This window comes from Mobula hypostoma, chromosome 3 (genome assembly GCF_963921235.1).
Source record: "Mobula hypostoma chromosome 3, sMobHyp1.1, whole genome shotgun sequence".
Taxonomy (NCBI): Eukaryota; Metazoa; Chordata; class Chondrichthyes; order Myliobatiformes; family Myliobatidae; genus Mobula; species Mobula hypostoma.
The window spans coordinates 165,155,994-165,264,878 of NC_086099.1; the positions used below are offsets into that span (position 1 = coordinate 165,155,994).

General features: G+C 40.3%; 1 protein-coding gene across 1 annotated transcript; it reads right to left on the reverse strand.

Annotated features, from left to right (window-relative positions):
• Positions 1–3,305: 3,305 nt before the first annotated feature.
• On the reverse strand, positions 3,306–100,693 carry stk17a (serine/threonine kinase 17a). Its single transcript, XM_063042355.1, has 7 exons — positions 100,488–100,693; positions 59,918–60,130; positions 32,559–32,703; positions 15,185–15,311; positions 7,819–7,867; positions 7,553–7,732; positions 3,306–5,667 (listed from the first exon to the last, which is right to left on the reverse strand). Exons 1-7 carry the CDS (start codon positions 100,586–100,588, stop codon positions 5,370–5,372), a joined length of 1,113 nt encoding a protein of 370 aa, XP_062898425.1. The 5' UTR covers positions 100,589–100,693; the 3' UTR covers positions 3,306–5,369.
• Positions 100,694–108,885: the final 8,192 nt, after the last annotated feature.

Consider the following 108,885-nt stretch of genomic DNA (forward strand, 5'->3'; position numbering starts at 1 on the left):
AAATCATTTTGTAGTGTGAAATGTATACCTACATCTGGTAGAAATCAGAAGGATGCAGAAATATTTCAGCATAATAGATTCATATTTTAGGGAAGTGCATATGTAAAGAAACAATGGCCACCATTTGGAGGTAAACTGGACATATAGTGGATTTGTTTGGTATGCATAGCTAATCCAACTTGCATTCAACTCCAGATACCAGCATTAAATAGATTATTCAAAAGGATTGTGCTGATAAAAAAACTACATAAGCATTTGTTTTGACAGAGCTGTTGTTTAGGAAACTCTCTTAAGGAAGGTATGGGTTAATTCTCCTAACAGTGTCTTGCCTTCCTTTTGTGCAATATATTCATGTCTCATGGACACTGCTCTTTTTGACCCAAATAACTAATTTCAGCCACAATGGTTATAACTGGAGCAACATACATCAAAGTTGCTGGTGAACGCAGCAGGCCAAGCAGCATCTATAGGAAGAGGCGCAGTCGACGTTTCAGGCCGAGACCCTTCGTCAGGATGCTGCTTAGCCTGCTGCGTTCACCAGCAACTTTGATGTATGTTGCTTGAATTTCCAGCATCTGCAGAATTCCTGTTGTTATGGTTATAACTGGGTCCTGTTTGTGAGAGAATTCAAACAAATTAACTTTAATTTGTAATTTTTTCATGAAGCAGTCATCAGTGGCAAAGCCAGTAGTATTGTCTTTGCAAAGGAGGTAGCAAAGTACCTTTTTAAATCATTGAAGTCCTTCTGCTTAATAATTTACTGTGTTGGAATTTCCAGAATTTAGACCCAGCAACAGAGGAATGGCACTGTATTTTCAAATGTATGATTTAGAGCAAAGTGCTGAGGTTCTCCTGAACCTGAAGCCCTTGTTCTTCTTCTTGGTACAGAACTCAGGATTGGAAGGTGTAGTTGGGATTAGCCTGGGTGAGTAAATGCCTGTAACACTTATTGCAGCCACAGTGAACCACTGTTTGGCATTGTAGAAAAATCATAGCAGCATTTAAGTATTACCTAGTCCAATCCCATCTTCCACCACTGCTTCATTAGCCCTAGGGCACTGTTCTTCGGGTATACATTCAATTGTCGCTCCTTCTATCAACTTTAGTGAGTGCTGGACTCCTACATAGATACTAGACATAGATTAGGGAAGATGACAAAAAAGTCAATCCATCAACTACTCTAAATGGTTATTTTTCAATGGTTTCTGATCTATCTGCTGAGCAAACTATGGAGACATCAGAGACGTGCAGGTGCTGGGATCTGGAGCAAGAAACAATCTCCTGGAGGAACGGAGTCAAACAGTAGGGAAGAAATTATCAATGATTTGGGTGCTAACTATGCACCAGGACTGAGTGGAGAGGTAAGATAGCCAGTAAAAAGAGAAGTGATGTGGTGAGACAGAGTCCAAGATGACTTGTAGATTGAAGAGCAGTGAAAGATGACAGGCAAGGAGTGAGGTTGAGGTTGAGGTTGGGAAATCTTGGTAGGTGAATGAGATGGAGAGAGAGAAATATTAAGAGGCAGATGGATCATGGAGGAGCCAAGAAAGTATAAAGTTTGGATACAATTGCTGGAAGGATATGAGCAGGAACTCAAAGGGCTATCAGCACTGATGAGCAAAAGGAGGACCATTGTTGGGGGGTGGCAGATGAAACCAGAACGTGAGGGAGGGCAGAACTGGGTTACCTACGGGTGAACAGTATGTGTAGGAGGTGGATGCAACCCACTGCAGGGGGATGAAGATGGATGATAGGGTCCAGGGGGAAGGGGGGCAAAAATGGGAGTGTGGAAATATGATTGTGGGGGAGGAGATAAACTACCAGAATGGGAAGCTACCTAAAAATCAGAAAATTCATTGTTCATCCCATTTGGTTGTAGACTATCCAAGCAGAATATGAGGTGATATTCCTCTTACCTAATGGCATTGATAAATGGGTGAGCAGTAGGCAGGGCTGTCAATAGGAGATGATAGGAATGGGCACAGAAAAGTGTGATGTGTACAATCATTTCCATACTAGGTGGAAAGAACCACCCATCCTAATCACTTATTTCAGCACTTGACTTGTCCTTCAGGTCAGTGTTCTTCAAAGTGTGATTAGGATTTGTGTCTACCACCCTTTCAAGGAGTGGGTACCATGCCCTATCCACCCACTGGATAGAAAGTTTTCCTTACCACTCCTTCCACGAATTACTGTGCCCCTATGGCCCTCACCCAGGGTAATTAGGTTGTTCTCATTTATACACTAATAAAAGCTCACTGCACACCGTACCACACCCCGCCCCCAGCCCCAAAGAGGACAACCCAGGCTCATCCAACAGTTTCAATTCTCTACATCTGGCAACATATTTACAGAGCTTCTTTGCACCCCATCGAGTGCTATCACTAGTGGTGATCAGGCTGTATTAAATACTCAAGCTACCTCCTGAATATGCTATCCAGAAAACACTGCAGTATTAAAACAGCAGTGCTAAATCCACAGCGGTGCTATATAGGATCCGCAGAATCTCTTGTGCTATGACTACACTGGTTAAAGGATCCGAAGTGGAATTTTCATGGAGAAATGTAGTTTTGTAAAGCAATGCTGGTTCCAGCTTTGCATACAATAACTAGTCACAAAACAGGGATGTTGGTCTCAGATTGCCTGCTGCCAGCTTGTTTTCTCTGTCCCCTTGAGTTTTTTCCCTAGATCTTGTGCAGAGCCTGCGTGCTGCAGAGCGTCTGTTGATGTCTGTTGCTTGTGGAAAAATAACTAAATGAGGTTGCATGCTTGAAAGTGACTTATTGTGCATTAGTTAATCATGTGGCCCATGTGTCTACCACTTCCAACTGGAATTTTTCACTTGGTTATCAGTACAGAATACAAATTGTTCCTGCCAGTTTTAATTATACTTCCAGAAAAAGGCATTACAAAGAAAGTTAAAATCAACAGCCTATTTTTCTTCCATATTGAAATCTTTTGCAGCACAGAGGGGCAATTATTGGTGATGGTATGCAATGCCATTCCCTGGTACAGGGGCATTTAGTGGACAAGATCCTTGCCTTGACATTTTTCACAGAGGTTAGGCATCAGTCAAACATCCTGATTAGGAGATTTGTCCGACAACATTTAAAGTTGACAATATTAACATGTGCTTTTTTCATTGGGCAAATTAATGCTTACCTGCAGCTTGCTTTTCTGTAATTTGCAGGACACCTTGGATTTATATGCCTGTGTGTTGAAATGCAGCGGTCCAAGACCAGCTGGGAGTTGGATACTGACTCATTGAGTCAATTTGTGACCTTGAAGATAAAAAGTACTCGAATTATTTTACTTTATTCTGTGAATTTTTAAAAGTTATATTTGAATAGCTTTTAAATGTCTACATTTCAAAAGAACGATGCAAAAGTCTTATAGCAGCAAGCTAGAAGTGCATTCTAGATACAGGAACTCAGTATTTTGCTACCCAAGGCTTCCTGCTGGGAGTACAGTACATTTTGCACAACTTCTTTCAGATTTAGCCCACCACATCCTGGAGAAGAAACAAAGTCTGGGTCCAGCATGATTCAGTTCAGTAAGTACTGAACCCTATAATACAAACATTTGTAGAAGATTTTTACTCAATGATACTCAAACTACAAAAATCAATTAGCATCCAGATGTTTATTAAAGGAAATATATGCATATTTGATAAGGGTACAGAAACTGCTACATTTTCCCCGAGTGGAATATGGTATACATAGTTTCAAAGGTAAACACACTGGCTAGCTGTTGATTAATTTTACGGTATTGTCCTGAAAATAAAGGCAAAGTTCAACACAACATTGTTTCGAGAAAAAAAAGATGTTATGAGACAATTGTGAAAATATGGCTCTCAAACTCACCAGAGGGAAATTTACATCAAGAATAATAGCTAGCTTTTTAAATACAGAAACAAAAAATATATCTTCAGTAGCACAAGGAACTGCTCTTTCAGCTAAGATTGTATTCAGCATCATGTGCAGGTGAATACTGCAAATTGGGGGGGAAAAAAACACATTCCTGATTAGACATTTCAGAGTATGATAAGAACTTTAAGAATTCAATCCAGCTGCTCATTTTCAAGTGGACACTTACATGTGAATAAGCAGAAGTTGATTGCTTATACTTTGTGGGAAAGGGGGTGTGAGGAATTCAAAGAAAACTGATAAACTTAAGATTCAATACTAAGATCACCTTAAAATAAAACCTTTTAGTAGTAAAAACAATAATTAAAATGTGACCATATTCAGGGATCCCTGAGTTATTTAAAAAGGTTATTGTAAATTATACTTTTGTGCTGTTGAATTAGGAACTCCACAGTCCGCTGAACAGAACTCACTTTGCAACTGAAGAACTGAATCATAAGCTTGAACTTCTAGAGACAAGCTTTCAGTATTGACTGTTGCAAAATACAGTGCAATACTCCTGTTTAAATGCCTGCACAAAGTGACATGGATAGTTGTCCCAGCATTTAATTTTAGCTACATTTTTAAAATGTATTTAGAAAAGCTATTTTGTAAAAACCCTCTCACTAATCAATAAGCCAAAGTTTGTTCACTGCTCCAAGTAGTTATTCAGGTTACCAATATTGAACAAATTGGTGTACATTTTATCAAATTAATTCTGCAGTCCTTTGCATATTGAATACTATATTAATTTCTAATCTGTAAGGCACAAACTACATCACTGAAATCTTGCAAAATATCACAAAAATCATATGGACAAAAATACATATACAAATACAATATTATTCAAAGAAACAGTAACACAAATCAAGTATGATGAAAGCCATCGAGAAAATCAGCTGGAGTTGTGCAATTCAAATATACATAATAAAATAAGGAATGTTGTGAATAGTTCCAGTTCATATCAAAATCAAACATGCATTATTTGTGAACAGTTTATGGGGGAAATACAGGCATTTTCAAATTCCAGCTAAACATCAAGTGCATTATTCACATGTACTGCACATTTAAAGTGTACTGTTAACTGTACAGTGTCTTGAAGGATCAATTTGGAACAGAAGCTTTTCTTCACCCTCCCCAAACAAATTGCTCACCACCCACTGTGCAAATAGAACCAAAAACTCCACCATAATACTCATCCAACCACCTATTGTGAAACCAACATTAGCTCAGAGCTGTGTACCGAGGAATGTACTTCAATTATATACTATTTCTTACATCGCTTTGCTTGGCTTTAGTATGAGCATTTCTCACACATATCCATAAGATAGGCACATTAGTTTTTGGTGTTTAGACATTGTTTCTACTTGAGTATCTGTAGCAGAAACAGAAGTCTTCTGTGACAGAATCTATTATTAAAATTAAAAAAAGTACTGTCAAATATGAAGTGCTTCATCCCATTACTCAATAGATAAACTCTCCTGAAATTTCCTGTAAAGTATTGAAGGGCTCTTCAAACTTGAAGCGTTTGGAAATGGCCTTTTGGTCAGTTTTTAGATTCTCTTTCTCAGACTGTCTACATTGTCCCAGTGTATATGATGCCATGACAATGAGCTCTTCAGTTTCTTGACTCTGCCTTTCTGATTCTTCTGAAATTGTGGACTCAAGTGTGCCAACTGAGTTTTCAGTGACAAATCCAGTTTCATCGCATTCACATGCCATCCATGGGTGTTCAAGACACTCCTCAGCTAAAGCTCGTTCTCTGTGAAAGAAAACATACAGCACGAGTTTAATTCCTGGCAAATATAGTAATGTGCCCTTGCATCATAAGGACACAACTAAAATTGGAGAAAGGTTAAAAGTGATGGTGTTCAAAGGTTATTGCCAGGTTGCAAGATAATTTGAATTTGATCATAAAGAACTCAAATAGTGGTTGGCAATCTTCCTGAAGATGAGGAATAGTTAGTAGAATGAAGAAATACATCTTAAAGTAATAGGGACACTTGAAGCGTAATGCATATTCAATGGTAAATGATGGAATGAGAGAATAAACATTAAGCAAAATAGTATGGATGAGTACGGAGACCAAAGTTTCTGTAATGAACTTTGCAAGGCTTTATAATAGTTGGTTACTATTACACTATAAATGTGAGAATAGATTGTAATTGATAAATTTGTACAAAATATTAAGAATTCAATAATACATGTAGAATTTTAAAGAACCTTGTTATAGAGGTTGGCATCAACCTCTGAGGGCATACAGCTTAGATTAATCAAGGTAAAGATAAGAATGGCAAATGATAGATGCTTTCAAATAGGATTAATTCCATTAGACCAGAGGAGAGAGAATGTTATTCAGTGTTTGATAGAAAGACTACTTCCTCTTCTTTGTTCGTAAACAAAATGCTTTCCAGCAAAGAGAGCCAAGAGATTTGTGTCAGCAGCATTCAAGGGAATATTGGAAGCACATGTAGACAGGAGATAGAGAAAGGAGTAAAGTGCAATTAGTTTTGGAGTCTCAAGTAGCACAAGGCTGTGATCTGTCAATAAACTACTCTCATTAATATGTGAGCCTGCAATTATGTGCCAAACCAGGCAAATAATTAAAAACTGCCCACTACCCTATGTAAAGAAAAACACACAAGCATTTAAAAGGCAATAAGTAGAGAATACAGAGAAAACGCAGTTATTTTGGGTTTGTCAAATGATAAATAGTCCTCACCTATCAAGGGAAAATGGTGACACAACAATTTTTGCTACACTTGAAGGAGAAATAAAGCACTAGTTTGAATCCAGAATGCTGAATTTTTGTTAATATTTTAGCACTTCTACAGTTCCTTCCATTATTAGCTGTCCCTTTGTTTATTATCTTCACTGATCTATATTGTTCACAACTATCTGTTCACTCCTTTCTCCTCCTTTCAGACTCCCACTTCACTCAATGCCATGCACAGTGACCTGGCCTAAACTAACCCCAAGGGAGCTGGTAAGTTCCTGCTTGCAGTGTACGAAAGTAGAGAAGTAGGGAAAAGCCCCTGCAAATACTGTGCAGGATGGAATGAGGAATGGCAGGCAATATATTTGGAATAATCTCACAAAAATCCTATGTACTGGATTTCACCGCCACCCCAACAACAATAAATAGCCAAGTGGTACAAGAATTTAAAGTGCTGACTTTAAGTTGGGTTGTAAAATGTAAAATATTTTTGGTAGAGAACATTTCAAAATCTGCTACTCATTCCACTTAAAGGCAATAATCTAGTAGAACAATTATAATATGAAGACAATAGGCTTGACACTTAGAAAACCCGAAGCTCAAGCAGAAGATAGCACAAGCTGAAGGAAAGATGAGAATAATGCAAATTTACTACTTATGAAAATAGGATTCGTAGGAACTCATTCTAGCTCATTAAAAGTTAGCTTCAGCGTCCGTTGACCCAGCTAAGCATTTAAAAGTTTTAAAAAGCTTTTGTACAACTGACTCAGCATCAACAGAGCACACGGTGATAAAAGAAAATAACAGTTACATCAATGTAACTCGTTGTTCCTGGCCAGGAGACGCAAAGCATAAATTAAGCTACCAACTACAATGGCTTCAAAAAGGTTTGGCATCAATATTAGTAAACATTATTAAGTTAACAACTTACTCAGGTTCCTTAACAAGAAGTGATTTAATGAAGTCTATAGCTTGTTTGGAGACATGCTCAAAATCTTCATCTGTAAAACTGAGATTTATTTGAGAGATGTTGAGAAAAGTTTCTTGCTTGTCATCTCCCAAGAAAGGCGAGATCCCTGTCAGCATAACATATGCAAGAACACCTATACTCCTGGAGAGAAAAGTTGTCATCAGCAGCAGTTTCAACCAATTTCATTGCAGCATGATTTTCTAAAGTCACACTTCAACTTTACTTACCACATATCTGTTGCAGTGCTAATTGGCTCATAATTTAAAATTTCAGGAGCTGCGAAAAAATTAAAACAACAGATTTAAAGGTGAATTTATTGCACAGCACAAACTGCCAAGGTGTGTTACCTGGTGTAACCTTCCTCCCAATATGCCAAAGCAACAAAGGTTTATATTAGGGAAGTAACCAATCCTTTAAAATTAATAGTAGGTTTTAAAAGATTTTTAAATTTTTAAAATTTATTTAGACATGCAATACATAACAGGCCCTTCCAGTCCAATGAGCCTAGGACAATTAATCAACTAACTCATGTCTTTGGAATGTGGGAGGAAATCCATGCAGTCATGGTGAGAATGTACAAACTCTTTACAGATAATGGCAGAATTGAACCTCGGTCACTAACAACTACTGAGTTGTCTTCATATTGGGTACTGGAATGAGTTAGACAAGTCTGATCCCATAGGGCAGGTTTTTATGAGCTAGCTTTGGAAGAGTGACAGGTAATCTCATCAAATCACACCAGGGTTTGAGGGTACCAAGAGGCAATTGCCTCCAACTGGTGTGTCTAGAAATGTGGACTCGTACAAGAGGAAACATTTCTTTGAGTAAAGAAAGTGATAAATCTTTGAAATTCTCCACTCCAGAATTGGATGTTTATGTAGTTGTGTGTACTGAAGGCCAAGATCCAAAAGCTTTGGGGCACACAGTAAATCAAGTGGTATGGGAATTAATCAGAAAAGTGGACACGAGGTACAAGATCAGCCTTGATTTACTGTGCAGCAGAGTAGTCAAATGGCAATGTGACCTACTCTTGCTTCTATTTATGCCCTTACACCTGACAGCACAAAGGGAGGAGGGTATGTCTCTATTGGACCAGTGTTGAAAATAGGCTAGCTACCACTGGAGCTATGGCAAGTAACAGGAATTCTGCAGATGCTGGAAATTCAAGCAACACACAAAGTTGCTGGTGAACGCAGCAGGCCAGGCAGCATCTGTAGGAAGAGGTGCAGTCGACGTTTCAGGCCGAGACCCTTCGTCAGGACTAACTGAAGGAAGAGTGAGTAAGGGATTTGAAAGTTAGAGGGGGAGGGGGAGATCCAAAATGATAGGAGAAGACAGAAGGGGGAGGGATAGAGCCGAGAGCTGGACAGGTGATAGGCAAAAGGGGATACGAGAGGATCATGGGACAGGAGGTCTGGGAAGAAAGACGGGGGGGGGGGAACCCAGAGGATGGGCAAGAGGTATATTCAGAGGGACAGAGGGAGAAAAAGGAGAGTGAGAGAAAGAATGTGTGCATAAAAATAAGTAACAGATGGGGTACGAGGGGGAGGTGGGGCCTTAGCGGAAGTTAGAGAAGTCGATGTTCATGCCATCAGGTTGGAGGCTACCCAGACGGAATATAAGGTGTTGTTCCTCCAACCTGAGTGTGGCTTCATCTTTACAGGAGAGGAGGCTGTGGATAGACATGTCAGAATGGGAATGGGATGTGGAATTAAAATGTGTGGCCACTGGGAGATCCTGCTTTCTCTGGCAGACAGAGCATAGATGTTCAGCAAAGCGGTCTCCCAGTCTGCGTCGGGTCTCGCCAATATATAAAGGGCCACATCGGGAGCACCGGACGCAGTATATCACCCCAGTCGACTCACAGGTGAAGTGTTGCCTCACCTGGAAGGACTGTTTGGGGCCCTGAATGGAAGTAAGGGAGGAAGTGTAAGGGCATGTGTAGCACTTGTTCCGTTTACACGGATAAGTGCCAGGAGGGAGATCAGTGGGGAGGGATGGGGGGGACGAATGGACAAGGGAGTTGCGTAGGGAGCGATCCCTGCGGAATGCGGGGGGGGGGGAAGAAAAGATGTGCTTAGTGGTGGGATCCCGTTGGAGGTGGCGGAAGTTACGGAGGATAATATGTTGGACCCGGAGGCTGGTGGGGTGGTAGGTGAGGACCAGGGGAATCCTATTCCTAGTGGGGTGGCGGGAGGATGGAGTGAGAGCAGATGTACGTGAAATGGGGGAGATGCGTTTAAGAGCAGAGTTGATAGTGGAGGAAGGGAAGCCCCTTTCTTTAAAAAAGGAAGACATCTCCCTCGTCCTAGAATGAAAAGCCTCATCCTGAGAGCAGATGCGGCGGAGATGGAGGAATTGCGAGAAGGGGATGGCGTTTTTGCAAGAGACAGTGTGAGAAGAGGAATAGTCCAGATAGCTGTGAGAGTCAGTAGGCTTACAGTAGACATCAATGGATAAGCTGTCTCCAGAGACAGAGACAGAAAGATCTAGAAAGGGGAGGGAGGTGTCGGAAATGGACCAGGTAAACTTGAGGGCAGGGTGAAATTTGGAGGCAAAGTTAATAAAGTCAATGAGTTCTGCATGCGTGCAGGAAGCAGAGCCAATGCAGTCGTCGATGTAGCGAAGGAAAAGTGGGGGACAGATACCAGAATAGGCACAGAACATAGATTGTTCCACAAACCCAACAAAAAGGCAGGCATAGCTAGGACCCATACGGGTGCCCATAGCTACACCTTTAGTTTGGAGGAAGTGGGAGGAGCCAAAGGAGAAATTATTAAGAGTAAGGACTAATTCTGCTAGACGGAGCAGAGTGGTGGTAGAGGGGAACTGATTAGGTCTGGAATCCAAAAAGAAGCGTAGAGCTTTGAGACCTTCCTGATGGGGGATGGAAGTATATAAGGACTGGACATCCATGGTGAAAATAAAGCGGTGGGGGCCAGGGAACTTAAAATCATCAAAAAGTTTAAGAGCGTGAGAACTGTTCCTATTCCTACAGATGCTGCCTGGCCTGCTGCGTTCACCAGCAACTTTGATGTGTGTAGCTATGGCAAGTACTGGTTTGAAGAAAATCAGAGTAGGAAAAAAAAAGCATGAAATCCATCAACTAGTAAAAGAAATATACATTGTGTATTTAGTAGCCACTTTACCAGATACACTTGTACATTAATGCAAATATCTAATCAGCCAATCATGTGACAGCAACTCAATGGATAAAAACATGGTCAAGAGGTTCAGTTGTTCAGACCAAACAGCAGAATGGGGAAGAAATGTGATCTAAGTGACTTTGACTGTGGAATGATTGTTGGTGCCAGATGGGGTAAGTTGAGTGTCTCAGAAACTGCTGACCTCCTGAGATTTTCAAGTTGCAAGTTTATTGCCATTCATCCATATACCACCAAACAAAACATCCCTCCAGATCAAGGTGCACATTAAAATACATAGAACTCACACACAACACAAAGCAATATTATGACAAATAATTTAACAATTGAAATAAAATGTATTCCAGAAGACTGACATTGAGCATAAGGTGCATTTATGATACAAGATAAAAAGTGAACAGTGTAACACTTCATAACTGATGAAAGCTCAGCCATCTCGCGGCATGGGGGAAGAAGTTGTTTCACATCCTAACAGTCATTGTCCTAATGTTATGGTACCTCCTGCTTGATGGTAGGGAGCCAAAGAAATTGTAGTACGGATGGGAGGGATCCTGCGTATGAAGTGCTCCTGATAAATATCCCAGACGGGTGGAAGAGAGACACCAATGATCATGCACAAGAATCTCTAGAGTTTACAGAGAATGTGCAAAATACTGAAAAAAAAAATCCAGTGAGTGGTAGTTCAATGGTGAAAACTGCTTGTTAATGAGAGGTCAAAGAATAGCCAGACTGGTTCAACCTGTTTCAAGGTAGCAACAGTAACTCAAGTAACTGTTACAAGAGTGGTGTACAGAGGAGCATCTTTGAACGTAGACCACGTCAAACCTTGAAGTGGATGGACTACAGCAGCTAAAGACAACATCAGGTTCCACTCCTGTGGCCACTTTATTAAACTCCTATACTTAATAAAGTGACTGAGTATACACATTTCAGTAAAATTAAATTAATATGGGAAAAGCAAACACTGACAATACAAGTCAAAGTGAGAGGGAACACTGATGGAATCGATAGGCAGGTGAAATTTAATAAAGAATATATTTTTGCACCAAAATATACTTAGTGGTTTTAATGAGAAAAATGTTGCAAGATGTCTCACAGAAGCAAATTGAAGTTAGACAATAAGCTACATAAGGAGAAATGAGGCTAGATGACCAAGCTTTCAAAGAATATCAAATTAAATGTAGAGAGATGTTATTGGAGGTTATTCCAAAGTTCAAACTCTTGGCATTTAGGGACAATTACATTACATGACTAAGTGTTGCAGAGTGGGATAGATTACTATACAGCAATTGGAATGGGCAAGATCATGGATGGATTTAGAAACAAGAATGAGAAGTTTAAAGTGAAATTGCTGTTTAAACTAAAGACATATTTGTGGATGAGCAAAGGAACAAAATAATAAATGAAGCCGCGAAGCCAGAACAGCAGAATTTTTTAAAATGAGAAGGTCATAAGAGACTAGCAAAATTAGGCCATTTAGCCTATTTAGCAGGCTTCACCACTTTACCACAGTTGATCTATTTTCCTTCCCAACCCCATTCTCCTGCCTTCTCCCCTTAACTTTTCATGTCCTCACTAATCAAAAACCTATCAGCCTCCATCTTAAAAACACCCAAATACCTGGCCTCCATAGCTGCCTATAGCAACAAATTCCGTAAATTCACCAGCCTCTGGCTAAAGAACTTTCTCATCGCCCTTCCAAATGGATATCCTTCTATTCTGAGGCTGTGTCGTCTAGTCCTAGACTCCCCCATTATAGAAAACATCGTCTATCTATGCTTTTCTAAATGTATTAGGTTTCAGTGAGACTCCCCATTCTTCTCAATTCCAATGAGTACAGGTCACTGCACAAATAACCCTTTCATTCCTGGAAACATTCTCATGAACCTCCTTTGAACTTTCCCCAATGTCAACACACTCTTTCTCTGATAAGGGGCCCAACACCACTCACAATACTACAAGTGCAGTTTGACCAAGGCCTTATATAGCTTCAGTAATTAACATACTTGCTCTTTTATTCTAGTACTCTCAAAATGAATGCTAATATTGCATTTGCCTTCCTCGCCACCGACTCAGCTTGCAAGTTAACCTTTAGGGAATCCTGCAAGAGGACTCCCAAGTCACTCTGCATCTTGGATTTTTGATTTTTGAATTTTCTGCCCATCTAGAAAATAGTCTACACTTTTATTCCTCCTGCCAAAATGCATACACTTCCTGACACTGTATTCCATCTGCTATTTTGTTGCCCTCCTGCCAATCAGCCAATGCTCTATCCATGCTAGTATCTTTCCTGTAATACCGTGGGCTCTTAACTTGTTAAGCAGCCTTATGTGTGGCACCTTAACAAACACCTTCTGAAAATCCAAGTCCACAACATCCATTATCTATACTGCTTGTTATTTCTTCAAAGGATTCCAACAGACTTGTCAGACAAGATTTTCCCTCAAGGAAACCATGCTGACTTTAGCCTATTTTATCATGTGCCTCCAAGTACCCTGAGACCTCATCCTTAACAATCGACTCCAACATCTTCCCAACCACTGAGGTTAGGCTAACTGGCCTATAATTTCCTTTCTTTTGCCTCCCTCTCTTCTGGAAGAGAGGAGTGACATTTGCAGTCCTCCAGTTCTCCAGAAGCATGCCAGAATCATGAAAGATCATTACTAATACCTCCACATTCTCTTCAGCTACCCCTTTCAGAACCCATCGGGTCCAGGTGACTTACCTACCTACGACCCTTCATCTTCCCAAACAAGTTCTCCTTACTAATAGCAACTGCATTCACTTCTGCCCCCGACACTCAAAATTTCTGGCATACTGCTTGTGTTTTCCAGTGAAAACACATGAAAAATACTGTTTAGTTTATATGCCATTTCTTTGTCCCCATTACAACCTCTCCAATGTCATTTTAAAGTGGATCATTTATCTCCTTTCATCTCTTTTACTCTTTATGTATCTGAAAGAACTTTTGGTATCCTTTTTGGTATTATTGGCTAGCTTACCTTCATATTTCATCTTTTTCCTCCTTATAGCTTTTTAGTTGCTTTTTATTGGTTGTTTTAAAAAGCTTCATGATCCTCTAACTTCTCACTAATTTTGCTATATCATATGCCCTGTATTTTGTTTTTATTTTGTTTTTGACTTTATTTGTCAGCCACAATTGCATCACCCCACCTTTACAATACTTCTTTGGGATGCACCTACCCTGTGGTTTCTGAATTTCTCCCAGAAATTCCAGCTATTACTGCTCTGCTGTCATCCATGCTAGTGTTCCTTTCCAATCAACTTTGGCCAGCTCCTCTCTCATACCTCTATAATTCCATTTATTCCACGGCGTTCATATTATGATCGCAGCCTCCTAAGGTTCTTTTACCTTAAGCTCCCTAATCAAATCCCATTCATTACACACCACCCAATCCAAAATAATCAATCACCTAGTGTGCTCAACCACAAGCTGCTCTAAAAAGCCATATCGTAGGCATTCTACAAGTTCTCTCTTGGTATCCAGCACCAACCTGATTATCCCAATCCACCTTCATTTTGAAATCCCGCATGACTATCATTGCATTGCCCTTCTTTCATGTGTTTTCTATCTCCCATTGTAATTTAGAGCCCACATCCTGGCTACTGTTCGGAGATCTGTATATAACTTCCATCTGGGGTTTTTTTTAATCCTTACAGTTACTCTACCCATGAGGATTTCGATTTTACATCTTCTGATCCCATGTCACCCGTTTCAAAGGATTTAGATTTCTAGATCATTAAGATCTCTTCTGAGGATGGTATGGCCTGTACAAAAGAGATGGGTTACACCCCAACTCATGAGGAACTGATACCCTTGTTGGCAGGTTTGTTAAAGCTGTTGGGGGGGGTGAGGGGGGGCAGGTTTAAACTAATATGACAGGAGAATAGGAATTAGAGTGATAGGTCTGTGGACCGGGCAGTTGGTATATAGCCAGATAGCGTACAGTAAGACTATCAAGAACAGGCAGATGATAGGGCAAATTTGCAATCAGCAGCAATAGTGATTATTTTCTGGAATGAATCATTGGAATAATCACACATGGGGTAGCATAGATGTCTTTTTAAATACATTATTTGCTCTGATCTGCAATATAACACTGGCAATGAGTCCAAATGCAGCTTTCAAAATATATTCATTTTACAGAAGAATTCATGCAGTGCTATGGAGAAAGAAATGGGATCTAAATTGTATTGCCCTATATCATATACCAATGAGACAAGTATCTTCCCCGTGCTATATCCCCAAAGAAAAATCTTCTTAGATTGGATTTTTTAAAGAAGCACATTATTTCACAAACTCAGCAAATTAAAAGAGAATGCTACAAATGGTGTGGTTTTGGAGAGTACACAAATAATTTGAGCTATGCTGCTGTAACTCCAGTGAGGTTGAACTTGGGTTACCTACCTACATATTCAGGTGTTCCCATGATTTCCCTTAGCTCTTCATTATTATTGATCCTTCTAGAAAGGCCAAAATCAACAATCTTAATATCTCCCAGAGGCGACTCACTTGTCAGAAGAATATTTTGCGGCTGAAATGGAAGCAAAGTATAGACAGTGGTTAGAGAGGAACAAATAGCTGTTCCAAATAATATACCAAACAATTGCTCTAACTTATCGTCATATTTTCAATACTCAATTCAAAAAACGATTTCCACACATAGCACAAACCAAGATTTTAAAGTTTATCTTGGCACTATTACCACAATTTAAGAATATTAGAATTTATTAGTCAGATGCAAGCACCAAGGCTCAAATAAAATAGTTGCTTGTTTATACAGCCCAGGTGCAGGACTATGAGACTAGGCAGAATAATTGTTCTGACTAGATGGGCTGAAGGGTCTATTTCCGTGTAGCACTCTGTGACACTAAGATATGGAAGTTTTATTGTAACAACTCTTTCGAATTATTGCCAAGATTTTTGCTCTCTTTATTTTTTCCAAAGTGTACACGATTCCCTCCATTCCTCCCATGCTCAAATTCATGTCTGGAACCATTAACTTGACTGCAAGTTAACAAAGTAAATCTGCATAGGTAGAGAGGCAGCATAGTCTGTGGAACAGAACAAAGATTTTAGTTGATTGTAAAACACAAACTTAAGTATCTGGAATGAAGGTACTGACAACTGTTTCACATCTGATACATGTGCACAACATATTTAACATAGTTACCGAGCAGTGTGGTGTTTATGTTAAAACTCTCCCTCTCCCCCCCCCCCCCCCACTGACTGGAGCTGGAGCTACCTAGATGTGAAAAGATTTAGTATTTTTTTTTACACAAACATTTTGACAATGAGAATGCTGTAATAATTCCCATCTCTCTCAAATACATTCCATCACTGACCATCTTTCCAGAATGCTTTTTCCTCACTTCTTAACCTTGGATCATGCAGGATCACAAAAAAATTATATTTGTCTTGGAAGTACAGCAAAAACTGACCAGAATGGTTCCAGGACTCTGGGGATTAGATTACAAAGAACTATTATGTAAAATGCACTTGACTTCCCTAGAATAACAACAAGTTTAAAGAGCAATTTAAATAGGAATTTTAAGGATTTTGAAAGTAATTGTCGGAGCTGGAAATCTTTTGGCTGGTGTGGTTGTCTAGCAGGGAAGAGGTATATGAAGAAAATCAGAAAGACCACTGGAAAAGTTAGTAAATAATTCTTCGTTCAAAGAGCAGGAGCTGTGTGGAACTCCCTATTGCAAAGAGCAGATACATTATATGCTTGTTTTATATTTTCTCCATAACATGCAACACAAGTACATTATTCTTGTACATCAGTCACTGAAAGCAAGCATGCAGGTACAACAGGCAGTGAAGAAAACTAATGGCATGCTGGCCTTCATAACAAGGGGAATTGAGCATAAGAGCAAAGAGGTTCTTCTGCAGCTGTACAGGGCCCTGGTGAGACCACACCTGGAGTACTGTGTGCAGTTTTGGTCTCCAAATTTGAGGAAGGACATTCTTGCTATTGAGGGAGTGCAGTGTAGGTTCACTAGGCTAATTCCCGGGATGGCGGGACTGCCATATGTTGAAAGATTGGAGTGACTGGGCTTATATACACTAGAATTTAGAAGGATGAGAGAGGATCTGATTGAAACACAAGATTATTAAGGGATTGGACACGCTGGAGGCAGGAAGCATGTTCCCGCTGATTGGCGAGTCCAGAACCGGAGGCCACAGTTTAAGAATAAGGGGTAGGCCATTTAGAACGGAGTTGAGGAAAAACTTTTTTGCTCAGGGAGTGGTGGATATGTGGAATGCTCTGCCCCAGAAGGCAGTGGAGGCCAAGTCTCTAGATGTTTTCAAGAAAGAGATGGATAGAGCTCTTAAAGATAGCAGAATCAAAGGTTATGGGGATAAGGCAGGAACTGGATACTGATTGTGGATGATCAGCCATGATCACAGTGAATGGCGGTGCTGGCTCAAAGGGCCGAATGGCCTACTCCTGCACCTATTTTCTATTGACTAAATACAGGGAAAATATAAATGCTGTAAACTATTAATAAAACATGCACATTCCAATCCATAATTATACTCAGTAAAATAAATGTGGGGTGGATTAAGGGTTGGCAACTAAACAGTGTCAGAAAGGAACAGGATCATGTCACTGCCATCATGGAGAGGTCTTGTCAACATATAATTTGGAATGAACTGTATCTTGCTCAAAGTAAATTTATTATCAAAGTACACATATATCACTATATACTATCCTGAGATTCATTTTCTTGTGGTTATTCAAAATAAGTACTAAGAATCAATGGAAAACTGCACACAGAGAACCGACCAATGTGCAAAAGACGACAAATTGTGCAGATATAAACAAACAATATAATAGAGAATAAATAACACTGAGAACATAAGTTGTAGAGTCCTTGAAAGTGAGCCTATAGGTTGGGAACCAGTTCAGTGATGGAGTAAGTGCAGTTAGCCATCTGTGGAGTAAATTTTGTGTTTGGTTTCACCATTTAATACTGCATGAACATTCTGTACCCTCTTGCAGTTGCACCTAGGAGCTCTAGAATTACAGTATGCAATATTAGAGTAATCAACAATTATTGATCAGAAACAGGGCAATCAGCCCATCAAGCCTGATGCTGAGCATCACTTCATCTATCCCTTGCATACTCTATACCTTCTATATATATCTATCTCTATCTCTCTGTCTATATCTATATCTATTTTTTAAAAATTTATTTTTTTTTTTATACAAGTGTATAGTTCCATTTTCAAACAAGAAACAGTCAACTTTTGTGGCAAAATACTCCACATTCTAATCACTATGTAAGTTCTGAATTGATATTACTAAAAGTTGACAATTCTTCCTTCCTACACCAAGTGCCTCAAATAGATTACTGCTCCAGATTCTACCATTTGCAGTCTCTGGTATCTTCATGATTTTAGGTTGGTTCCCCAGTTTATGGCCAGTGAAATCAATCCATCATTATATTCCTCAATCACAAATACCTTCATTTAATTTCCCAGTTCAAGCAAGAAAATCATTTTTTCCCCCAGCAACACACACAAAATGCTGGTGGTCTCCTGGCAAAGGGTCTCAGTCCGAAATGTCGACTGTACCTCTTCCTATAGATGCTGCCTGACCTGCTGCGTTCACCAGCAGTTTGTGTGTGTTGCTTGAATTTCCAGCATCTGCAGATTTCCTCGTGTTTCCATTTTTTTTTTCAGCATTTGCTTTATAAGTACAACTCCTTTTGAATTAGTGCTGTATCTATTCTAGTGTGTTGCCTTAATATCTCCAATGGATTAGACAAAATCAGTTTTTTGTTGTTGTCAGCCAAAGAACAAAAATACATTTATAGAATACTTTCCTCGACTGCAGAGAGCTTTCAAAACTGTTGTCAATAAGCTGCTTTTTCTTGTAAAAAGGTAATTTTTGATATGCACATTGCTGGCATGCTTGGCATTCATTTCTCATCTCTAAATAGACTAAAAAAAAAAGATGCATGTGTGAAACAGCCTCTTGAGCCATGGGAATCTTTTTGGTGAAAGTACTGGCACAGTGTTGTTGGGCAGAGTTCCAGGATTCAGACCCTGGGGAAAAACAAAGGAAATCTGCTAAATTTCTAAGTCAAGGCAATGTGCAAATCATGGTTCAAATGGGCCTGCTGCCCTCCTCCTCCTCATTCTGAAAGTTTGTGAGGTGTTATTAGAGCACCCTAGGTGAAAGAGTGCCATATGTTTTACAGAATCAGTCAGCCAGACAGTGGAGGAAATGAATGTTGTCAGTTGTTGATGGTATACAGTCAGTAACTGCTTTGTTAAGCTTTAACAGTTATAACTACATCCAACTATTCAATGCAATTCTAAACCCTAAAACCCAATTAGTAAAGAGTGTCCTATTAAACTCTTAATGTTTCCTATGAATGGTGGAAAGGTTTTCAGGTGTCAGGCAGAGTCACTCATAGCAGCATACCTGCCTTATTATCTGCTCTTGTAGCCACAGTATTTATGCACTTGGTCCAGCTGAGTTTCTGGTCAATGGCAACCTCTGGGATGTTGAGAGTAAGGAGCTTGGACAGTGAAAGCTGAGGATTGGTGTTTAGAGTCTCAGTTTTGAAAATGGTCATTGCCTAGCACTTGAATACGACTTGCTTCTGGGTACTGTCCAAGTCTTGCTTCATGTAGGTATTATCTGCTTCATTTGTTGAGAAGATACAAATAGAATTGAACATCAAAGATCCCCACTTCTGACCTTAAAATGGAAGCTCAAAAAGAAGAACCAACAGAAGATGGCTGAGCTCAGGCATCTGCCCTCTGGATCTCAGAATTATGGGTCCGAACCAAAAACCATCTTCTAATATGCAAGTTTTGACTCCAGGTATTGGAGTTTATTCCTCTTGATTTCAGTTTGGTTTATCATCGTTTCATGATGTTACTATCTGTCAAGTGTTGCTGTGATGCCACCCTCACCTCATCTCTGAAATTCAGCTCTCAGGTGTTGACTTGGACTGAGACGGTGATGAACTCTGGACCCACATGATACTGGTCAAAGCCAAAAATTAGGTTTCAGCGAGCATACTAGAGAGCTAGAGACTATTCAATTAGCCAGATTGTGTCCTGGAACAGGGTAAAGCATGGCAATTTTCGACAATCCCAAATAACTGAGGCATTGTAATGTACTTTAATAGCTTGGCTACAAGAATAGCTCATTCTGCAGACCATAATCTGCGATGATATCTTGTCCCATTAACCTTTGGCTGTATCTAGTGCTTTCAGTTACCTCCTGATATTTACTTGGATTATGCTAATCATTAGTGATGTAATCTCGCAAGGAAAAGAAAACTGTCATATCTATTCAGTACCGCTGGCTGTCCCTGGTTGAAAACGCTTTAGCCTCATCTTTAGCACTCACGAGTCAGTTTGTGCTGTTAAGGATGGAGACGTCCATGCAGTCATTCTGGCCCCTCACCCTTCCATTAACTGTTTGATTGTACTTCATCATTCAGGACTAGATCAAAGTCACGGAGTCGTAGAACACACAGCACAGAAATAGGCCATTTGGCCCATCTAGCTGTGCCAAATTCTATTGACTCACAGCCGGTCCATAGCCCATCATACCCCTCTCATCCACAGACTTATTCAAATTTCTTTAAGCGTTGCACCAGAATCTATATCCACAACAACAGACACAAAATGCTGGTGGAACTCAGCAGGTCAGGCAGCATCTATGGTCAATATTTCTAGCCGAGACCTTTCTTCAGGACTGTATCCACCACTTACAATGGCAGTTCATTACACACTTTCACCACCCTCAGTGAAGCTACCCCTCAAGTTCCCCTTAAAATATTTCACCATTCACCCTTTAGCTCAGACCCCTAGTTCTAGTCAATATGGCAAGTCTGGAGAGCTTTGATCTGATCCACTGGTTGTGGGATTGCTTGGCCTGATGCCTTAGTTGTTCTGTGCCACAACTTCAAGACTTGGCACATTATTTTTAGGTACGTTAGGTGCTGCTTCCAACATGCCCTTCTACGTTACTCATTGAACTGTGGGGGAACCCCAGTCAACTGGTGGAGAGAATATGCAGGTCCATGTTGGTAGTATACATTTCTGTTGCTGTTCATGGCCCACAGTGCCTCACAAATGCTGTTTGAGCTGCCACATCTGTTGAGAAAATTCCATTAAGGCCATATAATACAATGGATGGCATCCTCAATGCAAAGTCAGGATTTTTGAGTCCATCAGGATGCCTACCAAAGTCACCACTAAAGAAGCAAATGAAGCAAAATGCTGAAGACTACCAGGACTACTCTCTCTCTCTTCCCTGAAGCACCAGCTCTGCAGGGATTGTGCAGACTCAGGGATACTACACAAAAGATTCTTTATTAGATACATTTCTGAACTAGAGTCACTGCAATCCACAGCCTGGAATCCCTATTTAAGTGCACTTTTGAACTCGTTAAAAGGAACTATTGATTTTACGATCTCCTGAAGGATCTGGCGAACTTGACTCGAGGATGCAGGTACAGGCGTCACCGGAGTGGCCATTGGTGGGGGGAGACACTGTCCAGACCCGAGAACAGAACACAAACTCATGCTCAGGTCCATAACTCTACACTGATTAAAGTGTCAAGCCAGATTAAATCATTGATGCCTGAGAGTGGAAAACAAACCGCTGTTCAGCACTGTCTGCCTGCACTTAACCCATCTCCCCCTCTTTTTGCTATTACCATCGGACAGGAGGTACAGGAGTCTTGGGTCCCACACTACTACGTTTGAGGGCAGTTGTTGCCCTGAAGCATCAGGGTCCTGGAATGACTCCACTCACCTCAGCGATGAACCCACTCCACAGCTGCAGACTCACTCTTGGGGTCTCTGCAGCTTCAAGTTCTATGTATTAATTGCTTACTTTAAAAAAAAACACACTACTTGCACGATTTGGCCTCTTTTGTACATTGGATGTTTATCAGTCTTTGTTGTGTGTATTTTTGTGGATTCTATGAGGTTTCTTTGCTTTGTGAATGCCTGCAAGAAGATGAATCTCAATGTAGTACATTACTTTAATAATACTTTAATAAATTTGACCTTTGATTAGGTGAATCAGCTGGTCACGAATCCACAGAACACCTCTCTCAATTTAGGTATTAGGCCCCATAATCGTGTATGAACTTTGCAAGGTTGAATCAAAATTAGAATCAATTTACTAATCATTGACATATGCTGTGAAATTTATTGCAGCAGCAATATAGTGCAAAACAAAAATTACTGTCAGTTACAAAAATAAATAGTATGAAAGAGGAATAATGAGGTATTGTTCATGGACTGTTCAGAAATCTGTTGGCAGAGGAGAAGAAGCTGTTCTGAAATACTGAGCATGGATCTTCATGCTCCTGTGTCCCTTCCCCAATGGTAATGAGAAGAGGACGTATCTCAGGTGGTGGGGGTCCTTATTATAGATGCTACTGCCTTGAGGCAAGGATTCTTCAAGATGCTCCCTATGATGGGGAGCACTGACCTGTGATGGAGCTGGCTCAGCCTAGGACCCTCTGCAGCCTGTTGACCCTGCACAGTGGAGTCTCCATATGAAGCAGTGTTGCATCTGAATGCTCTCCACCGTACATCTGAAACTTGCAGGAGTTGTTGGTGACATAACACAAACTCCTAATGAAGCAGAGCTGCTGGCACGTCCTCTTTATATTTGTAACAAAGCTTTGGCACCAGGCCAGATTCTCCAAAATGCTGACAACCAGGAACTTGAAGCTGCTCACCCTTGCAACCTGCAATTTTGGACTGGTGAGTACTTTTCCAAACTTTCCCTTCCCTATAATCAATTCCTTCGAAGATCAGCAGGTTGAGTGTAAGATTGTTGTTGCAGCAACACCATTCAATCCATCTCATTCCTGTGCACCTCCTTGCCACCATCGAGGAACGGCTGGAAAAGTTTGTAGTTAAGTGCTGGGTAGTCTAGCAGGTTTTATCTTTTGTTTTAACGTGGTAGCTATGTTATAATCTAGTGGTTCCCAATTTTTTTGGATTACCACACCCTTGTTCCCAGATCACATCCCCAGCACCCCTCTCTCCCTTTCCAGCCATTGTGTAAAAACTAAAGAATTTTAGTTACAATGGAAAGTAAAAGAAAATAGGCACTGCAAATTGAAAACAGTCACAAACAATTCCAAGTTATTCAAATCTATTTAAAGCTACAATAAATTTAGTTACAGTAAAATTTAACAGGAATTTTAGAGCATAAATTAGACCAATTATTCCCTAGCTTTTTTTCCCCCATCTTCCTCAATGAGATGAAAAAGCTTGGTATAGTGCATCAGCTTCCTAACATCAGGCTGAATGTTACTCTGAAGGAGTCTCGGACCCCTACACTCAGGAATTTGCAGCTTGTTTCATTGCTTTTAAGAAATTGGGCAACTGGCACTGAAATTGCACTGCACTAAATATGATGCTGGAAAGGGAATAAATAACATCTTGACCTTTTCCCACAGCGCCGGATAGCATTCAGAGATTTCATTCTGCAGCCAATAGTTTTCATATGTTTTTTTGAACCTCTACTTCAGCTCAAAGTCACTTTGTAGTGAGATCAGCTCTTTCTCCATCTTTCCTGTTAATTCCTCATTAACAGTGTTCAGGAATGGATATATTACCAAATCTGGAACTTGGATCAAAAAGATCTTGAAATCTCTTTCATGTGTTTATGCAGCTCAGCCAGGTGGGCACAGTCTACTTGAAGATCATCATCTGGTATTCTTTTCTCTTCCAACTCAGAAATATAAAAAGGTCACGGCAGCAAACACTGCACTTAATTAGGGTTAAACTGGACAGAAAAATAGAGATGACTAATTTGACTTGGATAAGATTTGCATCACTTCCTTGTAATTAAAGACTGATTTCATTAAACGTTATGAATAATTCTGACAAATAAGCAATGTCATGCCTAATATTCTTCAGCTGATTACTGAATGAAGCACTCAAGTCTTCCAAGAAATTCAGTTTCAAAAAGTGCAGTCAAGCATCTCAAGCAGTTTCCTGATCAGAGGCATGTTACTGTGTGCAACAGCAAATGCTCAAACTGTTCATCATTCTACATACAAAGCTCTCAAAATAGTCACGAATTGAGAGCATGGGATTTGATTTTATTTACCACTGTGATAACAGTAGTTAATAATTTTTGCAGTCACTTTTGTTTTTTGTGACAAGATGTTGCCTGTGAATTACAGTGATATGTTAAATATGTTAGGTACAGCTTTTTTCCCCCAAGATAGCAACAACTCCACAGTGGCATCCTGGCATTTATGGTGCCCCATCTCTGGCACAAGCAGGAATGTTGGTGAGTGCAATGTCATTCACTTTGAAAAATTGCTCAATAACCCAAAAGTGTTGACTTTTCTTTGTACGTTTCTAGACCCCTTGTAAGTAACATCTCCTGAACCATGCTTTCATTTTTGACGAAGCAAACATAACCAAGCATAGATCTGTTAGCTGACTCATTCAACTGCAGAGCAAACTCTGTTGTCCTATATGGCACATGTGTCTTCCACATTTTCAGACATTTCATCTATTCGTTTTTGAACAGAGTTGTCATTGAGTAGAATTACTAATTATTTGTTCTGGTGACTTATGCAAAACCATACTCACAATTTCCCTTACTGCTGGGAGAATCAGTTCTTCTCCCGTTGCATGGGGCTTTCCAGATTTAGCACTGAAATGTTGTATGAAGCACACAAACCATTACTGTTTTGTTATGAAATGCTGACAGACATATTTTGAAGTACTTTCCATTTCTGCAAGTGACTAAAAATAAGCCCAGTTCACATTTGCTTTATTAGTGTATTTTCTTCAAATGTTCGAGGAGCCTGGACAGTTTCATTGCCTCATTACTGAAAGCACTTTCTCACAACAGACACATTGGCTAGTTGCTTGGTGCTGGTATAAATCCATATTTCAGATACTCCACACTATAATGTCCACACTTTCATTTGCTCTGCTTCTGCCATTTGCATTATGGATTAACGACCACGGTCAATCGCTTATGGTTCATGTCCAATCTCCAATGCTGTGATCAATAAAGGGGAAAGTTATATCATATCTCAGGCAGAACCTGACTCTCTGCCCGAAGGTACATAAAGTGGGGCAGCAGTATGTCAGTTGGGCTGAGTGCTAGAGAAATGTGGTCAAGACCATTCAAGTAGGCAGATTCTGAACTTCACCCCACTGAGTGCCATACCCTAATTCACAGGTATTGTGTCATTGTGTGATTAAAGTATGGGAATCATACTAGCTAACACTGTACTACAGTAGTGAATGGCAAAATGCACCAGCCAGATACTGAAATAACAGTTTCTTCTGTCCTGATTTCTCATGATAAGCCGATACAGAAGTGTCACATTACTTTTCCACAACTATAATGCACTTTGAGCAAAGTCTAAGAGAACGGTGGGTTAGCAAGAGATGAGGTGATTACGTGATCATTGTAATCAATTATGAGGCACTGAGGACAAAATGTTTATAATAAGTAATTCATTTCTTAAATTAAGCCTGTAATCCTTCATCTCCCACCCCACCCCCACCTTGCTATTAAGCAGTCTCTCACTGGCCCCTTAGAAATTTCCATCACCCCCAGAAGTGCGATATCGTCCATTTTGGGAATCACTTCACTTACAACATAACTGAAAAGCTTTTAGTTTGGGCCTGGAGTCAAAACGATTAAGAGCATTCATTAGTATACAACAAACACAATACGTTTTATGTTCATCATTAATGAAAAAATCTAGATCATTAATTGCAACTATATTCCATAGTCACCATGGTGGAATTTCAACTCAAATCTCTGGAATGTTTGTGCAGACCTCTGAGTTACTGATTTTGTAACTTAACAACACACAAAGTGCTGGGGGATATCAGCAAGCCAGGCAGCATCTGTGGAAAAGAGCAAATAGTCAACATTTTGGGCCAAGACCCTTCACCAGGATTGGAGAAAAATCTTATCTTTTTCCCCCCAGTCTTGATGAAGGGCATCGACCTGAAAAGACAACAACAATGATACAAGAAGGGGAAGGAGAAAGAATTATAACAATAACATGCATCTTACCATAATACAAAGTTCCTTTGCACCTCTCATGAATGCTGCCTACCTATTTCATTGTATGACTTAGTACTTTAAAGCACTGAAGGCACAGCTGACTATAGTGGAGTGATAAAAGTTTCAGGATGCTCTAGTAGACTGAAATTGGAGTATCAAAACCTCCAAACTGACAGATTCGGAAGAACAATGCATGGTTTTGAAAACAATGAGAAAACTTTCAAATCAATATATTGTTTAAATGGGGTCATTTCTGGACCAGCAAAGGTTACAAATACCAGAGAGAACTTCATTCTTCTTCAGTGAACCCTGGAATAAATTTAATGTCATAATGTTTACTACAAGAAGTATTTCTGCTGTCACAACATGAACTCAGTACTGCCTAATGCATCAGCCTGTAATCTGTGCACACATGTCCACGGTCCTACTTGAATTACAATCTTCTGGCTGCAAGACACAACCGCAACCTCTGAGTCACTGTTAGAACGAAGATCTTGCACAAAATGTAAAATATCCTTACAAGGGTGGGGCTCTTCAAAGGAAAGCCACATATTCCTTGTGAGATTGTGGTTACTTATCTCATGAACTAGCATGTTACCGCCCCGAAATAAAATCTGAAATCTAGCAAGATTTAATTCCTTTAGAAGAACTGCAACAATATAATAGTTTGGGTTAGTTGAGATGATTTTAAAATTCAAGTGAGTAGAGTGGAAAAATTTGATATCAACACTTAGATGATGTGATCCAACGTTGAGGGTGACCTCAAACCCAGCACTATGCTCAATGTCTACTTGGCAGTGAATTTCAAAATGTTGGGAGAGATAGGACTGACACCATCTCCACAAAACGCTCCTTATCCTTATGAAAAGGAAGCAAATAAATACCGGGTCAGCACAGAGGCCCTATTTATGTTAAACCAGCTCCAATGGGTAGGTCACATCATCCAAGTGTCTAACACCAAGACAGATGGTTTATTCAGAACTATTTGCTCAAACCTTGAATGAAATACAACATCTTCAAGACCACCTAGGAATCTTTGGCCTGTGACCAGTCATAAAAGAACAGGATAGCCAGGAAGGTGGCACTGAATATTTTTAAAAGAATAATATAGCACAGGATTGGGCCTTTCAATCACAATGTCTGTGCCAACAATGATGCCAAACCAAACCAATCTCATCGGCCTGCCCACAGTCTTCCACCTTTGTTACTTGTTTGTTCACGTGCCTGTTTAAATGCCTCTTTAATGTCATTGCATCTACTTACACCACTTCATTGACAGTACATTCCAAGTTACCGACAACTCAGTAAAAATAAAATCTCGCCTTGTAGATCTTCTCTAAGCCTTCGCCTCCTCACCTTAATGCTATGCCCTCTAGTATTTGACATTTCCACCTGAGGAAATAGACACTCACATTCTACCTTATACAGGCCTTTCAAAATTCTGTATCTGTCAGCTTACACCTCAACCTCAGACACTCCAGAAAAACAAGACTTGTTTAACCTCCCCTTAAAGTTACTGGCCTCTAATCCAGGCAACTTCCAGGAGAGCTTTTCTGCACCCTCTACAAAGCACCCTCATCCTTCCTGTAATGCTGCAAACAGTTCTCTGAAGTTGTATGCAGCTGTGACAGGACTTCCCAACTTTATACTCATCGCCTTGAACGATGAGAGCACGATACAGCGTGCTAGCAGAGCTGTTAGTGTTACATGTTAAGAGCGCCAGTGATCAGCGTTCAACCCCTGTCACTGTTTGTAAGGAGTCTGTACGTTCTCCTCATGACTGTGCACGGTTTCTTCCAAGTGCTCCTGTTTCCCCCAAAATTCCAAAAAGACATACAGATTAAGGTTAATAAGTTGTAGCCAGAAGCATGGCAACATTCGCAGTCTGTCCACAGCACACCCCTGGACTGTGTTGGTTGTTGATGCAAATGACACACTCTATTGCATGTTTCGATTTATGTGACAAATAAGCTAATCTTTTAAGTTTGTATTACACCTTTACCACCCTATCTACTTGTGTCCCACTTTCAAGAAAATATGGACTTGTACCCGTAGATCCATCTGTACATCAATGCACTAAAGGATCCTGCCCTTTACTGTATACACACTGGATTTCTCCTGCAGTGGCAACCAAACAGTGCATCTTAGATAGAAACATATTGAAAGATATTTCAATATTAAAATATCTTGTCAAGAGTGAGTTAAATCAGATAGACAAGTGGTGTCAGAACAATAAATTTGCACTTAACATCAGTAAAAGGAATTGATTGTGGACTTTGGGAAGCAGAAGTTGAAAGAACATACACCAGTCCTCATCGAGAGGTTAGCAATTGATAGGATGAGCAACTTTAAATTCCTGGGCATCAATATCTTAGCAGATCTATCCTGGGCTCAACACACTGATGCAAATCATGAAGGATAACAGTCATACTTCTTTGTTTGGGGTTTGAAGAGATTTGATTTGGACCAAAGGCTTGCAAATTTTTAAAGATATAAACCAAATCTCTTCAAGCTCCAAACAAAGGCTTGTAAAATTCTACAGAGGCACAGTGAAGAACATTTGACTGGTTGCTTCACAGCCTGATATTGAGCTTCCAATAAACAGGATTGCAAGAGGCTGAAGTTAGTTGCAGGCTCAGACAGCTCCATCACAGGCACAACCCTCCCAAATGAGGACATCTTCAAAAGGCAGTGCCCCAAGGTGGCAGCATCCATCATCAAGTACCCTCACCAACTGGGACATGCTCTCTTCTCTTTCCTACCATCAGGTAGACGGTACTGGAGCCTGAAGACTCACACTTAATGTTTTAGGAGCAGTTGTTTTTCCTCTACCAACAGGTTTCTGAATGGCTCACGAACTATCTTTTTATTCTTTTTTGTACTATTTTGTAATTTACAGCAATTTTTATCTTTGTACTGTGCTACTGCCACAAAGCAGTATACATAATGTACATTTCACATCGTACGAGTCAGTGATAATAAACCTGATTTTGAGGTAGCATTGGCTTGGTTTCCCACAACAGTGTGTTACAGTGCTTCAGGATTGAGACCATTTTTGGCATACAAATTGTTTAGCCCTGTTCTGACAGGACTATTCAAGTGCCGCCAAACTGCCCTTCCTGCCAAGACCAACCACATCCAAATTCACTCTATGTGCAAAGAGAACCAATCACTTCTTCAGCACAACTAATTCTTGTAAACAACACTTAATAAACAAAATATAAAATAATTTTGTGAGCTTTGATAATAGCACATTCCTTAAAGACAAACATAAATTGGCCAACTAGTCCCTCAAGTTCACATCATTCAATACGATGAAGACTAATCTAATCAGAACCACCACCTCTAGACATACCTTTGGATCCCTCATCCTCAAGTACATTCAATGACTCTTCTGCAGCTTTGACTCAAAGAAACTCCTCATTTCTGTCTGAAACGGCCACCTTTTTTGAAAATGCACTCCTTAGTTCCAGGCACACTTCCAGCATTCACGTGCTAATGACCTGTTCACCAATGCCCAGGTTCAAGCATCAAAAATTGACGTTAAGGCTGGGTGAAGCATTAAGTCAATTTGGTAAGATCTAAATCAATACACAACAAAAATGAAAACAATTAAGTAACTGGAATCATATTCAATTTTAATTGCCATTCAAACATACACGAACACGTATGAATACAGCATTATTCTGTCGCCAAGGTGCAAAACAGCCACACAACAGAAAGCACACATAGCACGAAGATAGCAAGCACAAAAGGTATAGTAAGACACAGCCATGCAATTGATATAGTAAGGTATAGTAAAGGTATAGTAAGACACAGCCATGCAATTGATATAGTAAGGTATAGTAAAGGTATAGTAAGACACAGCCATGCAATTGGTATAGTAAGGTATAGTAAAGGTACAGTAAGACAGCCATGCAATTGGTATAGTAAGGTATAGTAAAGGTACAGTAAGACACAGCCATGCAATTGGTATAGTAAGGTACAGTAAGACGCAGCCATGCAATTGGTATAGTAAAGGACAGTAAAGGTACAGTAAGGTACAGTAAGGTACAGCCATGCAATTGGTATAGTACAGTAAAGGTACAGTAAGGCACAGCCATGCAATTGAAGAGTCCAGACCTGAGCCATCAACACCACAGAAATCTGCAGTTGAAGGCCAAGCAACCACTGGGAGCAGCACAGACTCCAGCATGGACGCCTCGCCACACTACCCCCGGTGGAGCACACCGACTTTGACGCCTCTCTCCTGGTGGCAGTAAACAGGTGACACTATGTCTAGAGGCCCTGAGTTCATTGACTGCCACAGAAATCTGCAATTGACTACAATAGAGCTCATCATCTGCCGAGCGAACACCGGGGTGGGCAAACCACACCGATACCACCCCAGTGGCCTGAATTGGCTTCGATCCCTCGCTCCAGGTGGTTGTAAAACCGCTGCTTGAGGCCTAGTTAGTCCTTGCTATGACCGAGGCCGAGGCTGTTCACCCCTGCTCTTAGCCAATATATCAGTGAATTAAACTTGCAGCATTCCTCAGTAAGAACGTCCAAAAGGGTGATGCAACCACAAGAAAAGCGACTGTGACAGTCAGTTGCTATTTGACTGTATGCCCCCTTCAACTCAGGCAGCAGCACAATGCGCAGCTCCTTCATTATCTCCGCCAACGAGCAAATCGCTGATGGGGTAAACCTGCAGTACTTCCCAATGTACAGCAGAATATACTCTACTTGATAGCAGTTCTTAATGTATAGTAGAATATTGCAATCATACCAAATGTATCTAAATAGGACAGTAGCAACACTTCTATCACATCACTTATTTCCTCAGCAGTTTCATAACCCCAACCTTCTTTCTTCATCATCAGCCTTCCTTCTATCATATGTTTAAACACCGAGGCTTTCATGATGATTGCACCATGCTCAATTCCATTTGTAAATCCTGCACAAATAAAACAGTCCCTGCCTGCACACAGCATGTCTGAGGTAACATTCAGGCAAGTGCTGATAAGTGACGAGTAACATTCATGCCCTGAACTGCTAGTCAGTGACCTTCTCCAAAGAGAGTCTAAATAAGCTATTGATACTCAATGGCATTACATCACCAAGTTCAACAGCGTTAAGATCCTCGGGACACTTCTGACCAGTATCTGTTAACGGGACAATAGTTTCTTGCTTGCTGTCTCTCTATCTTGAATAGCATTACAGTTGCAGTTTTTTTTTAAAAAAACACATCTTTGACTTTTGCAGAATCCAGGAAATGTTGGTAAATGATGGAATGTACTGATTGTGTGGAACATCCTGAGACGGGTGGTGGTTGAGGCAGGCACATTAGGGGCATTTAAGAAACTGATAGATGGGCACATGGAAAAATGGAGGGCCATGTAGGAGGGAAGGTTTAGATTTACCTTAAGTAGGTTAAAAGGTTGACATAAAGTCATGGGCTAAAGACCTTGTACAGTGCTGTAGTGTTCTGTGTTCTACAACCAACATATCGCTGCAGCCACTTCTTTTAAGGTCCTGGGATGCACATACCAGATTTAGATTACATTAGTTTACCTACTGTTTTCCCTCTAGTGACAGATTCTTAAGTTTTATCCCTCCCCATAGCCTCCACAGCTTTAAAGAATCTGAACATTGAGGGCATTTTCTTTTTATCTAGGTACATGCACAAGCATTTGAACTTTTCACTTTTGGAGAGGCAGATTAAAACACATTGAACACATGGATACACATTCCTAATGATAAACATCCTTAATGTTGACCAATATGGGGGAAGGAATGCCCCTGCTGTCCCTCCACTGCCCTTCACCTTTCAATATCCCTTTTTGTTCCCTCCTGATTTGGACAGGAGTAATACTTGACTTACGATGCTTCTGTTTTGTCACATCCAGCTTTGTTTTACAATTTCTCTAAATGTAAACATGAAGTCATAACCTTTGTAACAAATCTTAATGTATCACATAGTACATTTTAACTAAATTCTCAAAAATTCAGTTAAATTAGTAAAAATTATTGTAGAACTCCAAAATTATTTTGTGGCATTTAAATCTTTCTCCATCATTGAATCTTCGCATTCTCCAAATTTCTAAATGTGTTCTGGAAAATTATGTTCAGCACTGATAAATCTCCCTAATTGAGGAAATTATGCACTTAGTCTAGACTATATTTATTAACTTTAATATACAAAGAATTCACTATTTAAACTATACAAGGGCAAAGGTTCAAAGGTAAAAGCTGCATCTGGATCATATTTACTTCACAGTAATTGGTACAAATAGTTCATTGACTACAAGTAGTTAATCTAGATTTAAACTGTACATACGTGTACATACACACACACACACGCACTCACTCTCTTAACCAAGGCCCACTGACTTGACATGAAAGGACAATGTACAGAACAACTACAAGTGAAAATCTTCAGATGCAGTTAATTCAGACAACACAGAAAATGCTGGAGGAACTTAGAAGGCCAGACAATGTCTATGGAAGTGAGTAAGCAGTCAACGTTTTGGCCAAAATCCTTCATCATGAAGGGGCTCTGCCTGAAACGTCAACTGTTAACTTTTCTCCACAGATGCTGCCTGACCTGCTGAGTTCCTCCAGCATTGTGCGTGCACGTTGCACTGATCAACTGCCAGGTCACTTGAAAGCTCGTGGTATATAATATCCCTTCAATTTTCACAGTTGTTATAAATTTTAGAAATAGATGATGACACTTACTTTTAAATCAAGATGAACAATGTTATTTCTGTGCAAAAAAGCAACACCCTCCAAAATCTGTCTCATCAGTCGTTTGACATCTTTTTCTTTGAAGGCCTCTTCCCGCTCAGCTACACATTGGTTGAAAATCTCACCACCAGCAGCACTGTGGATGAAAGGTGAAAGTTAATTTAACATAGTAGTGGAGACAGTAAATGGTTCCAACAGATGAGCTATACTTTCTTCGCTAAGTCCAAAAATAAAATCCAAAGGCCTTGAGTATTTTTGCACAAGTTTTTCCATTTATAAAATGACATACATGAAATACTCTCTTGATTTTGTACAACTTGATCACTGGCTTTATTCCCGTCCAAGAACACTGAAAATGATGGCTCTCCACGGCCAGTTATAAAATTTGTATACAACAAGAGGCCATTCCAGAAACGTAATGCTGTAGTACTTCCTTACAGAAACAACTTACACATAGGGAAAAAAATTTATTGGTCGGAAAACTCACCCCAAAATAAACTTGCGATATAGTAGTAGTACCTGTGGATCACACTCCAGTTAAATTGAATTCCACTGAATTCAAAGGAAGCAAGCTGTGAAATGAAAAAAAATCTTTTCTGTAGCTTTAAGGGAAAATTATATGGGCCTAAACAAGCTCAAGGAACAGCACCTCATCTTTTCTCTGGGCACCTTGTAGCTGCAGAACCCTGCAGTGAATTCTCCAACTTTAGATGACTTCCGGTTTGTTTGTACCACGGCTGGCCTTTTTTGGCTGTCTTTCCCTTTTATTTTTCATTCTCTGGCCCGTTACCACTAGGCCAGACAATACATCATTACACCACCTTTACAACACCAGCACCACATTAGAAACAAAGCAGCTCTAATTATTCTAATTGGCCACATTAATTCAAGCTGACAGCAAATCCCTTTGTTCTATCCCTCACACTACTCTTTCTGCTATATGAACTGGAAACTCTTTCACATCTCTGATGAAAACATTGATTTCTCTTTTCACCGACAGTGCCTGATCTGTTAAGTTTTTTCCATTTTTTGGTTTTATTTCAGATTTCCACCACCTGTAGTGTATCTTGATTTTCCAAAAACAAATAACCTCACTTAATTCAGTCTGTTTTTTAAGATTAAGGCAACACAATGTCAAATGCTATGTTAAAATTGACTCACAGCAAAGCAAAATTTATTGATAATTTTCCATTAATCAAATATTATCTAATCTCTTCATGATGGCAGGGAATCCCATGCATGTTATACTCTATGCACTGTAGGGGACGACTATGAACTAGTGACTTAACCATTGTTCAATTTCAATCAAATATTCCATTCCACTTTCAATGGAACTCAATATTTTAAAATAAAAGCATCTGATAAAGTTGAACTGAAGGTTTATACTTTACCTGATATAGAGAGGTTGTTGCATTCAAATTATTTTAATTTCTGCAGTATGAATGCCAATGTAGGTTTATATTTTAATACAAGTGACAGGACCTATTAATTGCACTAAATATGAATTACTATACCATTTAAAGCTTTTAGAGTAACCACAATATTTTAATTTGAAGGTTTGCAGTCACTTCAGAAGCCCAATGAAAATACCAGCCTAGAAAGCAAAAGCTGCTTAAAAATAGCGGAATGTAACAGCACAGACTATTCTAATTTAAATCTACATTCAAGTTGACATTTGGAATTGAGAAAACCAATGCATCAATTTATCTCCAATTTAATCTTGCTACTTATCTTGCTACAGCAGCAAAAGAGGACATTTGGCCTAACTACTCTACATTGCCATCTTAACTTCAAAAAGCAGCACATCTAATGAATGCCCTGTTCTTTTTAATAGGTTTTCATTCAACCACTACTAACATGGCAACAATCTCTACTTCAACCATAAATTTTAAGTGATAACCTCCAGTTCGAAGAGTTTATCATGTACATTTGTTCTTGTAGCTTTTTACAGGTGTTCAAATTTCAAACTCACTGCAAGAGGCCATTTATATTTATCCACTACAAAAAGTTGCAATCCTTCTGTTAAATCACTTAGACATTATTTAACACAATACTAATTTTCCCAAGTTTTTTTTAAGTTAATAGCTCTTTATTGTCAATCAGCTGATGACTCTGCTGTACGTAATCTGTGGTCTCAGAATCGCTCCCAATAAGTTGAATACCAGATGGCACTCACTAGTCCAATCAATGCATCTCTACAATTTTCCTAGTGACATTCAGAGCTCTACACTTAGCTTCAATGAGTTTCACCCATCACTGTTCAACATGATAATTTCAGTCAACTATTTAATCCTTACATTTGCTGCTATCCTGATGTAACACACACACACACAAAATTGGGGGGGGGGAAGGGATTTTGGTGCCCCAAGATCACCAGTTACTTCTGCTCTGGAAACTTGATTGTCATGGGACACTCTTGCACTGAGCATCTGGTTGCCAGTTTATTGGCTTGGCCCAGGCCAGCTTGTCAGATTCCAGGCTCACCACTGTCAATGCAGTCAAAGACACTGAATATCCATCTGTAAGTAAGGACATTCAGACTCACAACGTCTGTTAAAAAACACATACACACACCAGAATTTAAAACACCAGAACTAAATCAGATACAAAGCTTCACTTCTGCAGACAAATAATTTTCTTCCATTCATTTCAGATGGACCTGCTGTATTTATGCAAGTTAACCTGGAACAGGTTCAGAGTTGGAAAACCTTCACAATTTCTCTCTGACCAGTTGCAGTGCACCTGTACAGCAGAGGTGCACATGGCCAACACACACCCCCAAGCATCAGGCAGCACAAAATCTTCCACAAGAACATTCAGTATGAATGTTTGAATGTATGAATTCTGAACATTCAGAAGTAGCCTTGTGATAAACACATCAGCTTGAAGATCTGGGGGGGATTCCACACAGTAACAGAGTGACTAAATTCCAAGTCCATCCCTCCACCCCAGTCCCTTTCTATTCCTTTATGAAAGTACCAACTAAATATAGTAAGTTCAAGAATATACCCATTTTCATTCTGCAGTGTCTCCTGCTGAAACCCAGCTTTGAACAACGGGAGTTGAAAGGTGATTTGATGTAGGTGAATAAAATTAAAGGACTGGCAGGGTAGATTGGATCTTAACTCCCCGCCCCCCCAATATAAGGAGTATAAAAAAAACATTGGTTTATGTTGAGAGGAAAGTGTTAAAAACCAAAAAAAAGGACTTCAGAGGGTATGTATCCCAGAACTCTCTCCCAGAGGTGGTGGTGCTAACAGTTACAACAACCAAGTCTAAGAGACGTCTAGACAGTTACTTGAATAGAAGGCACAGGACAAAGGACTAATGCAGGCAAACAGAATTAGCATAGATGGGCAAAAAGGTCGGCTTGGACAAGGTGAATCAAAGGCCCTGACAGACACCTGAATTGCAGGTGACAATTTTAAACACATTTGAAATATTCCAGCATTTAAAAAATGTTTTAAGTGGGTTATAATAGTTACAGATCATCTTGCTCACTTTGAAATTTAACGCAATGCTATTTTCCCTGATAAATGCAACGATGCAAGCTATCCAGTTCTAAGCAGCTGTCGGAGTCTAAATGTTCTACGGCACTATTCAAAGATTGAGGAAGTTCTCTCCCACCACCTCCAAATCAACAAACTATAACTGCTTTAAAGCTATATCAGTTTTAATAATCTCACCGTTAATGGGTTCTTGCTGAGCTGGCCCATCATATAAACAGTCACCTTCATCATGGTACATCAATTACAAGAGAATGCTCAACCTTCTACTACAGAATTAAACCTCGAGATCATATCACAATGAACAATAAAGTCACACAGGAAATTTCAACCAGCAGCAACACCCTGGAGTTGAAGATCACAATTTCAGCTTGAAATGCTTTACTTGCCTTTTAGTCTGCTCTCTGTGCAATGCATCTGACCCATGAAGCACACAATATAGAAAAGTATTTTCCACTGCAATTTGTCAACTTGCAGTCAGCTCTGTGAAACAATGGATTACCTTCCAATGTGTGGTAAACCATAAATTATATGTGTATGTATATATATGTTGTAACTGGGTTACCTGTCTGGACACACCCCTCTGCTGACTGCTCCTGTGGCTCCTCCCACTCCAGGTAACTCAATTTATGCAAGTGTTGGATTAGAACAAGATGGTTCGGACAGACCTTCCAGTCAGGCTCTCTGTTGGTTGGGGTCGACTATGAATGTTGCGTCCTCACCATCCACATTCAGTCGATACATACCAGGGCAGTAAGGTACAGGGAGCAAGCTCTCGCTCTCCACACAGCTGATGAATCCACAGGAACAGGAACGGACAATACAGTTTGGAACCAGCAGTGCCGCAGGAGCTGCCACTCGGTGCTTACCTCAACGTAGGACTGTCTTAGAAATCCAGCTCCGGACTTTTCCCTCAGGGCTACTCCCAAAGCCTTCCCCAGAAGTGAGTATAGCCAAAGGTGGTACCTCAACGTAGGACTGTCTTAGAAATCCAGCTCCGGACTTTTCCCTCAGGGCTACTCCCAAAGCCTTCCCCAGAAGTGAGTATAGCCAAAGGTGGCAGAGGTTTGAGATGAGTTTTTCTTCTCCTAGATGAGCTGCTTAACCCACAGCTGATGAGCCACACTTGCCCAAAGCAACTAGTTTTAACCCACTTTTGCCCCTTCTCTTGTCAGTAGAAACAGTCTGAGTAGCACTGTTGGGAGCATTTACTAAGTAGTGAGAAATTATCCCCACTACCCAGCCCCCATCCAAGCTATGACAACCTTAATGAACTAAACAATTGGACATCACGGCTCACATCATAGATAAACAAGTCTTTCAAGCCGAGTCTTCACTTAGCAACTCTACACTAATCCCAATTTTTTCCTCCCACATTTTAATCGACTGCCACTGATCCTGCTACACATCTACACATAAGGACAAGCTGGTGCCCTATGACCTATATACCCATCTTTGGGATATGGGAAGAAACAGGAGTCAGAGGAAACACACCCCAGACATTGGAAAGTATGCAAACTCCACACAGACAGTACTGGAGATGAAGCTGGCCACGATAATAGAGGGAACAAAGATTAATAGAGGGTACCCAAGCAATAAAATGAAAAGTGAAAATTTGGGCAAAGGTCAGGGCAAAAAAAATATCAGTCCAAATATATACTTGAGCTATGATGAGGGAAGTAAGCATTTTCACTTGCAAAAACTTCCTGGGAGTAGTAGAGAATGTTTCAACATTTTTCTTACGTCTTTTAAATTTCCTGTCTGCCATGAATGCAGTCGTAAAACATGACGCCACTTAAAACTAAAGATGTAATGACATACGCGTGGTCAGCCAATTTAAAGTGCCCACATATTTAAATTTTTTTTTGTTTGGGGGAGCATGATCCACAAGCAGAGAAACAAAGACCTCATGCACATGGCTTCAGCTCAATCCATTTACCTGCTAAGATTCTGGAGGACTGCAAATTCCATTATCAGTGTGTTAAATATAAAAATTCAATTTAAATCAAAATGTGCAGCCCAATTCCAAAGGTTTTGTGGACAAACACATCTTCTGATTTCGTACCAATTACATGACTCAACCCTGATAAAACCAGGAGAGTGATGAGGAGAAAATGAAATATTTTAACTTCCAAACTTACTTTGCTGCTCTAAACACCAGCTGCATAACAGGCAGTAACTGTGTAACTTACTTTGAAGTTTACTTTCCAACCTCTTTATCCCCACCCCACACAAATTGCTGTGTTACTTCTAGGATAATGCTAAAAATAAAACACCTTGATGTATATAAACATTTAATCATTTAAAGCAGAAGATTGGCAAATAAGGAGCGCACAAGTTTACGAAAGAACTCCAAACACCAAAATGCAATTTAGGATCTTGTATGTTTCAACATGATCACCCCTCATTCTTCTAAGCTCCAAATATTACATTACATCTATATTTTAGCAGCTCATGGTGCAGCAACACTCTCGTCACAGGATTCAGTAGAATGAATCTCTTTGGGATTGCCTCCAGTGTAAATACATCTCTTAAATAAAGGACAAGTGTAACAATACTTTCCTATTGCTGAATTTCAATTCCCTTTTTGCCTTTCTAATTACCTGTTGTGCCTGTTTGCTAACTATTTGATTCATGCACAAATATCCAGATATCTCTGAACATCAATGGGGTGGAATTGAGAATTCTGGTTTGCTCATCTCATTATTAAATTTAAAAATGAAGTTGATATAATATGGATATTTGAGCCATACAGCTTCCTCTGTGGGGCCATTTTCAACCCATCTCCAAGTATGTTATAGCTACTATATGACATCTCCATTTATATACTATATTCCAGCATGCATTCTTGATTTCTGTCTGGATCAAAACCATCACTCTCAGTATCAACTCAAGAGCTTATTGCATTGATTACCCACTTACACACTGAACCTCTGCTTCACATGATGAACTTTGAATCTATCTCTGATGCAATGACTTACTTCATCTGTTTAAATTTAACAGGTTGGAGGTTTGTGATAAAGACAGGCACAAGACTGTACATGAATTATTCTGAAGCGCTGTATGAGTTAATGGGTTAATTGGTTGTAAGAGTGGTGCAGGCTTGTTGGATCAGAAGGGCCTGTTACAATGCTGTATCTCTAAAAAGATTGAATTACAAGGTACAAAGACACACAGATAAACAAGCAAATGAAGCAAACACATTAAGTAAGTGGATTGACCACTAAGTGAAATTTGAATTCACACCAGGGTTGCCAACTTTCTCACTCCCAAATGAGGGACAAAAGCAGCAGTCAAACACGGGACACTTGTGTTTACCCAGAGAAAGACTACCATGACCATGAAGCCTTGCGCGGGCACCTGTGTGCGCATGCGTGACGTGCACATACGGGACGTGCGCATGTGTGTATGTGCCGATTTCTTTCTACAAATCGGTTTTGGCTTAATCTTCCCAATTCTGTCCAAGTGAAACTACACTGTACATACATTTCTACTTTATATAGGCTGTGTATTTATCACATCATTCCCACTTTTACTGTATGTTAGTGTTATTTTAGGTTTTGTGTGTTATTTGGTATGATTGGGGAGGTTTTTTTTGCCTCTAAGAACGCTCAAAAATTTTTCCCATATAAATTAATAGTAATTGCTTCTTCACTTTACACCATTTTGGCTTATGAACGGTTTCATAGGAACGCTCTACCTTAGCAGGGGAAATACAGGACAAGGGCAGTCCCGTATGGGACAAACCAACTTAGCCCAATATACGGGATGTCCCGGCTAATACTGAACAGTTAGCAACCCTAATTCACAAACAAGGAAAAACTACAGCACAAAAAAAAATTTTCTTTCACTTTATTGCACAGCTCAACTGCACTGATTCTCGAAGTTGTGCTAAATGCAAGAATCAATAGCAAACCCAAGCATTGTTCTTTTATACAAGTGTTTCTCTGTGCAGTTGCGTATGCACGGTACACATTGCTACAAATTTCTTCCATGTAGCTACTCTTGACCTGTTGGCATATCGCTTGCTCAAGATTAGATCAGTTTTCTCCCCATGTTGAAGAAACCCATTAAACAAGCTATCAAGCCTGCATTTATTGACCATTTGGTGAGTTGGTACTATACTTTCTCCTTTTTGCTGTCCCAGTGCTGATGTCCCACCACAAAATTAGATGGGAAGCTTCAAGATTCCAATTAGGAAGTATGATGAAATATATCCAAGATGGGATTTTTTCTTAATTACCCAAAAGGAGAAATAGGAAACAATGTTCTTATGAGGTACATCCATTGGTTGAGATTTTTCAAAACTTACTAAATTCAGGAAGGATACCAGAAGCTTAGAAAATAACTAATGTTACTTCCTAGTTCAAAAGGAAGGGGAAGACAAAACATGCTGTATTATAGGCCAGTTACTTTAACATCTATTGTTGGCAAGATATTATTAGAACCAATAATCAAGAAAGGAACTAATAATTTCAGAAAGATAAACATAATCACACCTAATCAATGCAGTTTCATGAAAGGAAAGCCCGAATTCTTTGTGGATGTGACAAGGAGAGTTGATAGAAGGGAACCCGTAAATGTAGTCTATTGAGATTTTCAAAAGGCACCTTACAAGGTGCCACATAAGAGACTGGTGCATAGCTTACCAGCTCAAGATATTGAAGAACAAGTGTTAGGATGGTTCTCATAAAAAAATAGTTTGAATAAATGGGTCTATTTCAGGCTGGAAAGATGCAACGAGTGGACCATGCAGAAATTGGTTCAATACAGGGTATAAATATAGGCCAAATAGCACACTGTGATGAGGACACCAATTGTGATGAGGTGCATTTAGATCGAATGACTGGAAGAAAACCTGGCAAATGGAGTTTAATGCATGGAAATGACATGTCATGCACTTCAGTCAGAGGAATCAAAAAGTTAGATTATTCCTGTATACTCCTGCAATAGAGAAGATGACAAAAACGCCCATATCATGATTTTCCATACCCCGCCCCCTCTCCCATATTGAATCCAAAGTTATGAATGGAAATGGATTCCTACAAGTTTTACATTCAACAGTAACATTGCCACAGCTGAACTGTCTACAGGCAAGGGAATTCTGATTGTATTGTAGACAGAAGAGACGGTGCTGTTTTAATTAGAAATAGATGTTACAATACTTAACAAAATAGCAACAATATAGGAGGTTGGGTTGGTTGAGGCTGGAATGTTAAACCAGTGATTAGCGAGTTCTGGGACTAAGGCGTGAAGATCAAACCCATGATTAGCGAGTCCTCAGGTTGGTACCCAGAGGTCAGCAAAGTCCAGAGGGCAAAGTCAAAGGTTGTAGTCCGGAGCCAGGCAAATCCGGAGGAAGAAAGCCCAAAAGGTCAAAAACTGAAGTCAGCGAGTGTGATGGTAGAGGGCAATTCTGGGCCAGAGACTGAAGGATTGAGGCTCAATGTCTGTGAGACTGAGAGTCTGGGGCCCAAGGACTGGAGGCCCAGAGGCAGCCTGTCCCGGGCTCGGGGGTCTGTGCTTGTGAGGGGAGTTGTTCCTGCTGCTGCTGCTGCTCCTCGTGTTCCGTGTTGTGTTAAATATTGTGGGCATGCTATGTTGCTGCTTGAGTGTGTGATGACACTTGTGGGCTGCCCCAGCACATCTTTGACTGTGCTGGTTATTAATGCAAATGGCACATTTCACTGTATGTTTTGGTGTACAAGTAATAAATAAATCTGAATCTGTTGTAAAAGCATCGAGATTGACCTGACAATTTCTAAAGCAAACTCTAAGTTCCTGCTGTGAGCGCTGACACTGACATTAATAATATTTTCATGTACTTCTGTAGGAAATTCAATGTTAGAAGCATTTTCAATACAAGTTATACAGTAATATCTACAGCCACAATAGAGTACTGATGGAGTGAAGATCAGTGATGAACCAAATGAATAGGGTAACAGAAGGAACCTTTGGCCCTAAAAATCTGCCCCATCAAATAACTGAAAGACAATTGTTCTGAATCTTAACCCGTTACTTAGTTTGGCTCTGAATACTTTTGTCTCATTCATGAGGAGTCCTGAGGCTGAAGGCATTTAAGTCTCATAATCACCATAATTACACAATGGCCTGGTATGGAAACCCCAATGCCCTCGAACAGAAAATTGTACAAGAAGTGGAAATGACTCAGTTGAAGTAGAGTCCTCCCCACCATTGAGCATATCTACACAAGAAGCATTGTCGCAGGAAAGTAGCATCCATCATCACGGACCCCCACCAGACAAGCCATGCTCTCTTGCTGCTGCCATCAGGAAGGTGGTATAGCAGCTTCAGGACCCACACCACACCAAAGTTCAGGAACAGTTATTACCCCTCAACCATCAGGCTCTTGAACCAAAGTGGATAAATTCACTCAACCCATCAATTAACTGCTCTCACAACCTATGGACTCACTTAAGAACTGTTCATCGCATGTCCTATATTTATTGCTTATTTCTTACTTTTCTTTTATATTTGTACAGCTTGGTTTATTTTTGCACATTGATTATTGGGTATGGTTTTTTTATTGATTCTGTTGTGTTTCTTGGATTTACAGTGTATACCCATGAGAAAACTAAGCTCAAGGCTGTATATGGTGACAAAGATTTACTTTAATAATACAGTGGCATGCAAAAGTTTGGGCACCCCGGTCAAAATTTCTGTTACTGTGAATAGCTAAGCAAGTAAAAGATGACCTAATTTCCAAAAGGCATAAAGTTAAAGATGACACATTTCTTTAATATTTTAAGCAAGATTACTTTTTTTATTTCCATCTTTTACAGTTTCAAAATAACAAAAAAGGAAAAGGGCCTGAAGCAAATGTTTGGGCACCCTTCATGGTCAGTACTTAGTAACACCCCCTTTGGCAAGTATCATAGCTTGTAAACGCTTTCTGTAGCCAGCTAAGAGTCTTTCAATTCTTGTTTTGGGGATTTTCACCCATTCTTCCTTGCAAAAGGCTTCTAGTTCTGTGAGATTCTTGGGCCATCTTGTATGCACTGCCTTTTTGAGGTCTATCCACAGATTTTCCATGATGTTGAGGTCAGGGGACTGTGAGGGCCATGGCAAAATCTTCAGCTTGTGCCTCTTGAGGTAGTCCATTGTGGATTTTGAGGTGTGTTTAGGATCATTATCCTGTTGTAGAAGCCATTCTCCTTTTATCTTCAGCTTTTTTTTAAAAAAACAGAGAGTGTGATACTTGCTTCCAGAATTTGCTGGTATTTACTTGAATTCATTCTTCCCTCTACCAGTGAAATGTTCCCCGTGCCACTGGCTGCAACACAAGCCCAAAGCATGATCGATCCACCCCTGTGCTTAACAGTTGAAGAGGTGTTTTATTCATGAAATCCTGCACCCCTTTTTCTCCAAACATACCTTTGTTCATTGCGGCCAAAAAATTCTATTTGAAATTCATCAGTCCACAGGATTGTTTCCAAAATGCATCAGGATGTTCCTCTGCAAACTCCTGATGCTGAATTTTGTGGTGAGGATGCAGGAAAGGTTTTCTTCTGATGACTCTTCCATGAAGGTCATATTTGTGCAGGTGTCGCTGCACAGTAGAACAGTGCACCACCACCCCAGAGTCTGCTAAATCCTCCTAAAGGTCTTTTGCAGTCAAATGGGTGTTTTGATTTGCTTTTCTAGCAATCCTACGAGCAGTTCTCTCGGAAAATTTTCTTGGTCTTCCAGACCTCAACTTGACCTCCACCGTTCCTGTTAACTGCCATTGCTTAATTACATTACAAACTGAGGAAATGACTACCTGAAAACGCTTTGCTATCTTCTTATAGCCTTCTCCTGCTTTATTTTAATTTTCAGAGTGCTAGGCAACTGCTTAGACGAGTCCATGACTGCTGATTGTTGGGACAAGGTTTGAGGAGTCAGGGTATTTAAAGCTTTGAAATTTGCATCACCTAGCCTTTCCTAATGAAGATTGGGAACAAGCCATAGCCCTAACAAGCTAATTAAGGTCTGAAACCTTGGTAAAAGTTATCCAAGAGCTCAAATCTCCTCGGGGTGCCCAAACTTTTGCATGGTGTTCATTCCCTTTTTGTCGCTCTAAAATTGTACAAAACAAAAATAATACACTAATCTTGCTTAAAATGTTGAAAATAATGTTTCATTTTTAACTTTATGACTTTTGGAGATCAGTTCATCTTCTACTCACTTAACTGACGTAACAGAAATTTTGACCGGGGTGCCCAAATTTTGCATGTCACTAACTTTAATTTGAACTTTGATTTTCTTGCATCAGGTCTACATCCTGCCATTAATCACACTCAGTTAGCTTTTTCTTTAAGTATCCCTCATTGTAAACTCCTTTATACTGACATTACCTGCCACTTGTTAGCTCGGTGACAGGTGCTATACAGTCAGGTAACATCAAGACAAGAGCAGCCTCTGCCCTAACAGCTAAGAGACTAGCAGGGGACATTATGCAAAGCACATTTAAAAATTGTGGCTTGAGAACTTTCCTGGCAAAATTGAAATGCGTTAAAATCAGAACTACCTGGAGTCACACTTGGTAAGCACCCAATAATTAAATGAATGAAATCAGAAAATCTTGAATAAGACCACAATGTGTAGGAGCAGAATTAGGCCATTTGACCCATTGAGTTTGTGCCACCATTTCATCATGGCTGATCCATTTCCCCTCTCAGCCCCAACAAATTTTAAAAAATCAACCTGGAACATTAGCCTCATTTCCCTCTCTACAGTTGCTGACTGAGCTGCTGAGTAAGTCCAGCATTTATTAGTTCAGATTTCCAACATCTGAAACTTCTTTTGCTTTTACAGCAACCAACTTTGAAGAACTGTGCAAAAGCAAAATTATCAATCCCTGATAAACAGAACAGAAAATAGAAAAAAAGTATCAGGGACATGTTACTAAATAGGTACAACACAAGTCATGATCTCAACTAGTGTTATTTTCTCTCTCATAAGGAAATCCTGATCATCTGAAGTCAGGGGTATGCACACTGGATTCAATTCAGGTCTAAAACCAAAAAGGGAAAATCCTGAAGGGCACCTTTCACACACATTAGTTTGATTTGAACCTCTGCCACACTTACTCTCCAGCACATTTGATTCCATTCTTTGCAACCAACTCTCTTCCTGTTAACAATGCAACTGAAGTGTAAGGGGTTTCTTCTTTTATGTTACTGCGACAGCTAATAAAATGGCTATTCTTTAAGTATAACTGCGATGCAAGGAGTTCTCTCTCTCTCGTTATATTATTGATAATAGAGGGAACGAACCAATGAGTGTCCATGTTATTCTTTTGTGGGTGATATTCTGTCTCATATGCTGGGAACCGTGTGGTTCGGCGGCTTTTCAGGAAGGAGACCTGAAGAAGAAGGACATACTGGACGCACTCTGGTCGACCACCGTGGTTAGTCCCGAGCAGCGAGTCCAGGGGGCCAGAGGGGATCGCATGGTGGAAAGAGGACCCCGTTAATTGAGCTCCAACGGTTGTGCACAAAGTGGTTGAACTCTGATAAGTCTGGCGCCTTTTACTTTCCCTTTTATATTGTATCTATTAATTAATAATTCCAGTAAGATTTATAATGTGTAATCTGTAAATCATACATTGTGTGCTGTCCAATATTTGATGTGTGAGTTTGTACCAGGTGGCATTACACAGCAACGACGCAAACCATGAGACACGGTTGGGCGGGCGGACGAGGTTTCCCCTAATAAACACGAGCCGATAGACCTGAGCGTTACAGAAGTAAATTATGAGAAGATACCCAGACACAGAGGAAGTGTCAAGTAAAACCAAGTCATTTTCAAATAAGGTGATGGATAATCAGCTTAACTATACAAGTACAATAGAGCTCAGGATTAAAAAATCCGATCAGCTGAGTGGCATATTTAAATTCAATTTAAGTCCTCCAGTTCAGCTGAGGATAGTCCTATGACCACTGATGAAGGAACAGTATTAACCATGACCCACTTTACAGTCAGAGTTCAGGAGTCAAAAACAGGCTTAACATTTTTGAAAATACTTCAGCAGGGCAAATTAACCAGGTGTTGTGGAAAATCATGCATCAGTTCAGTTCTAACACATTAGACAAATATTAAAATTGTACATTTTTATTAACTCAGACTCCATTTTGCCATCATGGACCTGTATTTACCTTGATCAAATTTACAGGCCAATTAAAAGTAAAACATAATCCACAGCAAAGAAGTACACTCAAACCTACTGGAATATAGAATGAATGAAAAAAAATAAATACATACACACACACCTACCTACCTAATGGAATGGTTTAACTGTCCAGACTTCTAGAATAGTTCACACCGAGGTTTGCTCATTTTGGTACGGATCAAGAAATTTAACTCATTATTCAAATGTTGCCCTCAAAAAATCCACTGTGTAAAAATAAAGTCCAACTTCCCCTCATGAAAGCAATTTGCACCCCAGACGAAGTTTGCAAGTAGTATCCTACCCAAACTAAACATTGAGCCCCTGGTAACTGAAGGGCCCACTTTACTCAGTGCTGCTTCAGGCCATGAACAAGGACTGTAACGTGCAACTGAAAGGACAATGACACAATTAATTCACAGCAGGAAACCAGTGAGCAATGAGGCCAAGTTTGTGTGTCAGATGTATTGCTACTTTCAATCTCAAAGCAGGCATTAAACAATAGGGCTATGCTGTCTAATTCTTCTATAAAATCTATCACTAGTCAAATACTTTCTACTTCAATAAAATCTGCATTATTCACAACAAAGAATAACAATTCTACAAATTACATTTCTTCTTACAGTTCTTCAGAATAGAGACAAATTTGTTTCTCGTGCAGTTCTGAGAGTTTCAGGATAGCTACTGCTAGTTTGGGAATCTGTCAGGGCCCCAAATGACAGGATTTGCCCAAGATCACAGACTCAGTACATGGGATCTCTATGTCAGGGATGCAACCCTGGGAGAGAGGACACTGATGGAGATTTGCTTACCCTTCCCATGAATATGGCAGCTTTGTGGAGACAACATTGGTGGTATTACACTCCATTTAATCTACAAACTTTGTTGATGGAAGACAAAATGTGCTTTCGTTCCTCTGCACAGGAAAGTTCTACAAAGGGCTTCTTCAAAAGTCAAAGGATGCAAACAGATGCTTACGCAATATAGAAGAGAATTATTGCACAATTTCCCTTCAAATAAAGTAAGTTGGCCTGGTGCTACTATAACATATGTTAGACACAAAAGAAATCAGGCCCTGCCACTGCCTTCAACTAAACCTTTGTTTATCAAATTAATTTCCACTAAGACAAAAAAAAACTTAGGTTCTTTCAATCACTTTAATGAGCACAAACAAGACAACAGAAGTAAACTTGCAACCAATTTGATTAAAAGGCTTTCAAGTAAATGGATCATTACATAGAAAATAATTGGACAAAACTCATGTCTCACTTTCCCAATCAACTGCTGTTCAATGTCTTAACAATGATGTATATACAGTGGCATGCAAAAGTTTGGGCACCCCAGTCAAAGCTTCTGTTACTGTGAATAGTTAGATGAACTGATCTCTAAAAGTCAAAGTTAAAGATGAAACATTCTTTTCAACATTTTAAGCAAGATTATTGTATTCTTTTTGTTGTGTACAATTTTAGAGAAGAAAAAAGGAAAGGAGCACCATGCAAAAGTTTGGGCACCCCAAGAGATTTGAGCTCTCAGATAACTTTTACCAAGGTCTCAGACCTTCATTAGCTTGTTAAGGCTATGGCTTGTTCACAGTCATCATTAGGAAAGGCCAGATGATGCAAATTTCAAAGCTTTATAAATACCCTGACTCCTCAAACCTTGTCCCAACAATCAGCAGCCATGGGCTCCTCTAAGCAGCTGCCTAGCACTCTGAAAATCAAAATAAATGATGCCCACAAAGCAAGAGAAGGCTGTAAGAAGATAGCAAAGCGTTTTCAGGTAGCCATTTCCCCAGTTTGTAATATAATTAAGAAATGGCAGTTAACAGGAACGGTGGAGGTCAAGTTGAGGTCTGAAAGACCAAGAAAACTTTGAGAGAATTGCTCATAAGATTGCTAAAAAGGCAAATCATAACCCCTGTTTGACTGCAAAAGACTTTCAGGAAGATTTAGCAGACTCTGGGGTGGTGGTGCACTGTTCTACTGTGCAGCGACACCTACACAAATATGACCTTCATGGAAGAGTCATCAGAAGAAAACCTTTCCTGCGTCCTCACCACAAAATTCAACATCAGGAGTTTGCAAAGGAACATCTGAACAAGCCTGATGCATTTTGGAAACAAGTCCTGTGGACTGATGAAGTTAAATCAGAACTTTTTGGCTGCAATGAGCAAAGGTATGTTTGGAGAAAAAAGGTGCAGAATTTCATGAAGAACCCCTCTCCAACTGTTAAGTACTGGGGTGGATCGATCATGCTTTGGGCTTGTGTTGCAGCCAGTGGCACAGGGAACATTTCACTAGTAGAGGGAAGAATGAATTCAATTAAATACCAGCAAATTCTGGAAGCAAACATCATACCATCTGTAAAAAAGCTGAAGATGAAAAGAGGATGGCTTCTATAACAGGATAATGATCCTAAGCACACCTCAAAATCCACAATGGACTACCTCAAGAGGCACAAGCTGAAGGTTTTGCCAAGGCCCTCACAGTCCCCTGACCTAAACATCATCGGGAATCTGTGGATAGACCTCAAAAGAGCAGTGCATGCAAGACAGCCCAAGAATCTCACAGAACTAGAAGCCTTTTGCAAGGAAGAATGGGCGAAAATCCCCCAAACAACAATTGAAAGACTCTTAGCTGGCTACAGAAAGCGTTTACAAGCTGTGATACTTGCCAAAGGGGGTGTTACTAAGTACTGGCCATGCAGGGTGCCCAAACTTTTGGTTTGGGCCCTTTTCCTTTTTTGTTACTTTGAAATTGTAAAAGATGGAAATAAAAGTCATCTTGCTTAAAATATTAAAGAAATGTATCTTTAACTTTATGCCTTTTGGAAATCAGGTCATCTTTTACTCACTTAGCTATTCACAGTAACAGAAATTTTGATCAAGGTGCCCAAACTTTTGCATCCCACTGTAAATATTCTTAAATGTTTTCTAAAGACAATCTAGCTTCAAACACAAAATGCTGAAAGAACTCAGTAGGCCAAGCAGCATCTATGGAAAGGAAGAATACAGTCGACATTTCAGGCCAAGACCCTTCATCGGGACTGGAGAATAAAAAAAGATAAGTAAATTTAAAGGGTGGGGGCTGGGGAGGGAGAAACACAAGGTGATACATGAAACTGGGAGGGAGGGTGAAGTAAAGAGCTGGAAGTTGATTGGTGAAAGAAATACAGGGCTGGAGAAGGGGGAATCTGATAGGAAAGGTCTGAAGGCCATAGAAGAAAGGAAAGGGGGAAAGAAGCACCAGAGGGAAGCTATGGGCAGGCAAGAGGATAAGGTGAGAGGGGGAATAAAGGGGATGGGGAATGGTGGAGGGAGACAGCAGTAACTTCCATGGCTTTCTGTCCTCCCCTAGCAGATTCCTCCTTCTCCAATCAACTTCCAGCTCTTTACCTCACCCTCCTTCCCTCCCAGTTTCACCTATCACCTTGTGTTTCTCCCCCCCACCTTCTAAATCTACTCATCTTTTTTTTCCCCACTCTAGTCCTGCTGAAGGGTCTCTGAGCAAAGTATGGACTGTAATTTTTCCCCCCCATAGATGATGCCTGGCCTGCTGAGTTCCTCCAGCATTTTGTGTGTTGTTTGGTTTTCCAGCATCCGCAGATTTTCTCGTTTGTGAATCAAGCTTCAAATTTGTATTTTGCCTGCATATCATCTGAAAATTATACTAAATAAAATATTATGTTTTCATTTCATTTGCTGAACATAAATGATTGGGTAAATAAATACATGTCATGCAATAAAAACAGAGCTTCAAGTTATGGTGGACTATTTCCACATAAACCTACCAGTAGAACAAGTTTCCAGTTCCAAATAATCTCCCTAAATAAACTGCTGCAAAACCTGCACAGAATTTTATTGTTTTTATTCAATTTAAGAAATCAAAGAAAGGAAAATACTTAAGCACTTCACTTAATGAACAATCAATGACCTGAAATGTTAAATCTCTCTCACTCCTGAAGTTTTGTTTCAGATTTCCAGCATTTGCAGTATATAACATTATGATCAGAGTGCTTCAAAAGGAGCAGATTATTAACTAATCCAGTCACACTGTACATGGCCAGAACTAAAACAGTTTGCACTCTGTTCGGGAAACCAATTCCAAAGGATTTTATGAACTCATTCTGAAGATTTCTGCTAAATTAATTCCATCAGCCCATGAAATTACACTTGACCACAATTTTGGCCTTACTTTTATAAAAAAGTATGCACTACTACTGTTAAGACTGCTCTACTACAGGTAACACTGTTATTCGGGTCCAGAATTAGTCCATCATTGCTTTCCAAGGCACCTCAGTTCTCATCTCCACCTTAATTTCTCCTTCCTATTATTCTGAACAAGGGTGATTTAAAAAAAAATGTTGTTCGAACCATTAGATGATCAGATCTTTCTTCTCTCATTCTACCAACCTCTTTCCATATTGACTACCTTTTTGAAAAGAATTCAGACAAATAAAAAATTGGGGAACCTTAACACACACCTTCCTTTTCTATTGTGTCAACACAATTACCAAATGACTACACCCATTAATTCATGTGCACTTGTGGTATAAACAGCAACACAGTACAGCTTGCAAACAGAGCCAAATACACTAGCAACTCCTATCAAAACCTACTTGTGTAAATTGTATTAGTTGGGCATTTCCACAATTTCTGTACGATTTATATACAAATCCATAGGACTAGCTGCACCATGCATGCTATTTGCAACACATTAATGGTTAATGCATCATCTGGCTCAAATATCCAAACTGAAGCACGAAAACAAGACTCCAAATGAGTTACGCAAATACAACCTTGCACAACGTTGTTAATTCGCCACAAAATTTAACCATGAAACAGGGTATTTCTTTTTTAAATTCATTTGTGGGATGCAGTCATCACTGGCGAAGATGCCATTTATTATTGTCCCACACTGCATTTTGGACCAGTTTAGAGAGCAGCAAGAGGGAGTCAACCATACTGGAGGTGGAGGGAGGGGGGAAGGGGGTGAAATCATGTAAAGAGCAGACTAGCCAAGGTTTGCAGATTTTCTTCATAAAGTGCATTAATGAAGCTGATAAGGTTTTCCCTAAATTCAGGTAGTTTCACACAAATTGAGCTTTTTAAAAAAAAAAGAAGAAAAATCTAATTCGGTTTAATTACTTGAATCCAGGTGCACTGGAGGACAGGATGAAGAGTGGCAGAGAAATGTCATGGATTCCATAGACAAAGGGAGCAAAATGGCATTTCTATAGCCACAAACCCAATTCCAGAATGGTATGTTATCACCCTTGGATCAGTGCTGGGTCCATTGTTATTTGTCATCTATATCAATGATCTGGATGATAATATGGTAAATTGGATTAGCAAATTTGCTGATGATACAAAGATTGGAGGTGTAGTAGACAGTGAGGAAGGTTTTCAGAGCCTGCAGAGGGACTTGGACCAGCTGGAAAAATGGGCTAAAAAGTGGCAGATGGAGCTTAATACAGACAAGTGTGAGGTATTGCACTTTAGAAGGACAAACCAAGGTAGAACATACAGGGTAAATGGTAAGGCACTGAGGAGTGCAGTGGAACAAAGGGATCTGGGAATACAGATACAAAATTCCCTAAAAGTGGTGTCACAGGTAGATAGGGTCGTAAAGAGAGCTTTTGGTACATTGGCCTTTATTAATCAAAGTATTGAGTATAAGAGCTGGAATGTTATGATGAGGTTGTATAAGGCATTGGTGAGGCTGAATCTCGAGTATTGTGTTCAGTTTTGGTCACCAAATTACAGGAAGGATATTAACAAGGTTGAAAGAGTGCAGAGAAGGTTTACAAGGATGTTGCCGGGACTTGAGAAACTCAGTTACAGAGAAAGGTTGAATAGGTTAGGACTTTATTCCCAGGAGCGTAGAAGAATGAGGGGAGATTTGATGGAGGTACAGTATATAAAATTATGATGGGTATAGATAGAGTGAATGCAAGCAGGCTTTTTCCACTGAGGTAAGGTGAGAAAACAAAAACACCAGAGGACATGGGCTAAGAGTGAGGGGGGAAAGTTTAAAGGGAACATTAGGGGGGGATTCTTCACACAGAGTGGTGGGAGTGTGGAATGAGCTGCCAGACGAGGTGGTAAATGCGGGTTCTTTTTTAACATTTAAGAATAAATTGGATAGATACATGGATGGGAGGTGTATGGAGGGATATGGTCCGTTTTCAGGTCAGTGTGACTAAGCAGAAAATGGTTCGGCACAGCCAAGAAGGGCCAAAGGGCCTGTTTCTGTGCTGTAGTTTTTTTCTATGGTTTCTATTACTAGCAAATTCTATGGGAAAAACTCAAGTCTCCTCTAAACCTCTCCCTGTGGTCATAGGGATCTCTGCTAAGTGGAACATGTTCCCACAATCAACTTCAGCAGTGCCTTTCATAACATTCACTCAGGTCCATCCTCAGACTTCCCCACTACAAAGAAAACAAACCCAGTCTATCAAGTCACTTTCTGAATGAGCACACTGTCGGGGTTCTGAAAACCTGTCACCTGGTCTGTATTCGGTTTTGACAACAAAAAGTTCAAAGCTCAAAAGTAAAAGTGCATACATGTTACCATTTACAATGCTCAGACTTATTTTCTGGTGGGCATTCTCAATCCATTATAGAATAACCATAACAGAATCAATGGAAGACTGGTTGTCTTTTGTTAAACCTGTGTGCAAAAGACAAACTGTGCAAATACAAAATAAAAAAATAGTTATATTAAATAAATAAGCAATATCGAGAACGAGATTAAGAGTCCTTGAAGACGAGTCCATAGGTTGTGGGAACATTTCAGTGATGGGTCAAGTGAAGTTGAGTGAAGTTATCCCCTTTTGTTCAAGAACCTGATGGTTGAGTGGTAATAATTGTTCCTAAACCTGGTGGTGTGAGTTCTGAGGCTCCTGTACTTTCTTCCTGATAGCAGCAGTGAGAAGAGAGCATGCCCTACGTGGTAGGGATCTCTGATGTTGGATGCTGCTTCCCTGTAACAATGCTTTGTGGAGATGTGCTCAATGGGGAGGAGGGTTTTTACCTGTGATGGACTGGGCTGTATCCTCTACTTCTTGAAGGATTTTCTGGTTAAGGGCATTGATGTTTCCATAACCGTAGCAGCCAGTCAATATACTAGCCACTACATATCTATAGAAGTTGGTCAAGGTTTGAAATGTTATGCCAAATTTTCACAAACACCCAAGTTGAGGTGCTGCCATGCTTTCTTCATAATTGTACTTAATATGCTGGGCCCAGGACAGGTCTTCTGAAATAATAACAGGGGAATTTAAAGATGCTGATGCTCTCCACATCTGATTTTCCAGAAGGCTAGCTAATGGACATCTGGTTTTCTCCTCCTGAAGTCAAAAGTCCACTCCTTGGTCTTGCTGACATTGAGCAAGGGGTTGTTGTAATGGCACCAGTCAGCCAGGTTTTCAATCTCCTTCCTCTTTGTTGATTTGTTACCATCTTTGGTTTGACCTACAACAGTAGGGTCATCGGCAAACTTGGATGTAACACTGGAGCTGTGCTTAGCCACACAGTCACAAGCATAAAGCAAGTAAGGAAGGGGGCCAAGCACACCACCATTTGGTGCACCTGTGTTGATGGAGATCATGGAGATGTTGCCAATCCAAACTGACTGAGCCCGCAAGTGAAGAAATGGAGGATCCATTTGCACAAAGAGGAGGCAACATTAGTAGCAGCAAATGCAGTAGACAAGTTTGGAGGTGGTACAGGCAAATCTTTGCCTTACTGGAAAGCCGTTGAGGTCCCTCAATGGTTGTGAAAGAAAATGTGCAAAAAGTGAATAAGCAGGTGAACATGGGGAACAGAAGGAAATTAATATTCGTAAAGCTATACAGGACTTCCCCAGATTACAAACTTAGATTTCCATAAGTCAGATCATTTATGTAAATTTTCTTTTAAAAGTATTTTTCAAGCTAGTAATAATATTTTGTGCAACACACATCAAAGTTGCTGGTGAACGCAGCAGGCCAGGCAGCATCCCTAGGAAGAGGTACAGTCAACGTTTTGGGCCGAGACCCTGTGGTGCTCATTAATGAACGGATTCAGTCCATTTTCCATTAGTGGTGCCAGCCAAGAACTGCTCGGCATGGAAGTAGTTTTTATTTATAGAGGTGAAACTTAACTTAATGACTGTGCAATTTTAATAAAAAAGTTATGCAGGAAATTGAAAATCTTATTAGATTAATGAATGAGAATGATTCAGAACTGTTAGTAGCTTATCCTACGGGATAATAATATCAGTGCAAATATAATAAGTGCTTTTGTTTCCCTATCGCTACATCAACAATGTCAATTACACTTAGGTCAGTAATATTGCTTGCCTATGTGCTTTTGACTGGTCTTTCATCTCAGTCCCACATGTGAAAACTTCCCAATGAACATGCATACTCTGTCAGATTACGTCATAATCTTTAATATGGTTCCATTAAAGACTTCCACAAAGTTTTTTTGTTAATTAGATCAACAAGGATGTGTTATTTTCCAGATTTAGCTTGGACCAATTGATGAAGCTCTTCAGTCCCAAACAGCAGTTTTCAGATTCATCCAAGTTAGGCGACTCTTCAATCAAGTATAAACAGAGAAAATGATGCACTACCACAGATACAGTTTTTGGATGTTGAAGTCCTATGTGAGTACAAGGATCCTGTTCAAAGCATTGGCACTCAATATTCCTGCTAATGTACATCATTTAATTACTATTGACAAAATTAATTATTCTATTTCCTATAGGATACTAGGACAAATTGACAACTTTCCTACATAAATAATGACATTTCAGAAGCAATTGTCATGAAGAAAGAAGAAGAATAAGAAAGCCATTAACTCTGAATGGAGTCATCAGGATGCCGTCATGATGGCTTTTTTTTTAGCAGGCATTCTTATTTTTAACGAGGCTGAGTTGCTAGCTCAATAGTCAACCCAGCAAGGATGGAAAGCGTGCAAGGGAGCCAGCTGGATTCGAACTTGGGAGCCTTCGCTCGGAAGTCTGACGCTGATGCCACTATGTCACCAGCTGACTATAGTCATGAAGAACTTGGCATATTTTCCTCAATATGAGCAAATACTGATAAATACATCATTCATTGTTCTGTAATGAGAATACAACCAAACTATCAGGATTTTGGTGGTTTCAGAGTAACAGATTTTCCATATTTATTGGATGTTACACCCATTAACCCCACATATTTTCAATTCACCATTGTTTTTAAAGATGATACATATAAAAATTCTCCAGTGAATCTCATTAGTTTAAAGGCGGCACAGGAACAGGACACCAGCGAGCCAGATGCCTAGCCATTGGGATTTCCAAACAATTGGTTAGAAGATTATTGCTGTTTTACCATACAAAGACATAGCTGGATCATTTCTAATTTGGGCAAATATTTACCTGAAGGCTAAACACAAGAGAGAAATGTGAAGGCTTTCTTTTGCTGCAACTTGTTTTCTACCATACGCATATCACCACCCCAGCCCCCTGAATTTCACCAACATTCTTTGCAATAGCCAGTTAAACTATCAGCATATTTTTGAGATGTGGGAGAAACCAACGCCACACACACACACACACACACACACACACACACACACACACACACACACAATGTTCGAGGACTCCGCAGATTCAGGCAGCATTTATGGAAATGAACAAACAGCTGATGTTTCGACCTGAGACTCTTCTTCAGGACTGGAAAGTAAAAGGGAAAATTCCAGAATAAAAAGGTGGGGGGAGGGGAAGGAGGATTGCTTGTAGGTGATAGGTGAAGAAAAGTGGGTAGGAAAGATAAAGGGCTTGGGGAAAACCCACATCGTCACAAGGAAAACTTCCAATTTCTACACAACTAGTACCAGAGTCAGGATTAAAACTGGTCCCTGCAACTCTAATGCAGCAATGTGAACTGTTGCATGATAAAATGTCCCATTTGTCTCTCTAACCTTGTGTTGAAGAAAAAGCAATCTTTTATATTGCTCAATTTTAAGCACAGTGGCAGAGATACCAGAAATTCTGTAATGGACAACAGCTGATGATTAGTGTTTATCTAAAGGGCACAACCCAATATCACACTGCCAGTTATCCTATCACACTGGTAGCAGAAACAGCCAGGAAAATTAATTTGTAAAACAGTATGCAGGGTGTTTCCCCATTTTTGTTTAATCTATTAACTGAAATAGGTTTGTCCAGCAGAACAGAATACCATGTGACACATCATACTCCAAGGTGATTCTGCTTTCGCTGACCCTTTCCAGAACCACAGCTCAGAAATACTTATCTAGACAGGGATTGGGAGGAGCTGGAAGTGGATAAAATAAAAGCCACTATTAAATATAGTGCACCATCTAACAATGGAATTTTCCCTTCACTTATCTACTGTCCACAGATCAAAAAGCATTTAGATGTCAAAAACCAATCAATAAGCTCCAAGACCTGGGCCTCAATACTTCCTTCTGCAATTGGATCCTCAACTTCCTCACTTGCAGATCTCAGTCGGTTCAGATGGGCAACATATCCACTATGATCTTCATCAGCACTGGTGCACCACAAGACCGTGTGCTTAGCCCCTGCTCCACTCACTTTACACTTGTGACTGTGCCCTTAGCACAGCTCCAATGCCATATTTAAGTTTGCTGATGACACCACTGTCATAACTGGAAGGAAGATTGAAAAACAGGCTGAGAAGTGCCATAATAACAACCTCTTACTCTTCATCAGCAAGACCAAGGAGCTGATTGTTTTCAGGAGGAAACACATGTTCCATAAGGTGGTCCTCAGAGGAAGAGAGGGTCAGCAACTTTAAGTTACTTGATATTACTTTTTTAAGACTTGTCCTGGGCCTAGCACACTAGTACAATTATAAAGAAAGCATGGCAGTGCCTCGACTTCCTTAGGAGTTTGTGGAGATTTGGCATGACATCTAAAGCTTTGACATACTTCCATAGATGTGCAGTGGAGAGAATATTGACTGGCTGCGTCACAGCCCGGCATGGAAACACCAATGCTCTTGAATGGAAGCTCCTATAGAAAGTAGTGGATTTGGCACAGTCCATTACACATAAAAACCTCCCCACCACTGAGCACATCTACATGAAATGCTGCTACAGGAAAGCAGCATCCATCATCAGGGAACCCCAGCACCCAGAACATGCCCTCTTCTCGCTGCTGCCATCCGGAAGGTGATACAGGAAAATCAGGACTCAAACCACCAGGTTCAGAAACAATTACTACTCCTCAACCATCAGGCTCTTGAACTCAACGGTACAACTTCACTTGCCCAATCATTGAAATGTTCCCACAACCCATGGATTCACTTTCAAGGGCTCTTCATCTCGTTCTCAACATTTATTGCTTATTTAATATTACTTCCTTATTTTTGTACTTGCACTGTTGTCTTCTGCACTATACTTCAACACCAATGTTGGGCGGTCTTCCATTGATTCTATTAAGGTTACTGTTCTATAGAATATTTGCTATGCCCACAAGAAAATGAATCTCAGGGTTGTAAATGGTGATATACATGTACTTTCATGATAAGTTTACTTTGAACTTTGAAAACCACATAATAAAAGTGGAGAAATGTTTCCTTGCCCACTAATGCACTTCAATTCAAAATGCACAAATATTTTTTGTGGCGGGGGGTGGGGGGGAACATAGTTAAGTCATGTCATGAATCATTTGTTCTTTATACACTCAGTGATCACTGTCAAAGTCAGCATGGTTTCTGTAAAGGGAACTCTTGCCTAACAAATCTGATTGAGTTTTTAAGGAAGTAACAAAGGAGAGGCAGTGGATGTCGTTTACCTGGATTTTCAGAAGGCATTTGATAAGGTGCCACACGAGGCTGCTTAAGATAAAATCCGACGGTGTTACAGGAAAGATACTGGCAAGGATAATGGAATGGCCAACAGGCTAGCGGCTGTGAGTGAGAATAAAATCGGGCTTTTCTGGTTGGATGCCAGTGACTCGTGGTGTTTCTTAGGAGTTAGTGTTGGGACTGCTGCTTTTCACATTGTTTGTCATTTATTTGGATAATGCAATTGATGGTTTTGTTGCAAAGTTTGCGGATGACATGAGGATAGGTGGAAGGGTGGTAAGTGCTGAGGAAGCAGTGCGATTGCCGCAGGACTTGGACAAACTGGAAGAATGGGCAAAAATGTGGCAGATGGAATACAATGTTGGGAAACGTATAATAATGCATTTTGGTAAAAGGAACAATAGTGTGGACTATTATCTAAATGAGGAGAAGGTTCAAACATCAGAGGTGCAGAGGGTCTTAGGAGTCCTCGTGCAAGACTCCCAGAAGGTTAATTTACAGGTTGACTCTGTGGTAAAGAAAGCAAATGCAATGTTGGCATTTATTTCAAGGGGAATAGAATATAAAAGCAAGGAGATAATGCAGAGGCTTTATAAGACACCAGTCAGGCTGCACTTAGAGTATTGTCAACAGTTTTGGGCCCCATATCTCAGAAAGGATGTGTTGGCATTGAAGAGGGTCCAGAGGAGGTTCATGAGGATGATTTCGAAAATGAAGGGGTTAACATATGAGGAGCATTTGGCAGCTTTGGGCCTGTACTCACTGGACTTTAGAATCTCAATGAAACCTACCAAATATTGAAAGGCTAGATAGGGTGGATGTGGAGATACCCAGATCTAGAGGGCACAGCATCAAAATTGAAGGGCGACGTTTTAAAACAGAGGTAAGGCAGAATTTTTTTTTTAAGCCAGAGTAGTAAACCTGTGGAATGCTCCACCACAGACTGCAGTGGAGGCCAAGTTGATCATTTCCTGATCGGTCAGGGCATCAAAGTATATGGCCAGAAGGCAGGTGTATTGGGTTGAGTGGGATCAGCGATCAGCCATGATGGAACGGCAGAGCAGACTCGATGGGCCGAATGGCCTAATTCTGCTCCCATGTCTTACAGTCTTAATTACTTCCTGTAACTAATAAAGTGACCACAATGTATGTTAATTGTCTTCTGCTGCTGTATCTCATCCACTTTGAGGTTTGAAGCGTTGTGCATTCAGAGATGCTCTTCTGCACACCACTTTTGTAATATGTAGTTATTTGAGTTATTGTCATCTTTCTGTCAGCTTGAACCAGTTAGCTATTCACCTCTGACTTGTCTCATTAACAAGACATTTTTGCCAACAGAACTGCTACTCACTGAATGTTTTTCTTTCTGTTATTCTCTGTAAACTCTAAAGCAGGCATTCCCACCCTTTTTTTTTTGCCATGGACCCTTAATATTAATCGAGGGGTCAGTGGAGCCCAGATTGGGGACCCCTGCCAATCACTGTTGTGCATGAAAATCCCAGGAGATCAGCAGTTTCCAAAATACTGAAACCAATCATACATCAGTCACTTAAAGATCATTTCTTCTGCATTCTGATGTTTGGTCTGAACAACTGAACCTCTCGACCATGCCTGTATGCTTTTATGTATTGAGTTACTGTTACATGATTGGCTGATTAGACATTAGTATTAACATACAACTCTACAGGTGTATCTAAAGTGGCCACTGTGTACAGATATCAAAGGTTTAACAATTTCAATGAACTGATTAATCCATTAGTGCCTTTGTCCAATAACTTACCCAGTGTACTCTTAAGCCAAGGTTGAAACAAAAGACAATGGAAAGAATTAAAAGATATACTTACTATTCCAATACCAAGATAATTTCTGATGCTGTCTCATACACTTCATACAAGTTGATGACCCATGGATTGGATTTAGCCAGTTCTAATACTGCAATCTCATGAATAATTTCCATTTGGCAGTCTTGACCCTTCCTTCTTTTTCTCATAAATTTGGCAGCATACTCTTTTCCTGTTGCCTTTTCAATGCACTTTTTAACGACTGCAAATTTGCCTCTGCACAGAAAAATGACAAAACATATTCAAGGTTTCTAAATAGTTTTAACAACACCTGTTTCTTAAAAGACTTCAAACAATTACAGCTCAGCTGTTGCATTGTTTTCCATTTTAAAATGAATTTATGAAACCATCTAAAATTAAAAAGGTATACATTTGGGAGAAACACAAGTTGTTTAGAATTTACGTTGCATTTTGAAATATAATTAAGATTTATTGTTTTAAAACCCAATTTAAAATTGTCCTAAATAGTATATAACCACTCTTTGAATTAATTCATACAAATGGCTTGCAGGAACCTGTAATGAAATGAAACGTGTGAGTAATAATCAGGCACAGAAAAACAAAAGTAAATTAGAAGCTTCAGAGTAACTTCAGCTCATTCATTGGCTCACCAGTCACCATAGATAACACAAAACTTTAAAAACAAGTGGCTATTTGCATGCAAGTCAAATAGAAAACATTCTAACCAATGGCAAAAGCTTCATCCTCTGATGACTGTAAATTTGCATAAAGTTGCAATTGCTCAGGTAGGAAAAAATTTTTAAGGATTTCAGATGTTCCTATTAACACCACTTCCCTGCAGGGAAAATACCAAAGGTTTCCCTGCAGGGAAAATACCAAAGGTTTCCCTGCAGGGAAAATACCAAAGGTATGCCCAACGAGGAGTGCAATATTGCTCCACCTTCACAACTTTAAAAAAAACAAAAGAATGTTGACTGGAAAACTTAAAATCTGTATTATACCCCACGACATTTCAAACATAATTGAAAAATTTCAAACTACTCTGCTTTCTGAAAGATAGGCCCAAGATTTATTTTGGCATACCCAAACACAGCTGAAAATAATTTAGCTTTGTTTTTCTTCCACTAAGTCATTCTTCGAAAAAAAATTGTTTCTGACCACATCTGAATAGTTGGATGAATATTTTCCGCATTACTTAGAGCAAAAATAACTAGTTTCACTCAGAAAAAAGGTTGTTGCACGGATCATAAACTTTATTTTCCAAGTTTCAAATCCCCGCAAGTTGACTGCATTATTCCACTTCCTCAATCAAGCCATGGCATGTGGAGTGGAGGGCACAATCATTGAGACTTGCAGTGATGCTCCTTTTTCAATTATGAAGTAGTTTTCTATTTTGGCAATTTATCAAAAGGAAATAGACTACCAGGCTCACAACATAAAATAGGCTTGTTTTAGAACCAGATTGACTACAATGTAATTTTCCACTGTCAATCATAAGGACCGTAACTAAATGGCCTTGAGAGCAGAATCCCTAAAATGGTACAATTGTCTTTTCACCACTGCAGAAGTATTGTTGGCAGATAACTATGCTGACAGAAACCTGGGGATTCAATAATTCTTTTCAGCGTGAGTGGTTCAAATGAACTTCAGTGAGAAAAGCCAATCAAATCTGTAAATGTTTGAGTGTATGCACAGATCTCCCACGTAACTGCTTGAAGTGCATTGCTAAATACATTTACCATATGTGACTAATGTCAAATACTGTTCTTTACATCTTTTTAAATTTGAGTTTGAGGACTGACACCCACAAGTGCTTGTTTTTTTTTTAAAAACTGCCACTCAGTGCTGATAAATACCTCGTGTATTTTTCTCTCACTCTGTATGCAATAGAAAATGGACTAGAAGTTTAAAAGCATTATGGCGGTCGCATCATGGAAAATGATGGCAATCATCTGACATCATTCCTGCAACATCGTTTGAAATCTATCCATTTAATCTCACTGCTCCTACTCTTATCCTCCATTCGAACAGTGTTATCCCTTCCATCAATGACAGACAGCACATCTAATCCCACTGCACAAAATGAAAAAAAAATCTAAGTACCTTCAAACGAAAATTTTTGGTTAAGGAAATTTAGATAGTTTAGCAAAGCCCTTCATGATTCTATGCATCTTGATTTAACCTTAGCTGCTTTAAGGGATAAGAATCTACATTACTGTTGCCCATATAACAGAAATATGAAAACTGCAATTTTGGAGCTCTATTTCAATTGGTTATGTTACTTAGAGCAAGGTAGTGTGTGGTTTGTCAGCTCAGTAGGTAAGGGGAACCAAAAGTTTAATAAAAGAGTATTTAGAATGGGAGATTTAGTTCACTCCCCCACCCCACCCCCATGAGTTTGTTCTGGAGTAGGGGCAAGAAAACACCACATGATAGCTTTGGAAGAGGAAACTCTGAATGCAGATTTCAGTCACCCATTTACACTAATCCTATAGTAATTCCATGTTCCCATCAACCCAGATTCTGCCATTCATCTACCAGATCACTAACATCTACTAAAGCACTAGATCCTTATCGACCACTCTTCTGGTAAGTCCAGAGTCAGTGAAGTCCACTCTATTTGAAGTTGTTTATCCCCCATTGTCACAGTGCAGAAAACTGCCCCATCCCTTGAAAACAGTGGTGCAATTCATCCAGATAAATGTTACCTTGCCACGGTTCCTGACTAGCAAGGAAATATATAGATGTGGGATTTCCATATCCATCATAAAGAATGGCGTAAGCACCACAATTGACTATCAGGATGATCAGTAGCAGGTTAGTGAGTGAACCAATACGAGACAAATACCCTTGACCTTCTCTACAGCAAGCTACCACTTACAAATGCAGGGCACATTCCTTGTCAAGGCAATATCTTGTCATTAGATGCAAAAGCAGGAGCATTTCTATAGTGACAATGGTACAGATTCAGAACTGGGCATTCACAAGTCAAACACTCCAGATACTGAAAATCACCAGGGACACTTGACTGGAATTACACCCATGACCCTCTACAACCAGTCAAGATTCAAGATTGTTTAACAGAATTTTCAGTAGACAAATGTAAAAGACAATGAAATAATTGTTACTCCAGATCAAAAACAACTCAAGATAAAGAACACAATAAGAAAAAAACAAAAATAAATACATAAGTTTATATACAGACACCTCTCCTGGATCCCACCTCTCCTGGAAATTTCGGGAGTCTCCTGCATATTGATAGCGGCTCCCTGACGCCCGCAAATTATATACAATATCACAGAAATTGATATTTTTGGAAGGAAGAGGGAGAGGAAGAGGAACAGCGAGTGTGAGCATCCTGATTGGTCTCTCTTCGTGCTAAGACTACCTACCAGTTTTCTCTGTAGGCGGGCTTTACAGTTGACCTCAAAAATAATGACAGTGTTGCTCTCTGCACTGTTTGCCACAGTGACTTTTCTATTGCCCATGGTGGGTTAAGTGACTGTAAAAGACATGTTGACACGTGAGTTTAACAGGTGTCATTTGTTCATTAGAATACCTAACATTATTTAAACTAGCTGGTTAGCTGCCAAGGAGCTACTCTATTGATGTCCTACTTGATGAGGCCAAACTCCCCCTAGATTTCCTTAAAGTTGTAATAGAATAAAAAAACGACTCCATGATAATAAGTACCTATTTTAATGTCACATTGTCTGTATATACCCATCTTGGTTTACAGATTAGACAAAATCACTAATCAAAGTATTACATACACCCTTGGAGGTCGACTGGGGCGGGGGGGGGGTGCTACCTCCCTGAAATGAGTTTTTGCAAGGTGGGATGTCTATACATACATAGATTGATTATGCCCATAGATTGACGTTAAGCACAGGATGTGTATATAGGGTGACACTGACAGCAAATGATAAAATAGTGCAGATGGGGGTTGTGGAGGGATGGGTTAATGGGTGGAGATATTGATCAGCCTTATTGTTTGGGGAAATTAACTGTCTCAGCCCAAAACGCTGACTGTATTCTTCCCCGCCCCACCCCCCCCAACAGATGTTGCCTGGCCTGCTGAGTTCCTCCAGCATTTTGTGTGTGTTGCTTGGATTTCCAGCATCTGCAGATTTTCTCATTTGTTTGAGTCTGGTGGTCTTGGCACGGATGCCACGTACCCTCTCACTGATGGGTGTGGGGGACACAGTGCATGAGCATGGTAGGTGGGATCCTTCATGATGTTACTGGTCTTTTTCCTGACACTTTTCTGTAAACATGTCCTTGATGGTGGGTAGGCTAATGCCGGTAACACATTGAGCAACATGGACTGTCTGTCATAGAGCCTTTCTGTCCGCTATAGTGCAGTTTCCGTACCATGCAGTGATGCAGCATGTTAGGATGCTCTCTGCAGTGCATCTGAAGAAATGAGTACAGATTTGTATAATTCAGCTCTCTTCAGCCTCCTCTGACTGAGGTGGCACTGAGCTTCCTTGACTGTGTAGGATGGGCTCTGGAACCATGAGTGGTTGTGTGAGATGTGCACTTCCAGGATTCTGAAATGGCTTGCAGTTCCCACTGCTGTGCCACCGATGGAAAGAGGGCTGAGAGTGGCGCGAGTTCCCCTGAAGTCAAGAACTGTCTGCTTTGTCTTGTTGACATTAAGGAGGAAGTTATTTGCCAGGCACCAAGCCTTAAGCACTTCTACCTCCTCTTTGTATGCTGTCTCATCATTGTTGATGATGAGCCTCACCACTGTTGTGTCATTGGTGAACTTAACAATGTTATTACTTGGGCGTTGGCCGTGCAGTCATGTGTGAGCAGTCTACAGCAATGGGCTCAGCACACAGACCGGGAAGGGGTGGGGGTGGGGGGGGGCGAGAGAAGTTACCATGTTGAGGATGACGGGGAGGGAGAAGCCGTTGTGCAACCTGTGAGGTTTGTTCATCAGGAAGTCCAACACCCAGTTGCAGTGATATATTTAGACCAAGGAGCACAAGCTTGTTCACCAAGATCCCTGTTGAATGCCAAACCGAAATCCAGAAACAGCATTCTGGCACAATTGTCCTTATTTTCTAGGTATGTCAGGACCGGGTGCATGACTGATGCTATTGGATTTGCAGTAGAGTGGTTCTGTCCGTAAGCATATTAGTGAGTGTCCAGTATGGCAGGAAGAGTTTTTGCTATGTGCCATTACCAGCTGTTCAAAGCACTTCATGAGGATTGGTGTCAGTGCCACCAGATAGTAGTTACTTAGATCTCAATATATGGTCACTGTGACAGCATTGTGTTGATACTCCAGAAACACAGGAAATCCACAACTTGTGTGTGCGAATGTGTGCACGCATGGGGGAGGGGGGAGGGGGGAGGAAGGGCGAGTGTGAGGATTGAATTAGGGCAGCAGGAACCCTACATGAGCAATACTCCAGTTTACACACCATTTTCACTTCATTCATTCTAAAGGGTCACAATCCTGAAGTCCCTACTCATCGTGGGAGTACTGCTATGTTTTGTAACCTGAAAACATTAATTAAAATACTCGGGACTGGGAATGCAATTCTAACTTTGTGTTTATTTGAAGCGAGGTGCACACATATCACGTGCTAGCATCATGACTTAAGCAACTCATTTATTTCTACATATAACCAGTAACAAATTATTTACACGAACATGAATGCAACATACATATACACATATACACACCCACAATATTATTGAAATACTACTGAATTATTCAATACACAACAAATATCTTCGTGAGGCTGATGAAGTTCACTATCACATTCTCAAGGCAAGTTAGGTGGCAATAGAGCCATCCTTGCCAGTGCCATTAGAACCACCCCACCCCCAAAAAATATCCAAACTCCAGGTTACAAACTAATGAAAGACAAGGAACAATGAGGCAAACATTTCATTGATGTTGAGTGGGAAAACTCCTCTCCTTTCTCTCCCCCCACCCCCCCGCATCTCAACCCAGTTTATTTTTCCACTTAAAGTCATACCAATAGTTTATTGTGGGTTTAGTGATTCTATGGAAACGTGGTAGGAGTAGTAGAGCACACCAATATGTCAATTCAAAGCTCTGAGTTAACAAGAAGCTGTTATTTATTGCTATGTAAGCTTCATAACACCACAGTGCCTGAATATAATCCATTTCAGTGGATTATGTAAAAAGTTAAGCCCTGCTGGCAAGCCATTTATCCCACTTTTCAAATAAACAGTAGCGGTTTGTTTACTGGTAGCAAGTGGCAGAGAAGACATAATTAGGTACTTTTCACTGACAGGGAGTGCATGATCCAAAAGTACAGAATTCCCTGGTGTGACTCACTAATAATTTCCTGCAATGGGAGCCATCAGCTGGAGGTGGTAATGTGCTGCTGCCCCAAATCTAATCTAAACATGCACCCTCCCAAAAAGAATACAAATCTATTCTTTTGTGCAACTGCATTGCCAAGAGATGAAGTCATTCATTCACTTCTCTCACACATTTTCTAGAGATTGAGGAATAGTAAATCACGCATTATAAATGCGTTATATAGAGAAAAAATATTTTGAACAGTTTCACTGGATAGATTACGTGCCTGTACATAATAATCAGTCCCTCTTATAGTATGCTTTTAATTTTTTTTCTCCCACATAATTAAAAACTATAATCTAACAGTGTTAATGCCTGCTTTCATCCTTCCAAAAGACTGCAAGTCAGCTCCAGTAATAAAGGAGTTGAACTTAACTGTTAAAAAATTACTACTAATTCCAGAGTCTGAAGTCTTAACAACTGTGCAGCAATTCAATGATACAGCTTGGCAATGTAATTCAATTAAAGTCACAGCATAAACTTGTCTAGATACGTCAGAACACCCTGTACATATTTAAAGATGCACTGTTATCCTGATGAAGGAGAGGATTATGTGGTGTACTCATCTCGCAACAAATGTAACTACACCAGGCACACACAATTGAAGGTTACATGTACAGTAAACACTGAAAGCACTATCCTATTGTTTGGAAATCCCAATGGTTTGACATCTAGCTCCCTGGGCCACTAGTTTCACTTCCCCACGCTCCCTTCAACTCAACTGGCATGGCATGTTGGTAAATTTATTGTAGCACTATGCAAATATCTACAAGAAACAAGTGTGGTGGTCTTAAAAGTAATTCTAATAGTCTGGACAATCCACCAGCACAGCATCAAGGTCCCAAGGGAGTCACACTAAGTCTACTAAATCTGATAAAATTGAATGAAATACATAAATTGGAAACCAGAAGTAAAACAAAGTGACATCAGGTCAGGCAGCATTTGCTATGAGGGAGATCCTCTGCTTAATCCTTCATCAGAACATGACCACAGTCATGGCAAGTTCAGCTCATTTTCATGATGTCTCCTCTGATCATACACATGAAATTTTATTTGCCCAATGTCTCTAGAAAGACTCAGTAGGAAGGACAGCATCAACCCCTCAAGCAGCACATTTAGTTGTGTCATTGCTGAACAGCATTTGAACAACACAGCTGCCCCAAAATGGCTAAATGGGGAACCTGACCAAATGTGAGAAACATCAAGCTCTTTAACTGAATAAAGTTACATTTACTGCTTAAAGCAAAGGTTGGCCATCCCTAGCCTAGACCAGGGATGGCCAACCTATGGTGCATGCGGCAAAAGTGATGCATTGGATGATTAGAAGCGGCACATTGCACCCCAGTGATAATTATTAAGTAAGCCTACTCATGCAAAAAGTATTAACCAAAAACTGATTTGTAGAAAAGAAATCTATAACAGAAATTCAAGTAGCTTAGAGCGAGAAATGGCTTTTACTGAGAATAAATCTAAAACTTAGCAATTATTTTTAGCCATTTTATTATTTTGCGCACACCTTTTGGCGAATGTTATCTTCTTTCACATTAATCCGTTTTCAACTTTTAAAAAAATGTTCAATGAGTCAGACTAGGAAAGAAAGACTTTTGTTCTGCACTTGTTCCATAACTGTTCAATACACGTTTCATACTTGTTTGATTCTGAGGCGCCAGCACCAGCGGTGCATCGCACATTTTTGCCAGTCAGTTTACAATCAACACTCCATAGAACCATAGAAACTACAGCACAGAAACAGACCTTTTGGCCCTTCTTGGCTGTGCTGAACCATTTTCTGCCTAGTCCCACTGACCTGCATACGGACCATATCCTTCCATACACCTCCCATCCATGTATCTGTCCAATTTATTCTTAAATGTTAAAAGAGAACCCGCATTTACCACCTTGTCTGGCAGCTCATTCCATACTCCCACCACTCTCTGTGTGAAAAAGCCCCCCCTAATGTTCCCTTTAAACTTTTCCCCCTTCACCCTTAACCCATGTCCTCTGGTTTTTTTCTCCCCTTGCCTCAGTGGAAAAAGCCCGCTTGCATTCACTCTATCAATACCCATCATAATTTTATATACCTCCATCAAATCTCCCCTCATTCTTCTACGCTCCAGGGAATAAAGTCCTAACTTATTCAACCTTTCTCTGTAACTGAGTTTCTCAAGTCCGGCAACATCCTTCTAAACCTTCTCTGCACTCTTTCAACCTTATTTATATCCTTCCTGTAATATGGTGACCAAGACTGAACACAATACTCCAGATTCAGCCTCACCAATGCCTTATACAACCTCATCATAACATTCCAGCTCTTATACTCAATCCTTTGATTAATAAAGGCCAATGTACCAAAAGCTCTCTTTACGACCCTATCTACCTGTGATGCCACTTTTAGGGAATTTTGTATCTGTATTCCCAGATCCCTCTGTTCCACTGCACTCCTCAGTGCCTTACCATTAACCCTGTATGTTCTACCTTGGTTTGTCCTTCCAACATGCAATAGCTCACACTGGTCTGTATTAAACTCCATCTGCCATTTTTCAGCCCATTTTTCCAGCTGGTCCAAGTCCCTCTGCAGGCTCTGAAAACCTTCCTCACTGTCCACTACACCTCCAATCTTTGTATCATCAGCAAATTTGCACTACGGAGTTGTGCTTTGTTCGTCCTTTGTGAACATTTGCAGTTTTGTACTTTTTTGAAAATTAAGCCTTGTTTTCACATTCAGTTACCCATCACAGTGCAAAGGAAAATGAGCAGAAGAAAAGCAGAAAATGATAGTAAGCGTGAATTCAATGAACAGTGGGAAAATGAGTTCCTATTTATAGCGGGTCCGTCAGGAAAACCGTTGTGTACTGTTTGTGAAAACATTTTTAGCCATGAAATTGATTAAAAACAAAACGAGGTCACGACTGACTGATTCAAATTTGAAGAATTCTCTGCTGCTCAGTAACTAATTTAACTCCAAACATTAAAAGCTTGGCAAAATCAAAACAGACTCAGTCTCATTAAGTAATGTTTATCTTGTTTTTATATTAAATCAATGTAAAAATGCTAAATATGTCTATATTAACATATTTTTACAAGAATTGAATGGGGGTACAAAAGTTGTATAGCACATCTGAACTCGTGAGTGAAAAAATTGACGCATGGAATATAAAAGGTTGGCCACCCCAGCCCGAGACACTTGAGGAGGCACTAATGCAGTATGCAAAGATAGAAAAAGCAACAGCCCAAGAAGTTTTACTGGGACAAATCTCAGTGAACAAAGCAAACAGTTCCAGTTTTTAAGGAGCGTAGAAAGTGGAATGCTACTTTGTTGCTTCAGTAATCGAGGACAGAAACAATGGAAAGCCTAAAAACATAGAACTAAGCTCCACCAAATATTCTCACAATACAACAAGACCTTGTAAAATACGATTTGGAACAAAGGACAATAATGGTGCATACAACATTAAAAAAAGATTTTTAAAACTTGACAAGTTCTCCCAATTCATCGCAATATAAAGTTTCAACTTTCAACTGAAGTTGAGAAGTGACCTAATGATTGAAAGACACTTTCCCTTCTCCCATTCACAAAAAGAGAGACTACAATCATGTAAAATTTGATAAAGGAACTTTGAGTGGCATTACATCACCTTTCAAACCAGGCAAGTCCTTTTTTCTAACAATATCTTGCAAGGTAAATTGGCAACAAAACATTCTAGAAGTAAGACCAAAGATTGAGTTGCACAGAGTCAGGATAGGCCAAGGATCATTTTCCCCCTGGAGAGTAGGAGGCTGAGAGATAACTTTACAGTGTAAAAAAATGAGTGGCATCTTTTCCCCAGTACAAGTCTAGAACTAATAAAATAGGGAAAAGCATCTAACCAGGAAGCGACAGGCAGTTCTTACCACAGAGGGCAGTGGCCTGTCAGAGTTGGCAAAGGTGGGATCATTTATGTTTAAAAGGCATTTAGACTGGTACATGGATAGGAAAGGATTAAAAGGGAAATGGACCAAACACAGTCACAATTTGATCTGGTTGGAGGAGTTGGATCAAGAGGCCCATTTCTGTGATGTATTTACTGTATGCCTATTACATGATGCATATAAAAACAGGCCATCCTATCATTCGAAAGGCCAGCGATGTTGTGGGGATGGAATTGGACTCTCTCACGGTGGTGTCTGAAAAGAGGATGCTGTCCAAGTTGCATGCCATCTTGGACAATGTCTCCCATCCACTACATAATGTACTGGTTGGGCACAGGAGTACATTCAGCCAGAGACTCATTCCACCGAGATGCAGCACAGAGCGTCATAGGAAGTCATTCCTGCCTGTGGCCATCAAACTTTACAACTCCTCCCTTGGAGGGTCAGACACTCTGAGCCAATAGGCTGGTCCTGGACTTATTTCCTGGCATAAATTACATATTACTATTTAACTATTTATGGTTTTATTACAATTTAATTACTTATGGTGCAACTGTAACGAAAAACCAATTTCCCCCGGGATCAATAAAGTATGACTATGACAAAGTAAAGGTGTTTGAAATAGAACTCCATTGCAGATATTCTTTCAAAACTACCACAAGGGAACTCCAATGCCTGAGAAAAACATACAATCCTCACCTGAAATACAATAGCCTTTGGGACCATCTTGGTAAAAGAAGCCATTGAAATAAAACTAGAGGAAAAGAATTTTAACAAAGACAAATGTCTGGCTCTGAGTGAGAACTGAAATTTGATTGTAAACAAGGTAGATGAGCAGAAACCTGATTAGATATTCACCCTATGCCCCTTATGGCCTCAAATGATTGGCGAGCAATTGCATTGTTTGTGGAAGCTGTAGGACAAGCTACCGAACACATTGGTGGTAATGATCGTGGCCTTGGATATATTTTCATGGGTTGAGTATAGACTTGTGAGAAAAATTAATGACAATTTTCTGGTGCTGGTCAACAGTCACTCAGCGAATCGAAACGAGAAACATAGGGTACAGGTACCATTACTGAATGTACCATCTCTGTTCAGGCAACAGCCACCAGTCTTGATCTCTTCTTTTCCATCTTTGAAATAGACCGATGTCACACATTCACCAGTTCCTTAATTTTAAAAAGGGGCAGCTGAGGTCAGTCAGAACAGTTGAAGCACCTTTTGAGAAAGATATCTTGCAGGGATATCCAAAATTCAGCATGAAATATTGCTTGGTTAATCCCTTCAAGAAAGAGCTATGCCACACACAATTACAGAGTATACACTTACACAGCTCTAAGAGGAAACAAAACACTTGAACCTGGATAAAAAAAAAATTAGCTTCTGTTATTGAATAAAACAGTGAAGTTAAAAAAAAGTCCCCATCATGCTAATCACAATGGAAAAAACAGTAAAACTCCTTTCATCTATTGTGTACCAGAATTGACATATCCAGAAAATCAAATGCACCAGTTAATCAAATTATAATGCAAATGCTGGAAATTTTGCTTACACTTCATGTCTTGTTATTCAGAATCTAATTGCACATCTAATGCTCTTGCTGTACTTCCTAAGGATTATTATGTTGAGCGCCTTTTGGCATACACTGGAAACTCAGATATCAGCCAGCTTAGAGGAGGGGATCTTGAAACGCTGAAGGCTAGAAAGTGCCAAATGGCGAGATGCCAGATAACAGGGCTTTACTTTATTTAAAGCAAAATGGGCACTTTTGTGTTCGTAGCCCACCACGCAAGCTGAACTTACCCAAGTGAAACACAGCAGCCAGTAAGAGGACTAAGAGATATTTAGCTGAAATTAGTGATATAATCCAGTCACCTCTGACAGAGATGTTCAATCAATCGAATGTTAAGTTTGGTCAGACTGAAATCCAAAGCGAACTTCAGGAAATAAAACTGCACGACCAAGTCCGACAACAAAACCATTTAATTCAAATCCAGAACTAAAGCAGTCCAAAATTTGTCCACATCTCGGATCAGGTCCACAGCATTTTAAAGTGGGAGGGTGAACAGCCAGAAGCCCTGCATATTTTGGCATCAATCACACAGGTAGGAAAAGAACAGAGGGCCTGAAGAAAGAAATTAAGGAAATTTAGGTAGAAAGCTGAAAAGCAGTACTTCCAGGGTATGAATCCCTGGACTGTTGCCTGTGCCACGCACCAGTGAGGGCAAGAATAGCATGTTTTGGCATATAAAGGTGTAGCTGAGGAACTGGTGCGGGGGTTAGGTTTTCAGATTTCTGCATCATTGGGATGACGAATACAGGACATAATCGAATGTAGGCAGTAAATGGAATAACATAGATGATCATGTCACATAGTTAGAGATTGGTAGGTATGATGTTGTAGGCATCACTGAATCATGGCTGAAAGAAGATCACAGTGGGAGCTTAACACTATCAAAAGGACAGATAGGTAGGCAGAGATGTGGGCTGGCTCTATTGATAAAAAAATCCTTAGAAAGAGGTGACATGGGATCAGAAGTTGTAGAATCCTTTTGTGTAGAGTTAAGAAACTGCAAATGTAAAAAGACTGCAATGGCAAATGTATACAGGCCTCCAACCAGTAGCCAGGATCTAGGCGACAAATTACAATGGGAGGTAGATAAAGCATGTCAAAAGGGAATTATAGAGACAGGAATTGGTCGAAGTTGATTGGAAGGTGCAGGATAGATACATTCCAAAGTATTCTAAAGGCAGCATTATGCAATCATGGTTGACAAGGGAAGTCAAGAACATAAAAGCAAAATAGAAGGCATACAATAGAGCAAAAATTAGTGGGAAGTTAGAGGATTGGGAAGCTTTTAAAAACCAACAGAAGGCAACTAAAAAACCATAAGGTAGGAAAGATGAAATATGAAGAGAAGCTAGCCAATAATTTTGCAGAGTTTACTAAAGTTTTTCAGAAATATAGGAGAATCAGAGGCAAGTGTAGCTATCAGGCCACTGGAAAATAACACCAGGGGACTGTAAGAGGGGACAAAGAAATGGCAGATAAACTACAAGTGTTTTGCATCCATCGTCACTATGGAAGATACTAGCAGCTTGCCAGAAGTTCAAGAGTGTCAGGGGGCAGAAGAAAGAATTGCTATTATGAGGGAGAAGAGGTGCTTGGGAAGCTGAAAGGTCTGATGGTAGATAGGTCACCTGGACCAAATAGACTACACCCAGAATTTTGAAGGAGGCGGCTGGGGAGATTGTGGAGGCATTACTAATAAGCTTTCAAGAACCACTAGATTCTGGCATGTTTCCGGGGGACTAGAAAATTGCAGTTATCACCGCACTCTTCAAGAAGGGAAGAGAGACAGAAGAAAGGATATTATAGGCCAGTTAGCCTGACCTCAGTGGTTGGGAAGAAGTTGCAGATGACTGTTAATGTTGAGGTCTCAGTGTACTTGAAGGCACAAGATAAAATAAGCCAAAGTTAGCATGGTTTCCTTAAGAGAAAATCCTACCTGACAAATCTGTAGGTATTCTTTGAGGAAATAACAGGCAAAGTAGACAAAGGAGAGTCAGTGGATGTTGTTTACTTAGTTCTTCAGGCCTTTGATAAGGTGCCGCACATGCGGCTGCTTAACAAGATAAAAGCATTTCCTGGTATTGCCACTGGTTGGTTGCCAGTGACTAGTGATGTTACACAGGTGCTGGTGTTGGGACCTCTTTTGATGTTTTATGTCAATGATTTGGATTATGGAATTGATGGCTTTGTGGCCAAATTTGCAGACAGTGTGAAGACAAGGTGAGAAGCAGGTAGTGCTGAGGAAACAGGGAGGCTTCAAAAGGACTTGGACAGAGTAGAATGGCAGATGGAATACAGTGTTGGGAAATGGTTGATCGTGCACTTTGGTAGAAGGAACAAAAGTGTAGACTATTTTTAAACAGGCAGAAAATTTAAAGGTCTGAGGAGCAAATGAACTTGGGAGTCCTGATACAGGATTCCCTAAAGGGTGTTTTTTTATATTATATATATATATATATATATATAAAAATATAAAGATTATGAGGACACGCAGTCCTCTTTTATTGTCATTTGGTAATGCATGCATTAAGAAATGATGCAATGTTCCTCCAGAATGATATGACAGAAACACAAGACAAGTCTGAAAAACTGACAAAAACCACATTACAACATATAGTTACAACAGTGCAAAGCAATACAGTAATTTGATAAAGAACAGACCATGGGCACGGTAAAAAAAAGTCTTAAGTCTCTCGAAAGTCCCATCATCTCACGCAGATAGTAGAAGGAAGAGAAAAAAAAAACTCTCCCTGCCGTGAACCTCCAGCGCCGCAAACTTGTCGATGCAGCACCCTGGAAGCACCCGACCACAGCCAACTCAAGTCCGTTTGAAAACTTCGAGCCTCCGACCAGCCCTCCGACACCGAGCACCATCTCTGCCGAGCACTTCGACCCTGGCCCCGGCAACAGGCAATAGGCAAAGCTGAGGATTTGGGGCCTTCCCCTCTGGAGATTCTCGATCACACAGTAGCAGCAGCAGCAAAGCAGGCATTTCAGAAGTTTCTCCAGATGTTCCTCCGCGCTTCTTACATCTGTCTCCATCAAATCAGGATTGTACACGGCCCCTACTTAACAAATACGACATCATTTCAGAGCGGCCATGCGCGCTGCGTCGCGCCACCATCTTCTCCTCAACTTGCAGGTTGAGTCAGTGGTGAGGAAAGCTAATGCAGTGTTAGTATTCATTTCAAGAGGGCTAGAATATAAAATCAAGGGTTTAATGCTGAGGCTTTATGAAGGCATTGGTACAGCCTCTGTTGAAGTATTGAGGAGTTTTGGGCCCCTTGTCTATGAAAGGATGTGCTGGCATCGTACAGAGTTTAAGAGGATGATTCACCAGAATGATTTCCAGAATGAAAGACGAGTACTTGATGGCTCTGGGACTGTACTCACTGGAACTAAGAATGGGGGCGGGGGGGAGGAGGGGGAATCTCATTGAAACCCATCAAATGTTGAAAGGCCTCAATAGAGTGGATGTGAAGATGTTATTTCCTACAGTGGGAGAGTCCAGGACCAGGGGCACTGTCACAGAATAGAGGGACGTCCATTTAGAATGGAGACAAGGAGCAATTTCTTTAGCCAAAGGGTGGTGAATCTGTGGAATTCATTAACACAAGCAGCTGTGGAGGCCAGCTCATTGGGGGTATTAAAGGCGGAGGTTGATAGGTTCTGAATTAGCCAGGGCATGAAGGGATGGCAAGGAGGAGGCAGAAGGATGGCGTTGAGAGGGAAAATAGATCAGCCGTGATGAAATGACAGAGCAAACTCAATGGGCTGCATGATTTCATTCTCCTGGTGTATTTTACAGTCTTTAAAAGTCATCTTCTGCTACTCTGGTCATTATCTAAGCAGATACCTTCACCAAGTGGATCTTAAATTTTGCTCAGCCAAAATATGCTTTACTGGTGGCAATTTCTTTATTTTCTCACAAGATGAAGATTGAAGCTACTTGACGATTATTCAAATTGTACGCTGCACTGAAATTCTATGAAGACTCCACTCCCACAACCTATTGCAGTAAGTCACTGATGCCATTTGCTTCAACATCACTTTGCTCTGCAATACCTACAGCAGGTTGTAGATATCATCATGAGAACAACCTGGTATGGAAGTTATCCTGTTCAAGGCCGGAAGAAGATGCAGAAGATCGTGAACACAGCGCAGTACATCACACAAACCAATCTTCCGTCCATAGACTCACTTTACACTGCACACTGTCGGAGCAGTGCTGCCAGGATAATCAAGGACATCACCCACCCAGCCAACACACTTTTCGTCCCTCTTCCCTCCGGGAGAAGGTTCAGGAGCTTGAAGACTCGTACGGCCAGATTTGGAAACAGCTTCTTTCCAACTGTGATAAGACCGCTGAACGTATCCTGACCCGGATCTAGGCTGTATCCTCCAAATATCCGGACCTGCCTCTCAGTTTTTTTTGCACTACCTTACTTCACATTTTTCTATTTTCTATTTGTGATTTATAATTTAAATTTTTTATATTTTGATATTTACTATCAATTTGTAATCCAGGGAGCGGGAAGAATATCGCTGTGATGACTATGTTCTAGTATCAATTGTTTGGTGACAATAAAGTACAAGTATATACAAAGTATAAGAAAAAGTGCATAAAAGTATTATTCCACATTTCCCATACTGTTATTACCAGTTACCAACCTATCTGCAGTAGGAACCACCATATCAAGAATGGCAATAAAATAAAAAGGTTCATTATCTCAGTCTCCCTATATATTGAAAAAAAGTTTCGGCCTAGGCAGCATCACCAACAAACCAAGCAAAAACATGATAGTGAAGAGTAATGAAGCAGGCTCTGATCTGATTCAGAGGTACAGAAACACATGGCCAACTACAGTGCAACATCCATATTTGCCTCTCCCAACCTCCTTGGTTTATCATTTCTAATTAGTGTTTAAGTCCTGAACAGGAATATGCATACCTTGTAATCTGAATTTTCTGTCATTAACAAATAACTATATTAAAATTTTGCTACCCAATGTTACAAGCAGGACTGAACTACACATTACTTTTTACTTTGAAAAGGACCATTACTTGAGCATACCTACACACTGTTCAGGAACTGTTCAATCAAAAATTACACCTGAAGAGCAAGCCGACTTGGAAATACTACAGTTCAGTTTCGCAACACGTTTCTCCATGTGTCACTTACAAAATTAACTATTAAACACAAGGTTGATTCTAAATACCCCACCCATAGTAACCTTCAGAAGCAATGGAGGACAAAATGTTACAAATATGCTTAGAAGTAGGTGAAAAGTAAAACGGCTTGTATTACCACTATGAAAATAGCTGATCCAAGTTAACCCAAGAAATTACTTCACTGTTAACAAAATGAGCCACCTATTTGGCTGTAAATCAATTACAAAGACATTTGCCAGAGCAGGCCTTTAACAGACAAAACAATGTCAAGATGTATCTGTATCCATCATAAGCTGTATGGATTCACTTCACAGACCATGCAACCAGCATGCCAACATTACCTTTTCCCATTGAACCGAACAGTTTAAAAAAGTCAAGCTCCGTTCATTCCATGCCCAGAAAACACACGCAGCTCGCTTTGGTGTGATACAAACCAGCCCTGTAGCTTAAAAATCTTTTAATTCTTCAAGGAACAGCTCACTGCCTTCATCACCAATATAATTATTACATTTAGTCTAATAAAAGAATATTACAATTTTATGGTCAGAATATCAATCTCCTCATGCAAATCTCCAAAATAGAAATGAGCCTTGCATAAAAATGTGGTTACCTGCTCTCATTCCTTGACCAAACTGAGCAAGACATTCACCAAACTTTCTAGTCACAGTATAATATTTTATATATAATAAAATCAGTGCTGAAACACCATCCAAATCCCTATATTGTTAAATAAACTTTTCGCAGGCTTCTAGCTGGGAACAGATATTGATTATAACTGATGTTTTGATGAGAGACTCTGCCATCTTCATCGGGGTAATGCCCAGGCACGTCTAGTCCAGTGGTGTTTATATCTCCATAGTCCATCCCTCCCAAATGGCTAGTCCTCATCCAATCAGGTTTCCACTGTCCCACTTTGTTTACCATCGAATTCCAGTTCTTAATTAGAGCGAGACCTTCGCCTTTGTTGAAATTCTTTTCCTCTAGTTTTATTTCATGACTTTTTAACCAGGCAGTCCCAAAAGTCATTGGCACGGTAATGGATCTATTGCCTTTCAAAGCAGCAAGAAGCACTAGATCCTTTTTCACCATGTTGTTACTACATTATATATTGGACTATGGGTGTTGCATTTATTGCCCACCCCAAATTACCTTCATGTAGGTGAGCTTCTGCAACCCTTCCAATAAAAGTGCTCTAAAAATGCTATTGGTAGAGGTCCAGGATTTGGACCCAGCATCGATGAAGGACCAGTGACATATTCCCAAAACTGGAGGGAAACATGCAGGCGATTACTCTGGGGAAGTGCTATCACTGTAACCATCACACACATTGCAGTTGCTGTATACTGTTTAGTGAGGAAATTAAAATCGGGGTGGGTGATGGGGTGACAATCAAGCAGACTTCCTTGTCCTGGATGATATGGAGGCTCTTGACAGTTGGTGAATTCATCCAGGCAAGTGAAGAATGTTCCATTATGCCTCTAACTTTTGCCCTATTGATGATAAAAAGACCATATGTGGCTTGCCTTGGTAGTTTCTACTATGCATTAATAAGTCCTTGGTTAACAAGTTCTCCAGATGTATTCATTGTGTATTGCATTGCACTGCTGTCGTATGGTTAACAAATTTCACAACGTATGCCAGTGACCACAAACCCGATTCCGATGTGGATGGTGGGGCTCTACAAATATAACGTCAATATTTACAGTTATCAGACTCTCTTTATCAAGATGGTCACTGCCTGGTACTTTAATGGCACAATGTGTAGGTACTGTTGCATGCACACTTCACTTGCTGAGAAGCTACAAGTTAAATATGACATTGTGCCATCATCAGCGCTTCTGACCTTTATAATAGAAAGAAAATCTCTGAAGCAGAGCTCAAGATAGATCAGCCCAAGACACCATGCGATAAAACTTAACCATAGTCATCTACCTTTGTGTGAGGAATTGAGTGTTTTGCCATTAATGCTTATTGACCTCAGTTTTACCTGAATACCTTACTGCCAGAGTACCTTTTAATTTTGATTCTGACTGGTGAACTACAAGCAGATTTAATCATTTCTCATTCCTTGCACAAAACCACTGCAACCTTTGCACAATTTTCATCTCCCCTCACTACATTCTTCAAACAGTATAAGAAAAAAACAAACTGCTGGAGCTGGAGGAACTCAGCAGGCCAGGCAGCATCTGTGGAAACGAATAAACAGTCAACATTTTGGGCCGAAACCCTTGATCAGGACTGGAAAGGGAGGGAGAAGATGCCAGAAAAAAGAATGTGGGGAGGGGGTAGGAAGGAAGATCATTAGGTGGTAGGTGAAGCCAGGTTGGAGAAGGGGGGGGGGGAGAGGGAGGATGAAGAAGCTGGGAGGTGATAAGTGGAAAAGATAATGGGCTGGAGAAGGAATTTGATGGGAAAGGAGAGTGGATCACGGGAGAAAGGGAAGGAGTAAGGGTACCAAGGGGAGGTGATAGGCAGGTGAGAAGAGGCAACAGACTAGAATGGGGAAATGAAGAGGGAAGGGGGAGGGGAAGTCACCAGCAGTTGGAGAAATTGGTGTTGGAGGCCAACTAGTCAGAATATGAGGTGTTGCTCCACCAACCTGAGAATGGCCTCATTGTGGCAAAAGAGGAAACTGATGTAGAGAAGGCTACATTGGGAGTGCTGGATACAGTAGACAACCCAAACAGATTCACAAGTGAAGAGCTGCCTCACCTGGAAGGACTGTTTGGGGCCTTGAATGGATGTGAGAAAGCAGGTGAAGCACTATTGCCACTTGCAGGAATGTGGCAGGAGGGAGATTAATGAGGGACAAATGAACAAGGGAATCATGGAGGGTGTGACCCCTATGAAGAACAAAAACTGGGGAGGAGGGTGGCAAGGGAGAGGTAAAGATGAGTTTGATGGTAGCCAAATAAAAATAAATAAATAAATCACCCATTGAAGATGGCTGAAGTTGCAGACAATGATGTGTTGGATGTGGAGGTGTATGGGGTGATAGGTGAGGACAAGAGGAATTCAAACTATCACTTTTTAGGCAATGGGAAGTTAAGTAAGTGCAGATGTTTGGGAAATGGAGGAGATGCGGGTGAGGCAGCAACAATGGTGGAGGAAAGGAAACCCTGTACTTTGAAGGAGGACATCTCTGATATCCTGGAAAGGAGAGCCTCTTTCTGGGAGCAGATACAGCAGAGACGAAAGAACTGATAAAATGGAATGGCATTTTTGCAGGAGACAGTGGGAAGAGGTATAGTCAAGATAGCCATGGGAATCAGTGGGTTTATAAAATATGTCAGTAGACAGTTTGTCTCCAGTGATGGAGACAGGGAGATGTCAGAAATGGGTCAAGTGAATTCAAGAGCAGGGTGGAAGTTGGAGGCAAAGTTGATGAAATTGACAAGGTCAGCACGGGTGAAAGTAGCAGCACCAGTGCAGCTGTCAATGTAGCACATAGATTTGGGAGCATTACCAGAGAAGACTTGGATGTGGACTGTTCCACACAGCCAATGAAAAAGCAGGCATAGCTGGGGCCTATGAAGGTGTTCATGGCTACATCTCGAATTCAGAGAAAGTGGAAGGAACCAAAGGTGAAATTATTAATAAGAACCAGTTCTGCCAGACAGAGGAGAGTGGTGGTAGAGGAGAAATGGTCAGGTCTGTTGTTGAGGAAGAAGTGGAGAGCTTTATGGCCTTCTTAATGGGGGATAGAACTGTACAGATTCTGGACATCCATGGTGAAAATGAGGCAATCAGGGACAGGATTGAAACTTGTTGAGATCAAGAGAAGATGAAATTTCACAGATATAGGTAGGAATGGACTGAACCAAGTAGGACAAACAATAGGTCTACTCAGACAATTAGGTTTGTGGATTTCGGGTAGGAGGTAGAAACAAGTAGTGCAGGCTAAGGTAACTGAGGTTGGTGGCTATGGATGGGAGATCTTCAGAGTTGATGAGTTGGTGATGGTGTCAGAGACAATGACCTGATGTTCCTGAGTAGGGTTCTTTCTAAGATCAAGAACTACCATTCAACCACAATGAAATTTCTTCAAAATTATTTTCCCAATACCAAAGTTGTGTCCTATGGCCAACTTCAACAGTGAAAACATGGCAAAATGTTTATTGCTCCAGAGTTCACTCATCTGGACAGACTGTACATAATTGGTCTAGGCAGCTCCTCTCCCCCACCATCAATGCTAAATTCCTGTCATAGTCTGTTGTCCTCTCCTAGTCTATTTTTAAACAATTAATAGCAAGTTATCTGTGGAAAATTAGTAAATAATCTGGTTGAGAATTTTTTTTTGTTTTTAAGAAAAAGACCATCCATTTCCTGTCAAGCAGTGACCTACCTGTTCATTTTGAATAAAGCAATGATAGAACTTGACGTGCCGTTTTCAATGTTCAAGGCCATGAAAAATTTATAACCATAATGAATAATCAAAGTACTTTTGAAGCAACTACTATAACACAAAACATTATTAAACATTATAATCTGAAAGAGCAGTTATTCAATGACAGAAATGAGTTTGTATTTTTACTGAAAAGGGATAGAGACTTGCATTTCTGCTTCATCGTTTATCACTCCATAATGGTTAATGGCCATTGCAATAGATGGAACTTCTTGCACTGAAAGGAAGACTACAATTTAAACTTAGGAACTTCACTTTTGTCAAAGCTCAGGGGTGGGGAAATTGGTTTTAAAATTATACAAACTACACCTTTCAAAAGAGACATCTCAATATAAAGCACTCAATCATTCCCATCAGTTTACCCCTTTCAAGCAATTCCAATTATATTGAATCCGTACCGGCCCGTCCAAAGTCCCTAACATTCATAGTCTAATATCAGTGGTAAGGAAGAACAACCTTAAGGTTGTTATAGCTGGGGGTGGTAATGGGGATAAGCTCCCATTATGTATTAAATGCTTCATTGGTGTGCATTTCAAACAGACTCTGACAGCCAAGTCCAGCTCCCAGCCTTCACATGTGGCTCAGCTACGAAGCCTGGTTCACCTGTTGCTATTGACACGAGGTGGTGGGTTACTGGCACCTTAAAACCAGTGCATCAGGTAGATTGGGCTCGGCAGCTGTGATTGGCAGCTCACCTAGGAGAAGGAAAACTAAATGTAAACCTCTGCTGCCTTGGTCGCTTTACCCACTCGATAGGAAGGCTTTCGGTATTAATCCCAAGGAAAAACCCGGAGCTGGAGTCCCTAAAGCAGTTATGTTGAGTTTAACGCTGACCGGCAACTCCTGCAACACTACTGCTGTGAAACTGTATTGTGCTCTGTCATTCCTTTGGATTCATCAGCTGCGTGGAGAGGGGGAGCCTGTTGCGTGGGCAACAGCTTGGTCTCCATATTGTACTTTCCTGGCTTGCATATCAGAGACAGCTGGGACACAACATCCATGGTCGACCCTGACCAATGGAGGGCCTTGAGGAAGATAGTTCAGTGGGGGGGGGGGGAGAAGAGAGAAAGAGAGAAATCTGAGGAAGAAGATTAATGATTACTTTGAAATGGCAGGGACTAATCAGAAATAGCCAATACATCTGTACCGAGGGCAGATGCCATCTGACTAATTTGATCAAATTCTTTGAAAATGTATTGGTGACTGTAGTTAGATTTTAACAAAGCCCCACGTGGAATGGTTCAAAAGATTACAGCCCATGGGATCCAGGTCAAATACGATTGAAGGTGATAGCAGAAGGTTGTTCTTACAACTGGATGCCTGTTACTATTGGTTAAGCCACATGGATCAACACTGGGACCTCTTACTTGTAAAATACATAAGTGACTTGGACATGTATGTTGATGGCATGATCAGCAAGTTTGCGGGTGGCAGGAAGGTCGGCAGAGTGTGAAAGTTAGTCAGACTGCAGACTGTTAGCAACATTTTGTTGAGATAGGATTAAAAAACAACAGCAGATGAAGTTTAATGCAAATGTGAGATAATTATCTGGGAGTATGAATGAGGCTTGGACAAACACCAGGTCACAGGGAGTATTGAGGTACAGAGACCACATATTCTTGAACACCAGCTATGCAGGAAGACAATGTGGTTAGGAAGGGATATGGGATACTGGCTGCAGAACACAAATTTTATAAAATTTGAGTCAGACCTCACCTAGAGTAGTATTGCAGATCCAGTCACCGAGGTACAGGAAGGATGTGATAGCACTGAAAACATGCAAAGGAGATTCACCAGGATGTTACCTAGAGTGGAACACTTCAGCTTTGAGGAGAAACGGGAAAAGCTGGTCTGTTCTCCCCGAAGCAGAGAAGACATGATTGAGGAAGAGATTCAGAGGAGACAAGAGTATCTTGTTCAGTCAGAAAGTGTTGAATACCTGGAATGCACTGCCTGAGTGTGTGACTGAAATTGGGTTGCTGACATTGTTAAGTATCTAGATAAACACTTCACATTGCTTGGGTATAGATGCCTATGGACAAGTGCTGGACCATGGTGTCCACCACAGCACAGACAAATTGGAATGACCCATTTCCATGATATACAATGTTACGATTCCACTCAGCTCAGAAATATTACCAAACTAGATCCTCATAACAATCTGCCCCATTACTTCAACTGGCCTTCAACAATTCTTCAGTATACTTTACTACATGTTGGACAAAAATTACATTCCATAATTTGTGTTCTTTATTTCAATTTATTGATAAAACTCCATTGGACAGGAGTTGCTTCTCAATCATGAGTGATTCTGAAATACAACTTTTGCTGAAATTCTTTAAGTTTCCTCACATGAAATTCTGGTGAAACCAGCCTGTTTTCAAGCTACATTGAAATAAAATGCTCATTTTCATAAACAGAAGAGAGAGGTTTAACTGAAGATAGACTTGTCAAATAAATCTTGAACCCCAGAATTACAGGAAGCAAAATTAAAACAGCAAATACAGGAAGTACTCGATAGTTTTGACAAATCTATGGGAAACAAGAGTTAACAATTCAGGTTGAACAGCAACTCTGTTTTGCTTCCCATGGGTGCAGCCTGACAGAGTATTTCCAGGATTTTCTCTTTTAATTTAGGATTACCAGCATCTGCAACTTTTTAATCTAATTTTCACTGACAAAAGCAGGCCACTCTTGAATGGCAATTATGGACCGGTACCTGTCGTCAGCTCCAATCAATTTCCTTTCCAATGACTTCAAACACTAGCTAAATAACCATGTGAACCCAGCAGAAGTTCAGTTCAAACCTTTCTTGAGCAGATGCAAAGTTATTAAAATAGGTTGAAAGCTACCATTTTGGTTGGGAAAACAATTGAGCTTCCTTTTACTGTGATAAAATACAAGGCAAAGGTCATAAGGACAAACACCAACACTAGGATCAGTAGAAGACAGTCACTTCGCTCCAAACTACAGGAACAGTGAAGTGTATGATGCTTAAATGAGTTTGTTTTAAGTAGATTTCCCAAGACACTCGCTGAAGCATTGTACTGCAAAGCAAAAATGTCCAAAGGTGGCACTCCAGAGAATGCTTAGAGCAATGGTAATCAAGCAATTCAAAAATGACCAAGAATCCCACAGCCAAGCCTGCAGCAAACCAGAACTCCTACAAATTCATTGTCAGGAAACACAATAGTTGAACCCAATTTTGATAACTTCATGCCATCCTTAGTGCTGACAGAAAACTATTGATCTCATTCTAGAATACATTAACACCGTGAGACAAAATGACAAAAGAACTGCAGTGATTGTATTGCCCAAGCAGACTGATGATCCAGAAAAGCCATGGAATTGTGAAATAACTGGCACTCAAGACAGAGGACAATCTTGTCTGCATAAGCAACATAATCCACGTTTTTAAAAATCAAATTATGCCGAGGAATGCAAGCAGTTTCACTGATCAACACCTCCTTTCCTACTTGCACAAGCGTGCCATTAAAGAACATGGCAGGACTTTATAGATTAAAATTAGAACTGAACACTATTAACAGAGACTTATTGTTTATGGCTATTTTAAGTGGTTTTTTTGCTGCAGTTTTCTACATTGCAATAATAAAAAAAACTTTTAAAGCTGACTTCAGGCACTGATTGAAAACTGATTGTTAAGAGTCGCAAGGTTTCAAAATGTTCCAACTGCATTGGCTGGTAACCAACAGTGCAAAACTGAGCAATAACTTTCCTTGTGATTATTTGGAAAGACACTTTGTAAAATCTTTAATTATCCTCCACTGTAAAATCAGTTATTACCCTGTTGACACTCAGTTCCAAGATACAGTACACCAGAACTCCCACTTCATGTATTACCCAAAAATGGTCACAGTTGCTAATGCAGTTAACTGCAATTCAGGGCTGGTCAACACCTTATCCATTTGCAGCTAATTTGAGACCCAGCTATAGCTAACTGCATCTGATCTGGCTAAACATATACATTTTTTTTGTATCAGGGAACTTATATGATAAAAGGTGTGCTTTTGATTTACTTACATGTTTAAAGTGACATCACAATCTTGTCGGCAATTCCTATGATTGTCATTGTAGTTCATCAATATTGATATTCTCTCCTACCTACAGGTTTCAAAATACTGTGAAACTGTACAAATTATTTTAAAATCATGACCTGTGCAAGTTTCAGCTAGGTGGTCTGGTTGCTTCTCAGATCATAGCTGGCTACTGGAAATGTCACTGCAGCCAAGTGCCAAATGATTCAAGGGAGAATTTATGTGCATGTGAGTGATTAGAGGAACACAGGGAAATGGAAGGGGGAGAAATGGGACCAATGCAATTGTTTTCTGAACGCAGCAGGTCCCAATGGGCTGAATAGTCTACTGCATAAAAATAAGCTACAGACCCATAGAGTTACTCAAATCCACCATGGCTTCTCAATGCAAACAGTAGCAGTAAAAACAGTAAATGCTATGATACAAAGCACCACAATGCAGAAGATGCCTGGCTATATTCAGGGCTGTTCCTGGGAACTGTCCATGAGATAATTTCACAATAAATCTCTAGTTCCTTAATTATCAGTAATGTTAGGCCTATGTAAACTACTTAAATATAATCTATACCAAAATTCAAACCTTGAAGTAAAAATATCAAAGTACATATACGTCACCATATAGAACCCTGAGATTCATTTCCTTGCGGGCATACAAGAACCATATCAGTAAATCCAAGAGACATATGAAATCAATGAAAGACCACACCCAACAGGGCAGACAAAGAACTAGCATGCCAAAAAATCTGTCCAAATACAAAATAAGAAAAAATAAATCAGCAATAAATATCAAGAACACAAGATGAAGAGTTCTTGAAAGTGATGGGACAAGTGAAGTTGAGTGAAGTTATCCCCACTGGTTCAAGAGCCTGATGGTGAAAGTCCTGAGGCTCCTGTACCTTCTTCCTGATGGCAGCAGAGAGGAGAGACCATGGCCTGGGTAGTGGGGCTCCCTGATGATGGATGCTGCTTTCCTGCAACAGCACTATGTAGATGTGCACAATGGTGGAGAAGGCATTATTGTGATGGACTGGCCCTGATCCACTGCTTTTTGTAGGATTTTCCATTCAAGGGCATTGGTGTTTCTATACCAAGCTGTGTTACAACCAGTCAATATATTCCCCACCATACATCTATAGATGTTTGTTAAAGTATTAGATTTCATGCCAAAAATTCGCACACTCTTAAGTAGAGTCACTGCTTTCTTCGTATTGCACTTGCATGCTGGGCTCAGTTCAGGTTCTCTGAAATTTAAAGTTGCTGACTCCCTCCACCTTTGATCCCCTGATGAGGGCTGGCTCATGAACCTCCATTTCCTTCTCCCAAAGTCAATAATCACCTCCTTGGTAAGGAGGTGGTTGTTGTGTCACCACCCAGCCAGATTTTCAATGTCCCTCCTATATGCTCGTTCATCACCACCTTTGATTTGGCCCATGACAGTTGTGTCATCAACAAACAAATATGGCTTTGGAGCTCTCCTCCACAGTCATACTCTGTGTGCAAAGCGAATAGAGCAGGGGGCTGAGCACACAGCCTTGTGGTGCACTTGTGCTGACTGAGAATCATTAATACCACAAAACATTCGATTATTATTGAAAAATGCTTTAAAAGTGCAAGGAGAACTTGCATAGTAGGATCTCTGTAAATCAATTCATTTGTAACCTGAGGAGCCCTATGTTGCACTTCAACCTCAGAAGCTCTGAAGACTGCAACTCAGCAAGAAGCTGCCCTTTCCCCAACTTGTCACTTTATGCAAGACTACAGGTGTCTCCTTGGTTGCAATGTTTTACATTTATTGCATAGGCTACCCACATATTACAGGGAAGTCATTATGAGGATAACAAAGACACATCACTTGTGCATGTTTCAGCAGTTGAAAAAAAGCTCAGATATTTATTTTCCTCCCCAAGTTTGTTGAGATTTGTGAATACCGTCAGGGTGAATTTCCATTACTTGATCTATGATAACACAAGGGTCACCAGCACAAATTCAAATTTGTTTTTTTTTCAAAATTTTATCTGAACCAGCATAATTATTCAACTATACCAACTGCTTGCCCTGATGTCTTTGGTTTGTTTACATTTGAATAATTGTGAAAAGTTACTTTAAAACAATTTAAATGTAAAAAAAATCTCAAAACACATCAGGAGTTAAATCTCATCTCACTGCAAGAATGGGTGATTATGTCTGTTTTGGAAAAATATTTTTGTTTGAGAACAACCAAAGAAAAGTTTGACTCAACTGAAGATTATTTACATGTAAACATATCAATTCTGCATTAAGAATATTAATCAAAGTGCTGCAACCTACAGAATGATTAAAAGAAATCTTCCTGGTGCCTGTTCCTTTCTCTATAATGTTGACAATTTCAGTTACTTGCTGTAGTTGTAACAATTATCAAAAATTGTTATTAAAAATGCTCAAAGCTATTAAGGAAGCACTTTGAAAGATGCAGAGCAAAGTAAAGTAGTGCACAAATAAAACAATTCTTGTTGACAACATGGAACAGTCCTTTTCCAACGCACTCAAACACACACCCCTGTGCTATTTCTCTGCTACATTTGCAGCTGCATTAGTGCTGCTTCCTCTACCTGTGCAGAACTGGTCAATGTTATTAACTTTGCCACCAACTTCCACCATTCAGGAGCAGAGATGGAATTCCCCCGATCCCCACCTAGCTTCCACATCCAGCATATCATCTCTGCCCTCTCCACCATCCAGGTTTAACAGCCCTTCCAGATGAGAGAGATTCTTGTGCACCTCCTCCAACCTGATCTATTGTGTTTGTGACATTGGCTCATCTAAAATGGCGAGACCAGTCAGTGATGAGATGGCTCTTTGTCAGCGCACCAATGCCTTGCCAATAATGGCCATCTCGAGCTTCTCTTGGCATGGTATTTCTACTCCCCTTCCCAATCCCACACTTGTCTGTTCTCAGCCTTCTCCATTGCAGAGGCAAGGGCAAACAAACCAGAACAACATTTCATTTTCCATTTGGGCAGAATTTAGCCTGATAGTATGAACACTCACTTAAAAAAAAAAGTAACACACACCTAGTGCTTCATGTTTACATCCAGACCACCCAGGTTCTCTCCCCACTTAGTTCATCTTCTCCATCCTTTTGCCTCCCTCAAGCTCATTACCTACCTCCACCCAGGTCAACCTGCCCTTCACCCACTCCCCAGGGTTTCCACTCCCTTGGTGCCCCTCCCTACCCTGGTTCCACCTGGCCTTCCCCCCCCTTCCTTATCTATTCATTACTAGAAGCAAATATCTCAGAGCTGGAAGGAGAGTAATACATTCATTTTTTAAAAAAAAATAAGTTAACCAATCCTTCATAACACTAAAACTCAGTACATCTGAGGCTCTGCAATTATATTTCAGCAAATGCAAAGCAAAACCAGTGCACAACTGTATACTGTACTGTATAAAATTTCAACAGCCACTGAGGTCCAAAAGACACATCTTGTTTCATTTCATTGCTTGTTCAATGAGTGACAGCAAAAGTCTATTCCATTTATCTTTTACCTTCATCCTAGCAATGTTTCCCAAGGTACTGCTCAGGAATGTGAACAAACAAACAAAAATGGTGTCAGCATATTTATCAACCTGTCATTTCAGGCTTTGCCAGTACCAGCAATTATTTCATACCTGCAGGTGCTTTCCTGTCAAGCTTTGAGAATATGGGAGATGCCAAGAGTTTGTCAAATAGAGGTTTTAAGGAGCACCACATCTGTGTGCATTTCTGGTCACTTTTCTACAGGAAAGATGTCAATAAGCTTGAAAGAGTGCAGAGAAAATCTACGAGGATGTTGCCAGGACCTGAGTTATAGGGAAAGGTTGAGTAGGGATGGACTTCATTCCCTGGAGCACAAGAGAATGACGGAAGATTTATAGGGGTACATAAAATTCAGGGATACAGAGAGGGTGACTGCCTGCAGGCTTTTCCCCTTCAGGATGGTGAGATTAGAACTTGAGTCATAGTCTTAGGGTGACAGGTGAAATATTTACAAGGAATCTGAGAGTGAACTTTATTCAGAGGGTAGCATAAGAGTGGAATAAGCTGCCAGTGGAAGTGTTCGACGTGGGTTTAATTTAACATTCAAGTTTGAATATGCATATGAATGAGAGGTGTATGCAGGTGTAGGTAGGTGGGACTAGGCAGAAGACCAGGCTGACAGATTAGATGGGCCGAAGGGCTGGTTTGGGCACTGTAGTAATCCATAATACTTCTACTTTATTTGTTAGACGCATGCCAGAGCCAGACGATGCCTGATACAGCTCCTCTTCCATCCATAAAGCTGTTTAAAGTGGCACTCATCCAGGCACACACATTAGAAGGATTTTACTAATAAGCGCAGAGAACCTGTAGCTGGGAAAGTTATCAAAAAAAGCTACCAACAATATTAAGGGCACTTACTTCTAATGGCAAACAATGCAACCAAGTAGCACCAAGCAAACTGCCAAAGCCAGTACGAGGAATTCTGCAGATGCTGGAAATTCAAGCAACACACATCAAAGTTGCTGGTGAATGCAGCAGGCCAGGCGGCATCTCTCGGAAGAGGTACAGTCGATGTTTTGGGCCGAGACCCTTCGTCAGGACTAACTGAAGGAAGAGCTAGTAAGAGATTTGAAAGTGGGAGGAGGGAGGGGAGATCCGAAATGTTAGGAGAAGACTCTGCCACATCCGTCTGTGCCGCATCTGCTCTCAGGATGAGGGTTTTCATTCCAGGACGAAGAGATGTCCTCCTTTTTTAAAAGAAAGGGGCTTCCCTTCCTCCACCATCAACTCTGCTCTCAAACGCATCTCCCCCGTTTCACGCACACCTGCTCTCACTTCATCCTCCTGCCACTCCACCAGGCATAGGGTTCCCCTTGTCCTAACCTACCACCCGACCAGCCTCCGGGTCCAACATATTATTCTCCGTAACTTCCGCCACCTCCAACAGGATCCCACGACTAAGCACATCTTTCCCTCCCCGCCCCCCTGCATTCCGCAGGGATCGCTCCCTACACAACTCCCTTGTCCATTCGTCCCCCCCATCCCTCCCCACTGATCTCCCTCCTGGCACTTATCCTTGTAAGCAGAACAAGTGCTACACGTGCCTTTACACTTCCTACCTTACCACCATTCAGGGCCCCAGACAGTCCTTCCAGGTGAGGCGACACTTCACCTGTGAGTCGGCTGGGGTGATATACTGCGTCTGGTGCTCCTGATGCGGCCTTCTATATATTGTTGAGACCCGACACAGACTGGGAGACCATTTTGCTGAACACCTACACTCTGTCCGCCAGAGAAAGCAGGATCCAGTGGCCACACATTTTAATTCCACGTCCCATTCCCATTCTGATATGTCTATCCACGGCCTGCTCTACTGTAAAGATGAAGCCACACTCAGGTTGGAGGAACAACTTCTTATATTCCGTCTGGGTAGCCTCCAACCTGATGGCATGAACATTGACTTCTCTAACTTCCGTTAATGCCCCACCTCCCTTCGTACCCCATCCGTTATTTATTTATATATACTCATTCTTTTTCTCTCTCTCCTTTTTCTCCTTCTGTCCCTCTCACTATACCCCTTGCCCATTGTCTGGGCTTCCCCCCCCCCTTTTTCCTTCTCCCTAGGCCTCCTGTCCCATGATCCTCTCATACTCCTTTTGCCAATCAACTGTCCAGCTCTTGGCTCCATCCTTCCCCCTCCTGTCTTCTCCTATCATTTCGGATCTCCCCATCCCCCTCCCACTTTCAGATCTCTTACTTGCTCTTCTTTCAGTTAGTCCTGACGGAGGGTCTTGGCCCAAAACCTCTTCCTAGAGATGCTGCCTGGCCAGCTGCGTTCACCAGCAACTTTTATGTGTGTTGCCAAAGGCAGTGATGAAATAAATTCTTGTGTAGGGTAGGCAGAGGGAATATTACTGGCTCAAACAAGGTGGCTCTCAATTAATTACATTTCTAAATAACTTTATGGCCATTAGCACTCACCTAAAGTACTAGAAGAGATGAACAACATTTGATTTAACTGTTTTATCTGAAATAAACAATACTCTAAAGCACTGCATTAAAATGACACCAAGATCACCTACTCAAATTCTTGAATGGACAAGGCAAAGGGCACCTTTGTCCATAGAAGAGACCTGGGAGCAAGGATGAAGAGTGATTGACTTTTGTTGAATGCAGAGGTAATATTAATCACCTCGATTTTAAGACAAGATGCAAATCAAAACCAAAATATTCTTTGGAATTCCTTCCCTACAACATTTTTTTAATTCTTTTAAAGGTCCTCCTTGAAACATCTGTTTGCCCAAACTTTTGACATTTCCCACATTAGAGGCTCTGAGGGAAAACACTCACAGATATGAAATAATTGCTGAAGCTGCCGAAACCTGTAACAACAGGATGATAAACAGCCTAGCATTTTATTTTTGTTTGATCACACTTCAGAGCAGCATCTTGGGAAATTTTGCTGTGATGGTGAAAGATAGATAAATGGAACACATTAACAGTTGATCATTCAACAAGCTGTGAAGTGAAGAGTACAATTACAGTGGATTCTGGTTAATTGGGCTATCGGTTAATTGGGACTGCCATTTTTTGGGACAACTCTTAAAGAATAACTAACAGCTGGGTTGTAAATACTCTGCAGATGCTGGGTCCACAACAGACAGGATCTCCCAGTTACCACTCTGCTTCACATTCCCATTCAGTTATGTCCATAAATGGCCTCCTCTACTGCCATGATGAGGCCAAACTCACGTTGGAGGAGAAACACCTCATATACCGTCTAGGTAGTCTCCAGCCCCTTGGTATGAACATTGAATTCTCCAACTTCCAATAATTCCCTCCTCCTCCCTTCCCCCATCCCAGTTTCACTCTGCCCCCTCCCCCAGCTGCCTGTCACCTCCCTCATGGTTCCACCTCCTTCTACTGTGCTTCCCCCTATTCCTCCTTCACCTTTCCTGCCTATCCCCTCCCTGCTTCCCCTCCCCCACCCCTTGATCTTTCCCCTTACTGGTTTTTCACCTGGAACCTTCCAGCCTTCTCCTTCCCACCCTCCTCCCACCTTCTTTATAGGGCCTCTGCCCCTTCCCTCTTCAGTCCTGATGAAGGGTTCCAGCACAAAACATTGACTGATCATTTCCACGGATGTTGTCCGACCTGCTGAACTAATAGCTGGGATTCTCTTTATTTGGGATACTATGACACTTAATTGGGACAGGAAACTGTTACCAAACAGTTTTTAACTAGTGAAAGTCTTGTGCACGTGTGGCTATTAGACGCTCAACCATGCTTAGATCAAATAGTTTTTAAAAAGAGCACCAGTTGTGTGTATTTGTATTTAAAAAAGTGATTTTTATTGGCAAGAAATAAGCAGCAAGATAATTCAAAAGTGGCTTGCTCACTGTTGTTTCAAGTATTCAGGCTGGGAGATGCCAGAAACAGATGAGAGGGAAAATGAAACAATTTCACAACTTCATCAGGTTAGGACTTACAAAGAATCTGAAGGTATGGACAATCTTCATGAATTTTACAGTGAGAGTAAAGCTCTGGAGGATACAATCAAAAGGCAGAATATAGTATTAATGGTAAGACTCTTGGCAGTGTGTAGGATCAGAGGGGCCTTGGGGTCCGAGTCTCTAGGACACTCAAAGCAGCTGTGCAGGTTAACGCTGTAGTTAAGGCGGCATACGGCGTATTGGCCTTCATTAATCGTGGAACTGAATTTAGGAGCCAAGAGGTAATGTTGCAGCTATATAGGACCCTGGTCGACCCCACCTGGAGTACTGTGCTCAGTTCTGGTCACCTCACTAAAGGAAGGATGTGGAAGCCATAGAAAGGGTGCAGAGGAGATTTACAAGGATGTTGCTTGGATTGGGAAACATGCCTTATGAGAATAGGTTGAGTGAACTTTTCTCCTTGGAGTGATGGAGGATGAGAGGTGACCTGATAGAGGTGTACAAGATGATGAGAGGCATTGATCGTGTGGATAGTCAGAGGCTTTTTCCCAGGACTGAAATGGTTGCCACAAGAGGACACAGGTGTTAAGGTGCTGGGAAGTAGGTAGAAAGGTGATGTTAGGAGTAAGTTTTTGCATGGAATGGGCTGCCAGCAACGGTGGTGGAGGTGGATCCGATAGGGTCTGGGTATTTGATCCTCCATAATATTCCGCCTGGGGATTTAAACTGGAGGTGGCAGTGTTTTTCTTTTTTTACAAGGTCGAGTTGCGAGCTCGACATCAACCTGGCGCGGATGGAGAGCGCGCTCGGGAGTGGTCTTTCACTGGATCGAACTTGGGAACCTCCGTTCTCGATCCCGGCGCTGATCTCACTGCGCCATCAGGGTCTTTTAAGAGACTTTTGGATAGGTACATGGAGCTTAGAAAAATAGAGGGTTATGGGGAAGTCTAGTAATTTCTAAGGTAGGGACATGTTCGGCACAACTTTGTGGGCTGAAGGGCCTGTATTGTGCTGTAGGTTTTCTGTTTCTATGAAGGCAGTCCATTATAAACACTAGGTGCCTGTGCTATTTTGTTCATTTACAGTCAATGAAAACATGGCAGAGTGCATTGAATGAATTCCTGTCAATAGCTATTAGGAACTAATACAGTTTTATAGTACTGCAGTAATACGAGTAGTTTCTAATTTGCTGTTTTTCCCCCATTCAGATACACAATTTGCTATTCAGTTAAATGGCAGTTTGTTTTCTTTTTTTAAAACTATCTCTTTTTAACTTTCCATGAAACTTGGACTGATTGTGGAAGCCACCAAATTGGGCCAAAATGCACTGAATTCACTGGAACAAAATAACTGGAATTCACTGTATTATCAAACTAATAATGGCTAATTAGCCTGGACACTCTGCTCAAAAATTGCCTTTTGCTGGCAAGATCTAGGATAAGACAAAGGAGATCACAGGCTTGCAAACAGTGTCCACTTGGAGTATTGCCTGATGTGCTCACTCATCTATTGAAATCTAAACTCTGGAGAAGACAAGACCTCCAATGGCCCGTGATTCAGGGACAGCACAGGTCTGCACGCTGGCACATTTATGATCAGTTAGAGGGCCTGCATGTAGATGAGAATTAGAAGTTTGCCAAAGGTAGCAACACCTGCAGCCAAAAACTAACAACACAAACTAACGAACAAAAACGTTACCAAAATTTCTATTCCAGCAGGTCCAAGGGGACCAGGGGGTTCAGCAGTAAACTTTTCAAACAGGCTCCAAGCAGAGAGGACAAATGACCTGCTGATACAAATACACATAGGCTTTGCTGAGCTCCCTAGCTGACAAACTTTCTAAGTAAAAGTGGTAACAACACAATACATTCTGGGGGTAAAATTAACCAAATATTAATGAACTTTAAAAGGATCTGGAGTTGTGACAGGTTTTACCCCAATTAAATAGGCTCAGGCCAAACTGAGTATTGACTATATACAATAGTTGTGGCTTTAAGGTTGTTCCCCTTTAAGGATTGTGTTACAACTTTTAAGGATTAGCATTTTGGGGGTTGGGTTTTAGTGTCCCTTGTGCTGTTTTCTGTATGGGAAGGGTTGGGGATTGGGGGGGATCTGATGTTTTTGTTGGTGTTTTTCCCCGTGTGAGTGACCGGTTGGTCTTTTTGCTTCGAGAGGGGGCGATTGGAGGTTTGATATTATTGCTGCTGCCTGCCGCCCCCCCCCCCCCATGTGGGCAATATGCCAGTTGTTGCTGTGTTTTTTTTTAAAAAAAAAGGAGGGGAGTTGGGGTTCGATGTTCTAGCTGCTGTTTTCCATGTGGGTGATCTGTTAGTTTTTGTGCAAGGGAGGGGGTAGGGGTTTGCGAGTTTTTGTTTCTTTCTCTTTTTTTTTGCACAGGGCAGGGTTAATATCTTTTCTTTCAATGACTTCCATGCTTCCCCCCCCCCCCCCCATTTCATGGCTTTCTGGAGAAGACAAATTTCAGTTGTATTTTGCAGCTCCCAACAGTGCAATGCTTTCCCATTCTAATACATCCCTGCAACATAGTCTTGCTCACATGGCCAACTACTCTAAAGGAATTCTTCTGTTATCTACCCACACCACAGGTCAATTTATAGTGACCAATCAACATGCCCATACATCTTTGGGAGCATGATTAATAGCTACATTAACTAATGCCCTCCAAAAATATCTTAAGGACTTTCAGCCAGCACAAAGTGTTTGTGTAAACATTAAATATAGATCAGGATGAATGGTGGAAGCTCACAGTCACGAATGCAAGTTACATGAAGAAAAGGGGCTGGTGGGAATCTCTACTACGGTTTCCAATGTGAATCATCATCCCATGTGTGGCTGCTCAAAGCAGGGAAATGTTTCAATTGCAGAAAGCAAGGACAAATCCTGTGTCTAGGACTAAACAAAATTCAGCAGCCCAAACAAGCAAAGTCAAGTAGCGCCCTGTGAGGAATGCACTTTAAGCAGCATTCATTTTTTTCAAATCAGTCACACAACTGTGATAGAGGCAATGCTTTCAAATTCAAAGATTAATAATTAAAACACCTGTACAAGTGTTTACAAGTGTACACCTGTTGATAAAGCCACAGACTGCTTCATCATGAGAAGAGAAACTTTTCACCAAAACCACAGGACAGTTCCATTAGTGAATAGTTTAATATTGAGAATATACTCTGATAAGACTGAACATGCACAAGGACAAATGGAACATGCAGAACTCTATAATGTGCCAAAGACAAAGCTACTGATTATGCTTATGACTGAAAAAGGATCTAGTGCTTTCACGGTGTATATGATGAATAAACTCCGCGTATGATGCCCAAATCATCCCTGACGAAGATGGCAGAGTTTGTCATTGAAACAGTTATAATTGACAGTTGTGCTTGGCTGGACGCCTGAGAAGTTTAATCATACTTATGTCTATTGAGAAACCAATTTCATGAGGGGAAGAATGGTTGAAAGTGTGAAGGGTGGATTGATAGTCAAGGTAGATATTACAACTTTGTTTAAAGCTGCTTCTGGAATAATATGAAGATGTATTTAACAAATAACTCATGAGGTCACACATAACAAACCAAACTATCTACAGTAAACAGACTCAAATGATGAAAAAAGCTGATGGAAGAGCTAAACAAACCAAAAAGCTGTGGGACACTAACAAGTGGCAGGATGATACATATAGTGGTGATACCCTGGGCAGCCAAGACCATCCATCTCTAATGAGATTAAGGTGCCTTGATAATCTGATGAAAGACAAAATTATTTTCAAGGTTTGTAGGCTGATTTGGCAGAGGACAAAATTAGATTCGACTTGTGCCCATGTCTAGTTAATGCAGATATAGAAAGCCAACACCATTTCAAATTAACACCCACCAAGCTACAGCAGGGAATAAAATAATTTCCAAAATTACTATGGCTGAGATGACCATAAGATATAGGAGCAGAAGCAGGCCATTCAGCCCATCGAGTCTGCTCCCCAGGATATTGAAAATTGTCTGTGCAATCAAGACAAACCCAAGAGGAAACCCCTTTGAATAGAGGAGGGAGTGCTCAGAAGACCTCATCAACATAGCATCAAGTTTAAGAAAGGCAGCTATTCTTTCACATTGAAGAAAGTGATTTATTTATGTCTATGAGTCAATGTTGTGGCCTGTTAAAAGGTTCAGACCGTCGTCATAGCTAAAAGCACTGCAAAATGTGACTGAGCTCTGGGGCTCCAAGGTAATGGTCTTCCACTATGCCACATCCCTAACCAACCTTGCAAGCGTTGAAACCACTTCATTAATTAAAAAGACACAAATTGAGATGATAGGAAAAGAAAAATAATCTGCTAGAACACATGCCTTTTTCATAGTAAAGAGTCATTACCGAGTCCATTTTGGTACATCAGAACATAAACTAAAAGCTAAAACTTACTTGATGCATTTCTAAACATGAAGGTCAGGTGATTAGCCACACGTGACTATAAGCAGCTCTATTTATGTATCATACATGTAAAGTACAGGAAAGACAAATCCAAGAGAGAAAGTTTCAACCTGCAAGGTAGAGCTTGTGTACCAAGATCTTCTTACAGGTTGGAGATAAGTGTACATGATCCAAGGCATTACCCTGTGAAGATCGGGAAAAAATTTGAAGATTGGAAAAAAATCTGAAGAGTCCCCATAGATTACAAGTTTTTTTGCATTTTTCTCCTGGGAATTATGCACAAGCTCAAAGTACATACCATATATTACCCTGAGATTCAGAACAGAATCAATGAAAAACTGAACAGAAGACACACAAAAAAAAGTTAATAGACAACAGTGCAAGTACAAAGAAAAAAAAGCAATAAATATCAAGAACACAAGATGAAGAGACCTTGAAAATGACTCCAGGATATGGATACAGTTTCAGTACTGGGGTGAGTGAAGCTATCCCCTCTAGTTCAAGAGCCTTACGGTTGAAGGGTAATAACTGTTCCTGAACTTGGTGTTGTGGGTCCTGAGGCTCTTGTGCCTCCTTCCTGATGACAGCAGTGAGAAGAGAACAAGGCCTGGATGGTAGGGGCCCTTGAAGGTGGATGCTGCTTTCCAGCAACAGCACTCCTTGTAGATGTGCTCAGTGCTGGGGAGGGCTTTACCAAGATCTTCTTACAGGAAATGCAGAAGACATGGTTGAAGATGCTCCCAAAGAGAACCCACAAACACTCGCGAATAAACAACATTCAATATTTTGGTTAAGAGTCCAGATGAGTCAATATCATAACAGCCCAAGAAAGGAAGATATTCCAGCCACAGCTAATGAACATGCAAGTTGAACGAAATTAACACCAGGTCAGAGAAGACAAAAACATGCTGCAATGAATCAGTTCTTTAAAAAGAAAATCAACATAGTATGCACCAGTGATCCAGGACTATAAATTATTTTCTTAAGGAAAATAGCATTTCAACAGGCAGCATGGTAGCATAGCAGTTACACTGCCAGCAATCTGTGTTCAATTCGGCTACTGTCTGTAAGGACTCTGTACACTGTCCCCATGACTGCACGCGTTTCCTCCCATGTTCCCAAGCCACGTGGGCTAGTAGGTCACATGGGCATAATTGAGCACCGGGTGCTTGTTTGACCAGATGGGCCTGTTATCATTCTGCATCTCTAAATTTAAAAGACTAACAGCTTTTTCAGCTGCAAAAACCTTTCTATAGAGTTCCCGACACAAAGTGAAGACTCAACAAATAAACTACATATACTTGGACTTCCTGTGTCTCACAGCATCGCTGGTGATTTGGATTCAACACTGATGAAGACACAGTGAAACATTTCCAAAATAGGGCAGTGTACAACTTGGGAGGGGGAAACTCTTAGAGGAAAAACATCAATGAAACCAATATTCTTGTGCACTTTCTACAATAATGAAAGGAAGCCATCTGATTTACTATCCTCTGACAACCTAGGTCATTTACTTATATTATTTAGATCTGCTTCAGGAATTTACAAAGCTGACAGTGTTTATATCTAAAGCTTCATAATTTATGGAGAGCTTTCAGACAAGTGACAGAATCCCCTCATCTCCATGACATGCTTGTATTGAAGTACTGTAAAGAAGTATGAAGATCCTCATACACTTCATTCTGACAAATCTTTATATTTTAAGCATAGGGTCTGCAGCTAAATTGCTGAACTGTAGCAAAACAATTCACAGTTAAATAGACACCTCTGGTGGGAATCTAAAACGCAGTTTCTTTGCTGCCCCAAGTGGACTGACTCACTGCAGATCATCAATCTACTGTTTAAATACACAAAGCTGGAGTTACTCTTGGAAAAGGATGCAGCTCAGGGTGAGGAGTTCAATCACACTGATCAAAGACACTAAAACAAATAACCTTGAATTTAATAATCTGATTCAAAAATGCTATATATTGGGCTCAGATTGCATTAATACTGAAATACAAAAATGTGAGTTTATTCATATTGACTTTATCTTCCCCATTAAATGAGTAGTAAGCCCTTCAGACTTCACTTCCCATGTAAATATTTTTAGTTAATTCCTCATTTCTCAAAAACTTTATAAAGACTTAGCTTAACAATATAGATTGGTTAACCTTTAATCAAATTCTTTGAACGGGAGGTTGATTGCAGCAATATTTCTAATGACAAAACAAATTGGTGAATATTCTGCATGAAAGTTATTCCTTTTTAAAAAACAAATAACCTTTAGTGTCAGAACATTATATTTTACATCTATTAGACAGAAATATCAGACTATTTCTGGTAATTTTCTCTTACTGCATCTGGATTTAACCAATGGGAGTAGGTCAATTTGGGAACTACGTCCTTGCTAAACAGTGCAGCCTATGTACCAGTGTATCAATTTGTATGATTTCTTTTCCCATTTAATGAGCAACAATTAAATACAGATGAAAGTATCTAATCCCCAAACGTAGTTTTAAAGCTTCCATTGCGCAATAGAGTAGCCAGTCGATTCTTTTAACTTAATTATTTCACAAACAAATGTGGAATAAAGTAGAACTTAGCAAAGACGCAAGTCAGAGCACAAAGTTCACAATTCAATGTCAATTAAAGAATTTTTCATAAGCTTTGTGAAGCATTACAGCGCCTCAATAGTAGCACGGTACCAGCTTCCTTTGGACTTTCTAAAGTGATCTGGTTATATCGATAAGGGAAAGTACAGCTCTAAATATTTTTAAATGCAAAATACTAGATACCAAAACAATTGACTACTTCCTCTTCCAGAATCCGACAGTCACAACTCATTTATGAGTGTTCCAGAACTTACATTACTTATACGTAATGAATAGCAGTGAAGGATAAAAGTTAGCCGCCTAAAGTAATTCAACCGATTCTCTTAGCCCTCAGCTGTATTATTAAAGACTGTCAATTTTCAAAAGGTGCTAAAGAGTTTCGTTTTTCTTTCCATCTTTTCAGAGAACTCCTCGTTATATCGAATGGGGATGTGGGGTAACTATCGCTGTTTCAATATGAGAGGACATCCTTAACTATTTGGACATAAATCACAATGCACGGCCTCGCTCAGTCACAATGTATAACAAATTTACTCTTTTTAAAATAAAAAGGGGATCGCTCTCTCTCTCTGGCCCCACCCGCGGCCACCTCCCACCCCTTCCCCGGTGTCTGTCCCCTAGTCCAGAGCCCTCTCACTGCCAACCATGCCCAATTTACCTTCCGAGCTCCTTGCCCACCAGCGTGTAGCAGTTGTTGAAGCTATCACTACAGATTCGGGTCTGGATGTCGGACACCAGCCCGCTTCGTGGGTGGGTCATGGCGGCTACAGTGACCACAGTCAACGTGGGTGAGAAAGGACGGACACTAGCAACACCGGTGTACCGATACAAACGCCCCACCGCCGGCACTCGTCTACTGCCGACTCTCGCCAGCGGCCAGACTACACACCCTCCCCCAGCCCCGCCGCCATCACCATGGAGACACCGCTGATTGACAGCACGGGACAACCGCACGCTGCCGTTTCCATTTAAAGCGGCAATGAAACAATCCTATTAAAGAGCCGTTCAGGTGAAGGTTAGCTAATTAAATGTTTATTTTTACCCCCTTATAACTTCCACCAGCGTTTACGGAATAATCTTATTACGTTATTAAAAATACACTTCCCTGCGTGGAAGTGGAGACACGAACGCAGGATACTGGGGCAACAGAGTAGAAAAAATTGCGTTTCTGTGGAGACTTTCACAGCTTCAATTCATTCCGAAGCTTTTCAGCCAGAGAAGATTTTTTTAAAATTTTTGTCGAAGCTGCTACTGCTGCTTGCGCGGGAGAGGGGGCAGAGGGGGCTTTGGGATTCTAATGTTCTTCTGTCGTTTATTCTTTTTGGGGTTATTCTGCTTATCGTGGATGTCTACGAAGAGTAAGAAGTTCAGGTTGTATACTATATACATTCTCTGATAATAAATGGAATCATTTGAACCATTTAAACTGTTGTAATGTGGAGAATGTTATGCAGTCTGTACTCAGTAAAGAAACAATGGGGCCATAAATGTAGCACATGGAAACTGTAGCTATCGATAAGGTTCTTAATTAATATTTTGCAATTGCCTTCATGAGAAAAGGAATGGTGATGACACTGTAGTTAAGTGTGAAATATTAGATGGGATAAACATACTGAAAGGAGATTTGTTAAGGATTCACTGTCCTTGAAAACTGATAAATCACCAAACCCAAATGAAATGCATTTCTGGCCACCAAAAAATAACTGTGGAGATACTACAATTTTTCAGTGCACTTTGGCGACTGAATTGGTGCTGAAGATGTGGAGTGTTGATGACATCAAACCTTTTTTTTAAAGGATGTAGCGATGAAACCAAGAAATTGCAGTCCAGTTGGTTTAGCATCAATCTATGGCAAATTATTGGAATCCATTCTTAATGTCAGTACACAAGTTCATTTAGAAAGACAAATTAATCAGGAACAGTATTAGGGGGATATCTGCTTTGAGAAGAAAACAAGATCAATAACAGCAGTGTTAAATGTAATCAATGGGCTTTAAACAAGGTACTCAAAAAAACATGCAATCTGGGGACTGGCCAAATTGAATCCAAAATTGGTTCAGTGGCAGGAAGCAAATGGCAATGTTTAATGGCTGCTCTTATGACCAGAAGGCTGTTAAAAGTGGGTTTCCTGAGGGCTTGGAGACTCAGTCACTTACTTTTTATTGTATATATTGATTTCAATCTAAATGTAGCATGCAAAAATTATCTGTTGATAGTGAGGAGGAAAGCTGTAGATTGCAAGCAGATGGTCTGGTCATGACCTGCACCAGTTAGAGAATTTGTTAATGGAATCTAATCCATCAATAATAAACCATATTATTAAGACTGCATTCTTTCATTTAAAGAACATTGCAAGAGTTCAATTTCTTATCTCAAGACGCAGAAAAATTGATACACACTTTCATTTCTAGCTGATTAGACTATTGTAATGTACTCTTTTCAGGACTGCCTAAGAAAGATATAAATCAGCTGCAGTTTGTTCAAAATACAGCAGCAAGAATTGTTACCAAAAAATAAAGAAAATCTGAGCACACTTCACCTGTTTTGTCATCATTACACTGGTTGCCTGTGTCCTTTACAATCAATTTTGAAATACTCTTACATTATATAAAAGGCTCTGAATAACCACTCCTCCATATATTTGGGGTGTCTATCCCCTTACATCGCTAATGATAATCTTAAATCTGTGAATATTGGTTTTCTTAGTGTTCCTAAAGCCAAGCATATAAGAAATGGTTATGTGCCCTTTTGCTCTTATGCACCAAAAACCTGGAATACTAATACTGTGGAACATTTCAAAATGCTTCTTAAAACCTATTTTTTTTAAAGTAGGCCTAGTTATAGGATTACTTGATGTCTGTTGATGTTGATTACACTTACATAATTTGGTATATTCAATGACATTTTATTTTATTCTATATAATGTCTGTCTCTACTTATGATTTTAAAATTTTGTCTCCTATTTTATGGCTATATTGATTTATTTTTATAACCTATGTAAAGCACTTTAAGCCTGCATCTTGATATGAAAGGTGCTATATAAATAAATAAAGTTATTACTAATCCAGAAAAGGATGGATTATCGCATCTGAGGATGTGCAACAAGGCAAAGGATTACATGACAGATTAGATAATACTGAGTTGTGTGGAAGGCGTTAGTAACCTTTGATGACAGGAGATGTCAGTAACTTTGTTTAAAACACATGGGGATGCTATATTTCATTAGCTGAGGAACTCAATAACATGGAAGTTATGTTAAAGTTATATAATTTACTGGTTAGATCTTTCTTTGAATATGGGATACAGTATTGGTCATCAAAATGTAGGAAAGTTATGACTGCATTGGAAAGGGTATGGGGAAAATTTACAAAGATATTGTTGTTCTGGAAAATTGTAGTAATGAAGAAGGGTTGGATGAGATTGTGTTGTTTTCTGTGCAGTTCCTTTCCTGCAAAATGTGGGAAGTCAGGGAACCTCACAGTCTCCCTAATGACTAAAACTATGGGAAGTGCAGTAGGGTCTGGAAAGCGCAATGGGATCAAGGAATAGAAGCTGGTGTTTGATAAACTCAGGATCTTCTACAAAGCTGAAAGTTTCATAGATGAGACCTTACCTGAGGTGGTGGTTCCCAGGATACAGGCTTAAGTTAGATGGGTGACCACCAGGAAAACTAAGTGGAGTGGGCAATCAATACAGGGTTCCCCTCTGGTGATTCCCCTGACTAACAGATACAACTTTTTGAATACTATTGAGGCAGATACTCTTTCCAGGGCTGACAGCAGTACTCAGGTCTCTGGCACTGTGATTGGCTCTGAGCTCCAGGTTGAAAGGATGCAGTCAGACAGGGCGCAAGTAATGAGATATTCAATGGTGAGGGGAGACAGACAGGAGATTCTGTGGGTGCAGAAGAGACATCAAAATGTTGTGTTGTCTCATGAGTGCCGGGCTTAAGGATGTATTGGAGTGGCTGCAGAAAATTGTTGAAGAGAAGGGCAACATTCAGAGGTTATTGTACGGTACAAGTTGGTACAAATGACATGTGTAAAATGAGGGATAAGTTTCTGCAGAATGAATATAGAGGGTTAGGTAAGTAGTTAAGAAACAGAAGCACGAAGGTAGTGATCTCCAGATTAGTTTCAGTGCCACGTACTAGCAAGGTCAGAAATAGAAAGGTAGGCTAGCTGAATTTGTGGCTGAGGGGCTTGTGCAGGAGGCAGGGAATCAGAGTCTTAGACCATTGGGATCTTTCCTTGGGGAGAGGCAACCTGTACAAGAGAAAACAAATTGCATTTTAAACAGAGGGGAACCAATATCATTGAAAGGAAATGTGTAAGTGTTGCTCGGGAGAATTTAGATTGACAAGGGGGTGGGACCCTGAGCAGGACCAAGTCATAGGACAAAGCAGTAGCCAGCAAGAGCAAGTTTAGTCATCAAGATAGCCAAGGGCACAATAATGGCAGGGAAAGGAATACCTAGTTATACTGTAAGTACTTCAATGCACAAAGTTGAACTGATAAGGCAGACAAGTTCAGAGCCTGGATTGGCTCAGAGGCTGGTATATTATAGCCATAATAGAACCATGGCTAAGAGAAGGGCAGGACTGACAATTCAATATTGCAAGATACATATGCTACAGGCATGACAGAGGTATGGGTAAGTAAGGAGAAGGTGGAGCTTTTTTGGTAATAGAGGACACAACAACAGTACTTAAAGATGACATTCTTGGAGGATTGGCCAGTGAGCCCGTATGGGTAGAACTTAGAAACAGGAAGGTGAGGGTCACTCAAGTGGGGCTGTATTATAGATCCTGCAATAGTCAGTGGGAACTTTAGGAACAGGTATGTAGAGAAAGTTCTCAGAGTTGTAGGAATAATAGGGTTGTATTAGTTGAAGGAAAAGTGTTTGAATAAAGTTTAGAACTCAGTGCCTGAAAAGTTGAAGGAAACGTAAGAAATAAAAGGCAAGTGCAGGCCTGCTCCATCATTCAATAAGACCTTTTATCTCAGTATTGCTTTCCTGCACTGATGTCTAACGTCAAGAACCCCAAGTGCAATGCAGAGAGGGAGCAAATGAACAAGCATGAGAGTGGATGGGAGAGTAGGTATGAACAAAAGATATTATGAATAAGTGAAGCAAGATCACTGCATTTGTCACATAGGAATGCAATCTCAAGGTAGAGAATGCAATCTCATCGTGATTAAACATTTACTTGGATATGTTCTTGAAGAACCATGTCTTGATTTGGAACAGGTTTGGAAGGTGAGATTAAACTGGAGGTTTCTGTTTTGACAGGCAATGACACAGTAGGTTGAAAGGTCTCATTCAATGTTGTCAGTTTTCTTTAATCCTCTGATTCTAATGTAACAATAACTTGTTAATCTGTTTTGGAGCTGTAGATTGAAGGATAGAAAGAGGTTAGTAAGTCACAGAGACTTTTCCTGCTTTTCCCCAAAGTGGCATGGTGGCATAGTGGTTAGCACAATGCCTTATGTTACAGGTGACCCTGGTTCAGTTCCTGCTGTTGCCTGTAAGGAGTTTGTACATTTTCCCCGTGATCGTGTGGGTTTCCTCTGGGTGCTCCAGTTTCCTCCCACAGTCCAAACTGTAAATTAGGCTTGGATTACATCAAGAGATTACTAGGCAGTGTGCCTCAAAGGGCCTATTTATCTCAATAAGTGAAAAAATAAATAACGCCAATGGATTTTTACAATCATTTGAGTGTGCAGTTCAGTGTCTCATCCAACACTGCAACTTCCCTGAATGCTTTCCGGGAGCATTACCCTAGATCTTCATGCTCTCTCCTTTGGGCAAAGGGTGAATCCAGAACTATTAAGCTATACCTATCAGAAAAAAGACTGAACAGGTTGGAGATCTTTTAATAAAGTGAGAGATTGGGGAATGTCTATAAGCAGAAAGGAAAATAAACCCACCAATTATGAACCAGTCAGTTTTTATCTTGGGTAGAGACTCTTCTAGAGTCAATAATTGGGTCAAACTTAGCTGGCAACGGGGAAAATATAGTTCAATGATAACTTGTGCTTGACTAAATTTATTAAATTCTTTGATGAGTTAAAGGACTGTAGGCCAAGTGAAATTATGAATGTGGATTTATAACAATCACTTGCTAACTAGCAACATAACAGTCTTAATTGGGATCAAGATGGAAGTCTTCTCAAATCATATATCTAGCTGAGGTGTTTCTAGACAAGAAACAGAGCAGCAATTAAAATGTGGCAAACACTTTGCTAAACTTACCTATCATTTCATAGCTTTAACAATCAGTTGATCATGTGTCAATGGGCAGAATATAAAGAAATGCTTTTTAATTGGTTTCATAATTACTGAAGATCACTTACATGAAATACAATTATCTTCCTTTATTATGCAAATAATTAAATCTGGTTATTGTAGCTCTTCATAGATAACATAAAAATCAATGTGTCATGTGCTTCTATCTTAATGCCTCTACAGAAAATCAACTTAGATAAAGATAAAGAATAGTTTGGAAAAATTCACAAGTAGAATATCAGGATTAAAGAGATCAAAAATATCTGATCAAGTTACATATGTCAATATTAGTAGCTTTTCCTATTTTCTTAATACTCTTTGTTTCTCTCTAACTGCAATAAATTGATATTTCAAAACTGTTTGACATTATTTCTCTTAGAACACATTGTCAGAAAGATGTATTCAGTGTATTCTTTCGACTGATAAAATTTATGCTGGGATATGCCTACAATCAAAGTTTATGAAAAGCTCGATCACAATACATTGAACCATACAGCGCAGAAACAAGCCCTTCACCAGGTTGATTTGACCATCAAATATCCATCCACACCAGCACTTGGCCTTTTCTGGTCCTTAACCAGATTTGTTTTTAAATGCACTGTGAGTACCTACCTTCACCACTTTCTCAGGCAGTGTGTACAAAAAACAACTACTTTATGGGTGAAACTACTTTTTTTGCACATTTTCTCAGCTTAAACTTGCGCCATCTATTTTTAGATATTAGTATAATTAAGAAATGTTTCTCAATAGCCACCCTATGTACGTCCCACATAATTACGTATATATCTACCAAGTTGCCCCTCAACCTCCTTCACACCAAGGAAAATAAACCTAGCCTATTCAGTCTCTCCTCATGATTAAAACATTCTGCCCTAGACAACATCCTGGCAAATCTCCTCTCCAGTGTAACCACATCTTTTCTATGGAGCGGCAACTAGAACTGCACACAATACTCCAGCTTTGACCTAACTAAAGGTTTGTCAATTTGCACCATTACCTCCAGGCTCTTTATTCTATGCCCTGGCTAATGAAAGTCAGCATCTTTATGCCTTCTTCACCATCTTCCCTTCTCACCCATTTCTGATGGTTATGTTATAAATGCCAAGTGATATAGCAAGTCGTGCTGTCACCTCACAGTGCCAGTGCCTGGATTTCAATCCCGGCTTCCTGTGCTACTTGTTTGCATGTTCTTGCTGTCATCTCAGGGATTTCCTGTGGGTACTCCAGTTTCCACCCATGCCCCAAAACAAGTCGGGTGAATTAGATACAGGGGAAATTAGTAGAGGAATATGATTGATCTGAGCTAGCATTGACTCAATGGGCTGAATATCATCCTACATCATAATCAAATCTGAACCAGTACTTAATGTTTCCAGCATGGCTTTTGTTTGCACAATCAAATAGATTAAAATAATGAATAACAATCTAGGAACAACTACTTTTTCAGGGGAAGCACGTGTCTAAACATCCCCCTCCCTAACAATGTCAAAAATTACTCTTTTTAAATTCCCACTGTACATTTACTGCAATGATGAAAATGTGCAGTGCTTTTGAAGAGGCCTCCTCTCAGATATGGCATAAAGGTCACATCTGCTCATTCACGTTAATGTAATATTTCCATTGGCATAATTTTAACAAGGAACAGGAGCGTTTTTTTCTAGTTTTCAGGCTGAAAAAAAATCTGGTCACCTTTTATCATTTTGGGAAATCGATATGCACACACTTCTGCATTTTCTACTTTCAACAATAACCAAATCTCAAAAATGCTTCACTGAAGGTGAAGAAAGATGCAATCAATAGAAATGCAAGGTTCTATCTTTCTCTACAGTTTGTATCATCAGGTCTGATTGCAGTTTCATCTTTGGGACTGCAAGATTCTGGCCAAGGTGTAAAGCCATGCAAAATTACCCTAATGAAATCTCCTGCAATTGAGCTACAGTTAGAATGATAGGTAGAAGTTATGTTTTCCTGGAAAACAAAACAGCAAGACTCACTTCAGCAAGTGAATAGAACTGTGGCATTGTTGTTCTATTAAGATATATTTCTTCACAGAGGTGAAATGATTACAAAACAAAAAATGATAATCAAAGCAACAGGCACATTGCAGAGAATGAACAGTAGTTATCGATCGAGCATTCTTAAAGATCCTATTTCAGTATCAAAAGCAATGATAACTAGAACAAATTTCTCTCCCTACTCTTCTCGAATTTTAAAACCAGAAGTAGGCTATTCAGGGACAAAGTCAGAAGACACTCTTTCCACAAAATGTTGAAGAAATGCTCCAAAACCAAGTCAGTAGGTCCAGTTAAGACATATACTCAGTGGCCACTTTATTAGGTACACCTGCTCGTTAATGCAAATAGCTAATCAGCCAATCATGTGGGAGCAACTCAAAGCATAAAACATGCAGGCATAGTCAAGAGGTTATTCAGGCCATCAGAATGGGGAAGAAATGTAATCTAAGTGACTCTGAACATAGAATGATTTTTGGTGCCAGACAGGGTAGTTTGAGTACTTCAGAAATTTGATCTGGGATCTTCATGCACAACAGTCACTAGAGTTGACAGAGAATGGTGCAAGAAACAAAAATATCAAGTGAATGGCAGTTCTGTGGGCAAAAATGCCTTGTTAAAGAGAGGGGCCAGACTGGTTCAAGCTGAAAGGATAGCGACAGTAACTCAAATAACTGTGTGTTACAAAAGTGGTGTGCAGAATAGCATCTCTGAACACACAACACTTTGAACCTTGAATTGGAGGGGCCATAGCAG

Coding starts and splice junctions, on each gene's coding strand:
- stk17a (XM_063042355.1), bottom strand. CDS start 100,588: ATGACCCACCCACGAAGCGGGCTGGTGTCCGACATCCAGACCCGAATC. Junction 60,131..100,487: donor GTGGGCAAGGAGCTCGGAAG/GTAAATTGGGCA, acceptor TTTTCTGTGCAG/AGGCAAATTTGCAGTCGTTA. Junction 32,704..59,917: donor ATTATCTTGGTATTGGAATA/GTAAGTATATCT, acceptor TTTCATCCACAG/TGCTGCTGGTGGTGAGATTT.